Raw genomic sequence first — 144,179 nt, 5'->3', positions numbered from 1 at the left:
GACTGGCTCCCATTCTCATTTTCGGTTCCTCCTGGAATTCTGGAACTCTGGTGTCACCATCACAGGGCCTTTGGTCCTCCTGTCTCTGCTAATTACTATTAGCCCTTGAATGATAGAAGCCTTAACTAGATACATTAATTCCCATTCTGACAGTCACATTAAGCTGATGATTATTAGATCCCAATTTGAACAGGTACTCACCACAGAGTCAAGGATTTTGACGGAATACCACTCAAGGCGGGAGAACATCAGGGATAAAGTTATGTTTTAAGTTTAAATTATTGTGCTTAAGAGATCTATGTAACAAAAACATTTCTAACCTGTAAGCTCCACTTACCCAAGGACAGAACTTTGTGGAATGCTGGGGCTGCTGTTCATGGAAGATAATAAATTACATGGTCTTGCTTCTGTGAGGAAGCTTGGTTGTCCCAGCTGCACAGGATGTGCTTGAGCCCACGTAGGTGGTAGGTCTGAAGGCTGGAAGTACGTCAGGATGTATGCTTGCCTCTGACTGGATGAAGGTGGGAAGCACGTGGTCTTGTGGGGTTTCCCTTTGGAAGCACCTGATAAACATAAACGCATGGCCATTCTCTGGGACCTTGGGTACGAACCTGACCAGCGTCCACCATCCTGGCTTCAAATCTGACACCAAAATTGTGGTAGTGGTCTTTGTCTGTCCCGGTGGAGTTAACAGAAGAAAGTTCTGTCAGGTGGTACCAAGCAGAGGAATTCCCGGATCGAGGGACCTGAGCTGTTCTGCTGTCCTCAGGAAGATCTGCCAACTCTCACTACAGTGTGGAGGTTGTTGTTGCCCTCAGGTCCTTCCTGACATTTCTCTTTCTCTAAAACAGGGAGCATATACCCAAATAACACACCAGGCTGAGCCCTGCGGTCACTGAGAACACAGTAGAATGGCACAGACTAGGAAATAGGAAAGCGTGTAGTCAGTGATCCCAAGGGAGGGCTTGGCCCCCATCCTCCCATTCCCTCTAGGCCCTGCTCCCCGTGCTCTCTCTCTCTCTCTCTCTCTCTCTCTCTCTCTCTCTCTCTCTCTCTTTCCCGCCCTCCCTCGTATAGTATAAATAATGTATATTGTATTAGTTAAGATTCCTTAGAGTAGAAGAACTTACAGACAGAATCTCTCATGCACACACACATACACACAGCACATACATGCACATATATTCTTGGACCTTCCATTTATAGGTAGTCATTATTGGATTAGTTAAACCACAGCTTGTCGTTCTAATAAATCCCCACATATGTGTGTGTACATATATATAATATATCTACATACATATTATATTCATATAATAATAGATAATACAATGATATAATTATATATAATAAATCCCCATGTTATTTATTTATATACTCTCTCTCTTTCTTTCTTTCTTTCTTTCTTTCTTTCTTTCTTTCTTTCTTTCTTAGAATGACTTTCAGACAAGAGTCCAACTAAGCCAATAATTACTACCTATGAACAGAAGACCCAAGAATCCAGAAGTTGCTCAGTCCACAAGGCTAGACAACTGAGTTGGTCTTCAGTAGAGGCTAGAATTCTGAAGAAAGTAGGTTCTTTTTTTTGTTTTGTTTTGTTTTTTGTTTTTTTGTTTTGTTTTTTGTTTTTTCGAGACAGGGTTTCTCTGTGTAGCCCTGGCTGTCCTGGAACTCACTCTGTAGACCAGGCTGTCCTCGAACTCAGAAATCTGCCTGCTTCTGCCTCCCAGAGTGCTGGGATTACAGGCCTGTGCCACCACTGCCCGGCTAGAAAGTAGGTTCTAATACCAGTGAAGAAATGGACTTACTAGCAAGGCAAAGGAGAGCAGACAAAGAGCAAGATCTTCCCTTTTTCATGCTCCTATATAGCCTTCCAACAGAAGTAAAGGTGTGGCCCAAATTAAAGGTGTGTCTTCCCCCCCCCCCCCCCCCAGCGATCCAGGTCAAAGATGTGTGCCTTCCTACCTCAAAGGTTAGGACTAGAAGTGGATTCACCCACTTCAAACAAAGCAAAAAACCTGTGTGTGTGTGTGTGTCTGTGTGTGTCTGTGTGTGTGTGTGTCTGTATGTCTGTGTGTCTGTGTGTGTGACAGGCCTGCCCTCCATTTCTGGATTGCAGTTCATTCCAGATGTAGTCAAGTTGACAACTAAGAGCAGCCATCATAGATACCACTTACGTGAAGTATCTGTACTGCGTTTGTATATACACACACTGTGCATATACAGTATATGGAAATCTTAGAGTAAAATGTCAAGCTTAGAAGGGAGGATGAAGCAATGATTTTCACTCTCATAAGAAGAGCCCACAGAGGCCATTAGTTCATTTTTCTGATTTTATGCTCAGGGGCTGTGTCAGTAGCTGCAAAAGCAGGTTGCTTAAGAAAAATCAGCTGAGTAAGATTGCCAGGTGACATAAATAAAATCACAAGACACCCAGCTAAGTTTGATTTTCAGATGAACAATTAATAGTATTTAATGTGTGATTTTCCATGCACTATGTGACAGAAATCTATACCAATGGCTCTCTTATACAAATGCGGCTTTGAGGGTTGGAGACATGACTCAGTAAACTGCTAACGTTGCAAGCTGGAAGACCTGAGTTCAGATCTCCAGAACCTCCATAAAAGACAGATATGCTTATCATGTCTGTGCCAGAGTAGTAGACATGGGTCCCCAGGGCCTGCTCACCAGTTCACCCAGCCAAATCCCGAACTTCAGATTCAGTGACAGACCCTGTCACCAAAGGTAAGAAGTAACCATGGTAACTCCAGTTCTGGGAGATCCAGTGCCGTCTTCTGACTTCCTCAGGTACTAGGCACACATGTAGCAGGCATCATGCATGTGTGTAAAACACTCCTACAAATAAAGTACAGTAAATAAACCTTAAAACCAGATTTTAAAAAAAGGTGAAGAATAATCAAAGCAAAAATCGGACATGCACATCTGCTCTATACCCTCCTGTCTAACATGCATGCACATCTGCTCTATACCCTCCTGTCTGACATGCACACCTGCTCTATACCCTCCTGTCTGACATGCACACCTGCTCTATACCCTCCTGTCTGACATGCATGCACACCTGCTCTATACCCTCCTGTCTGACATGCACATCTGCTCTATACCCTCCTGTCTGACATGCATGCACATCTGTTCTATACCCCCCTGTCTGACATGCACATCTGCTCTATACCCTCCTGTCTGACATGCACATCTGCTCTATACCCTCCTGTCTGACATGCACACCTGCTCTAGACCCTCCTGTCTGACATGCACACCTGCTCTATACCCTCCTGTCTGACATGCACACCTGCTCTATACCCTCCTGTCTGACATGCATGCACACCTGCTCTATACCCTCCTGTCTGACATGCACATCTGCTCTATACCCTCCTGTCTGACATGCACACCTGCTCTATACCCTCCTGTCTGACATGCACACCTGCTCTATACCCTCCTGTCTGACATGCACACCTGCTCTATGCCCTCCTGTCTGACATGCATGCACACCTGCTCTATACCCTCCTGTCTGACATGCACACCTGCTCTATACCCTCCTGTCTGACATGCACACCTGCTCTATACCCTCCTGTCTGACATGCACACCTGCTCTATGCCCTCCTGTCTGACATGCATGCACATCTGCTCTATACCCTCCTGTCTGACATGCACACCTGCTCTATACCCTCCTGTCTGACATGCACACCTGCTGTATACCCTCCTGTCTGACATGCACACCTGCTCTATACCCTCCTGTCTGACATGCACACCTGCTCTATACCCTCCTGTCTGACATGCATATCTGCTCTATACCCTCCTGTCTGACATGCACATCTGCTCTATACCCTCCTGTCTGACATGCACTCCTGCTCTATACCCTCCTGTCTGACATGCACACCTGCTCTATATCCTCCTGTCTGACATGCACACCTGCTCTATACCCTCCTGTCTGACATGCACACCTGCTCTATGCCCTCCTGTCTGACATGCATGCACATCTGCTCTATACCCTCCTGTCTGACATGCACATCTGCTCTATACCCTCCTGTCTGACATGCACATCTGCTCTATACCCTCCTGTCTGACATGCACACCTGCTATATACCCTCCTGTCTGACATGCACACCTGCTCTATACCCTCCTGTCTGACATGCACACCTGCTCTATACCCTCCTGTCTGACATGCACACCTGCTCTATACCCTCCTGTCTGACATGCACACCTGCTCTATGCCCTCCTGTCTGACATGCATGCACATCTGCTCTATACCCTCCTGTCTGACATGCACACCTGCTCTATACCCTCCTGTCTGACATGCACACCTGCTCTATACCCTCCTGTCTGACATGCACATCTGCTCTATACCCTCCTGTCTGACATGCACTCCTGCTCTATACCCTCCTGTCTGACATGCACACCTGCTCTATACCCTCCTGTCTGACATGCACACCTGCTCTATACCCTCCTGTCTGACATGCACACCTGCTCTATGCCCTCCTGTCTGACATGCATGCACATCTGCTCTATACCCTCCTGTCTGACATGCACATCTGCTCTATACCCTCCTGTCTGACATGCACATCTGCTCTATACCCTCCTGTCTGACATGCACACCTGCTCTATACCCTCCTGTCTGACATGCACACCTGCTCTATGCCCTCCTGTCTGACATGCATGCACATCTGCTCTATACCCTCCTGTCTGACATGCACACCTGCTCTATACCCTCCTGTCTGACATGCACACCTGCTCTATACCCTCCTGTCTGACATGCACACCTGCTCTATGCCCTCCTGTCTGACATGCATGCACATCTGCTCTATACCCTCCTGTCTGACATGCACATCTGCTCTATACCCTCCTGTCTGACATGCACACCTGCTCTATACCCTCCTGTCTGACATGCACACCTGCTCTATACCCTCCTGTCTGACATGCACACCTGCTCTATGCCCCCCTGTCTGACATGCATGCACATCTGCTCTATACCCTCCTGTCTGACATGCACACCTGCTCTATACCCTCCTGTCTGACATGCACACCTGCTCTATACCCTCCTGTCTGACATGCACACCTGCTCTATGCCCTCCTGTCTGACATGCATGCACATCTGCTCTATACCCTCCTGTCTGACATGCACACCTGCTCTATACCCTCCTGTCTGACATGCACATCTGCTCTATACCCTCCTGTCTGACATGCACACCTGCTCTATGCCCTCCTGTCTGACATGCATGCACATCTGCTCTATACCCTCCTGTCTGACATGCACACCTGCTCTATACCCTCCTGTCTGACATGCACACCTGCTCTATACCCTCCTGTCTGACATGCACACCTGCTCTATACCCTCCTGTCTGACATGCATATCTGCTCTATACCCTCCTGTCTGACATGCACATCTGCTCTATACCCTCCTGTCTGACATGCACTCCTGCTCTATACCCTCCTGTCTGACATGCACACCTGCTCTATACCCTCCTGTCTGACATGCACACCTGCTCTATACCCTCCTGTCTGACATGCACACCTGCTCTATGCCCTCCTGTCTGACATGCATGCACATCTGCTCTATACCCTCCTGTCTGACATGCACATCTGCTCTATACCCTCCTGTCTGACATGCACATCTGCTCTATACCCTCCTGTCTGACATGCACACCTGCTCTATACCCTCCTGTCTGACATGCACACCTGCTCTATACCCTCCTGTCTGACATGCACACCTGCTCTATACCCTCCTGTCTGACATGCACACCTGCTCTATACCCTCCTGTCTGACATGCACACCTGCTCTATGCCCTCCTGTCTGACATGCATGCACATCTGCTCTATACCCTCCTGTCTGACATGCACACCTGCTCTATACCCTCCTGTCTGACATGCACACCTGCTCTATACCCTCCTGTCTGACATGCACATCTGCTCTATACCCTCCTGTCTGACATGCACTCCTGCTCTATACCCTCCTGTCTGACATGCACACCTGCTCTATACCCTCCTGTCTGACATGCACACCTGCTCTATACCCTCCTGTCTGACATGCACACCTGCTCTATGCCCTCCTGTCTGACATGCATGCACATCTGCTCTATACCCTCCTGTCTGGCATGCACATCTGCTCTATACCCTCCTGTCTGACATGCACATCTGCTCTATACCCTCCAGTCTGACATGCACACCTGCTCTATACCCTCCTGTCTGACATGCACACCTGCTCTATACCCTCCTGTCTGACATGCACACCTGCTCTATACCCTCCTGTCTGACATGCACACCTGCTCTATACCCTCCTGTCTGACATGCACACCTGCTCTATGCCCTCCTGTCTGACATGCATGCACATCTGCTCTATACCCTCCTGTCTGACATGCACACCTGCTCTATACCCTCCTGTCTGACATGCACACCTGCTCTATACCCTCCTGTCTGACATGCACATCTGCTCTATACCCTCCTGTCTGACATGCACATCTGCTCTATACCCTCCTGTCTGACATGCACACCTGTTCTATACCCTCCTGTCTGACATGCACATCTGCTCTATACCCTCCTGTCTGACATGCACACCTGCTCTATACCCTCCTGTCTGACATGCACACCTGCTCGATACCCTCCTGTCTGACATGCACACCTGCTCTATACCCTCCTGTCTGACATGCACACCTGCTCTATACCCTCCTGTCTGACATGCACACCTGCTCTATACCCTCCTGTCTGACATGCACACCTGCCCTATACCCTCCTGTCTGACATGCACACCTGCTCTATACCCTCCTGTCTGACATGCCCACCTGCTCTATACCCTCCTGTCTGACATGCACACCTGCTCTATACCCTCCTGTCTGACATGCACATCTGCTCTATACCCTCCTGTCTGACATGCACACCTGCTCTAGACCCTCCTGTCTGACATGCACACCTGCTCTAGACCCTCCTGTCTGACATGCACATCTGCTCTATACCCTCCTGTCTGACATGCACATCTGCTCTATACCCTCCTGTCTGACATGCACACCTGCTCTATGCCCTCCTGTCTGACATGCATGCACATCTGCTCTATACCCTTCTGTCTGACATGCACACCTGCTCTATACCCTCCTGTCTGACATGCACATCTGCTCTATACCCTCCTGTCTGACATGCACACCTGCTCTAGACCCTCCTGTCTGACATGCACACCTGCTCTAGACCCTCCTGTCTGACATGCACACCTGCCCTATACCCTCCTGTCTGACATGCACACCTGCTCTATACCCTCCTGTCTGACATGCACACCTGCTCTATACCCTCCTGTCTGACATGCACACCTGCTCTATACCCTCCTGTCTGACAAGCACATCTGCTCTATACCCTCCTGTCTGACATGCACACCTGCTCTATACCCTCCTGTCTGACATGCACACCTGCTCTATACCCTCCTGTCTGACATGCACACCTGCTCTATACCCTCCTGTCTGACATGCACACCTGCTCTATACCCTCCTGTCTGACATGCACACCTGCTCTATGCCCTCCTGTCTGACATGCATGCACATCTGCTCTATACCCTCCTGTCTGACATGCACATCTGCTCTATACCCTCCTGTCTGACATGCACACCTGCTCTATACCCTCCTGTCTGACATGCACACCTGCTCTATACCCTCCTGTCTGACATGCACACCTGCTCTATACCCCCCTGTCTGACATGCACACCTGCTCTATACCCTCCTGTCTGACATGCACACCTGCTCTATACCCTCCTGTCTGACATGCACACCTGCTCTATGCCCTCCTGTCTGACATGCACGCACATCTGCTCTATACCCTCCTGTCTGACATGCACACCTGCTCTATACCTTCCTGTCTGACATGCACACCTGCTCTATACCCTCCTGTCTGACATGCACACCTGCTCTATACCCTCCTGTCTGACATGCACACCTGCTCTATGCCCTCCTGTCTGACATGCATGCACATCTGCTCTATACCCTCCTGTCTGACATGCACACCTGCTCTATACCCTCCTGTCTGACATGCACACCTGCTCTATACCCTCCTGTCTGACATGCACACCTGCTCTATGCCCTCCTGTCTGACATGCATGCACATCTGCTCTATACCCTCCTGTCTGACATGCACACCTGCTCTATACCCTCCTGTCTGACATGCACATCTGCTCTATACCCTCCTGTCTGACATGCACACCTGCTCTATGCCCTCCTGTCTGACATGCATGCACATCTGCTCTATACCCTCCTGTCTGACATGCACACCTGCTCTATACCCTCCTGTCTGACATGCACACCTGCTCTATACCCTCCTGTCTGACATGCACACCTGCTCTATACCCTCCTGTCTGACATGCATATCTGCTCTATACCCTCCTGTCTGACATGCACATCTGCTCTATACCCTCCTGTCTGACATGCACTCCTGCTCTATACCCTCCTGTCTGACATGCACACCTGCTCTATACCCTCCTGTCTGACATGCACACCTGCTCTATACCCTCCTGTCTGACATGCACACCTGCTCTATGCCCTCCTGTCTGACATGCATGCACATCTGCTCTATACCCTCCTGTCTGACATGCACATCTGCTCTATACCCTCCTGTCTGACATGCACATCTGCTCTATACCCTCCTGTCTGACATGCACACCTGCTCTATACCCTCCTGTCTGACATGCACACCTGCTCTATACCCTCCTGTCTGACATGCACACCTGCTCTATACCCTCCTGTCTGACATGCACACCTGCTCTATACCCTCTTGTCTGACATGCACACCTGCTCTATGCCCTCCTGTCTGACATGCATGCACATCTGCTCTATACCCTCCTGTCTGACATGCACACCTGCTCTATACCCTCCTGTCTGACATGCACACCTGCTCTATACCCTCCTGTCTGACATGCACATCTGCTCTATACCCTCCTGTCTGACATGCACTCCTGCTCTATACCCTCCTGTCTGACATGCACACCTGCTCTATACCCTCCTGTCTGACATGCACACCTGCTCTATACCGTCCTGTCTGACATGCACACCTGCTCTATGCCCTCCTGTCTGACATGCATGCACATCTGCTCTATACCCTCCTGTCTGGCATGCACATCTGCTCTATACCCTCCTGTCTGACATGCACATCTGCTCTATACCCTCCTGTCTGACATGCACACCTGCTCTATACCCTCCTGTCTGACATGCACACCTGCTCTATACCCTCCTGTCTGACATGCACACCTGCTCTATACCCTCCTGTCTGACATGCACACCTGCTCTATACCCTCCTGTCTGACATGCACACCTGCTCTATGCCCTCCTGTCTGACATGCATGCACATCTGCTCTATACCCTCCTGTCTGACATGCACACCTGCTCTATACCCTCCTGTCTGACATGCACACCTGCTCTATACCCTCCTGTCTGACATGCACATCTGCTCTATACCCTCCTGTCTGACATGCACATCTGCTCTATACCCTCCTGTCTGACATGCACACCTGTTCTATACCCTCCTGTCTGACATGCACATCTGCTCTATACCCTCCTGTCTGACATGCACACCTGCTCTATACCCTCCTGTCTGACATGCACACCTGCTCTATACCCTCCTGTCTGACATGCACACCTGCTCTATACCCTCCTGTCTGACATGCACACCTGCTCTATACCCTCCTGTCTGACATGCACACCTGCTCTATACCCTCCTGTCTGACATGCACACCTGCCCTATACCCTCCTGTCTGACATGCACACCTGCTCTATACCCTCCTGTCTGACATGCCCACCTGCTCTATACCCTCCTGTCTGACATGCACACCTGCTCTATACCCTCCTGTCTGACATGCACATCTGCTCTATACCCTCCTGTCTGACATGCACACCTGCTCTAGACCCTCCTGTCTGACATGCACACCTGCTCTAGACCCTCCTGTCTGACATGCACATCTGCTCTATACCCTCCTGTCTGACATGCACATCTGCTCTATACCCTCCTGTCTGACATGCACACCTGCTCTATGCCCTCCTGTCTGACATGCATGCACATCTGCTCTATACCCTTCTGTCTGACATGCACACCTGCTCTATACCCTCCTGTCTGACATGCACATCTGCTCTATACCCTCCTGTCTGACATGCACACCTGCTCTAGACCCTCCTGTCTGACATGCACACCTGCTCTAGACCCTCCTGTCTGACATGCACACCTGCCCTATACCCTCCTGTCTGACATGCACACCTGCTCTATACCCTCCTGTCTGACATGCACACCTGCTCTATACCCTCCTGTCTGACATGCACACCTGCTCTATACCCTCCTGTCTGACAAGCACATCTGCTCTATACCCTCCTGTCTGACATGCACACCTGCTCTATACCCTCCTGTCTGACATGCACACCTGCTCTATACCCTCCTGTCTGACATGCACACCTGCTCTATACCCTCCTGTCTGACATGCACACCTGCTCTATACCCTCCTGTCTGACATGCACACCTGCTCTATGCCCTCCTGTCTGACATGCATGCACATCTGCTCTATACCCTCCTGTCTGACATGCACATCTGCTCTATACCCTCCTGTCTGACATGCACACCTGCTCTATACCCTCCTGTCTGACATGCACACCTGCTCTATACCCTCCTGTCTGACATGCACACCTGCTCTATACCCCCCTGTCTGACATGCACACCTGCTCTATACCCTCCTGTCTGACATGCACACCTGCTCTATACCCTCCTGTCTGACATGCACACCTGCTCTATGCCCTCCTGTCTGACATGCACGCACATCTGCTCTATACCCTCCTGTCTGACATGCACACCTGCTCTATACCTTCCTGTCTGACATGCACACCTGCTCTATACCCTCCTGTCTGACATGCACATCTGCTCTATACCCTCCTGTCTGACATGCACACCTGCTCTATACCCTCCTGTCTGACATGCACACCTGCTCTATACCCTCCTGTCTGACATGCACATCTGCTCTATACCCTCCTGTCTGACATGCACACCTGCTCTATACCCTCCTGTCTGACATGCACACCTGCTCTATACCCTCCTGTCTGACATGCACACCTGCTCTATACCCTCCTGTCTGACATACACACCTGCCCTATACCCTCTTGTCTGACATGCACACCTGCTCTATACCCTCCTGTCTGACATGCACACCTGCCCTATACCCTCCTGTCTGACATGCACACCTGCTCTATACCCTCCTGTCTGACATGCACATCTGCTCTATACCCTCCTGTCTGACATGCACACCTGCTCTATACCCTCCTGTCTGACATGCACACCTGCTCTATACCCTCCTGTCTGACATGCACACCTGCTCTATACCCTCCTGTCTGACATGCACACCTGCTCTATACCCTCCTGTCTGACATGCACACCTGCTCTAGACCCTCCTGTCTGACATGCACACCTGCTCTATACCCTCCTGTCTGACATGCACACCTGCTCTATACCCTCCTGTCTGACATGCATGCACATCTGCTCTATACCCTCCTATCTGACATGCATGCACATCTGCTCTATACCCTCCTGTCTGACATGCACACCTGCTCTATACCCTCCCCTCCAAAACCACATACACATACCCCATGCATACACATGTGAATGTACACACACACACACTTCTGAGCTTATTTATTTTTCCACCCACTAATTAATTCTAATGCTTCTGAGCTCACTCAGGCTTGTGAGCTCTGGTCGTTTTTAACTTGCCCATGTCTGGAATGTCTTTCATTTCTCAGGCAAACTTCCTCCTTTTCAAAAGCTCTGTTTCTGGGGAATTGCAGGCTCCTGAGGAGGAATCTGAGGCGACCCTGGGCTGCCACCTTCATTACACTATTTGGTCAGCACAGTAACTAATAAAAGCAGAGTTGCTCCATTTTGTTAATGAGAAAACTGATGCTGTTGGTATATGAGTAACCTTAGGAAGTGAGGGTCTTCTGGCTCCAACTTCAACTCCTGTGTAAGTTTTCATAGTGTGAGAATTAGAAAAAGGCAGGCAGAGACAGAGACAGACTGAGAGAATGAATTAACATTTTCACGGGTCACACCTCTAACCTACCAGCCATTTATAAGGCTGAAGGGAAAGGACTGACGGGAGTTGAAGGTCCTCTCCAAACGTCCAGGGGTCTGAGACCCGGTTCATACCGAGTAATAAAATCAACCGAATGTACAAACTGGCCTCTGGCCTGGTAACAGCAGTGCAGGCTGAGCATGCCTAAAAGAATGTTTTATGTTCGGAACTGTTTTTAAACACAGTAATGAGATACTCAACCTCTCACTTACCTCAGTCACCTGGTTTAAACCCTGGAATTTCCTCACAGTCAGGTAATGAGTAGCCCTGGGCCTGTTCTGCCCCAGGAGCTCCCTACAGTGAACAGGGTCAGAGAGAGGTTACCTGTGTAAAGGGAGAGGAAGTGAGGAAAACCTTAAACCCAGGCACTCAGGCTCTCGGGCTCCAGGGGAGAGGTGACTAACGAGCCTCAACTGCACGCCTGTGGGTGGTGGAAGGAGTTGAGGTGTTTAAGAGGTACAGCACCACAGGAGGCATGGGCTGAGCATAAGATAGAACGCCAAGCTGGAGCTCAGCAGGTTCTCCTACACCTCAACAATGAGCTATTACCAATATGAACATTTGACTCTATTAGAGCCTGCAAGCAGATTTATGTTAGACTTTGTACTGGCTGGTTTTGCATCAACCTGACACAAGCTAGAGTCATCAGAAAGGAGGGAGCCTCAGTTGAGGAAATGCCTCCATGAGATCCAACTCTGAGGTATTTTATTTTTTCAATTAGTGATCAACAGGAAAGGGCCCAGCCTATGGTGGGTGGTGCCATCCCTGGACTGCTGGTCCAGGTTTCTATAAGAAAACAGGGTGAGCAAGCCAGGGGAAGCAAGCCAGCAGGCAGGAAGGAGCCCTCTGTGGCCTCTGCATCAGCGCCTGTCTCCAGATGTCTGCCCTGTTTGAGTTCCTGTCCTGACTTCCTTCAGTGATGAGCGGCAACATGGAAGTGTAACCCAAATGAGCCCTTTTCTCCCCAGACAGACTTTATTAGCCTCTAAAATACTTGAACAGTACTATTGTGCTGCATAGCAAAATACCCCTCACGCTCTGCTTTCTTCATTTTCTCTTTTGTGCCAATACAATTGGCATTTATTTATTTTTATTTTGTATTGAAGAAAGCTATCTAGAGATCATATGTGTTTTGGCTACATGCAAATACTAGGATACTTTACATAAGGGACTGAAGCATCTGAGGTTTGGGGACTGGCAGGGCGTTAGCTAAGGGCTTCAGGAACCATCCCCAGGTGACTGTAGAAGAGTGACCCTAAAGAGACTCCCCCCTTCGGAAAGGAAAGGTCTGGAGCTGGTAAACATGGCTTCCTGGGGGTGGGGGAGGTCTGGAGCAGGTGAACACATTCCACAGGACAAACTGTATAAAGACTAATCAAACAGCCTTGAGGGGGGTCAGTCGCTATTTCTCCTTCGGATGCAGGATGATGACACCCCAACACACATTGGAATAATAAATTCCTCTAGCTTTTTGCATCGATTCTCGGGTCTGTCTTGTTTACTCAGGGGGTTCCTGGAAAGCCAAGGCTCGCTAGAGTCTTACAGAATATGTGTGCATGCACATGTTATGGTACATGTATCAAGGCACGTGTGTGGACTTGAGGACTGTTAGGTTTGGGTGTGTCAGATGGCTCAGGGGGACACAGAGATGGATTGCTGGAGAACTAAGGGGCTGATTAAAAGAGTTATTAATGTCGTGGACAGACAGACAAAGAACATCAGATAGATGCTCCCGGGAGAGCTCGGGCCCCAGCAGAGACAGATGGAATGGTAGGGGTCTCTAAAGTGAATCAGGGCCCAATGTGGACATCTCTTCTAGCTAGCTCTCTGAGGACAGAAAGACCTCATGGGAGGAGCTTGTAGCTGAGCTCTCTGCTTTCTAGACAGAAGTGGGTAGGGACCAGGTTGTGGCGCCCCTTTAATATAAACTTGATTCCCAGGTGAGATGTCATGGTCCCAGCAAGCCTGTTAACTGGACAATCTTCCCAGCAGGGGGCTTGTCAGCATCTGTGAGAAGAGGCAGGGCAGAGGTTAGATCCTAGCATTACTCTGTGTGTGTGTGTGTGTGTGTGTGTGTGTGTGTGTGTGTGTGTGTGTTTGGTTTTTGGTTTTTTTTTTGAGACAGGGTTTCTCTGTATAGCCCTGGCTGTCCTAGAACTCATTCTGTAGACCAGGCTGGCCTCTAACTCAGAAATCTGCCTGCCTCTGCCTCCCAAGTGTTGGGATTAAAGGCGTGCGCTGCCTGGCTCTAGCATTATAGTCTTTTTTTTTTTTTAAGATTTATTTATTTATTATATGTAAGTACACTGTAACTATCCTCAGACACACCAGAAGAGGGCATCCGATCTCATTACAGATGGTTGTGAGCCACCATGTGGTTGCTGGGAATTGAACTCAGGACCTCTGGAAGAGCAGTCGGTGCTCTTAACCGCTGAGCCATTTCTCCAGCCCCCCCCCTTTTTTTTAAGATTTATTTATTTATTATATGTAAGTACACTGTAGCTGTCTTCAGACACCCCAGAAGAGGGCATCAAATCTCATTATGAATGGTTGTGAGCCACCATGTGGTTGCTGGGAATTGAATTCAGGACCTCCGGAAGAGCAGTCAGTGCTCTTAACTGCTGAGCCATCTCTCCAACCCCTAGCATTATAGTCTTACATCGGCAACTTCAGAAGGTGTGAGAGTGTGTTCTGATCTTTAACCCTACTGATGCAGTCTCTCTCTCTCTCTCTCTCTCTCTCTCTCTCTCTCTCTCTCTCTCTCTGTGTGTGTGTGTGTGTGTGTGTGTGTGTGTGTGTGATTGCTGCACTGCACACTGAAGGCTAATTGGCCCTCAAGCCTCTGGACAACTCTCCTTTTTTGGCTCCTTATCTTGTAGGGAGCTGTGGGATTATGGATGTGTTCTGTTTCAGCTGGATTCTTGTGTGGGTTCCAGGGATCGAACTCAGGCTTCACGGCTTTCCCAGCAGAGCCATCTCCCGGACCTAACTGAAGAAATGTTCAATAGAGCAATAGTTTGAAGTGTATAACATCGGAATCATCATTTCCCATCTTAAACCAGGGGAAACAGTACATTTGGGGGGTGGTTCTGAGCCTTGAGTGTGCTGGGTAAGTGCCTAAAACTCCAGCCCGAGGAAAGCTCATAAAGGAGGCTGAAACATCTGCTGTTGGCTTTACTCAGACAACAATCATTGGTGGAAATGACAGAGGAGAAATTGGGGTCCCTTTTGGGGGATCTTAGTTCATGACATATATATATATATATAAAGAATTGACGCAGACACTCAAGGATAATTTTACTTGAGTTCAAGTTAAACATGCACAGCAGGTAAGCTGCGAGTCAAGAGAAGGAGAATACAGAACTCAAGAGGAAGCAAGAGGAAAAAGCCATGTGCTCAGACACACGGTGAACAAGCCAGCACACGGGAGGGAAGGATGCTGGAGAGAAGAAAATCCAAAGTATCAGAGAAAGGCAGAGAAAGGAAAAAGGGGAAGTTGTGTCTTTGACTCAAGCCTCAGAAAGATGGGAAGACCCAGCCACCCCTCACCCCTCATGGTGACTGTTAGGGACCACCCGGGAGGGTGTGATCGCTCAGAGGGAAAGTATAGTATCTCATGGAAAGGAAACCTATTCTGCCTCGCTCTTTGGCATGCCTGAAGGTGAGCCTGCTTTCCCAGGCTAGAGACTCTGATCTCCTGACCACAAGAAATGCTTCCTTAATGGTCCTTTGTAGTGAGTATTTTGGTTTATTTTAAACCCCAGTTATGTTCTGTGAATATGCTTTCATTTCAATCCCAGGTGTGGGCTGTGTGGCTGCTTCAGACTGTCCCCAGCAGCTAACTGATTTGTCGCACGCTCCGGCAGGGGTGTGATTCTGCCAGCTGAAGATGGTTTATGTTTGGAATCCTGGGAGATCCGTGAAAAGATTCGGAAATGGCAGAGCCCAGAGAGGCTGTGGCGTTTGCTGTTTTCCTGCTTTCGTTGCTTTCACTGCATTTTCTGGTCCCTGGTTGGAGAGATATCCTGACCATGAAGACTGGACTTGCCCCTAGAGACTCGACACCCCTAATCAGCAGGAAGTACTCTAAAGAGGCATAACACCCCTTTTCTCTCTCACCATTCTCGCCTACCTAGTGTTGGGGGCTTGAAAGGGATTGGGGTAGGAAGGGTGGTGGATATAAGAACCCAATAAAGTAGCCAAAAAGTAAGGTTACAGTCTTTATTGTTACTTTAACAGAAACAGAGGCCATGAGCTCACACACTTGCCTAAAATAGTCATCTTACATGGAAAGCAAAGGGGGTGGTGACCAGGTGACCTCGTGAGTTATTTCCAGACCAGTATTACAGTAGTGAGTGAGTACTTCCCAAAATAGAAACATTTAAATAAGCATCTGTTCTAACCCCAAGTCCGTCAAACCTATCATTGAAAAAACTTTAAGTCTATTATCTCTTTAGAGGTAAAAATCTCTCCATCTATTTTCTATCATTTTGCCAAGAATAGCAAGAAAGCTTGGTCAGAGGGTCTCAGGCTTGGCAGAAGTTGCTAAGTAACAAATTGTGTGGGTGAAGTTAGTGAGTGAGAGGTCGGCATTTGGGACTGCAGAGGACTAGCCCGCCATGTGAAGCAGGGCATTAGGGACCAAGGAGAAGACATGTTGGAGCTGTAGCTCCTGGCTGCATGTTTGCCTGGTGGGCACGAGGTCCTGCACTAAGTGCCTCTGTCTCTGTCTCTGTCTCTGTCTCTGTCTCTGTCTCTCTCTCTCTCACACACACACACCACTGGACTGAGGCAGTGAGGAAAGGAGAGGAGAGCTTTTTAGAAACCCAGTATTGCCAGAGGAAAGCAGCGTCATTACGCTGGCACGGCCCAGACCTGAGGAAAGCAGCGTCGTTACGCTGACACAGCCCAGGCCTGCTGTCTCTCTGAAGCTTTAGGTTGTACCCTGCCTGTCTTCATGAGAATTGCTCCTGTGCTGTCCTCATATGTGAGCCAAGGACAAGATACACAGTTTTCCGCTTTCTGAATCCCTCTGCTGATAGAAGTGAGTGAGTGTCTGGGTTCAGTCAGGTGAACTACTGTAGAGAGCCTTACTGAGGTGCCATGCCACCTGGCAGGAACTTGACATGACCAATGTGAAGTTCCTCTCCCAGCCTTTGAGTGGGAACTCCTGTGTCAGCCATAATCCCCTCCACCTAGGGTAGAGTACTCAGACAAAGGTGAAGCCCACTGTTCTTCAAGGACCTGCAGTTTCCTGAGAAACACTCACCACCTGTGGAGCAACTGAACTGATTTTGCTGAGAAGCTTCCAGCCCTTTCCCCCTGCCTATATATATTGGGTGTTCTCCATTAAACTTTGAGACCTTGAATAGCAGGTGTTATCTTGGTCTCCTCTTTTTGCTGCCTTCCCTTACATCCCCAGCTTCCCTTCCAGGTAACATGTTCAATGTAACTGCGGGCAGTTACAGATTACTTACCTTGACACTTTAAATTAGAGGTGAATTCTTTATCCTTTGAAGAATGGCAGACAGATTTTTATCTCACACATAAATCTCTGTGAGGATCCAGGGCTAGGATGGATAATCTGACACAGGTCAGGGAGGGGCAAGAGGAGAAATATAGCCCAGGTATTCACTGTCACTACTTTTAAAATGAATGAATAGGTCAGGGGCCTCAAGATGGCTCAGCAGATAAAGGCACCTCCCACCAACCGAGCCTGATGACCTGAGTTTCATCTCTAGGGCCCATAAAGTGGAAGAAAAGAACTTTCTCCTGCACACCATTTCCAACTTTCACACACACACACACACACACACAAAATGAATTAGTTAAGTAATAAACAAGTTGTAATTAGAATATAAATGATGACAGACCTAAAGCTAATAAGACACTTAGTACATAACAGTGGATTTACTGGTGAAACCCCAGGGCATTCATTTCATAATGAAAGTGTCATCAAACACAAGAACATCTTTCTTAAGATGAGGAGCTCTTATTATAGGTTAAAGAAAATGAATCAAATTATAGCCGACAATATTAAATAATTTCTGAAAAGCTTTAGCCAAACAATAAGAATGGAAAAGAATTGTGTGCTACAGAAAATTAACCAGGCAATGGCAAGTCATTCTTGTTTTTGGAGGACACGACGGCTGTCCTGACTGCAGTGGGAATGTTCCCCATAGGCTCAGATATTTGAACACTTGGTCCAGAGTTGCCGGTGTGCTTTGGGGAGTTTAGGAAGAGCGGTTTCGCTGGAGAAAGTGTATCACTGGGGGCTGGCTTTGAGTACTTATAGTCGTGCCCTACTTCCTGATCATTATCTCTAGTGCCTGTTTCCTGGAAAGGATGTGAGCTCTCAGCTTCCTCCATCTGCTTCCATGCCTGCTGCTTGCAGCCACGCTTCCCAGTCATGACAGACTCTGACTGTCTGGAAAAAATAAGCCCAAGTAACCCTTCCTTCTATGTGTTGCCTTGGTCACGGTGTTTCATCACAGCAACGGAAAATATACTGTTGCCCCGTGTGATGGCTATCCTTGATTGTCAGCTTGACTATATCTGGAATAAACTACAATCCAGAAATGGAGGGCACGCCGGTGAGAGATTTTTGCTTAATGTGAAGTAGAAAGATCAGCTTTGAATCTGGATCTTTGAGGTAGACAGATACACCTTTAATCTCGATTTTTTGACCTAGGAAAAGCACATCTTTAATCTCTTTCTTGTAACGGTAGGACATAATTTTAATCTTGGCCACGCCTTCTGCTGGAAGCCTATATAAGACCTAAAGAAGGAAGCTGGTGTTCTTTGCCTGCTCGCCCTCACCTGACTAGCATATTCTTCACTCCCCTGGCACTGGAGCCTAGTTGGGATTCCAGCATGTCCAGAAGACCAGCTGAGACACCCAGCCTTGTGGAACTGAGCAACTACTAGATTCTTGGACATTCCATTCACAGCTAGCTGTTGTTGGATTAGCTGGATTGCAGCCTGCAAGTCATTTCATTTCAACAAAACCCATGTACATATATTTATGTGTGTATATGGGTATGAGTATGCATTTGTATATGTGTATATGTATATATCTATGACTATGTGGTAGTTTAAATATGTATGGCCCAAAGAGTGGCACTATTAAGAGATGTGGCCTTATTGGAGTAGGTGTGGCCTTGTTGGAAGAAGAGTGTCATTGTGGGGGTGGGCAATGAGATCTTCCTCTTAGCCATGTGGAAGCCAGTCTTCTAGTGGCCTTCAGATAAAGACATTAAACTATCAGCTCCTCCTGCACCATGCCTGCCTGGATGCTGCCATGCCTGCCTTGATGATAATGGACTGAACTTCTAAACCTGTACACCAGACCTAATCCAATGTTGTCCTTATAAGAGTTGCCTTGGCCGGGCAGTGGTGGTGCATGCCTTTAATCCCAGCACTTGGGAGGCAAAGGCAGAGGGATTTCTGAGTTCGAGGCCAGCCTCGTCTACAGAGTGAGTTCCAGGACAGCCAGGACTACACAGAGAAACCCTGTTTCAAACAAACAAACAAACAAACAAACAAACAAACAAACAAACAAAAAAGCAGTAACCACATGGTGGCTCACAACCATCCATAATGAGATCTGACGCCCTCGTCTAGCATGTCTGACAGCTACAGTGTACTTACATGTAATAAAAAACAAACAAACAAACAAAAAAAGAGTTGCCTTGGTCATGGTGCTTGTTCACAGCAGTAAAACCCTAAGACTAGATATCTAGATAGATAGATAGATAGATAGATAGATAGATAGATAGATAGATAGATAGATAGAGTGACTCTAGAGAACTCTAATACATCCCAGAAATAACAAATGGATCTGTAAGCACATGTTGCTAACCCAGGTGTGGAGTTAAGTGTGTCAGTCTTCAAGCAGTTCCATCTAGCTTGCTTTGTTTGTTTCTTTTCTTTTTTAAACAGATTCTCTCATTTCCTTGAACCTTGCCAATTAGGCCAGGCTAAAGAGCCTGCGAGCTCCAGGGATCTGCTTGTCTCCACTTCCTCAGAGCTGGGATCATAAGCAGGAGCCATCAGACTCAGTTTCTCTCCATAGTCTCTGGCAGTCAAACCCAGGTCCTTGTTCTTGTAAGACAAGCACTAAGCTGAGTCCCCAGCCCTATGGCTCCCCAAACTGTAAGAACTAACAACTGTTAGAAGACCGCGTGGCAGAGTATTCATTTTAGTGCCAGTAGCTAAAATGTTAGAAATCAATAGTTAGGACTTCTAGGACTGGCCAAGCCAGCTCCATCAGTCTACAGGGTCTCAAGGGCAGGACTGAGGATTAGACAAACATTATAACATGACTCCAGCCAGTGCTGGAGCTGCTTTAATTTTTCCCAGCCAGCTTTTATAGCATCCTAGGTACTAGCAGAGAATAGGGCGGGTTCTTACAGCAAAGACGAAGTGATTAAACAAGGCAATGAACAAGGAGATCACTCAAGGTAGGGATCAAACAAAGCAATAAACAAAGTCCCCAAGTCACCGGGTCTGGGGCCTTATCAGGCTTACCAAGACAAAGGGACAGTCACACATTCCTTGGCTGTGTTCACCTTGATCCCAGCACTAGCCCAAAAGTGAATACTCTTATCTGAGCCTACTTCCTTGACCCCAGTGACAGGCACAATAATAGGTACAAAAGCTCTCCCCACAGGACCAGCGTGACTAAGTTGGGGTGTTCCCCTGCTACTATGGAAATCAAAGAAAAAGCAGAAAGGAAAATGAATTAAAGTCCACCAAATACTTTTAGCAAAACTAGGAGACAGATGTACAATCCCTCCCCCCACATGGTCATGGCCAGCCACTGCTTCTCTACTCTCTCTCTGCCTTCATACTGGTGTGTGTCTGGTTCCTCAGGGGGAAGGGATGCCCCGGCATGGGCACCCCTTCCCCCCGCACCGCTCCAGAACCTATTCACTAACCTCTTTCTCTTTTTATGATCACAACAATAACAAAAGGGGCTCTTTGTGGATATATTGAGCATAGTATCACCAAGATATATTTTGTTCTGTTGATTTCACTGTGCATTGCTGGAGAGAAATTATTTCCTATTCTTTGTGTGTGTGGTGCACTTGCTAAGCAGAGGTTTGGCCAGTGAACTAGGCCCTATATTTTCCTAAAGCTCCAATTAAAGATGGAGAATGTGTCCCACAGGCTCAGCTATTTTAACACTGGTTGGTGGTGCTGTTTGGGGAGGTTTAGGGGAGCAGAATGCCCATGTGTCCAGACCTTGATTGTGTCTTTGGAAGGGGCAAAGAGGAACCAAGATGAGCACGTGCGGTGCGGTGGAGAGTGAGGAGACACAAGTGGCAGGATCTCAGGCGGCTGTCACATTCAGTTTGACCCGTCAGTAAGACTTCAGAAGACAGGATCCAGGGAAGTAAGCAGGGAGACCTAAGATGATTGTCCACATTCACACGGACTGTCCAATCCCTTGGTTCTACAGGCCCTGTGAAAACCTTCCCCAATATGAAATCAATCCAACAAAGCGAGGGAAGAAATTTTAAATTGAACTGGTTACCTGAATGAGACTGTATGAACTAATAAGAATGTGTGTGTTCATGTGTGTGTGTGTGTGTGTGTGTGTGTGTGTGTACACGCCCCTGCTTAAGTCAGTCATGGGATACTTGGGGGGAAAGGCTGTTTGCTGGCACATCTGACCAATTCCTTGCACAGGAACTCAGCCGGGGAAGAAGTTTATATTTCTGTCTGAGCTCTGTCAGGAGGAGCACTGTGGCTTTTGTCACAAGTCAGCACACACTGTTGAAGGAATATATGTCCTATAATTTGTTTTATACAATTACAGATAGCATATGCACGCATGTTTTGAAAGGACATATAGATAATTGGTCAAACTAAGCACTATTGATTGATTCTAGAGACTACAACTATAACTTTGGAATGTGGTACCACATCTCAAGAAAAAATCCTAGAGAGTACAACTATAACTTTGGAATGTGATACCACATCTCAAGAAAAAAAAAATCGCTGGGCGGTGGTAGCGTATGCCTATAATCCCAAAACTCTGGGAGGCAGAGGCAGGTGGATTTCTGAGTTCAAGACCAGCTTGGTCTACAGAATGAGTTCCAGGACAGCCAGGGCTATACAGAGAAACCCTGTCTCAGAAAAAAAACAAATCCAAAAAAGAAAAACAAAAACAAAAAAAAATCAAGGTGGAATTAAAAACATTTCGTGATAAAATCAGAGATTTACATGGAAAACATTTCTGGTAAAATAGAAGAAATATATAGAAAAACATGTTAAAATTGAAGATTATCATGAAAAATAATGCAGATAAAATGGTAGACATAAAAATTACTAAATTAATTGAAAGAGGAATTGCAAACATTTTCTGACAAAACTGAAGATTTACATGAAAAAATATTCTGTTAGTCTGTGTCTTTTTACTGGGGAATTGAGTTCATTGATGTTAAGAAGATATTGTGGTTATCTTCTTTTGGGTTTGTTGGAAGAAGATTACTTTCTTACTTTTTCTAGGGTATGTTTCCCTCCTTGTGTTGTCGTTTTCCATCTATTATCCTTTGTAGGGCTGGATTTGTGGGAAGATATTGTGTAAGTGTGTATAATTTTCCATGAAATAGCAATTTTAACAATTTTTCTATATATTTCTTGAATTTTATCAGAAATATTTTCCATGTAAATCTTCAATTTTACCTGAAAATGTTTATAATTCCACTTTCAATCAACTTAGAATTATTTTTATGCCTAGCATTTTATCTGTATAATTTTCCATGTAAATCTTCAACTTTATCAGAAAATATTTATAATTCCAATTTCAATCAAATTAGTAATACTTTTATGCCTATCATTATTATATCTATATAAAATTTTCCATGATAATCTTCAATTTTAACATGTTTTCTTTTTTTTACAATTTTATCAGAAATATTTTCAACATAAATCTTCAATTCTATCATAAAAATGTTTCCACTTCCTTTTTTCAATTAATTTGGCAATATTTTTTATGTCTACCGCTTTACTCTTCAATTTTCCATGAAAATTATCAGTTTTGCCCCAGAGTCCAGTAGTCAAAGCCAGTTGTCAACCCAGTCCTGTCCTGCACTCGCCTGCCTCTTCCTTTTTTGCTTTCAATATGATAGATGCTGCTGTGTCCTTCGCCAAGGACTTCTTGGCGGTGGAGTAGCTGCGGTCATCTCCAAGACTGTGGTAGCCCCCACTGAGCGGGTCAAGCTGCTGCTGCAGGTGCAACATGCCAGCAAGCAAACCACGGCAGATAAGCGCTACAAGGGCACGATAGGCTGCGGGGTTCATATCCCCAAGGAACAGGGAGTCCTGTTCTTCTGGCGTGGTAACCGGGCCAGTGTCATCAGCCCACCTAGGCTCTCAACTTTGCCTTCAAAGACAAATATGAGCTGATCTTTCTGGGTGGTGTGGACAAAGGACCCAGTTTTGGCACTACTTTGCAGGGAACCTGGCATCAAGTGGTGCCGCTGGGGCCACATCCTTGAGCTTTGTGTACCCTCTTGATTTTGCCTGTATCTATCCAGCAGCTGATGTGGGCAAAGCTGGAGCGGAAAGGGAATTCAAAGGCCTCGGTGACTGCCTGGTTAAGATCTACAAATCTGATGGGAGGAAGGGCCTGCACCAAGGCTTTAATATGTCAGTACAAGGCATTATCACCTACTGAGTGGCCTACTTTGGTATCTGTGACACTGCAAAGGGAATGCTCCCAGATCCCAAGAACACTCACATCTTCATCAGCTGGATGATTGCACAGTCTGCCACTGCTGTCGCTGGCCTGACTTCCTATCCCTTTGACACGGTTCGCCGTCAAATGATGATGCAGTCAGGACGCAAAGGAACTGATATCATGTACACAGGCATACTTGACTGCTGGCGGAAGCTAGCTCGCGATGAAGGAAGCAAGGCTTTTTTCAAGGGTGCATGATCCAACGTGCTCAGGGGCATGGGTGGTGCCTTTGTGCTTGTCTTGTACAATAAGATCAAGAAGTACACATAATTATGTCCTAGGTGTTCTCCCCGAGAACAGGCATGTTGTATACTATACCATATCCTGAACACTCTGGACAGATTCTCTGGCCTTGTCTGTTTTATCAGGGGCAACTATTTACCAGTTGATCAGTGGGAAGCAATAATATTCATCTGACTAGTTTTCTCTTAAAGCCTTTTCCATAATGACAATAATGATGGGACTCAATTATATTTTTTATTTCAGTCACTCCTGATAATAAAAAAAAATGAAGAAATAAAAATATCCGAAACCAAAAAAAGAAAATAGTCAATTTTAACATGTTTTTCTATATATCTCTTCTATTTTATCAGAATTATTTTCCATGTAAATCTTCAATTTTATCATAAAATGTTTTACTTCCTTTTTCAATAAAAGAACATTCTTTTCAAAAGAAGAAGAAGAAAAAGAAGAAGAGGAAGAAGAAAAAGAAGAAGAAAAAGAAGAAGAAGAAGAGGAAGAAGAAGAAGAGGAGGAGGAGGAGGAAGAAGAAGAGGAAGAGGAGGAGGAGGAGGAAGAGGAAGAAAAATCAATAATTTAAAAGCACAGTGCTTGGCCAGGCAGTGGTGGCACTCTCCTTTTAATCACAGCACTCTGGAGGCAGAGGCAGGCAGATCTCTGAGTTCGAGGCCAGCCTGGTCTACAGAGTTTCAGAACAGCCAGAGCTTTGCAGAGAAACCCTATCTTGAAAAACCAAGTAGCAGGCAGGGGGAGAACAGTGCCTGACATGTTGAGAGTTGTCTGTGGTACTGAAGGCTCTGTCCTCTACAGGTTGCCTGAAGAAGTACATGAGATGAGCATGACTCTGAGTCCTCATCTGCTGGCCAGCTCCCAGTTGTGCCCCTCCTACCCTGCCCCCGGAAGGCCCACAGTGGGGCTATTCCAGCCAGCTGTTAAAACAGAATCTAGATGTTCTTCAGTCACGAATGAAACGCCCATACTCCTTTGTTACTCAACTGTGGTAAAAAAAAAAAAATACAACGTTGAGGAGTGATTATTCATCCATACTTAAGACTTGGCCCACCTGTTGAATGACTAAGCGACAGTGATGACGGGCTGTAAACCTGACTCACTGTGGACTGCGAAGGACTTTGGACTCTGTGCAGGCCACAGCAGAGTAATGAAGGGGGTGGAAGATAACTATGTAACTTCTTGAAATGTAAGAAAATGAGAGAATTTAACAACATGGCTGTCACTTTTCCAGTATTGCCCATTCACGGTTAGCATTTCCTGAACTTACTGACAATCTCTTTTTTAAAAATCAAAATGTGCCACATGTCTTTGTGATACTGTCTGAGAATAAATTTAATTGTAAAAATAAATCAAGGCTAACTGCCATTTTTAGAAGGAAAAAGAAAGATGTTTTAGGTGTTCCTGGTTAAGTAATTATGACATATTATTGACAATTCTAAAACTATGAAAATTTTAATAACGTTGGCAAGGTTGGTAAATATATTACAAAACTGACAAAAATGATTTTTTGACTTGCAATAAAAACTCTTAAGTCAATACAAACATCCATAACTTTTAAGTCTTCCATAAGTTGATTTAATATTATTTTAGTTGATGCTAAATTCTTAGCATTCAGATGCTTCACTATTAATCAAGTTAAAGGCATATCCATTTCCTTGGATATAAACTCAGCATGTCTATGAGAACGTTCACTGTGCTCTCCAGGTTGCTTTCTCCTGCTTCCTGGATGCTGAACGTCTACATGATCACGGCTCAGAGTCCTTGCCCCGCCCTGGCTTTGTACCCACGTGTATGCAGGTGAGCAGCTCTCCCGCTCTGGCCGGCCAGGCTGCAGACTGGCTGGATCTTTCCATGAGAATCGCTCCCCAGGTGCATCAAACTCGGAGTGTCTAAAAGTGAGCTCACCACTGAACCCTCAAAACTGTTTCTTTGCCAGAGTTCATTCATTATCACTTACTTAGTCGACCAGGAAGCAAGACAAACCCTGGGCTATTGTCTCTCTGCCTGAAACCCAAGCAGTGCAAAAGTCTCCAGTTTGTATCAGGATCTAGACGGCTCTTTGCCACAATGTTTCAATTACTTTTTAAATTATTCTGCTTTTGCCCAATCTTTCCCGCCTCTGCTCTCATTCATAGTGCAACCAAGATGATGAACTACTGAACACTCAAGCCTAGAAGGAAATTAGCAATTTAGGTAGTGCTAAACTTTGAGCTATGGAAAACCATGGATTCAAATAACACTATGACGGCTTCTGATGCTTTGAAGTTTGTGTGTGTGTGTGTGTGTGTGTATTCATACACACACATCATATACATATGCATATATGAAAAGGTTTACAATCTGTAAATAGACCTTTATAAGGTTATCTCAGACTGACAAATGCCTGACACATAAATGCCAGTTTGCCTGGTTGTCTCACTCAATAGTTCTTCCACCATCCTACTGAATGTGGGACTCCCCATTTTATAACTCCTGAGATACTCGGTTCTGTGGGAGCAGCCACTCCATAAAGAGAAGAGCGCCCCCTACAGTTGGCAACAGGGTAATGCCGATCGTACAGCTGTCTATGTACTGGAACCGCCTCAGCCATTGAACCCGATTCCATTTCCTGTCACACCAAGGACAGTTGGAATCTGTCCCCTCCTCGCACTTAAAGAACACTTGTATGATTTTCTCTGGCCACTTGGGCCTCTGTAACTGTTTAGGGTTCCCCTTGATATCCCAGGAACTCCACACACCTCACAGCTGCTGCTGCTACCTCAGAGACCATGTAATCCACGGGGATCCATGGCTTATCCATGGACTCTGAAGAGAGCGCGGTGGTGACAGAGGCTTGAAATGGGGTTGTAAGTGAGGGTGCAGCAAAGCCACCAACCTGGACTACTACTTGGGTAGAATGAAAAGTTTGTTTTTAATTAGACACTGCCAGGCTGTCTCTGGTCACGGTGGGAGTTGGGCAGAGAACAGCTGGCCATGGTGGGAGAAGTCTTGTCAGTTTTAGGGGAACAGGAGGAGCGGTCAAGGCCAGAACAGCCTACTATTTAGCATGGGGGCTTTGATCTGTAGCAGGCTGTTCGGAAACCAGGTAGTTGGCAATACTGGGGCTGGGGCTGGGGGGGGGGGGGGACATAGTGTCTTTCCTGAAAAACAAAAACCCACCTTACAAGATTCTGGGGAATTATGGATAAGGCTTCTGTTTACCCAAGAACAATCTTTCAGTTTATCTGGTCAGAGTCCTTCTGTTTAGGACATTGTCACCAGCTTGGCCGAGTTGGGGACTCACTTTGGACCTAATAGGGGTCAAGTGTGCAAAGCTTAAGTTAGGAGGAATTCTGGAGTTCTAATAGTATAATGACTATAGTTATGTGTTATATACTGAAAATTACTAAGGGGACAGAGGGTATTTTTTTCCATCACAAAATAAGAAGGCAGGTTGTTTGTTGGTATGTTAATTAGCTTGATTTAATCATTTCATGATGTGTATATATTAAAACATCCATAAATCTATCTAATTTTTATTTGTCTACCTGTTTATAATATAGGGGAAGGATAAAAAAAAGCAAAGGCTATATAAAGCATAACCACACATCACTTTTCCTTGAGAATACAGGTTAAAAATTGTTTTTTCAAGTAGGGAATCAAGAAACAGTCAACATAATTAAAAATACTGAATTAAAGAGAGAGAGAGAGAGAGAGAGTGTGTGTCATTCAATAGAGGATTTGATCTCAGAATTTGAGAATACTCCAGGCAGTACAGAAATGTGATTTAATGTCTTTAGAAACTGAAGATAGCAAAACCACAATCTTAATAGTCTGTTTTGGTAAGGAGAGATGAAAGGAAAATGGAGACTGTGAGAGGGGACAAAGAGAGGCTAAGGAGGGGTGAGAAAGAGGAAAAATGATACAACAGGATACAACAGGAGAGCAGAGAGGGATTCTGGGAGAAGGATGTGAGCCGGTGGGGGGGGCAGGGAGGGAGTCAAGCTAGAACCAAGTGTAATGACATATTTCTAAGAAAACACAGTGTTGAAACTCATGGCCCTGGATGGCAAGATGGCTCAGAGGGTAAAGGGACTTGGCCACAAGCTTTCTGACCTAAGGTGGATCCCTTGAACCCACAAGATGGAAGGAGAGAACTGACTCCTGCAAGTTCCCCTCCGACCTCCACCTACTGTATACTGTGATATACCTACACGCACGCACCAACACTAAATGCAATACAAAATCTTAAATAAATCCATCACTTCATAGTCTAACTTTAAAGATTTCTCTGTTATCTTTAATTATGTGTATATGGGTGTGGGTGAATATGCAGGTGAACACAATGTCCTTACACCTGTTTCCTGCTAGAGCTAGACAGAGTTACCGGAGATTGTGAGCCACCTGGCCTGGCTGCCGAGACCCTTTTTAAAGGTTTATTTTATGAGTACACTGTAGCTGTCTTCAGACACACCAGAAGAGGGCGTTGGATCCCATTACAGATGGTTGTGAGTCACCAGGTGGCTGCTGGGAACTGGACTCAGGATCTCTGGAAAAGCAATGAGTGCTCTTAACCACTGAGCCATCTCTCCAGCCCATGCACTTGTTCTTAACAGCTGAGCCATCTCCAGCCCATGCATTGTAACTTTTAAAAAGTAATTTTTAAACCAAGTTCCTTTAAAAAGGTAAACAAGCCAATAGCTCCAGGTCAGATGTTCAGGGTCTGATTTCCCAAGATTTCCCTAGGCATATCTACCTTTCCCATCCTTTGACAAGAGGAAGTGAAAACCCATTCACATGTTTCAGGCATGGGTTGGTCCTGGAATCTCCACTGATGTGTTAGATCCTGACGCTTCCATTAGGCTAGCTTTGCTGGTAGACAGATGGTCAAAACAAAGTCTCAAAGTGACATTCATTAGCCTAGCTTTAAGCCCTCAAATGGAATTTCTACAGTGGCCCACAGGGCACAGGGCAAGCTGATAATTCTGTTTCTTAGCCACGGACCTGATTAATCCAAGAATGTTTCCAATGCAATTCTTTAAGAAATTAGATTATTCATAATGATTAATTTGGCAGGAAAGACAGCCAGCTGCTCAAGAGAGCTCCCAAATTTCCTAACAAATTGAATAAGCACTAATTTGTTTGTTTGTTAATACAATTCTAGAATTAGCAAAACGGCCTGTATTTAAGCATGAGAATTCAAGATCAGAATGATTTCATAACAGGTTATCTCTGTGACAAGAGGAGCCAAATGGAAAACAACTGAAACAAAATATGTTGTTGAAAATAAGGGCTATCTGCCGGGCAGTGGTGGCGCACGCCTTTGATCCTAGCACTCAGGAGGCAGAGGCAGGTGGATTTCTGAGTTCTGAGGCCAGTCTGGTCTACAGAGTGAGTTCCAGGACAGCCAGGATGACACAGAGAAACCCTGTCTGGAAAAACCAAAAAAAGAAAAAGAAAAAAGAAAGAAAAGAAAGAATAGCTGAATACAGGACAGGGAAACTCTTAGAATGTTTTACTTAAGTGCGACAGTTTCATCCATGTACACAACATCGATCATATCCACGCCCCATTCCAAAATCACCCTCCCACACAGCCCCTTCCCACACAGCCCCTTCCCACTTCATGTCTTCTGGTTAATTGTTTTTTTCAGGACAGGTTTTCTCTGTGTAGTCCTAGCTGTCCTGGAACTCTCTATATGAGACCAGGCTGGCCTCAAACGCAGCTCCACCTGCCTCTACATCCCAAGTGCTTGGGCTAAAGGTGTACATCACCATACCTAGCTTGTCTTCTTTTTAAAAAATAATCTACTATATCTAATTAGCATCACTTGTGCACCCCATAGATATGAAGCCTATATCCACTTGAGATTGGGCAACCTACCAGCAGCCATACCCCTAAAAAAAGACTTCCCTTCTCTCAGAAGCCACCAGCTGTCAGCTCCTTAGTAAATGGTGGGACCTGGAGATTAAGGCTATTCTCAGCTATACTGCAAGTTTGAGGTCAGCCTGGGCTACATAAGACCCTGTCTAGAAGGAAGATAGGAAGGAAGGAAGGAAGGAAGGAAGGAAGGAAGGAAGGAAGGAAGGAAGGAAGGAAGGAAGGAAGGAAGGAAGGAAGGAAGGAAGCTGCAGTGTTTCAGGAACTCACTAGGTACTGGAAATGCAAATATTTCATTTCTATGGATTATTATATCATAGCTACTCAATCAAACTTTCTAGTATGAAACCTGGGAATCTGAGCTGTTTAAAGAGTTTTTATTTGTATTTATGAATACATGGGTGTGCCTGTAAGAGGTGCGTGCCCGCAGAGGGCAGCAGAGGTGTCAGACTCCTGGAACTTGAGTTGCCAGCCGTGGGTCACCCACTGGGGTTCCGGGAAGTCCGTTTACGTCCTCTACAGGTACAGTACGCGTCTCTAACTGCTGAGCCATCTCTCTCTGCAGCCTCAAGAAAGTGAGCTCCGTGAGATTCGGTCTGAAAGCAAAACAACAGAAAGCAAGAAGCAGAGGGAGTAAAGAGAAAAGGCTGAGGACACAGGCACGGGAGCCCACGTCCTCACTGACCATTGTCGGGGGATGGGGGGGGGCTGTGTGTTAGGACGCTCGCCCCTCTTCTCACTCTCTCTGCCTTTCTCTGCCTCTCCTACCCTCTTAACTCCCCTCCCCATGCCCTAAATAAACTCTATTCTATGCTATACCTGTTGTGTGTGTGTGTGGCCTCTCAGGAGGAAGGGATGCCTCTGCTTGGGCCCGCTGAGACACACCCCCTTCCCCCCCACACACCCATAGAACAAATTCTTACACCACTTTCTGCTTTTATGACCACAACACTGTGGAAGAGGTAGCTTTGTGCAACTCATTGTGTAGGACTTGCTCAGGTTTCTTCACTGGAAAGATCCCTGTGTTCTTCCTGTGGGTCTCGCTCGCTCTTCTGCCTAGCAAGAGCAGTTTCCAGCCCCACCCCACCAGGCTGGCAGCTGCATCCCCTCAAACGCTCTGGCTGCCTACAGCCTCAGCCTGGTTTGCCTGCGGGTCGCCTTTGCTCCAGGCCTCCCTCTGGTCCTCACGAGGTCCTTTAAGGCATTCTTAGCTTCCCTGAGCATCAGTCTCTGCTTTTGTTCATTTCTGTTACAGAGAACTTTCCAAACGGATGCCAGCCCTCTGTTTTCCTTGCCCTTCTTTGGACGGCCATCCACAGAGCCTCCCCTTTGTCTTCCGAGGAACCCCTCCTGATAAGCATCCTTCCTCCTGGTTTTTTTTTTGGGTTTTTTTTTTTTGTTTTTTTTTTTTTTTTTTTTGCGTCACTAGGTGCAAGAAGGAAACGGCAGCATCTAGAAGGACTGGAGGACTGATGCGCGTGTGGAGTTGAACATAATAGGAGGAAGCCATCTGCTGACCCCAAGCTCATCCTGTTCGCCAGACTGAGGAGACAGCCAGCAGCCTTTCACTTAGAACTAAAACACACCACGGAGCATTTCATACAGCTCAATTTTGCAAAGGCAGCGTAAATTCTGTGAGCACAGGCAGGAAGAGAAGTGTATTTTTATACACAGTGAGTCAATGCTATTTCCTAAGGCATTTTCAAGGGTTGTAAACCTCCCAAATCATCAGCAAATTTGACAGCAGCACATCAGTCACTAAAAAGTTTAGCCAAGGGGCTGGAGAGATGGTTCAGTGGTCAAAAGCACCAGATGCTTTTGCAGAGGACCCTGGTTCCAATTTTTTTTTTTTTTTTTTTGTAACTCTAGTCCTACAGAAATTGATGCCCTCTTCTGGTGGCACATAGACATACAAGCAGGCAAACACGACTGACTACACACACAAAATAAAAATATAAAAATACATATTTTATTAACTCCGCAACTAGTGAAGTCCATCACCGACTCCCACAATCACTACTCTAAGATATACTATTGCTAAGTGCCACAGGGTTTTCTGGTTTCATTTCTGTCACTGTGATAAAAGTACCCCAACGAAAACCACTTAAGGATGAAAGCATTTATTGGGTTTGCATTTCTGTGATACAGTAGCATTGGCACACCATGTTCATCTGTGTACCACGCAGTACAGGTGTGCTGGTGTGAGCAAGAAGGTCACCCGTATGCTCAGGTTTCTGAACGTTTGGCTTTCAGGTGCGGCACTGTTTGGGGAGGCTGAGGAGACACGGCCTGGCTGGAGGAAGTGCCTCAGTGAGGGTGGGTTTTGAGAGTATGGTCTCAGGTTCTCACTTTCTCTCCTCTGTGCTCCCACCACCGAGCCTCCATTTTAAGCCCTCGCCCCTCCAGAACTGTCAGACAGCACAAAGTCTTCTATAAGTTGCCTTTGGTCATGGTGTTTTATCCCAGTATCAGAAAACTAATACAGCAGGGAAGTCATAATGGCAAGCGCTCAAAGTGACTAATAAATTATGTCCACGGTCAAGAGTGTAGAGAAACCACCATGTCTGATGGTTCTCGGCTCAACTTCTCTACCTTACACACTTCAGGACCCATTACCAAGGGGATGGCGCCGCCCACAGTGAGCTGCGTTTCCTTATACCAATTAATTAAGACAGCCCCTCAGACACACACACAGGCCAACCTAAAGTGGACAGCTCTTCACTGAGACTCTCTTCCCAGCTAATTCCAGGTCGTATCAAGTTGACAATTAAAGCTAACTGGCTTAGGGGCCATAATAATACGGACTAGAATGTTTGTTGTCATCCCAGGCACACAGCCATAGATTTATACCATAACACATAAATATTGAAAATAGAAGTTATTAGAAAAATATAGCCGGGTAGTAGTGGTGCACATCTGTAATCCCAGCACTTGGGAGGCAGAGGCAGGTGGATTTCTGAGTTCGAGGCCAGCCTGGTTTACAGAGTGAGTTCCAGGACAGTCAGGCCTACACAGAGAAACCTTGTCTTGGAAAACCAAAACAAAAAACAAAAAAAGAAAGAAAGAAAAAAGAAAAATATAATGCTCCCTAGTAACAATGCCTACCACTCAGTAAACTCAAAGGGGAAAAAGTGAAACTATTTATTGCTGCTGTCTTAGTACCCAGCTCATCTACCGTTCCTAGTCCTCTCTGCGTCTCCCTGACCGTGACCCCGTGACCTTTCTCCCCACTCTCCCCCATTCGCAATGGATCCTGCCAGAAAAGATTAAAATTTGATTTAATGCATACGTTAATTTGCTTGAGTTAATCCTTGGCAATGTATAAACACGTCAAGCTGCCACGTTACACAGCACAAGTACATATAACTTTTATTTGCCAATTAAAAGTAATCACACTAGGCATGATGGCACATGCTCTAATGCCAGCACTGGAGAAGGCAGTGTCTGGAGAATCAGGAGTTCAAGGTTATCCTCAGCTACATAAGGAATTTTAGGCCAGCCTGGGCCACAGGAGACTCTGTCTCGAAAGAAAAATAAAATAAAAATAAAATAATATCTTTAGAAGCTAAACATGGGTCTAGATAGATGGCTCGATGATTAAGGGCTAAGTACTAAGTGCTCTTCCAGAGAAGTAGACTTTAATTCCCAGAACCCCCGGGGCAGCTCAGAAACATCTCCAACTCCAGCTCTAAAGGATCTGACGCCCTCTCCTGGTTTCCATAGGCACTAAGAACACCAAGTGGTGCACAGACATACATACAGGCTAAATACCCTGAGACACAAAATAAAATTAAAAAACAGAGAGCAGTGAGTCGCACCCTTGTCTTTGCCGCCTTCTTTTCCCTCCCAGGCTGAACTGAAATATCAGGCTGCAGTCAGGACACCAACAGAGGACGGTAAATGAATCCACCAGGCAGGCCTTGAAAGTAATCCGTTTCCTTGTATGCCATGGGATGAGAATCCCTCCCTGTTTACCCTTCTGTGATCCATCGATCGATCTATCGATCGATCGCCCGGAGGAGGAGCTCGGGGAGGAAGGTGTGGTCCCCCCCCCCCACAGTCTCAGTTACATCACCCGCCACAGAGCACCCAGTGCAACCCAACCTTTCTCCAGCTCTCCTGGTGTGGAGGAAGCAGCAAAGCCACAACAGCTCACATCACAGCAGACAAGAAGACAGAGGTGATATGTCCTCAAAGGCTGCCCCAGAGGCCCACTCCACCTCCCAAAGGTTCCAGAACCTTCCAAAATAACCACCAGCTGCAGAGCATGCAAGACAGGAGCACATTCTAAACATTCCAGTTTGGACCACACCATCCAGTTCTGGCCACAAAAGGCCTAGGGCATCTCAAAATGCAAAATACATTCAGTCCTTCCCATACATCTTGTTTGTTGAGACAAGTCTTTCTCATATCACCTGGACTGGCCTTAAACTCACTTTGTAGACAAGGCTGACCTTGAATTCCTGATTTATTTATTTATTTATTTATTTAATTTATTTATTTGCCTCTACCTCCCCAGTGTTGAATTACAGGCATTTTGCCGCCATACTGACCTCAAGTCCCCATAGTTTAACAATGTCCACATTGTCCAAAAGTCATAAGTCTACAATCCCTACTGAGACTCAAGGCGATTGTTTAGCTGTTCTTGTCAGGTTTATGACTCAAAGTGATGTGAACATATACACACCCAGTAAACATTTCCACTTGGAAAAGGAGAGCCCAGACAGGAGGGGTGGGACCAAGACCTAGACCAGCACCCAGCACTAAAACCTGTAGCTTCATAGCCAGTAGCTGTGGTACGGGATAGCGCGGCGGGAGCCCTGCAGGTTCAGCACACCTGCCATTTGAAGCCTACATGGCCTCTCTCTTTGCCTGAAGCTTTTGATGGAGTTCGTTCCACATCAGTGGATACCCACCTTCTGGTGGTCTCTCCATTGAGGCTCCATCCTCATAGCCTCTGACGGGGCTGGCTGCCTCTGACGGGCTCGCTCGCCTTCGCCATGCTGTCACCAGGCTTGTGTACCCCATCCCCGTAGAAGCAGCTTCCTGCCGGAGCAGTAGCCAGGCCCTTGGACCACGGCTGTAGCAGTCTGACCGCCGAACAGCCGAACCCAGGAAATCGCTTTCATGTGTGTCCTTATATGAGCAGAGCACCCTGGAAACACTCTTTTCAGAGGAAAATATTTCAAATGAATTTGTAAAGTTTTTCTTTTTTCTTTTCCTTCATTTTTCTTTTTTTCTTTTTTTCTTTTTTTTGTTTTGTTTTTCAAGACAGGGTTTTTCTGTGTAGGTTGGCCTCGAACTCAGAAATCCACCGCCTCTGCCTCCCAAGTGCTGGGATTAAAGGCGGGCGCCACCACTGCCCGGCAAGTTTTTCTTTAAAGCTTTCATGCGAGCATTATTCCTGCCCTCCAAGCTTCCTGGGTTCCCTTTCCCCGGCATACCTTGCTGCTAGTCCCCTTTGATCTCCTAAAACAGTTTCGTTTCCTTTCCTATCTTATTGACATACATGATTTTGTGCATCCACACAAACGTAGGAACCACAAAACAGAATTATGTGGGACTTGGTCTGGTACTGCTGTGTTTTGAAATACTAAATTCTGGCCCCCAAGATCTGGCTGCCTTCCACACGCAGATCCTCACGTGTACCAAGCGATGCTGTGTAAACCTCGCTCCCCAATGCAAAGTTAATGGGTTAATAAAAGGCTAGAGCCAGTGACTGGGCAGGACAGAGGGAAAGGTAGGACTGGAGGATCAAGGGAGGGGTCTCACTGAGACCTGAGAAGAAGCAGAGGAGAAGGAGATGACGGGAGGAGGAGGCCTTCAGGAGCCGAGATAGACCAGAGCATGTGGCCAGGAGACATGCTCCATGAGGATAAACCTGAGGCTGTGTGTAACTTAGAAAAAAAACACACTACGGCCTTCCCGAGAGCTTCGCTAGTGCAGACCCGCTGCCGCTAGCCTCACTCCCAGTTCGCTCGCTCATTCCTCCAGGAAAGCTTAGCCAAGCAGCGACAATCACCCTCCCAACTACACCCCGCCCCAGCCTGCCCTCCTCGCCCCAGCCCCGATTTTCTCTCTTCCTCCAGCCCACCTTAGCTTCGTGGAAGACAAATACAGAAGAGCTTTATCGCTTTAAAACTAGCCAGACAACAAAATTGGCGGGGGAAGAATCTCCTGCCCTAACCTAATCAGCTATCTGCTGGTGGCGGAGGCCACTGGTTCTGGTGGCCCCAAGACCTTACATTGTTGTGCGTCCTTCTGGTTCCAAAGCCTGTTCCAAAGAGCTCCCTTCTCTCCCCACCAGCAAGAATTAAACAGCAAGTAACAAGGGGCATATGGCTGGCATTCAAGTTCGAATCAATCAAAACCTGCCCAATCCAGGCTTACGGCTTGTAAAGAAGAGACCGGGATTTCGTGTCTTTAATATGGGCTAGCTAGAATATATCATTTATTTTATAGAGATAAATATACAATATTTGTCTCTCTGAGGTAGACTCGCTTAATGTAATTATCTCCTGTTATAGCCATTCACCTTTGAAAGGCATGAAATGTTCCTCTAAAAAAAAAATCCCATTATGTACATAAACCACATTTTCCTTATCTGTTCCTGTGTTGTTGGACGCCTTGGTTGGTTTGTAGTTTAGCTGTTCTCAGTAGTTCTGCAGTAAGCTTTGGTGTGACATGTACGGGTTAGATACCAGGAGTTATACACCTGGGTCATCTTTATACATGTGACAAAGGACTAATACCTAGAATATACAAATGATTAAAAACCAAATGAGAAAACAACCCCATCAATAGAGTGAACCAAGCAGAGAGGTTTCAAAGGGTGAGATGCAAATGGCCGACGCCCATATGAAACAAGTTCAACTTAACCAGCCATGAGAAATATGCAAACTGAAACTACATTGTGATCCCATCTTTCCCCAGTCGGAGTGGCAGTCATGAAGGGGGAAAAAAAACCTAGAAATATTAGTGAGGGTATATGTCTCCATAAATATGATTTGGGGGTTTCTATCCCACCTTGGATAGTTTAGTTCCCAAATAAAAGACACAAAACTTTCGTATTTATAATAAGTCTTAAAGCGTTAGAGCTGGGCAGATATTAACCCCCTCTGGTATTTTGTCTACTTCCCTGTCAATAACCCTGAGAGATAACTTGTCACGTTCTGCCTGGGCTCCAGTTACTCCCACTGGCCGGCCCTCGTGGCCATGTGCTCATGATCCACCTACCCCATGGCACTTCCTTCCTCCTCCTGTCTCTCCTCATGGTTCCCCTCAGACCCTAAGACCACGAACCGCAGCCCCACCTACCTGTCTTCTCCCAGCTACAGTCTGTAGGCATCTTAGCTAATAGTTGTAAATTAAGAGACAAGTTTTCAACAACAAAAACTGGTATATGTGAGAATTCACTTGACTTGAGGCAACTAGACCTTGGGATACAGAATTTAACATTACAATGTATAGCCATGGACCAAACTTCAACAGCTATGGACAAGGGACAGCTGTAATAACAGCTTCCTACTGCTGGTGGGAAGATAAATTGGTCCAGCCAATGTGCCCAGTCACTATGGAACATCTCAAAAAAAGCAAAAGTTGAATTTCTTATTCTTTCGAGCCTGCAGTGAGTGGAGTCTGGCCTATTTCTATGGAGTCGCTTCTATTGCTCCAGTATATAGTATGCAGGTCTTTCACAAACATGCTTTCTTTCTTTGCAGACATAAGTGCAATCCTTTTCTTGCTGAGCTGAAATGCTTCACTGTTTGTTCCCAATTCTCACTGTAAGTCTGGCTAGTTGAAACAATAACCATGCTACAGCTTTGAAAGGGCCAGGATGATTTCAAAAAGGCACCAGCTTCAGGAATAGTCTGTAAGTCCCAGAAACTAAGTCATAAGACAGCAGCTTCTAGGCACCACTATAATATCCAGGACAAGATCATAAAACCTGCTCCCAAAGAACAGCCTGGGGATAACCACAAAAATGGAGAAATGTCTTATCTCAGAATAGGGAGGTATACTGGCTGGTTTTGTGTGTCAACTTGACACAGGCTGGAGTTATCACAGAGAAAGGAGCTTCAGTTGGGGAAGTGCCTCCAAGAGATCCAGTTGTAAGGCATTTTCTCAATTAGTGATTGAGGGGGCAGGGCCCCTTGTGGGTGGTGCCATCCCTGGGTTGGTGCTCTTGGGTTCTATAAGAGAGCAAGCTGAGCAAGCCAGGGGAAGCAAGCCAGTAAGTAACATCCCCCCCATGGTCTCTGCATCAGCTCCTGTTTCCTGACCTGCTTGAGTTCCAGTCCTGACTTCCTTTAGTGATGAACTGCAACGTGGACGTGTAAGCTGAATAAACCCTCTCCTCCCCAACTTGCTTCTTGGTCATGTTTGTGCAGGAATAGAAACCCTGACTAAGACAGGAGGTCTGTGCTGGGCTGCCCTGTCTCATTACACGGTTAAATGTTCATGACGTATGTTTTAGTCAGGGTTTCTATTCCTGCACAAACATTATGACCAAGAAGCAAGTTGGGGATGAAAGGGTTTATTGAGCTCCCACTTCCACGTTGCAGTTCATCACTAAAGGAAGTCAGGACTGGAACTCAAGCAGGTCAGGAAGCAGCAGCTGATGCAGAGGCCACGAAGGGATGTTTCTTACTGGCTTGCTTACCCTGGCTTGCTTAGCTTGCTCTCTTATAGAACCCAATACCACCAGCCCAGAGGTGGTACCACCCACAAGGGGCCCTTCCCCTTGATCACTAATTGAGAAAATGCCTCACAGTTGGATCTCATGGAGGCACTTCCCCAACTGAAACTCCTTTCTCTGTGATAACTCCAGCCTGTGTCAACTTGACACACAAAACCAGCCAGTACAATTGACCCCTTGTCAACTTGACACACAAAACACATCACTATTAAGCCTCAACCCTTACTTTCTTATTCATTCCCAAGACCTAAATTACTTTAAAAGTCCCACAGTCTTTACACATTAAAAGTTCAATCACTTCAAAATGTCCAATATCTTTACAATTCAAAGTCTTTTAAAAGTTCAAAGTCTCTCAACTGTGGGCTCCACTAAAATGCTTTCTTCCTTCAAGAGGGAAACATATCAGGGCACAGTCACAACCAAAAGCAAAACTCAAACTCCAATGGTTCAATGTCTGGGATCCAACTCACAATCTTCCAGGCTCCTCCAAGGGCGTGGGTCACTTCTCCAGCTCTGCCCTTTGTAGCACACAGCTTGTCTTCTAGGCTCCAGCTGCCTGTACTCCACTGCTGCTGCTGTTCTTCGTGGTCATCGCATGGTACTGGCATCTCCAAAACGCTGCTATCTTCCACTGTAATTAGGCTTTACCAATAGCCTCTCTTCATGGTGACAAGCCTCTGCTCCTATGCATGACCCCTTCAAGTCCTGGGCCATCAATTGCAACTGAGGCTGCACCTTCACCAATGGCCTTCCGTGGCCTCTCACTGTGCCAAGAGCCTCAGCTGCTCTCCATGAACCCTTCATGCCTTCAAAACCAGTACCATCTGGGTGACTCTTACACAGTACCAAGTTCAGCCACAGCACAAAATACAACTGTGGCTATCTCTGGAACACACTCTCTGTGCTCTCAGAAAACACTTCCAAGAAGATTTCATCTCAGTGATGCTGGTCTCTTCTTAATCACCACTAATTTCTTAGCTCCAGCTAACCAGCATCAATAGTCCCAGTAACACAAAGGTTTGCTTTAGTGGTTCTGGTATCTTGTTACTCACAGCTGATTCTTCAGCCCCAGCTAACCAAAACCACAGAATCTTCACAATCAAAACATGGCCACTGTAAGAGTCTTTAATGTTCCCTCTGAAATTTCACAAGCCAGGCCTCCATCTTTTGCACTGCTCTTAACATTGTCTTCCAAGCTCCTAGAGAACTTTCCACCGAACTCTTAATATTCTAATGGCTTTTCTAGCTCAAAGTTCCAAAGTCCTTCCACAGTCCTCCCCAAAACATGGTCAGGTTGTCACAGGAATACCCCACTACACTGGTACCAATTTGTCTTAGTCAGGGTTTCTATTCCTGCACAAACATCATGACCAAGAAGCAAGTTGGGGAGGAAAGGGTTTATTGAGCTTACACTTCCATGTTGCAGTTCATCACTAAAGGAAGTCAAGACTGGAACTCAAGCAAGGCTGGGAGCAGGAGCTGATGCAGAGGCCATGGAGGGATGTTTCTTACTGGCTTGCTCAGCCTGCTCTCTTATAGAACCCAAGACTACCAGCCCAGAGGTGGTACCACCCACAAGGGGCCCTCCCCCTTGATCACTAATTGAGAAAATTCCCCACAGCTGGATCTCATGGAGGCACTTCCCCAACTGAAACTCCTTTCTCTGTGATAACTCCAGCCTGTGTCAAGGTGACACACAAAACCAGCCAGTGCAATGTAGGAATGCAAACCACTGACCACCTGTGACTGCCTAGTACCCACCAATGAAATTTTAGATTGCCTAATCTAGAGAGCTCCTCCCCACCCCCCCTTCCCTATAACAAGGGCTGGATGTGATGTCTACAGTAGCCATTTTAGAGAATAGATGCCCCGCCCCCCCCATCCTGGTTGTTTCTGCAGAATAAACACTCTTTGCTTTTGCATACATCTGAGTCTGGGGCGGGGGGGGGGGGGGGGGGGGGGAAAGGGTGTCTTCCTTCAGCTTAAAGCTTGAGTGATGTGGCACTGTGAAAGCTCCAGTTAGATTGGCTCATTGTTCTTAAATTCAGCCTCACTCAAAATTCCAGGATAGGTGGGGCTGAAGAGATAGCTCAGTGGGTAAGAGCACTGACTATTCTTCCAAAGGTCCTGAGTTCAAATCCCAGCATGGTAGCTCACAACCGTCCATAAAGAGACCTGACGCCCTCTTCTGGTGCATCTGAACATAGCTACAGTGTACCCACATATAATAACCCTAACCCTGATTTATTTATATAAATCTTTTAAAATATTAAAAAAAATGTCCAGGACACAGCTAAAACAGAGGCAAGTTTTTTGTCAGACTGTGGAAGTGTAAGCTGAATAAACCCTTTCCTCCCCAACTTGCTTTTTGGTCATGATATTTGTGCAGGAATAGAAAACCTGACTAAGACAAATTGGTACCAGCATAGTGGGGTATTCCTGTGACAACCTGACCGTGTTTTGGGGAGGACTGTGGAAGGACTTTGGAACTTTGAGCTAGAAAAGCCATTAGAATATTAAGAGCTCGGTGGAAAGTTCTGTAGGAGCTTGGAAGACAATGTTAAGAGCAGTGCAGGTCTCTGTAGACCAGGCCTAGAGCCTCTAGACCACATCCCATTGAAATCACTTTTGTGCTCAGAACCTTATGAGGCCAGTCTTTCTATTTTCCTGTTGGCATTCTGGTCTTTTGAACATTCAATAGAACACCCACTAAACTCTATCTACACAGTAGGGCTTCTCTAGTTTACATTTCTAAACGCTTCCCTCAGATTGTTTACAGAGGCTGAAGAGCCATACGGTCAGGTTTGCTCACAACAACACAATTTCCTCTTAGCAAGTCTGTGTGTGTGTGTGTGTCTGTCTGTCTGTCTGTCTGTCTTTTCTTTCTTTCCTTTCCTTTCTTTCTTTCTCTTCTTCCTTCCTTCCTTCCTTTGTTGAGGTTTGATCTATTGCCATGGACTGTAATGCTGAGTTCTATACCCAGAAGGTCTAGGCCTATGAGTGACTTCTCACATTTACAAGCTTTTGTTGTATAAACTTTGTCCCTTGATTTAAAACTATTGGTTAAGTAAAACTGAGTTTGGAGTGACCTGGTTGGAGGAGGAGAGACAGAGAGGAAAGAAGAAAGAGGAGGAAGCCACCATGAGGGAAGAGGAGCCATGAGCACACGGCCAGGAGAAGCAGCAAGTGTCTGGGGTCCACCTCTGCTAGGGTAGCCAGGCCTGCAGTTAGAAGAGTAGATTACGGTTACAGTGACCTCTAGTAATTGTCAAAGCCAAGTAAAATAACCATAGTCTGTGTCTTGTTTATTTGTAAGCTAGTCAGGGATAAGTTTAAATTGTTCTTATTACAGTTTTTGCTTTTTGTTTTTCAAGACAGTTTCTCTGTTCTCTGTCCTGTTCTCTGTCTCTGTAGACCAGGAGGCCTAGAGCTCCAAGGCCCGCCAGCGTCTGCCTCTTGAGTGCTGTGACTAAAGGCGTGTGCCACTACCACCTGGTCCCAGTTTTGCTATTTTTACACAGATGTGACTAAAGGCATGACAATGACAAAGTATGGTGAGTGCTCACATTGGCCTGGGTAGCCGCACATTTGGTCCATAGTTTCTTCATATCATGAACTTGAGCAGGACATGGGAGCATGTCACAGGACATGGGAGCCTGTCACAGAAGTCCGCTGCTTCCCTCATGATGGAGCAGAAACAGGAACAGAAAGTAGCCAGGGATAAGATACTCCCAAGTACCTGCCTTCCAGTGACACTGCCGTCCAGTGACACAGCTACTTCCTCTGTTAGGTCCTAAACCCAAAGCATCTAGAACTCCTCTAACTCTGCTGTCTGGGGAACACCAGCCTGTGAAAAACATTTCAGATTCAGCCATGGCACTAGCCATGGTCCCTTGGCAAGTTACCAAATCTCCATCTGTAAATTAGAGCTGATAGAAAATACACTCTTATAATAACCCACAGCTGTGTTTCTTACCTTAAAGCTAACCACATCTTGCTTTCTCTAACTCAAAACAGACTTGATGTGATGTGAGGAAATGATGTGGACGCTGGGGACACAGCTAATGGTGTGTGGTGATGAAACAGTAAGACAAGGATGGAAAGGGGAAACAAGGAAGGATGGGGGAGGGAAGGGGGAGGGGGGAAGGAGGAAGGAAGGGAAGAAGGAAGGAAGGAGAAACATAAGTCTGAGGTTATGACCACATGCTGTAGGACCTCTCTGTGGAGGAAGTGCCCTCCCCTGTCCTCACCTTCCTCCTTAGGATGAGTCCCTCAGCAGTCTGGGACCTTAATGATCCACATCAAAGGGGGCTCAGCCCAGGGATGAAGATGAAGTCCGGCAGAGCATGGTAGCTATCTTTTCACACCTAATGGCAATACTGCCAGACCCAGTGGTCTGAATCAGTAATAAACCCTCATTACCTCCCAGTTCCTGTGGGCCAGGCACTCAAGCGTGGCTTGTGTGGGCGGCTCTGGCTCCGATTTTCTTATGACACAGAGGCAGACATTGCCCTGGGCTGCAGTCTACCTGGAGGTGCTTTTTCTAAAAAAAAAAAAAAAAAAAAAAGTTGATCAACATGGCAAGCAGGCCAGTAAGTACATGTCACACATTAAAACCAAGCGAGTAAGTCCAGCTTAACTTTAAAGTTTGAGGGGGAAAGCCTCTAAAGGGAGGAAATTTTCACGTTTAGACATACAGCGAAACAGCCTGGAGCCGCTCCTCTTCCCATCCCTCACAGTGAGGTGACATCCTCCAGGCCTGACAGAATCCTTACTTAATCTTCTGACTCTCCAAAGTGATGCTGGGGGACGGGGGTGGGGGAGGTGGGGGGCTCCTCAATCCGAGGCTGGCTCTTTATTCTCCTGAGTGCCGTTTGATCGATCTCTCCTTGGGCTGCACTGCCGCCTGCCTGCTCCTCCGAAATCTTACTCCAGCCCCTTTGTTTTCTCTTTTCCTCTACTCTTCCCTCCAGCACCCCCTTCCTCTCCTCATTCTCGGCAGGCAGTTAGTTATCCCCTATAGCCAGGTCCAGAAGACCACCAGACTGAGACAAGCTCACACGTCCCACCCACCCTCTGCTCCTTTGTCCCATTAGCGTTCCTCTCCACCAAATACCTGAATCTGGTAAACACAGCTTCCGAGCTCAAGTGATGGCTGTTTTAGTAACTTTCTATATTGAGTGCGTGCAAACGCGTCCGTGCAGTGACAGGGGAAGCCCCTTGCACAGAATGAGGCAGAGAGCCGAAAGGGGAGAGGAAATGCAAGCGTATACGCTTTATTGGGTGTTTCTGGGCTAAGAAAGGAATCCTTGAAAATTAAATTTAGAAATACGTAGACGAAATTTCTATTTGTTTGTTGGTTTACATCCCAATATCTGCCTGAAGAGGTCAGCTCAAAAGCTTTGGAAAACACTACCAGACCCCTCCCCTCAGGAAGGGAGGGGCTAAGTGACATTTCTTAGACCACAGGGATGGGGGACCGGCCAGCCACCTTCCCAGAGCCAACTGTTGGCCACCTACCTCATTCCCTAGAGACTGATCAGTTTAAAAGTCACACTGTTCTGCCGATTGATCACATTGTGCCTAATGGGGGCAGCCCTGAGAACTGTATAAAGGCTCCCTGGATGGGCTGGGTGTGGCCATTCTCTCTCCATGTGCAGGGCGACCCCAACATGTTGGAACAATAAATTCCTCTTGCTTTTTGCATTGACTCCTGACTCTGCATGGTTCACCCGGGAGGTCCCTGGTAAGCTAAGGCCTATAAGAGTCTTACAAGCCCCCACCCCCCCATTTCCTCCTAGTACCCTCAGTCACACAGATCCTCTCCCAGTCCCCCCTCCCCTTCTCCTTTAGGAAGAGGGAGCCTCCCCCTCCCCGCACCCTCTCACCCCCCCCACCCTGTCACCCCCCTCCCCTCACCCTCTCACCCCCCTCTCCTCACCCTCTCACCCCCCCACGATCCTCACCCTCTCACCCCCTCCCCACCCTCTCACCCCCTACCCTTTACATGTATGCTTTATTGTATTCACATACACACACTCACAACACATACATAAATATAAGTAATAAATAAATAAAATGTAGTTTTAAGAGAGGAAAGAGCAGCAGTAGGTAATGCCTGAATATCACAGCTCTGCTCTGAGCTGTGCCCACCTAGCCCCTTACAGCGTCCAGCATGGGCCAGTCGATACTGCCCTCGTTAACAGAGCAGAGGCTGCATGGTGGTGGCTCACTAAGAGCACGGCAGCCCATCTCCCCTTCAGGTGGCTCCCTACGCCAAACACATTGGCCTTTCCCCACTCTGACCTGACGCGTGAAGTCGTTCACTCTCGCCAATCTCCTGTCACAAGAATGTTCTGAGACTGAATGATCTTGGCATAAAAACAGTCAAAAAGAACAAAACAACTGACAAACAAGAAACAGAGAGAGAGAGAGAGAGAGAGAGAGAGAGCACCCCAGAGATCCAGCCTCACAAATGCAGACAACTGACCTTGGACAAAAGAGTGGAAAAAATTTTGTAGAAAAAGGGTCAGCTTTCCAACAACTCTACACTCACAGGAAAAATAAAACAAAACAAAAACAGGAACGGGGCAGAGATTTTACATCCTTTATAAACCACAAAACCAGGAGCAAACATAAAGGAAGTCTAGCAATCCTCGGACCAGCAATGCCTCCCTATGAACCACACCCAAAGCACGGTTTACTAAAGATGTTGGTACACTAGACTTCCTTGAAATGACACAGTTGCTTTCAGAAAGCTTTGTTTAAAAACTGAAAATTAGCCAGGTTTTGTAGTGTATACTTGTAATCCCCCCTCTAAAGAAACCAAGGCAAGAAGATCATGTCCTCAAGGCTAGCCTGGGCTACACAGTAAAATCTTTTCACAAAAAGAATCTTTCTAGAAAAGAAAGATGGCACTAAATGTTTGAGACACATATTACATGAAGAATCTTTATTCAACAACTTTTTGTGGTTCTTTTTGTTTCTTTGTGTGGTTTGGTTTGGTTGTTTTGTTTTGTTTTGTTTTTTAGGCAGGTTCTCTCTATAATCCTGGCTGTCCTGGAGCTCACTGAGTAAAACAGACTGGCTTTGAATTCATAGACATCTGCCTGACTCCGCCTCTCAAGTGCATCATTACTTCTTGCTTGTTTGGTTTTTGTTTTTTGAGACAAAGTCTCACTCTTTAGCCCAGGCTAACCTTCAAGGCACAATAATTCTGTTGTCTTAGCCCTCCAAGTACAGGGATAAAATGTGAGCCACCAATAACTACTGAGGTTTTGCTTTTCACTGTTTATTGTAATGCTAAGTGCTGGCCTCCAAGATTCTGAGTCTGCTTGTAGCCTGAGGGACCCGCCCCCGCTTGATTCTGATTGGTAAATAAAGATGCCAGCAGCCAATAGCTGGGGAGGAGAGACAGAGGCGGGGTTTAGATTTGCTTGAGACCATGAGGTAGGAGCAGAGGATAAAGAAGCCGACATGCTGGAGTGAGAAGAGGCACCGCCTTGGGTAAGGGCCAAGAGAAAGTGGCCCAGAGGGCTGCACAATTGGGTTAAGGGCAGACTAGACGGGATGTAAATGTAAGTGATAACTCGGGGTTATTGATGGAAAATAGATTCTAACAGCGTGGAGGGCAGGCGATTGCCCAGCTCTGTACAGCTGCTTAAGGCAAATTGTGCTCTGTGTGTCTTTTATCTGGGACTATAAATGGCCTAAAGCAGGAAGTAAGCCCACCCTGGGATATTTCTATATTGTGATTACTACAAATAACAACCTACTTTTAAGATAAATACAAATCTAAACAGCTTCTTCACTAGAGAAGATATGGTGCAAACCTGCAATCACAATATTTGAGAAGCTGAGGCAGGAGGATCACAAGTTTGAGGTTAGCCTAAGCTACAAATACATTGGTACCCTGTCCCAAAACATCAAAAATAAATAAATATAGTTTTTAAGAAGACACACACATGTCAGAAGGGTATATGAAAAGTTAGTAAATATCATTTGACCTTAGAGAAATGTACATTAAAGCCACGGAAAAGACAGGAAGCAACGAAGCCTTTGATATGTTGGAAATTTCTATTTTTTCTTAAAGATTTATTTATATGAGTACACTGTAGCTGCCCTCAGACACACCAGAAGGAGGAGGTATCAGATCCCATTACAGATGGTTGTAAGCCACCAAATGGTTCCTGGGATTTGAACTTAGGACCTCTGGAAGAGTAGTTAGTGCTCTTAACCACTAAGCCATGTCTCCAGGCCCTAGAAATTTCTTAAAAATAAAGTTAAAAGCCGGGCAGTGGTGACACACGCCTGTAATCCCAGCACTCTGGGAGGCAGAAGCAGGTGGATTTCTGAGTTCAAAGCCAGCCTGGTCTACAGAGTGAGTTCCAGGACAGCCAGGGCTACACAGAGAAACCCTGTCTCGAAAAACCCAAATCCATAAAATAATAATAATAATAATAAAGTTAAAAACAAACAAACAAACAGACTCTGAGCATGTGATTCAGTGAACACATCCCTTGATAGTTTCCCAAAGGAATTGAAAGTTTGCATGCATAAAACTCATCAGACAAGTGTTTATAGCAGCTATATTTGTAACTGACAAATTTGAACATAACCGAGGTATGTTGTTATAGCCATACGTTGGGCAAAGTGCGGTCAAGCTGAAGGGTCCCTGTGTGTACTGCTAAGTGGAAGAAGCGGGTCTTCAGTCGACACTCACACTGCGATTCTAACTTTAGGACAAAGCCATGGAGAAGACAATAAAAAGCCACAGCCACTAGGGGTTCAATGGGAGGGTGACAAGGTAAACTGGAGGACTTTGGGCAGGGAAACTATCCTGAACATTCTTATAATGATAGATGTGTATTTGTCAAAAACCAGTGGGAGGGTCGGGGCAATGATTTGTTTATTAACGTGCTCGCTGCAAGCGTGACGACCTGAGTTCCATCCCAGCACCCACATAAAAGCAGACACAGACCGCCGCCACTGTCGTCCCTGCACTGGGGAGGTGGAGACAGATGTGAGCTGGGTGGAGGCCAGTCCTTTTATACAGAGTCCACACCGGCACATCTGGCCACGGCAGGTGATGAGACAAGCTGGTGCTGGGTCCCTGGGAGGACCAGAGTTCTGCTTTTCTCCCCGAGTCATGCAAGTCCCAAGGACTGCACTCCCAACATGAGGCTTGGCAGCAGGTGCCCCTACCTGCTGAGCCATCTTGTAAGTCTTTGTATAATATTTTAATTATAGAAAACAATATCATATCCTGTCGAAAACGGGCAATTTGTGTAATCAAAGCAGCTGAGCTTGTATAAAAATAGGTTAGGCAGCGTTATCCAGGAAGACTTCAGCTTGGCATCTGTCTCATTAAAAATATCTTTTTAACTGATTAATTCTAAAGCTGATCAAAGGCACCAATGATATAATGGTTTATTTGAAGCACAAACCGGATTTCTGAGTCCTATTCCCTTGAAGTCATCAACGTGCTATTTAATCACATTTCAAAATAAATCTTTACACGTGTCCAGTTTCTTCGTCCACCATTGGCTAGAATAACATTCTATGGTCTATGGCTATTTTTATTGTGTGTCGCTTACATGATATGAGGCAGGAATGCGTGTTGTGGTGGTACATATGTGGCGATCAGAGGACAACTTGGTGGAATCTGTTCTCGCCTTCCATCTTTAAGGGACTGCCCTTGACCTAATCCAGACACCACACCAAGTGCCTTTTCTCGGCAGCCCATCTCAACCGTCCCTATTTTTACGCTTTAAACAGTTTTTTAGACTTCTCATTGGGGAGATTGATACTATAGATGGGAGATAGGAAACCTTCAGCCACTTCTAGGAAATAGTGTAATGGTGTTATAGGGACAGGTTAAGGTCCTGGGGGAGGGGAGGGTCTAGTCACACCTCAGATGGGAAGTGACTCTTCCTCACACAGACACTGTTAGACTTGGAAGCAGGGCAGAGTTCTCAGCAAAGGAAGCATGGCCGTGGGTAGCCAGTCCCTGTGTACCACAGCAGATCAGCAGAATTATGAAAATGACACTCCATAAAACTAAGCTTCTGTTCTTAGAGCGAATCCATGCTGTGTCTGTGGATGTCAAGACTAAGAGATCTGTGTGTAACAGATGCCCACCATTTCTCTCAGAACTCTGGGCAGTATGTGAGCTGACGCCCAGAGCATACATTATAGCTGGCACATGCGGAGCCTCCTCACAGGGCTGAGTGGTTTGTTAGTCTATGACTCCATTCTCACGGTGTGAGGGTTCAAGGGTCGTGCACCATGGAAATAAAGAGGAACTTAGTGTAGCTACCAAAAGAAATGGCAATGTAGCGAAAAACGAATGTCTCCTATTCGTAGAAACCAAGAACAACGTCCCCAACCAGGCTTGGACACTGACCATTTTCTTGGCCATGCCAGACCGGAAGTTGCTTTTGGAAGCAGCTGCATTTGTGTAGAACTGCTTTGTAAAGGGAAGATGGAAGTCCATTCCCTTCACGCATCCGGGGCCCGCAGGATGATTCACGCCCGCCTCAGCCCTTACACGGCGTCTCCCAAACCTGCCTAAGAATTTTACATAGCTGCCAAAATAGAAGGAGAAAGAAACGGTCAATTGAGAGCAGCTGCTTGGCCAGTGATTGATGTCGTCAGGTGCTCTGCTCCCTAGTGGTGCCCAAGGCAGACTGTGGAAGGCGTAGGTGGGCCGCTGTGCGAATGGGGGGAGGTGCAGAGTGGTGGGGGAGAGGAGGGAGGGGGAGGGGAGAGGGAGGTTGACTGACTGAGATTTACTAGCTGAAGGTCTGGAAGGCCCAAGCACATTCTTACGTCAGTTATGAAGCGGACAGCTGTAAAGCAGGAAGCCCACAGTGGTCAGTTCTGTGGGGCAAACACCTTGGCTTGAGTTTTTCATGCTCTAACAGCTCAGCCTCAGTTCCTCCTCCTCAGCGTGCTGAAGAAGGGGTTAGACTTCAGACTCAGACGCTGGGGGTTCTCAACCTCAGTAACACAGCTCCTCCAGGCCCTCTTGGGGACCTTCTTATTGTGCTGACCCCTCCCCCATCATAAAATTATTTTTGTTGCTACTCCATAACTGTAACTTTGTTACTATTATGAATCAGAATGTTTCTGGAGACAGGGGGGTCTCGATCCACAGGCTGAGAACTATCGCTTATGAGACAGACTTGGGAAAGTTCCTCCTGATTCCTACAGCCTGTAGACTATATTACCACCAAACATGGCACCTTAGCTTTTTAGAGAAAGAAGTACAGGCCAGTGACCTTTGCCTACACCCACTCTTATTCCTGAGGTAAGACATGAACAAATTCCCTAGCCTACCTGCAAATTAGGTTGTAAGACCTTAAGGCACCCAGAGGTAAGAAGTGATGGGCCAGGCATGGTGGCACACACCTTTTATCTTAGCGCTCAGGAGACAGAAGAAGGTGACTCTCTGTGAGTTCGAGGCCAGCCTGGTGTACATCATAATTTCAAGGGCAGCCAAGTCATTTCCCCCGGTGAACAGAACTGCCGCCCGGCCTCTGTGTGCAGCTTGTTTGCCCTCATTCGGGGGCCAGGAGGCATGGAAAAGAAGCAATTGCAGAAGAAACCTGCTGGTGTGTTCACACTTGGACCTTCCCACGCGCCATTAATTTCTCTGCATGTTCTGTGCACCTCCCTCTGCTCTGTAGATGTAATGGACAGAGAGCAGGCCCTTCAGCATCGCACCTGTGTGCTACAGCAGCAGAGGACTTGCATCAACACACGACACATGACTGTGTGGAAATCGGTGCAAAAGCTTCCTTGGCAATGAATTTGTATGGATTTTGATACAACTGCGCTTAAGCATTGCGTGTTCTGTATCTGTGCACTTAGTTGGAGAGCAGAGAGAAGGAAGGAAGGGCTCTTTTTTTTTTTTTTTTTTTTTGTTTTTTTTTGTTTTTTAGATTTGGTTTTTTCGAGACAGGGTTTCTCTGTGTAGCCCTGGCTGTCCTGGAACTCACTCTGTAGACCAGGCTGGCCTTGAACTTAGAAATCTGCCTGCCTCTGCCTCCTAGATTATAGGCGTGGGCCACCACCGCCCGGCTAGGAAGGGCTCTTTTAAAGCCCAAGTGTTTATATTTATTACTGACTGTAGATTATAGCCACCGCTACATTTGTAATTTTCTTTTTGTCTTCTCTGTGTGGGTGAGGAGTGTTCATGTGTGGCTACATGAGTGTGGTCACATGTGTGTGTGCATGTGGAGGCTAATATTAATCTTATCATGCTAGGGATACCGACAGACATTCAGGCCATGTGTATGTGAAGCAGGCCCTCCCCTCTCACAGACACCAGGGAAGCTATTGCGAGTACTGTCTGTGCATCCCCACCCTCTTGAGGACTTACCACCATTGCTAGAGGGGAGGGGATCATGAGGTGCCACACCTCCCTCAGGAGGTACAGCCAGCTAACAGTGTCTGGAGAATGGTAATGTGTTTCTTCAGTGTTGTAGGCACTAAGTTGTTCATTCCTACAAGTAACATCTTACCCATCCTCAAGTAAGGAACCCTAATTAAATGCATTGCTTTACAAACACTCAAATGTTTTGAAAAGCAAAAGGTATAGCTGGTGAATGCGTCAACTTGTAAATATGTGAAAATCCACAGGTGCCTCTTGGGCATAAAGGGGTTATGCCTCTTCTGGTGAATTAGGGCCTGCTGATTGGACTGACCTCAAAGGGGAGACGTGGTGACAGAAAAAGGTTTCGATTTGAGTGTGAAAGGCACTGGCACACACGAGCCTGCCGCCTCTCCCACAGAGATGCACTGATAACCCCAGCTTCCAGCTAATACCCTAGCTGTCCACCTCTGATGACAAGCTCTGAGAAATGCCACGCTAGGTGTAGTCGGTTGCTTCCTGTTTCATTTTAAATTGGACATTAAGGAAATGGAGAGTTTCAACTATAATTCCAGCTAGAGACCCAGTGATAGTTTTGTGAAAACTCTGTCCCCAAGGAAGGCAGGATTATAACATTTCCTAACTGACCCAGTGGGTGTGGGATGTTATGGGTCTTCAGAATACGACAAGCTTGAGATACTCTGAGTTGGCGAATCAGTGAATACTCGGTGCTTGGGAAAGCATGCCACACACCAGGAGGCTGTGTGTGCACAGGCAGAGCTCTGTCACGTTCAGCCAAGCTGCTTGTGACTGGGCAGCCGGTAGCTTTGGTCTTTGTTCCTTGACCTTTGGCCTCCTGTGATATCTGTGTTAACTGGAAAGGATAAAGTTTTTTTTGTGTGTATGGTTTTTTTTTGTTTGTTTGTTTGTTTGTTTGTTTGTTTTTGAAAATGCTGATCGTGAGGATGGGGAGATGGCTCAGTGCTTAAGAGCTTCTTAACAACTGTAAGGCCAGAGTTCAGAGCCCAGCGCCCACACAACTAGTCAGGCACCCTGAATACATCTGCTATCTTAGCTCTGAGGCAGAAATAGGAAGATCACTGGGAACATGAGCCCAGGCTCAGTGAGAGACCCTGCCTCAAAGAGATGACCAAAGAGGGGCGGAAGACACCTAACATCCTCTCCTGGTCTCCACAGGCACCCGTAGAGCCACGTGTCCTCCCCCACACAAACAAACCACTGTGAAATGCTAATTGTGTACCTAAATGATTTTAAATACATTTTTACGTTTTCATGAGATACTGTGATTCATCTGTACTTTAGAAGTGTAAACAAAGGGCAGGAGAGATGGTTCAGTGGTTAAGAGCATCGATGTTGGAGGCTGCTGGACCCCGCGGGGCAGGGGTGGCGAAGCGCAGTCACAGATAGCAAGGACAACAGGTTCTAGCTCTTGGGCATCACAGGGCACTGCTGGATACTGCAGAAGAGCTAAGAATGGGGGGGAATCCCCGGGGCAGCAGTGGCCCCAGGCTGAAGGGAAAAGGGCGTGGTGGGGAGGGCAGGGGGCGGGAAGGTGGGGTGTTGGCTGGTTCTCAAGAGGGCGAGAGTGTCCTTGGTCTGGTCTGGCGACTGCTGGCAGCTACTGGCAGCTTGGCTCAGCAGGTGACCATGGCTGGACCGCTGTGAGGTTAGGTGCAGCAGTTGGAGGGAGACCTGCCCCATTGCTCCTGCATGGTTGTCCAGTTGAGAAGAGGCAGTCCATTGGTTTTAGGGTTTAGAAGTAGAGAAGCAGAGGGAGGGAGAAAGCAGAGAAGTAGAGGCTGGCCATGTCACGTGGAGAGAGGCGGAGCAAGGGGACAAAAGACAGAAAGTAAGAGAGTAAGAGGGAGGGGAGGGGCAAGCAGCCCCTTTTATAGAGGGCCGCCTACCTGGCTGTTGCCAGGTGACTTGGGGATGGAGTCCAGCCAGAATACTAGGGGCTTGGGGTGTGGCCCTACATGACTGATGGCCACAGAATTATGGAGTTGAGGGCCTCTTGTCAGGAGCCTAAGTGTCTGGGAGCATGGCTCATGGTTCCATCCCTTGTATTCTACTGGGTCTCCGGAGTAAGCCTCTGTCAACCAGGCCACAGACTGCCTCTCACGGTCCCACAAGCAGCCACTCCACAGAAAACAACAGACAAGCTTAGAGAATGTGGCTCATTTACCAAAGGGTCAAAACACAAGCAAGGTAAACTTTCATGGTCCGTGACTCATCTTTGACAGGAAGCTCCTGCCCTGCCCATCAAATGCACCATCTGTTCCTGACAGGGTGTTTGGGAAGACAAAACCATGTGGGACCCGAGGACTGCATCGCCCTCTTAGAGCAGTTGCCAAATAATTCTACCTCATTCCTCTGGTGGTTGACCCTGCAGTCCAAACATAACTAATTAGACCTGAAATGCCTGCCCTCCTGGCTCCAACACAACCATCTACAGCAGGATTTCAGAATCACCTGGATGTTTCTTATAAACAAATCCTAGAGGAACCAGCCCAGACTTAATGGCCCAAATACCTTAAGAAGGCACAGTTCCTATGGTGTATTCTTAATCAAGAGACCTAGCAATGCAATACTCTAAAAATATCTCTTACATTCTAAAAGACAGGAACTTTTGCTGGACCTCACAGGCAGAGCTAATAATACACCCTGTGGTTACTTAAGACTGCTAGCCTACTGTGTGTGTGCTCAAACTGCTTGTTTAACCTGCCTCTAAGAGAACAGGAATTACCAACCTCATCTGCCTTGGATTTCCTAAGGTCAACTTTTATAACCTAAGCTAATGCATAGCTGTGATCATAAGGTATAGAATCTTCCATGTATGTGACCCAGTTAATGTCCATGTGTCATTTACTGAAAGTAGAAAATACAGAAGTTGAAAGTAACTTCCTGAAATCTACCATAAAGGTTTGAAAGCAACCATTTACAGTTATTGACTAATACTCAGTGATGTCCGTTGTCTGGGTCAGTTGGGATGCGCTGGAGCCAGTGACTTAACCCCTTGTAAAACTCCGTTAAAGATTGCTGCAAAGTATTCCATTCCTTCCCCATGTGATGCTTCTATGCTGTTTAATAAACAGATCCTCTCTTAGGGACACAGACAGACATACACAATCACTCAGATACACACAGAGAGAAACAGTAGACTCACCCAATAGACACACAGTTACCAATAGACACACACAGGGACAGAAAGACACAGGTTCAGATGGATACAATCCCCAGAGAATACAAGAAGTAGAGGAATGAAGTAGAGAATTCAAACCTGGACTTGTTGGTTAAATGACTTCATAGGGAAGTGGTTTGATTTCTTTCCTTAATGGGACATTGATGCACTATTAGTGACTCAGAGTTAATTACTAGTAAGTGATAACTCCCCTCCCATGTGTTTGTGTGTGTGTGTATGTAAGTGCAGAAGCCTCTGGAATCCAGAAGAAAACAACGAATCTTCTTGAGCTGGGGTGGGGTAGGAGGAAGCTAGTAAGTGGCCCATTGTGGGGGCTAGGAGCTGATTTCAGGTGTTTTTATGAGCATTACATGTTTTTACCACTGAGCAATCTCTTCAGCAACCAACTCTATGCTTTAAAAAGCTCACCAGAGAGGCTGGAGACGGCTTGATGGTCTAAAACATCGGTTACATTTGCAGAGGAACAGTTTGGTTCCAAGCACTCAAATGGTGGCTCATGACCATCACCCCAGTTCTAGGGAGGCTGACTCCATGGGTTCTAGACATACAGATGGTACACAAATATGCATGCAGGCAAGACACTCATACACATAAACTATTCAAAACAAAACAAAACAAACAACAACAACAAACCCCCTCACACTGGGCAGAGGTGGCACACACCTTTAGTCCCAGCACTTGGGAGGTACAAGCAGGCAGATCTCTTGAGTATGAGGTCAGCCTGGTCTACAGAGTGAGTTCCAGGACAGCCGGAGCTACACAGAGACACCCTGTCTAGAAAGGACTCTCACAGAAGCTAGCCATGGTGACACATGCCTGTAATGCCAATATTTGGGAGGCAGGAGGATTGCTGAGAGTTCCAGGCTAGCCAAGGCTTTACAGTGAGACCTTATATTAAAAAAAAAAAAAATGAAAGGATAAGAAAAAATCCTTCTCAGAGGATTCCTTGATGTGGCAGGAGAATAGGCCATTGAAGATAAGCTCAGGGTGGAAACCAACCGATGGCAGAGGAAGACCTGCCCCTACACCTGGAACTACATGTAATAAAATAGATCATATGCAGAAAAAGCCTGAGATTTCCAAACAAAAAAACCTGGGAGCTATGCAAATGCCCGACATGGGCCAGAGGTCATTACAGCTGCTATGTGTCTCAGCTCTCTAGCCAGCTTCTGTTCTTAGCTTGATTAAACTATCCCTTTCTAAAGCTATCCACATGTCTCTGGTCCAATTCTTTGTTCTAGAATACAAGAACCTGGACATCTCAGCAGATGCCCTTTGGACTTAGAACCAGGCCTTATATGTGTATACAATAAACTCATTTCCTCTTTATTAAAGAATCACATTTCTGGGCAAGGCTTTGGCATCTACTATAAGCAGGGAATGTTGGGAGGTAAATACCACATTTGAAAGCCAAGAGCAGCAGCAAATCCGGCCTCAGCCAGCCTTCTCTACCAGCTGGGGCCTGATAAGGAGACCCTAACAATCAACTCTGTGCATCTAAACAGGTGAAAAATCGAATTTAATTTAAATAAAAGTGCAGAACTTCATCTGCATAAACCTCATAACCAGTTCCAAGCAAGAAAACTGAGATTGCAGTTTAAAATTTCGAAACAGCATGAAAGGATGCTGAATTTTGTCAAATGCTTTTTCAGCATCCAATGAAATGACCATGTGGTTTTGTTCTTTGAGTTTGTTTATGTAGTGGATTGTATTGATGGATTTCCGTATATTGAACCAACCCTGCATTCCCGGGATAAAGCCTACTTGATCATGGTGGATGATCGTTTTGATGTGTTCTTGGATTCGGTTGGCAAGAATTTTATTGAGTATTTTTGCATCGATGTTCATAAGGGAAATTGGTCTGAAGTTCTCTTTCTTTGTTGGATCTTTGTGTGGCTTTGGTATCAGCGTAATTGTGGCTTCGTAGAAGGAATTGGGTAGTGTTCCTTCTGTTTCTATTTTGTGGAATAGTTTGAAGAGTATTGGTGTTAACTCTTCTTTGAAGGTCTGGTAGAATTCTGCACTGAAACCATCTGGTCCTGTGCTTTTCATGCTTAAAGTCTTGGAGAGAACAGGAATTCAAGGCCCATACCTAAACATAGTAAAAGCAATATACAGCAAACCGGTAGCCAGCATCAAACTAAACGGAGAGAAACTTGAAGCAATCCCACTGAAATCAGGGACCAGACAAGGCTGCCCCCTTTCTCCTTATCTTTTCAATATTGTACTTGAGGTACTAGCTCGGGCAATTCGACAACATAAGGAGGTCAAAGGGATACAAATTGGAAAGGAGGAAGTCAAACTATCATTATTTGCAGACGACATGATCGTCTACCTAAGTGACCCAAAGAACTCCACTAGAGAGCTCCTACAGCTGATAAACAACTTCAGCAAAGTGGCAGGTTACAAAATCAACTCAAGCAAATCAGTGGCCTTCCTATACTCAAAGGATAAGCAGGCTGAGAAAGAAATTAGGGAAATGACCCCCTTCACAATAGCCACAAACAGTATAAAGTATCTTGGGGTGACTCTTACCAAACATGTGAAAGATCTGTATGACAAGAACTTCAAGACTCTGAAGAAGGAAATGGAAGAAGACCTCAAAAAATGGGAAAACCTCCCATGCTCATGGATCGGTAGAATCAATATAGTTAAAATGGCCATTTTGCCTAAAGCACTATACAGATTCAATGCAATACCCATCAAAATCCCAACTCAATTCTTCACAGAGTTAGAAAGAGCAATTATCAAATTCATCTGGAACAACAAAAAACCCAGGATAGCTAAAACTATTCTCAGCAACAAAAGAAAATCTGGGGGAATCAGTATCCCTGACCTCAAGCAATACTACAGAGCAATAGTGTTAAAAACTGCATGGTATTGGTACAGTGACAGGCAGGAGGATCAATGGAACAGGATTGAAGATCCAGAAATGAACCCACACACCTATGGCCACCTGATCCTCGACAAAGAGGCTGAAAACATCCAATGGAAAAAAGATAGCCTTTTCAACAAATGGTGCTGGTTCAACTGGAGGTCAGCATGCAGAAGAATGCGAATTGATCCATCCTTGTCTCCTTGTACTAAGCTCAAATCCAAATGGATCAAGGACCTCCACATAAAGCCAGACACTCTGAAGCTAATAGAAAAGAAACTGGGGAAGACCCTTGAGGACATCGGTACAGGGAGAAAGTTTCTGAACAGAACACCAATAGCGTATGCTCTAAGAGCAAGAATTGACAAATGGGACCTCATAAGGTTACAGAGTTTCTGTAAGGCAAAGGACACCATCAAGAGGACAGATCGGCAACCAACAAATTGGGAAAAGATCTTCACCAATCCTACATCAGATAGAGGGCTAATATCCAATATATATAAAGAACTCAAGAAGTTAGACTCCAGAAAACCGAACAACCCTATTAAAAAATGGGGTACAGAGTTAAACAAAGAATTCTCACCTGAAGAACTTCGGATGGCAGAGAAGCATCTTAAAAAATGCTCAACTTCATTAGTCATTAGGGAAATGCAAATCAAAACAACCCTAAGATTTCATCTTACACCAGTCAGAATGGCTAAGATTAAAAATTCAGGAGACAGCAGGTGTTGGAGAGGGTGCGGAGAAAGAGGAACACTCCTCCACTGCTGGTGGGGTTGCAAATTGGTACAACCACTCTGGAAAGCAGTCTGGCGGTTCCTCCGAAAACTGGGCACCTCACTTCCAGAAGATCCTGCTATACCACTCCTGGGCATATACCCAGAGGATTCCCCACCATGTAATAAGGATACATGCTCTACTATGTTCATAGCAGCCCTATTTATAATTGCCAGATGCTGGAAAGAACCCAGGTATCCCTCAACAGAAGAGTGGATACAAAAAATGTGGTATATCTACACAATGGAGTACTATTCAGCCATTAGAAACAATGAATTCATGAAATTCTTAGGCAAATGGATGGAGCTAGAGAACATCATACTAAGTGAGGTAACCCAGACTCAAAAGGTGAATCATGGTATGCACTCACTAATAAGTGGTTATTAACCTAGAAAGCTGGAATACCCAAAACATAATCCACACATCAAATGAGATACAAGAAGAAAGCAGGAGTGGTCCCTGGTTCTGGAAAGACTCAGTGAAACAGTATTTGGCAAAACCAGAACGGGGAACTGGGAAGGGGTGGGAGGGAGGACAGGGGAAGAGAAGGGGGCTTACGGGACTTTCGGGGAGTGGGGGGGGGGCTAGAAAAGGGGAAATCATTTGAAATGTAAATAAATTATATCGAATAAAAAAAAATAAAGATATGTATGCTTCTTTAAAAAAAAAAAAATTTCGAAACAGCTATTTCCAATGAAACCCGTTTCTTTGTACATTAGCCAAGATTTTAATATTATTGCTGGAGCCGGAGAGCCGGCCCGTGATTTAGAACACTTGCTGCTCTTGAAGATAACCTGGATTGGCTCCCAGCACCCAGATATTCACAGCAGCTCTCTACGGGAAGCTGACACCTGGTTCACAGCTTATTTCCTTCTTTTTATACACCATTTGGCTTTACGTGCTTTATCAAAATGTTCTATTCATAGCCTCGCTCCTTCGCTGTGAGAGACTGGGTGACATTGCAGACTGGGACCTCTTGCCAGATGAACTACATTGCCTTTAGCCTCTTATTTATGACAGGAAAGCCACAGCGTTTTCCTTTGTAGTTGTTGGGTGTGGCATGGGTGTTGAGGATCAGAGCCAAAGTCTTGCACCTGCTCCACACACGCCCTAGCACTCTACACTCCCGCTCATTTTCATTTGCTTTTATGTGCATGTGTTTTTCCTGCAAGTCTATCTGTGCACCACATGCATCCCTGATACCGAGAGGTCAGAAAAGAATGCCCTGCTGGGTGCTGGGAATTAAATCCAGGCCCTGGAAAAGCAGCTGGTATTCTTAACTCCTGAGCCATCCAGGCAGTCCATTTTGTAGTATTTGAAACCTTTCCTTTAAAAAAAATATGACTTAGAAAATGCCATGTACATGTGAGACATCTTTTATATCTATAAATTTATTCAGTGATCCATAGGCATAAAGATTTAAATGCATGTGTTTGTATGCGTGCCTGTATGAATTTATGTGCACCGCGCATATGTAGTGCTTGAAGGGGGCAGGACAGGGCTTCTGATGGCCCTGGACCTGAGCTTACAGTGGAGAGGAAATCTGGAACTGTGTTGTCACCCCTTGAGGACATGGAGACTGCAGAGCAGTCTTCTCTATCTGCAGAGACCTGATCATTGTCAGGCGTGAAGCACCAACAGATCCCACCAGACCTGCTCTGACCTTGCGATGTCACACCAGTGCGGTCCAAGTCTGGCCACCAGCCCCAGCACTCATGCAGCAGTCCTGACAAGTTCTTCACATCTTCATCTTTGTCTTCTCCTTCCTCCTGTCTTCCATCTTTTTTTACAGTGTTCTGTGTACCACTGGCTGTCCTGGAACTCACTCTGTAGACCAGGCTGGCCTCGAACTCAGAAATCCACCTGTCTCTGCCTCCCAAGCACTAGGATTAAAGGCGTGCGCTACCACCGCCAGGCTTTTTGTTGTCTTTATTATCCAGTTAACTAGGGAAAAATTCCACTAATCACATCACTTCTTTTAAAAACTATTCTCTAGGGGTGATTTTCCAGAAATATGTTCTCAAACCCATTTTGCTGCTCTTAATAGTCTTCAAGACAGTTTCCCAAAAGTCCAAGAGTGGCCTCAGGGAACACATTTCCCTGGGGAGACAATCCTTCTGTCAGCAGTATCACCCACCCTTCACTTTCCGATAGTCTTCAGGAACAGAAAGGCCTCCTGCCCACTGTCACCAAGCTGGCACAGGGCTGTGCATGGAGGCCTGCGGGCTGCTTGCAGACTATTATTATAATATACTACAAATACTTTGTAATACATAGATCACATTGCTGCTACTTCATCATCAACTGGTGAAAGTTTGACAGAAATAGCTAATTTAAACGTGAAAATTGTATATGAGTTGTTTCATTTCCTTTAAAACAGCCTCAAGCTAGTTTTTCTTTTTTCTTTTTTTTTTTTTTTTAAATATTTATTTATTACTGTAAGCTGTCTTCAGACACACCAGTAGAGGGCATCAGATCCCATTATGGATGGTTGTGAGCCACCATGTGGTTGCTGGGAACTGAACTCAGGACCTCTGGAAGAGGAGTCAGTGCTCTTAACCGCTGAGCTATCTCCCCAGCCCCAAGCTAGTTTTTCTTATCAAGCTTTCATTTAATTCTGATTCATAGCAGGGCGGTGGTGGCACACGCCTGTGATCCCAGCACTCTGGGAGGCAGAGGCAGGTGGATTTCTGAGTTCGAGGCCAGCCTGGTCTACAGAGTGAGTTCCAGGACAGCCAGGGCTGCACAGAGAAACCCTGTCTTGAAAAAAAACCAAAAATCAAAATAAATAAATAAATAAAAATTCTGATTCATGGCCAAGGTTGTATTATTTGTTGTCGATGGGACCTTAAAGTGGACTGGGTTGGCTAATGGTTGGTGCCTATTGCCTGCCCTGTGATCAGAGGCAGCCTTGGAAGCTAGAAATTGTCATAAGGACAGCCAGATAGGGCCATAGAGTGGGATTAGCATCCTTGGACGATGAACAGGGGAAGCTGGTTGAATACTGTAATACTTTAAAAGATTAGGCATGGGGCTGGAGAAGACTCAGCTATAAAGGGTGTTTGCTGCCATACCAAATAACCTATGTGTAGTACACACACACACACAAATAAAATTCAGTAAAAATCTTTAAAAAGCAAAAGCGACTCACTCCCAACCCCAACTTTGTAAGAAGCGTCATTTCTTACAACACTAATTTTAGCTTGAAAGACACCTTAAGGGCAGCACTGATTGAAAGCTGTATCTCTAGCGCCCCCTGTGGATATGGTTTCATGAATCCCTTGCTATGGTGAAAGAAGGGAACCCTGATCCTGCCTTTTCTTCCTTGTAGTCTGATCTTGTCAGAGTCTCCAAATACACCAGGATCACTTCACTAGAGTGGCTTCAGCTAGGCCCTCGCCTCTCCCCTTTCTGTCTGCATTCCTGTTGTTTCCATTCCCAGTCTCTACACAGGCTTCGAGTACAAGCTTGTTGGAGTTTTGCGCTGAATTCCCGTGACTGAAAACTGGAGTTGGCAGTGCCCTCTTCCTGCCTATGCTGAAATCAAGTATTAGGTTTGGTCGTACTGTTCTCACTGTGGGTTCATGAACATATCTGGAGAATGATCGGGAAGATCTGGGCAGCGGCCGTTAGCTTACAGACACCTGAATTCAATGTTCCAGGTTAGTCTGAAAAGACACTTTGCTCTCTTTCTGCACTGGTATTTTTTGCTAAGTTTAAAACTGTGGCGTAAAGAGTATAGGGGAATTCCAGAACAGGGAAGCGGGAAGGGGTAGATGGAGGAACAGGGGGAGGGAAGAGGGCTTATGGGACTTGCGGAGAGTGGGGACCCAGAAAAGGGGAAATCATTTGAAATGTAAATTAAAAATATATCAATTAAAAAAAAACTGTGGCATAGGGTTGGGGGCGTAAGCTTGGTTTTGGCTTTGCATGCTTTCTCAACATATGCTATATTTAGTGTAACCCTTTCCCTGTGCAAGAGCGGGAGAGTACTGAGAGTTTAACTCCTGCCACGTAAACCAGCTTTTCCTTTAGTCTCTTACTTATGAGCGTCACTGCCCTGGTACTAACTAGCCCAACACTGCAGAAGCTGGGTACAGTGATATATGCCTGGAATAGCAGCACTTGGAAGAGAGAGACACGACCAAAAATGAAAGGCTACTCAGAAATTAAAGTAATTTCTTTAAATTAAAAATTTCAGTGAGGCAGCCGGGCAGTGGTGGCGCACGCCTGTAATCCCAGCACTCTGGGAGGCAAAGGCAGGCGGATTTCTGAGTTCGAGGCCAGCCTGGTCTACAAAGTGAGTTCCAGGACAGCTGGGCTACACAGAGAAACCCTGTCTCAAAAGAAAAAAAAAATTAAAGTGAGGCACAGTAACGTACTAAAAATTAATTTGACAGCATCAAAAAGTAAATTCTATAGTAAGTTCAGGGCCAATCTGAGATGCACAAGACCAGTTTCAAAAAGTAAAACAACCCACTGTTCAACTGGCTTGTATTACTCTCATGAGGTTGTTTATCAGATCTAACCAGGGCTGGCTGGTCTATGTCATGAGGCTCCCCCTGCGAGGGGCGGTTCCGGTCTGCAGGCAGGTGGGCGGCTGGGTGTCGGGAGGGGCAAGTGCATGTGCTGCCTCACTGCTTGCCTCACTCCTTGGGTGGTTTTTCCAGCACACATGCAGACAGCACACTGCCTGTGCTGCACACACACAAACAGCACACTGCCTGTGCTGCACACACGCAAACAGCACACTGCCTGTGCTGCACACACGCAGACAGCAGTGACGCGATCTGACAGTCACCTGGCCATCTGTGAGGTTCTCCACACTGCCTGTGTCCTTCCTCTTCCTTCCAGACCCCACCACATCAGCAGTTCTCTCACCTTCCTTCCCTCCACTTGCGTCAGTGTGCACAGCTCCCCTGGCTCACACATCGCCCCTCCTTCGTGAATCTGGGCCTGTCTCCACATTGCTTTTTGGAAGGGAACAGACCCTGAGAGCAGTCGCCATAACGCCAGCCTCCCAGCTCTGTACGTTGTTCAAGATTCTTCCCACTGGAAGAGACTGACTGGCCACTGCTTTAGGTTCCTGTCCAGCTCAGTTCCTGTCCTCCTTCCCCAGGAAGTCTGTTTAACCAGCACCCGTGCCTGGGCAGCTGTGGTGGCAGCTGTGGAAGTGCTGCCGCCCGCCCTTCCGGCCAGGGTGAAGGCGGACAGACCATGCAGACGTGCACACGGCATCAGACAGGACATGTGCAAGGAGAACTTCGCTCTTCACGAACAAGGACCAGGCTTCATTTCTGAACCACGGCAATGAAGCTTTCACAAAGCTAGGCTGGTGCCTACTGTACATGTTTGACATTTATTTTAAATAAAGAATATATTAAGTCCTCACAAAGCCAGGGTTTAAAAAAGGCATCTAATAAATTTATACAGTGAATAGTATGTCTTTATTCTATTTACAGTAAATTTGTTATAAATATAATACATTTTTGAAAAGCTTATTTTTAACTTGAATAGATTTATATTTTAAACAGATCAACTTAATTGTTAAAGTTATTATAATAAAGAATATGATTTAATGACAAAATTCTTATTGTGAAATAGTGTGACAGTAAGAGATGAGGAAAGGAATAAAACTGAACTCCTTCCAAAACTATGTTCAAAGCATCAGAAAAGCTTTTTTTTACAGTTATGTATAAGCCATAGGACACCACACTGAAATGTGAGCGTCTGTAACCAGAGTTCAAAACCCATCTTACAGAACTGTCTGGGGCAAGGCAGGAAAATTGTATTTACCACTCTATAGAACTTCACAGTAAAGGTAGGATCTTTAGACTAATGGCTTAACAGGAGTATTGCCAGCAAGACTTTTCGTTCCCCAAAATCGCCTCCTAAGAGTCACAGCCATTCGGTTAAGTTGCAACAGCAGACTTGGATGTTTTTTAAGTCACGGCTTAGTAAGGTGTATGGATATGTTGAATTCTGTATTATGAGCATGTAAATTATAACTGGGTTTAAAAGGAAAGAAGAATGGAGCCCAAGCATTCTCAGCCCAGCGCACTGTGTCAGCTAAGTGCCAAGGCCCTGCATTTTGCAGTGATCCGAGAACATCCTTAACAAGTTGGGTATTTCAAAGCTGCTGTAAAACCAATTCCACAAAATCAGACTGAGTCTGTGACCCTTGGCTGTCATGCGTTATTGATGATAATCAGAGCGGGCATGGAGTTCTGCTGACTTGTTTCAAACACTGTCACCTGGTCCGATAACCTGGCGAATACTCTTGGCGTTCCCAGGTTGTACACGCCCGTGTGAACAAAGCAGGCCTTCAGCAGCAGGCTGTGCGTCTCTTGGCTTTTCAGCTGGAGCTTATACTGAGTCTGTCCAAGCCACGTGAACGAGCCGTGGGTTTCCAATGCCTCGGGACTACAGGGGGAAGGAAATGGTAAGTTGTAAACCTTTTTATGATTTTTTTTCTGTGAAGTCTTACATCTTTCATCAAATCCTTTTATTTCTAGGAAGTATTTATGAAATTAATAACAATAACCTTGTTATTGTAACAATCAACCATGTGCAAGCAGTTATTGCTATTTTAAGAATACCAAGATCGAGCATTTCATTTAATGCCTATAATGGCATTTAATAAACAATGGAGCATGATTTGAAACTGAGCTCTTAACCTCTTGGCTATGCACATATAACAACAATGGTGTGTAAAAGAATGTCCGTGATATTAAACTTTATAAAACCACACAGTGAAAACAAAACAGTACCTAACAACACAGCATAATCTAACAAGTGTGTGGCACATACCAGACAAGTCTACTGTGCTCAGATCTTAAGATGTCATCCGAGGTGTACCATGACAACCTACAGAGTAGTCCTCAGATGACTCGGTACCCGCAGAGCCAGAAGGTGTGAGATACCCTGGGCCTTGGTTCTGAGTCACCACACAAGTGCTGGGGACCAAACGGAGCCTCAAAGAGCAGCACGTGCTCTAGACCATGGAGACGGCTTCCAACCCTAGATTTATTTCCTAATACAAAAATGTCTGAGACAAACCTACTGGCTTTAGGGGAATTGGGTATTGCAGCACAATGTAGACTCCCTTGTAAATTATTATTATTTTCAAATCAGGGGGAAAAACCTTTCATATTTAATAGCCCTGTAAATACTTCTTTGATACCATATAAACAAATCTAGGGCATGTCTGAGTTAACTTTATCCATGTTAGGCAGGGATTTGCATAATTTCAAAGTACTGAATTGCTTTAAAGGATACTAAACTTTGGGCTACAATATAACCATTCACAAAATAAATTCTTACCTTGTAGTTTTATGCCGGAGATCAACTATTACATCTACATCAGCCTTAGAACAGTTAGAAAGTAAAAGGGTGACTGGTACTAAGCAAAGGCTGTGGAAGACAATGAACACCACCATTAGCCGTGCACTTTCTTCTCAGAAACAAGTTTCTTAAAAATAACGCAAGAAGACTTAACAGAACACAAGTTTAAAATCAAATTCAAATAAGAAAAAAAAAAGCTCAGTCACAAAATCTAGGAAACTTATTTTGTAAATAAAACACATTGGTACAATCTCTCCATAACAACTATCAGAACGCCCATGCTCTATAAGCAACACTGTAAGCAGAAGTGTCGGCTGTGACACAAGCATGGCTGAGGGCAGGCTCGTGCCGTGCTCGGTCTGCACCTCCTCTTCCATTTAAATTACAAGTGTGATTCCCCAGACAAGTGAAACCTGCAGCTGCCACTATGCTGGTCCAAGTCGATCCTCTAATGCTCTAAAACTCACAGCTTACTGAAATGTCATTATATGTGAGATAGATAGATTATCTATAGATAGATAGACAGATAGATAGAGATAGATAGATAGAGAGAACATACACTTGCAAGCACTAGTAGTAAAGGCTAAATCACATAAGACTAAACATTTTTAATTTCTTTTTGTGCATGGGTTAATGTTCTTATCAAAATAATATTAATTTTTAAGAATGGGGTGTCTTGTACATATACATAGAAAAATTTAATAGAAATAACCCTCAAACCTTTTCTGATGAAACGGATGGTGAAATGACTCTGGGTAGTGGAGACTTGTTTTAATGAGATTAGAAAGCTGCTCTACTGATGGTCTTGTGGAAACTGTAGTGTTTTCTGGCCTGAAAAACTTTAAGAGTTCCATTTCTGGTGGCTCCTGAGAATAGACAAAAAAAGGATTAATAACTAAATGATGATTTAATAAAGTTATAGTATTCAGTCTTTTAAAAAAAAACCAATGAAGACAATGTAATTATAAAGAGGTTTTTTTTTTTTTTCTTTTTGCTATTATTTAAACTAACAGCTGCTATCATTTGCAATACAGCCTGGAATAAACATTAATTTCTGTTTACCTAACAATTCTATACATTAGCTCTATGATCTTACCTTAATATTTTTCTTATATGTGAGTTTAGATTCCATAACTGATCATTTCAATGGCTGATTTGATTCTTATCCAATAAAAGATAGTTTAGTACTTAGGCTGTGGATATTCAATTATATAATACCGGTTTAAAATTAAGAACGGACCAAAAACAAAAATTCCATCTTAAAAATATATTGCTTTAGCCAGGCGGTGGTGGTGCACGCCTGTAATCCCAGCACTCTGGGAGGCAGAGTCAGGCGGATTTCTGAGTTTGAGGCCAGCCTGGTCTACAGACTGAGTTCCAGGACAGCCAGAGCTATACAGAGAAACCCTGTCTTGAGAAAAACAAATCCAAAAAACAAAACAAACTATATATATATATATAGAGATAGATAGATAGATAGATATAGATATATAGATATATATAGATATAGATATAGCTTTATTTCACAAATTTAGTGTTTCAAATGTGCTTCAGGATATTTGATCACACTGTGGACCCCAAGATTGTATTATTTACTGGAAAAACCAGTTTCTAGCTGTAGTGTGGCTAAGCCCTAGCACTCCCTTTAATCCAAGAGCTTTTTGTAAACAGGATTTTTGTAATCCAAGAGTTTATTGTAGGGGCTGGAGAGATGGCTCACTGGTTAAGAACACCGACTACTCTTCTAGAGGTCCTGAGTTCAATTCCCAGCAACCACATGGTGGCTCACAACCATCTGTAATGGGATCCGATGCCTCTTCTGGTGTGTCTGAAGAGAGCAATAGTGTACTCATATACATGAAATAAATAAATCTTACAAAAAATAAGAGTTATTGTAAACAGGATTAAATAAAGTCAACCATACACTGGTCAAAGGGCAGAGCAAGCAACTAGTCAACAGGAAGTGAACAGAGGAAGTACTATAGAGAGTAAGAGGGAGTCAGGAGAACAGAAAGATATACAGGAAGTACAAGAGAGGGTCATTCAGTTTGAACTTTTTTTTTTTTTTTTAAGAAAGAGAGCTTGCTTTTCCTCTCTGGATATCAGCTGAGGAAGAAGTGCTTTCTCTGCCTCTCTGAGCTAGCTGACTTTCACCCCAGTATTTCGCTCCCGAGTCTTTATTGGTAAAATCAAATGCTTGAGAACTTGTTAAAAAACATACACACACACACACACAGATATAAGTAAATATATACACAAATATATTCCTTAAAGGCTAACTCAGCGCCGGCACACCACTTGCCTGTGAGCACTCTGTAAAGCAGGCACAAGGGCACGGCTGGGACCCCATGCCTCGCACCCTAGCCCTTGGACAATGGAAGCAAGAGAATCAGGAACTAAAGGTCAACCTCAGCTACACAGTCAGTTTGAGACCAACCTAGGCTAACTGCATAAGGGACTTAAGTTGTCTGTCTCTATCTGTCTGTCTGTCTATCTCTTTCTGGTTTTTGAGCATAGGATTTTGTTCTTTATTTTTAAATAGTTTTCTTTCTTTTCTTTTTTAAAGATTTATTTGTTTGTTTGTTTATTTATATGTAAGTACACTGTAGCTGTCTTCAGACACTCCAGAAGAAGATGTCAGATCCCATTACAGATGTTTGTGAGCCACCATGTGGTTGCTGGGATTTGAACTCAGGACCTTCGGAAGAGAGGTCAGTGCTCTTAACCACTGAGCCATCTCTCCAGCCCCTTGTTTTTTCTTAAAGGAAGAAACTGAACAACAGCATCAAAATCACCTCACACTGGTCAGACCCAGCTCTCTGTATTTCACAGCACAGCCGACTGGACCTGAGCAGTGCCGAGTGCCTATGAGGATCACGGGAGAGCAACGGCAGCACCGTCACACACACAAGCAACCAGGCTGGCACGCTCTCCTGAGCTGTGCGTGCCTCACACTCGGTACCGTAAGGTCTTGCAGCTCACCTTGCTTTCCCTCCCTCAGACAATGTTCCAGGAACCCACTGCTCTTTTAGTTGGAAAACCACCACAATGGACTGAAATGGCCATTGAAAATTAAAGAGCTATCATATGGACAGGTTTCACAAACATGAGCTATCCTGAAGGACCTAGAGGACAATAAACCCTACAGGACAGGTGCACACATCTGAGCCTGAGGCTCTGCTTTTAACTCCTGAGACTCATAGACAGCCCCGTTGAAGCCAGAAGACAAAGAGCTGAGGAAGACGAGAGGAGATGCTGGAGACCAGCTAGGAACGTTCTCTCCACCCCAGTCTTGGTTAGAATGTGTTTCCATTTGTAAAAACTCTATGCTTGTGACTACCTTTGATTTTAAAAGTTTGAAAAATGAATTATCAGGAGAGTTAAGAACACTGTGTGCTCTTCTAAAGGAGCAGACCCGGTTCACAAGTATCCATAACTCCACCTCCAGGGTCCAATACCCTCTTCCTAAGTCTGTAGGCACTGCACACGGTGCACAGACATAGTCCTTGGGCACTAGTGCACATGGTGTTCATACACAGTCTATAAACATCAAGCATGCACACGGTGCACAGACATACATGAAGGCAAAACATTCACCTTTAAAATAAAAACAGTACATATAACTAAATATTTTTAAATGTATTACTAATATATTCAAGTATCTAAAACGTATGACTTCTAAATTATACTGACTAAGGGCTAAAGGTATAGAGCTTAGTGGTAGAGTGCAGGCTTATCATGTGTGAGGCTCAGGGTTCAATAAAATAAGTAAGTTAACACCAAATAAATTTCTACAATCACGTGTCAGGATTAACGATATCAACAGGAGCCACAGAAGAACACTTAGACAAAGCAGGCATGTGACGCACGCCCTAACTCCAGCACCAGAGGCCAACGCAGAGACGCACTGAGAGGCCAGCCGAGCCATGCAGCTGTATCTTGTCTCAGAACACGGAAGTCAGAGGCAGAGGGGATGAGAGGCGAGGCACAGAAGGACAGTGAGCATGAAGGAAGGGCGGCGACTCGCTACCCGGTCACCCCCCAGCAGCCACTCCACCACTGCACTTACCTGTCTCTGAGAGTATGAAAAGGCTTCTTTCCCAAGGGTGCGAAGAACAACGTGATGCTGGCCTTCTAAAATAAGCTGCTTGTTATCTTCTACAACGTATGCCTAAAGACACAACCAACAGAAATGTCACCTTTCATACACGGTAGAAACCTCACAAGCAACCATCTCAACATCTGGTGGAAAGAAACAAATGACACCTAGTATCTATCATTTATCAATAAGCTCATGTCAGCATTCCAATCTTTATTTATCCATTCCATAAAGAACCATCCGCCCCTCCTTCTCAATCTGTTTGGGCTTTTCTCTAACTCAGGTCATACAAGTATTTCAGAGACAAATTTTGAGTATTTTTTTTCCTTGTTTTCAATAGACTCCAAAGAAGTGTGTAACAATGTAGGCCTCTTTTATGTGTGAACATGTACACGTGGGTCGGTGCCCCTGAGAGCCAGAGCTCGGCATGTACTGCCTTTCTCAGCCACCTCTCGCCCAGCCTGGGGCTGCCTGACAGCCTGCGGGGTAACTGCAGGGACCCACCTCTCTCTGCCATGTACTACCTGGGTTCTGGGTCTTGCACAGCACTTTATCCACTGAGCCATCTCCACAGGCCCAAGAAAGGCTGCTTTCTGAAGGCGATCTCAGTTAAAGACCAAGAAGTGACATATAAGCTTCTTTATTCAATTGCTAAAATGCAGGTGACTGTAACTAAATCCCGTGAGTGAAAAGGCCAGGCTTTGTCAGTCTGTGTAGTCCAGGGTGGTCTCCCCTGGGATTCTGTCTGCACGAGTACCAGCATTAGAGGTGTGTACCAACATGCCCACTTTAGTCCACACACTTTCTTTTGGATTTGGTCACTTTTTCCAAGATAGGGTCTCACTGTGTATCATCACAGAAGGGAGTGGAATCTGCTATGTAGCTCAGGCTGGAATCAAACTTACACCTTCTGAATATTAGAAATAAAAGGCACATGGCACCATATCTGGTTACACTGCACATTTTTAAAAAGGCTTTTTTTCTACTAGTAAACAGTAAATTGAATTCATCTACTTTAAAATAGCTGCTCTAACTTATATTTTTTTCTGTCTCTTGAATTGTGTCTGTCCTAGAGAAATACTTGCCAATGGCTCTGATTTAATATATTGCCACATTATACAACATACAAGATTTATCTGGAGTTTGTTTTTAAATTTTATTTATGTGCATCAGTATTTTGCTAGCATGTATGTCTGTGCACTGTATGAATGACTGGTACCCGGGGAAGCCAGAAGAGAATGTTGGATGCCCTGGGAGTGGAGTTGTAAGCCACCATGTGGTTGCTATAATTAAACCTGGGTCCTCTGGAGGAATAGCCCACTGCTCTTAACTGCTGAGTCATCTCTCCAGCCCTGACTTATTTAAGCCAAATTTTCTTTAGATTCAAGAGACTACATCGGAATGCTGCAAGCATCTTAATGCTAGAGTCTGTTCCACTTCTGTAGTCACTGACTGGTGGCAACAGCTTGTTATATGGGGTCACACTTGGAGCACTCCTGTCCTGAGGCATAGGACAGCCCACAGCCCATTCAGCCCAGAGCTCAGAAGTCAGTCCTTTGAACAGCGGCTGGCTTAACCTTACGGGAGTTCACTGAGTCGTGGGACAATGTTTGACATCTTTTTCATAAAGACTTCCAAGCCAACCAGGAAGTTTGTCAGTATATCACAACCCTGTCTCAAAACAAAACAAAACAAAACAAAACAATTTGATGCCCAAGATATGAGTCTGGTGCTGAACAGTGTTTGATTCACAAATCCTCCTGTTCCTATGCACAATATCCCACAATTAAGCCAACTTTACAAGTATTCAGTATTAGCTAGGTGTGATAACACACACCTGTAATCCCAGAAGTTGGGAGGTATGGGAAGGATCAGAAGCCCAAGGCCAACCTTGATTATGTAAGATCCTGTGAGAAAAATAAAAACCAAAAACAGAAGGGGATAAGGTATTTTAAATTCTCTTTAACTCATAGACATTTTCTCAACTCAGTGTAAATGCAGCTCCAGGTACCAATTACCACCACGCTCTATAGCACAGCCTCTAATACATTCAACTTCTACTTCCACCAGGGTACATATCTTCATTTACATGTGATCAGTGGGCCATTTTGGGAAAAGCAAAATTTTCTTCTCAACCAAGGTCACCACGGACTTGACAGTTGAGTACAGATTATAGCATGTATTACTCAAAATCTTACTTTAAATGTATCAAAGGGCACTCAAGAACTTATGATTTCAAGCTAATGCATAACAATGCATAATTAGCTTTTTTAACATAAAACTCGTTCTGCAATATATGAAACTTATTTAAGCAGTGTCTCATTCGAAGTTCATGCAAAGTCAGCATGTTTTCAAAAACATAAACTACTTCCAATACCAATAAGTAAATAAAGAAAAAAAGATAAAAAGGGCAAAAAGGCACACAAAAAGATGGAGCGCAAATAGCAACAAGTCCAGGAAACTGATGCACAGAGCAAATCCTTTCTTGATAGTGCTGGAAATGCTCATGACAGAGAGTTTAATAGCACCCGCTTTCATTGACCCGCATGTCCACAATATTCTTCATGATACAAAGAAACAACACTAAGGAGGTCTCAAAACCTGAGACCCTGTCTCAAAAACAAAAAGGAAAAAAAAGGAGGGGAAGAAGGGGGAAGGGAAGGGAAGGGGGAAGGGAAGGGGAAAGGGGGAAAAGGGGAAGGGGGAAGTGGAAGGGGGGAAGGAAGGAAAAAGGAAGGAAGGAAGGAAGCAAGCAAAAAGGAAGGAAGGAATGAAGGAATGAAGGAAAAAGGAAGGAAGGAAGGAACAAAGAAACGAATGTAGGCAGGCAGTGGTTGCGTGGCTGGCTGGCTGGCTATGCAGGCTAGGTGTGATGGTATACACCTGTATTTCCAGCACTCACAAAGCTAAAGCAAGAGTACAGAGTTTGAAGCCCACCTATGCTAGACAGAAAGCCCCAGTCTGAAAAGTGAGAAGAAGCCCGCGGCCACAGTACCACCTTCCAGAGGACGACGATGCTGAGGTCCACCTCACTGCACTTCTCAATCAACCTCACAGCATCCTCAGCCGCGGGTTTCTCTGGATATGCAGAAATCTCATCTTGTGTTTTCTTCAACTCTGAGGATAAACTTCGGTAAAAGAAATCTGCACATGGACTTGCTGAACTTATTATCTGTTGAAAGGAAAAAAAAAACTCTTGTCTATATTAGTGTTTTAACGAAATGACAATTTTATATAACAAAAGTGCTTTTCATTCTATTTAATCCCTAGAAACACATCCTTGAATTGCAGCAAAACTCATTTTCATTGTCTTTGTTGTTAAATAATTTTGTGCATGAGTACTTTTTGGGGTGTCTGGCTGAATTAAGGAGAAACTTAGGAGGACACTATCTGGGAAACATGTAACAAAACAACACAGACACCCACTTGCATTAACTCACCCTTTGTTTTTACTTGAAAGAGATGTGAGAAAATATTCCGACCTATATGATTTCTCTTAACAGAACACTCTCTCATAGTAAAATCTCTACATTTACAGTTTTATGAATTACTAGATGTAAAAATTCACAATACAAAGTAAATATTAAATGTTAACAAAGCCATGCTGAGTTGGAGAGATGACTCAGCTGTTACAGGGTAGGCACACAGCCAAAACTACAAGAGGTCAGTCCCCGGCACCCCGCTTAGCCACTTACAAAACAAACAATCAAGCCAACCCACCAACTAACCAACCCAAAATACATACATTTTTCCCCCCTTCTGATGAACTTTTTTTTTCTGGTAAAAAAATCATCATCATAGTTTTCTCCTTAATCTGTAGTACTTAGTGTTATTTAACCAAATACTTCAAAGAAAGGCCTTTGTTCCTGCCTTCTTCACTGCTCATATACAATGTTATTTAACAACAAATACAAGTTGCAACTTTCATGTAATTTAAGGATCCTACTAATGCTTCTAAAAATTTGAATTCTTTTAAAATAAAATTAAAAACTGACCCACCAGGTGTGGTGGCATGGGAAAATAACTCCTGCACAGGCAACTTAGTGAGACCCTTCTAGAAGTGAAGCATGAGCAGGGATGTGGCTCGGAGGCAGCATGCTTACTTAGCATGTGGAATGCCCTGGGTTCAAGCCCAGAATCACACACAAAAAAGATAAAAAAGAAAAACAAAGAAAAAGAAATGAGGAAAAGATATACATGTAAATCTGAAATAGTGCTAATTCTAACATTTAAAGTCACACATGCTCTGTGATTGAGTCTTTGTAGCTTTGAGACATTCCTTAAACATCTGCTTTCTCAAATATTGCCAGAGAAGGCAAAGCACGTGAAAGTTCCAATCAGAGAAATGCAATACTTTAGAAGTACGGAATTGTTAAAGATCATGAAGTCATTTCATAAACAGCACTGTCATTCACAATGACAGGGTGGCTCAGTGTTATCTCTAGATAACAGCAGGGTTGGTTAAAAATGCATAGGACAGGAAGATGGTTTAACAGTAAAAGATGACCTGAAGTGGATCTCTAGAGCCCAGCATCCTTATGGAAAAGTGAAGGTCCAGAAAGGAGCAGTCTGAAACTTGTAGGGCAGCTAGCCTGGGAACACAGAGTACAGCAGACACAAGGGGAGAGCCTGTCTCAACATAGGGAAAGAGAACTGACACCAGAAAGTCATCCTCTCTCTGAGCTCCACACATCCACCATGGCACACTCACACACACAAGCAATGTATGTGATCACACAAAAAACTAAATTAATTTAAACGAAATGTTAATGCATTCTGTCCAAGCTAGGGACATAGCTCAGCTGGTAGAGTGAGGGCCTAGAATACTCATGGACAGCCAGACAGGGTAACATGGGCTGCAACCCCACCGGCCATGGTCACATAGGTGTGGCTGTTTGAATATGCACTGTCCAGGGAGTGGCACTGTTAGGTGTGGCCTTGTTAGAGAAAGTGTGTCACTGGGGAGGGGGTAGGCTTTTAGAGACCCTTTCCCTAGCTGCCTGGAAGCCAGTCATCTCATGTTTGCTTTTGGAACAAAATGTAGAACTCTCAGCTTCTTCTGCACCATGCCTACCTAGATGCTGCCATGCTCCCACCTTGATGACAATGGACTGAACCTTTAAACCTGTAAGCCAGCTCAAATTAAATGTTGTCCCTTATAAGAGTTGCTTTGGTCATGGTGTCTCTCCACAGCAATGAAACCCTAACTAATAAATACAGGGATGCATGGTGGCGTAAGTCTGTATTCCCAGCACTTAGAAAGTAGAGACTTGAAGGTGAGAAGTTCAAGGCCATCCTTGGCTACATTAGGAGTTTGAAGCCAAGCTGAACTACAGGATACCGTGTCTTCAAGAAGATTTTAAAAATCATATTCTCAGCTGTGAGTGGTGGCACATGCCTTGATCCCAGCACTCTGGAAGGCAGAGGCAGGCGGATTTCTGAATTTGAGGCCAGTCTGGTCTACAGAGTGAGTTCCAGGACAGCCAGGGCTACACAAAGAAACCCTGTCTCAGAAAAAAACCAAAATCAAAAAAAAAAAAAAAAAAAAAAAAAAAAAAAAAAGAAAGAAAAAAGAAAAAAAAGAAAAACCCACCAAAAAAAACCATATCCTCAAACTCTATTGCAGATCATAATACAGCTTCAGAAGTTGAGAAGGCCTTGATCCTAAAAGCAATTCTCTACATCTTGATATTCAAACCTAAGGTCTAAAGATGGAGCTACTGACAACCACATAGAACCTGCACTTCTACCACAGGCCTGACAACACAACAGCATTGTGACAGGATCCACAATGCATTCTTAACACTGAAGAGCACTGCTCCAGGTGATATTGTTTGTTCAAGTGCTATGAAAACTTATCCAATTCCAAGACAGCCTATGCACCCAATGTTTCTAGGTCTTGGAACCATGTGATATGCCCAAAATTGAAGGTGATAGCATGAGAAAAGAATTTTAAGCAGGCTTAGAAACAAGGGTTCTAGACAATAAGCTGTACTATGACCACTTTCCTAAACACAACAGCCTCCTCAACTTTTCTAGAATCTCAACTACTGTGCCTATCTTACTGGATATTTTCAAAAGAAGTGAGCTTGAAGTGAAGTGGTGCAGTTCATGTATCATGCTTGGCTCATCTCAGATTAAAAGTGAGTGTAAAACTCAATAAGGTGCAGATACTCACTTTTCAGAGATAGTTATTAGTGATGCTACAGTTTTTTCAAAATGGACAGATACTTAAAAACTAAGATTTTTATATCAAATATTACTGTGCATCATTACATACCTGTTCATTTCCAAAGATGATATCTGCAAAAGTGTATTTTTCTGAGGACTGTATACCGCCTTAAAAAAACACACACATACACACATGAAAACAAATTAATCACATCACTGCTGTAAGAAATTAAATGGACATTTAGGAAAGTGTGAGAGTAAAACAACTTTACCTTCTTTTTGTTTACATCTTACTGCCTTGAAGCAAAACTTCCCCTTCTCCCTACTGGCAAGTTTGGCATCTGAGAATAAAAATGTTTCTCAGGTTACAACATAAGCAAAGCCCAATTCATTATTCAGACTTCCTTGGCCAAAACAGAAAGCAATTAATAATTATAAAAATGGTTTCATTTGGCTGGGTGTAGTGATGTATGCCTTTAATCTTAGCACTCAAGAGGCAGAAACAGGCAGATCTCTGAATTTGAGGATAGCCTCGTCTACATGATAAGCTCGAAGATAGCCAGGGCTACACAGAGAGGTTTGTCTTAATAAAAAACAAACAAACAAACAAAAAAACGGATATTAGTCACTTGAAAGGTTAAAATTCAGAATCTCAGAATACATAAACATTTGTGACTCTGATTCTCTGTGTGTATGCTTGACATTTGATATTCTAAGAAAGTTCAAAAGGTTAGAACTTGGGGTTCCAGGGGCCTACACTTTTACTACTAGATCATATCCTTTTAGTATTTCTAACTCATTTCCTTTTGATATTTTCCACATCTATACAAATTATATTTTGTCATGATGTAGTTTCCACCACTGTATCTGGCCTTTAAAAAGTTCTTACAGGGCCAGGGAGATGGCTCAATGGGTAAAGGCCTAGCTACCAAGCCTGAAGATCTGTGTCTAATACTGGCGTCCCACAAGGTGGAAGGAGACTGACCCTCTTGAGTTGTCCTTAGGCCTCCACATGTGTGCTATGGAAAAAATGCATGTGCACATGAGTGTAGACACAAACACACAAATACATAAGTAAAAAATAATTAAATGCTTATGTATTTACCGGCCATGAAAGTCTATATGAGTGGCAGCACAATTTACACTGAAGCCACAACAATTTTTCTGCAGTCAACATGAATAGGCTGTACACTCAGAATATAGATTTTCTCATTTGTTTAGTTAATTCCTGCTCTTCAGATGTGAGATGTCCCCATGGCTAGTGTGTCTGACAGTGGTCTACAGCTAGTGGTGCCATGCTGGGGGAAGGTCACTGAGGGCGGACCTTGAGGGCTGAGGCCTAGGCACACTTCCTCTCTATTCCTCCGTTCCCTGAGGCCGAGGCCATCTGAGCAACTGCCCACAGACTTCTCTGAAAGGATGACAACAGCCCTTCAAACTGTAGACAAAACCAACCCTTCCTCCATTAAGTTGCTGCTTCATATATTTGGTCATAGCAACAAGAAAGTAACTGACACAGTTCCCCTAATAAAACTCAGCATGAGGCTCAAGGTACAGACCTTTGTTTTCGGAGATATTCACGGATTTGTACAGCTGCCAGTGCTTGCTACTGCTTGACACCTGCACCATGTGGAACTCCTTAACCCCCGCTTCACTCTGTCAGAAAGACACACAAAAGTCAGTCAAGGGTAAGAGCATTGAGTTAAAATACTCCAATGAGGACAAAATCAGACGCTACTCAAGTTGAAAGTAACATTGGAGTGCAGGGCCGGAGTTCAATGGTAGAGAACCTGCTCATGTATAAGGCCCCATTTAATGCAGTACAGGGAGGGGGGGAAAAGGGAGGAGCAACTTAGGTTGAGGGGCTAGAGAGATGGATTAATGGTTAAGAGCTCTACTGAGCTTCCAGAAGACCTAGAGTCAGTTCCCAGCACCCAAATGGCAGCTTACAATAATCTACATTTCCAGAGAATCCAGCCTCTTCTGGTTTCCGAGGGCACCAGGCACACATGCAGTACACTGACTTACAAGCAAGCAAAACATTTATACATATAAAATAAAAACAAATCTTCAGAAGTAAATCCTAAGAAGTAAATCCTTCAGAAGTAAAACCTAACATCTTTAGAGAAAACATTACACCCAATAAATAAAGTAGTTACAATTTAAATCCACACATACTGTTATTAGAATCTACTCTTTCTAGTATGACTTAATAATCAAACTTATTTGAAAGCTAGGTATGGCAGTTCATATCTAAATCCCAACACTTGGCAGGCTGGACCTTTTAAAACGACTACTGTTTATAGACTATACCTCAAGTTTCAGGTTTCCCTGGTGAACCTCACTCAAAAGAGAAAAAAATAGATCTGTTGTGAACTTTTAATTAAAACTATGACTTTTCTGAGCGAGGTGACAGCTCACAGCTGGCCCAGCATTCACGAGGCCTTATGTGCAATCCCTGTCATCCTATAGCCCAGACTTGGCCCACACCACCCTCTCAGTGCTCAGGTGGTGGAAGCAGGACTACAGACTGTTTGAGACCAGATATCTAACAAAAACGATAGGACATTTTCTTTTATTTCTGAGGCTTTTTCTCCTGAAATATCTCATTCTCTATTAAGGTGAACAAACAAACAAACAAACAAGCAAACAAGCAATTATGCCTATAATCCTGGCACTAAGGAGGCTGACAAGGTCAAAGCTATTCACATTAAAACCCAGTGAGACAATATAAAAGGAAGAAGGAAGAGAGGGAGAAGGGGGTCACAGAGACAACAAAACCTAGCAAACTAGTGTGTAGGTTAAAGTGTGTGTGTGTGTGTAGATTCTGTGTAGCCTTGACTGTCCTGGAACTCTGTAGACCAGGCTAGCCTTGAACTCTCAAAGATCCCCTGCTCCTACCTCCCAGGTGCCGGGATTAAAGGAATGCGCTGCCACTACCCAGCTATTATATAAATTTTTATGTTTTCCTAAATGAGAGATAATCTGACATTAGAAATTACTAACATTTTTTTTCTTTTCTTTCTTTCTTTTCTTTCTTTCTTTCTTTTTCTTTTTTTTAAATTACTAACATTTTTTTTCTTTTCTTTCTTTCTTTCTTTCCTTTCTTTCTTTCTCTTCCTTCCTTCCTTCCTTCCTTCCTTCCTTCCTTCCTTCCTTCCTTCCTTCCTTCCTTCCTTCCTTCCTTCCTTCCTTCCTTCCTTCCTTCCTTCCTTCCTTCCTTCCTTCCTTCCTTCCTTCCTTCCTTCCTTCCTTTTTTTTGGTTTTTTGAGACAGGGTCTCTCTGTGTAGCCCTGCCTGACCTGAGCGACTTACTTACTCTGTAGACAAGGCTGGCCTCAAACTCAGAAATCCACCTGCCTCTGCTTCCCAAGTGCTGGGATTAAAGGCGTGTGCCACCACTGCCCGTGACATTTTCTTACTCAAATAATAAACATAATCTTGTAAAAATTACCAACATTTCAATAAAATAAATCTCAATGTTTCTTAAAAAGTGGTTTTACAGCATTATTAAACTAAAAGCAAGCATTACAGAACTAATAACATTTGATAAGTATCTGAACTGACCAGCTTGAGGCTCTATAAGCTTTATTATCACATCTTTTTGATATTTAGAGTGTATGGACAGAAATGTCTAAAGGGAAAGGACTGTCAGAACATGTGAGCACAGGATTATTAATATGGGAAATGAAATCCACACACACCTCATTCATAGTCTTCAGTGAGACTGCATCACTGCACACTACACCTGACATCCCTGGACCATACTATTACCAGCAGATCCTTTCACAGAATCAAAGCCATTAGAGAAATTTTAAGATGTGTTCATACTAGTCCATGTGTACAGTTCTAAATTCACACTTATGCCAAAATATGGAGAAAAAAATTACTAAACCCCAAACATTTCTAAATAGACTTTAAGACAAAACCCATGTTCAAGATAACTTACAGTATTGGTATTTTCTACATCCACGAAGACCAGCATATTGCCGCCTCTGCCCTCTTCACCTTCAAGTGAATTACTTCTGCAGACAGTCGCTCGCACATTCAAAGACCGACTAGTACAAATAACTGCAGTGTGTCTTAATATTCTGTGTCTGAAGAGTAAAAACACAAGCAAACTGAACCTAAGATTCTCTCCTTATGTTACAAATCTCTAATTTTAAATAAAGACCAGAAACACAGTAACTTCCAGGATTCCATATAACCAGAAAAACAAAGAATACAATGAGGTAAAACTATAGTTCGACTTAAGTTCAGTTCAGTTGTTTAGTCTCAATTCGGAAGGAAACTTCATAGTGTCTCTGGCTCTAGGCTTTTCTTCAGCTGGTCAAATCCAACTATGTCATGGTGGAAATAACCTTCACACAGCAACAATTACATCTTCTCTCTTAAAAGCGGTCCCAAAGATGCCCCAGAAGTGTGGTAGCACATGTCATTAAGCAAGGCAGAGTTAGGAAGATTTCTGAATGTTTGAGGCCAGCCTGGTCTACAGTAAGTTCCAGGCTAGCCAAGGCTACACAGTAAGATCCTATCTCAAAACAAATATATAGGTCTCAAACTTAAAATTACCAAACCAAACCACAACATTTTTTTAAAGTTTTGCGTGTGTGCACCACGTGTATACATATGAGTATCCACAGAGGACAGAAGAAGGCACCAGATCATCCAGAACTGGATTATGCAGTGCTGAGACACCCGGATAGATGCTGAGAACCGAAGATGAGTCCTCTGGAAGAACATCAAGAGCTCTGAGCCATTGAGGCACATCTCCCCAGGTCTCAAACCTCAAATTTTAACATGGTACCCAAAGCTGTACATTTCAAATATAATGTTTTTCTTTTATGCCAAAGTCCGGGAGGCCTACAGTCCTGCTCTTACTCCCCCAGACTTGAGGCCTGAACTACCACACTGAACCCTACTGACTTCTTTCCCACAATTTAGTTCCTGTTCTCTGTGAACTGTTGTGCACAGACAGAGTGGATTCCTATCCACGTGATATCCATGCTGTGAAATCTCCCCTGCCCTCTGAAGCTCCTTTCACTACCACAACACTAAAGCTTCTCTGGCCAAAGAACTTGGCCTGTGTCTATCCGCTCAAGGAGAATTCACATTACTAAGGACCTAAAATGTATATTTTCCTGTTTTTCTCCTTATACTATGTCACAACATTTAGATATGCTATGGAATAAAAAGTATTAATTGTATAAAGATGACAGTAGCATTAGCATTCTGCTGTGCAACTTGCAGACCTCATGATGAACCCATCAGTGAGGCTGCATTCTTTAAGTGATCGCCCACTGTACATATATTTCTCTTATATGCCAAAATCACATTCTTACAAAAGGACGGCTGTATGGAAGGGGCTTCATATACAAATGACACAGCAATTAAATCTATCAAAGAATCAGTAAACTAAAAACAGCTAAAAATTTTCACTTTATTTTCATTTTCTGCATTAAAAATTTTCATATAGTTAAATTTTTTTTACATTCTAACCTACCTAGAACTGAGTTGTAATTATATATTTAAGTTTATAAATAAATATATATATAAATATATATTAAGTTTAGATATAGACATCATGCATAATTTGGAAGATGGTTACTTTTTTTTTTTTTTTTGGTTTTTTTGGATTTGTTTTTTTCGAGACAGGGTTTCTCTGTATAGCCCTGGCTGTCCTGGAACTCACTCTGTAGACCAGGCTGGCCTCCAGCTCAGAAATCCGCCTGCCTCTGCCTCCCAGAGTGCTGGGATTACAGGTGTGCGCCACCAACCGCCCGGCTGGTTACTTCTTAATAATCAATGATATATAACATGTACCAAATATGTGATAATTATAACAAGTATCAAATATTTACTCTAATGTGTATATTAAGTAAAGCTTTAAATTTCACAAGTTTTAAATTACCCACCGTTTTTTCGGCTGCTTTTTAACGCTTTCATAGTAAAATAAAAAGTTAATTTCATGGACTCCCTCTTCGTCTGGCCCACGAAGCCACATGGGCAGCTGGATGGAAGCCCCGGGGAGCAGCACAGAGTCGGGAAGGGGGACAGGAATAGCTTCCGGCTGCTGTCCTGTGCCGGCCCTGAAGTCCACAGATGATGCTGTCGACACAAGTGCTGTCCCCAAGGAGGGGGAAGCTGTCACAACCGTCTTATAGGCACTGCAGTTCTCAGATGTGGAGGGGCTCAGCGGTGTCAGAGCAGCGGTGTTGCCGCCAAAAGTGAAGAACTCTGGACGTTTGGACACAACCTTCAGTCCAGTCAGAGGACATTTGCTGACATTGACAAACTCTACATATGCTTTTCGGATTTCTCCACAGAGGAGCCCTGTAGGAAAATGTATAAAGAACACCTGCATTGGAGGGAAAAAATATTATTACACTGTTAAAAATTCTGAGCCTCTAATGAGCAATGTTGTAAGAGACTGCATTTCTTTTCTAAAAGAGTTATTTCATAACTCTCCCCTGGATCAAGCATCTAGTGTTATTTTGCTACTCAGATTTTAAATTCTGAATTTCAAATACAAGAACAAGATGGCTTGTCAAGCTGACAGGACTATGTATATACAGACAAGTAAGAAGCTATTTAAAATGGCTGTGAACACTAGATAAACGTAGACTTATAACCTTTACCACTGTCAAGTTAAAGTAGCTAACTGCACCAGTGCAGACACATGGCTCACTAGAGAGCCGTGGCTCCACACCCACAAATCTACAATCCCAAAAGCCCCACACATCCCAGGCTTTTACTAACTCAATGGCAATGTCAGATCTAACAAACAGAGGATTTTGAACCTACGAATAAAAGCTAGGTATATTTCAGACTACTCAACAACCATCTTTAGAGTCATACACTGAACACAAATGCTAAGAAATTAGCTAGAAACTTAATGACTTCTCAGTAATTTAGCACACAAAAGACAAAATAAAATTCTCAAAAAACACACCTCAACACTCACAAAAGGACTCTGGCAACCCCAAGTACATATAAATGGTCATTCCGAACACTAGTTGTTTCTACGTAGAGTAAGAAGCCACTCCTACACCCTGCCCAGAATGCAGCTCTAACAGAAGCAGTTCCAAACACAGAATGGATATGAATTTAAAGGCCACTAAGTTCCACAAAGTTTAAGCCAATGATAGTACCTAGTTCACGTAACCACACTGGGATGGAGAAGCTCTATCTTAGCTATTGTCATGTGAGACATACTTGCTACAACCTCTACACCTAAAGTTTAGGAAACATCAAGGAAGAGGGGGTAGGAAGACGGGGAGAGCTAAGGTGTCTGCTATTAGTGTTTTCTATATATGACAAGGAGGATATACCCATGGACTTCCAACAATATGACTGCCAGAACCAGAACCGTATAATGATACCATCAGCATATGTGAAACTGCTGGTGGGGAAATCCCACTTGGTCCCACCCCAGATGAAGAGTCACAGATGCCAATGCCCAGTAAGAAACAAGCTCTCACACAGGCCACACAATCCTGAGTAGTCAGCCTGGACACGTCATATGAGCAAAACTGAATGACTCAGGTTTACAGAGACGCACACATGCACCATAGTAACTAAAAAGAGCTTGGGAGGGAGGACATAGGAGGAGTTAGAGGGAAACAGAGTGATGCAGACGTGAGGCTCACATATAAAGTTCTCAAAAAAGGCAAAATTATTAAATTAAAGAAATAAAAAAGCCAGGTGGTGTGGCACACGTCTGTAATCCCAGCACTTGGGAGGCAGAGGCAGGCAGATTTCTGAGTTCGAGGCCAGCCTGGTCCACAGAGTGAGTTCCAGGACAGCCAGGACTACACAGAGAAACCCTGCTGCAAAAATCCAAAAGTAGAGAAAAGTATAATTTTTTTGTATTTCTTTGTTTGTTTGTTTATTTTATTTTTGGATTTTTCGACACAAGGTTTCTCTGTATTTGAGACAGGGTTTAGCCGTGGCTGGCCTGGAACTTACTCTGTAGACCAGGCTGGCCTCAAATTCAGCAATCTACCTGCCTCTGTCTTCTGAGTGCTGGAATTAAAAAGGTGTGCACCACTACCATCCAGCTACTTATATTTTTAACAGCTTTAATAACTAAAGAACATTTCAATTACATGGCTTAACAAGAACTGTGTACTTGTAGAATTGACTATGTTTTGGTGACCTGTACTAATTTATTTTGAAAACTTACTATAGTGATCAGAATGCCTGCTTTTGAAAGTAAGTCCTCACAAATTCTTATCTGTGTAATTCCAGACAAACATCTATGACCTATGACTTGAAACTATAAAAGAGAGCAGACCTAACATGACATTTAAACTCTAATCTGTCTTGATTCATCTCTAGGCACTAATCTTACCTACAGCTATAGAGTATTAATGAATTAAAATTGCAAGAACTTGACAGGCTGAAATATTAAGTGGGAGATTAGGAGATTGATCATGCTTGCCATGCTAACACGACACACAGAGACATAAGGAAATACTACTGAATCAAACAGGCACACATGGTGGCCCATGTCTTTAATTCCAACACTCAAATGGCAGAAACAGGCTGATTTCGGGCCATCCTGAAATATCAAGGTCCAAGGCTACATAGTAAAACCCTATCTCAACAAACAACAAAAACTGAATAAACAAGATTTTAAAAAAGTTCTCAGAGTATTAGTATTAATTTACTACTATTATTAAATTTATTAGTAAATATTATTAGTAAACAGCACAATGACCATCCTACTGAGAGTTCTGAGACAAGACAAAAACTCTGGTCATACTACCTTGACATTCATGTGAACATACTCCTTCAATTAAGAACACACAAACTGTTGCTTCTTTGTACTACACTGACTTTTCTAGTCAAAACTTTTCAGTTAGATTTGATTGATTGATTGATTGACTGACTGATTGATTGATTGATTGTGACGCTGGAGTGCATTCTGCCAATGAGCATTGGCAGGCAGGCTCAAGATACCAGGCACTGGTACAGACAGAGGTGGGAAGAGCAGCAGTCCCAGAACCCACAAGCAGGTGGTGAGACACTCAGCAGGTACCAGCGAGCTGGAGTTCTGACTTTCAAACACTCATGACAGGAAAGAAACTGTCTTCTGACCTCACACACATACTCTAGTGCATGCATCCTACATGCACACAAAATAACATGAAGGAAAACAACAAAAATAAATGGAAAGAATAAAATTTTAAAGTATACAGACATTAGTAAATGAGACAGAGCTGGCTGAACGGCAGAAGGCATGTCTAGCACAAGTGAGGCCCTGGGTTTGAGCCCCAGCATCACAATTAATCAGCCAATCAAATTTAACTGAAAAGTTTTGACTAGAAGAATCAGTATAGAACAAAAAACAATAAACAGCTAAATATGACCTTAAATAAGTAAAAGCTCTCACCATGGACAAGGATACCAAATAAAGTGAAAACATGCATAAGATGCACTTGGCCTATATCCTTTTTTTCTTTTCCCGTTAAATTTTGCTCCTTGGCTTTTAAATTCATTAGATCTGAGAATATGTGCAGTTCACCAATAGTCTCCCACCAATACGCACCACCACCCAACCATGGGACTTAGTGCCATTCATAACTAACTACGAATACTATATTGAAGATCACAAGGTCTAAAAACATAAACATCATTTTGGGTCACATTACAGGCACCCTTTGAAGAAAGGTGGTTATCCCGACTTGTACTAGGGAAACTGGACACACAGTACACACAGTACAAAGCCTCACTGCGGCACTTATAAACACAGTACACACAGTACGGGGCCTCACTGCGGCACACAGCACTCACACAGCACTCCTCCATTCTCCAGTCTTGGCCGCACTCCCTGCCTCAGCCTTTCCTTCCACATATCACATCCACTGCCTTCACTTTCTCCCGTCTCCCTACGTGTGCCAGAGCCTGCAGACCCACTCTGCCCTCCTCCATCACATGGATACTAGCGACCCCTTTGTCTGACTTACTCTCCAGATATGCTATGAGCATTCACTCATGTATTATTTCTATAAATTGCAAAGGGGTCATCGAGTCTATTAACCAAAGTGCTGAGTTACAAATATTTGCTAATTTCTAATAATATTGAAGATTATAGTTTACAGCATGGCTGTGATGGAATGCCAATTTTCACACAGTCCGACCCTTGTCAATAAGATCTATTTAGCTAGCTTAACAATAGTTTAAAAGTTCAATTCAGGATTAGAAAGATGGCTCAGCAGTTAAAAGCACTAACTGTTCTTCCAGAGGTCCTGAGTTCAATTCCCAGCAACCATGTGGTGGCTCACAACTGTAATAGAATCTGATACCCACTTCTATGTGTTTGAAGAGAGTGACAGTATTCTCACATAATAAAATAAATCTTTTTTTAAAAGTACAATTCAAATCCCAGCAACTCAGGATGCAGAGACATGGGAATCTCTGTAAGTTCAAGGCCAACCAGGACTATACAGAGTCTCAAAACAAAACAAAAAACCACCACCACCATTATCACCAAGATTTTATCAACAGTAAATAGAGCCTAAAATTACTTTTTGTGAAACATCATCTGGCTTTGTAACTGTTAGGCCCGACATGGAAAGAAGTGTGATACCTCTAGTAGCGGCATCTCCTCTGTGACTATAGGGTCTAGACGGCGGTCAGGACCGTACTGAACAGACGTCTTCTCTTCCTTCGTGTTGTTAAGTCGAGGGCCTTGAATTTCTAAATCCTGTCTCCCTCGGACTGACATACTCAGAGAATGTTTTCCTGTAATTAAAAAAAAAAAATCAATACCCTAAAATGGTATGATAGGTTTGAAGATTTAAGTTAACTTGACTACATAAATACTATAGATTTTTCATAAATACCAGAAAAACTCCAGGCAACTGCTGAGTAACACACATAATCACAACAGTAAGTATACTTTAATTCCATGTTTAATATCATCTATGGTATGCTATTCAATTTCTCATTCTGTGTTTGGACTTACTAGTGTTACATAAAAGCTACTTATCATTGAACAGAAGTCTTTAAAACCAGTATCATATAAACCATAATCCTTATTCACCCAAAAGACCCAAGAACAACTTTTTGGGGTCTGATGTGGATACTGGCCATGAAAAGATTATTAAATTAATACAGAACACTGGTCAGCATTTTACTTTTATTCATATCAAGTATGGCACTAATTTGATAATGTATAACTATATCTTCTCGAAAGGCTGAACAATGAAAATTTTAATACAGATAGTTTTCTTTTAACTTCTTCAATATCTATGTGAGGTTTCACCTAAGGCTTCATAAAGTACTCACATGCAAATGCAAGGGCTAGGGTGAGTGCCCACAATCTTCCTGAAGGCTACTCAGGGCCTTTGACTGCAAAGGTCCAGATTGGATATATAATGTAGTATTCTCTTGAGTTATTGTACTTAGGTCCCTATGAACATTCTGAGTGAAAAGAATCTATACTAACATGTCATGAATACACTGTTTACATGATGTAACTTAGTTTAATGTTAGCTAAATGTCATAAATTACAACCTCTAATGTATCTGTTTTAGTTCTCTAATTCTTAGCTATATTTTATAGATTACCATAATTCTGTGGTATTTAATTAAGAGTTATTTAATTAAGATGGCCCCTGGTTCTGGGAAGACTCAGTGCGGCAGTGTAGGGCAATACCAAAACAGGGAAGTGGGAAGGGGTGGATGGGGTAATAGGGGGAGGGAAGAAAGCTTATGGGACTTTTGGGGAGTGGGGAGCCAGAAAAGAGGAAATTATTTGAAATGCAAATAAAAAATATATCGAATAAATATAAAAAATAAATAAATAATTTTAAAAAAAGAGTTAAGTACCAGTGAGAAAAGAAAGTAAAACAGTTCTCAGTACATATTCACACTGCTTTAAAAACATAATTAGCAAGAATACTTCCAAATGACTATCTAGCAATTATCAAAACAGAAAGCAGAAATACAGTGCTAAAACTCAGAAGACTGTACTCAAATGTTGTGCATTTGTGTTTGCAGTGTTTTTGTTCCTGCTAAGTCATCCTATCTATTTAGGTCTCTCTTACATCCAAATGGGAATGTTAACTCTAAGGTCACACACACAAAGTCAATCAATTTTAATTCATTTTTTAAAAAGATTTGTTTTTTGTATATATATGAGTACACTGTAGCTGTCTTCAGACACACCAGAAGAGGGCATCAGATCCCGTTATAGATGGTTGTGAGTCATTATGTGGTTGCTGGGAATTGAACTCAAGACCTCTGGAAGAGCAGTCAGTGCTCTTAAACACTGAGCCATCTCTCCAGTTCCAGTTTTAATTTGTTTTAATATCTATCCATTAACTCTGGTAACTAGAGCATTTTATTACAAACTCCCTTCTTAGCATCTTTTCAACCTAAACTCAGACAACTATGTATTAACTACAAGGTACTATTAGGATCTTGTAGAGTTCTCCATGTTAAAAACAAAAACAAAAACAAAAACAAACAAAAAAAAAAACAAAAAAAACCCCACCAAGTCATGTTAAATAAAGTATATGTATCTTTATAGCTTTCTTCAAAATTTGCAGAGAATGCTATTTAGGGCACCAAGAATATTAGCTTGAAACTAACTGTTCCTTTCAGGAACAAATAACAATATTTCAAGTGCTTTCTTTTCCTGTTGCTTTTGGGTTTTGTCTTTACTGGAGACTGAACCTGGGACTTCATGCTAGCCAAGTGCACTATCAATGACGTATACCAACAGCCAAATTTTATTACTTTTATTTTGTGACAATGTCTGGCTAAACTGTGCAGGGCAGTTTTGCAATTCTCCTGTCTTAGTCTCCCAAGTGGATGGAATTACAGGCATGTATTGCCACAGGTAGCTTTGACTATTTAATATCCAACGAGAAAACAGTGGCTTTTGTATGTTGTTTTATAGACAGGAAGTATTAAAAACAAAATATACTAAGGTGGTTTTATATTGGCAGCAGTCATTTCAACCAATAAAATTTATTTAGCTATAATTATTAAACTGAGATCAGTAACAAAAATATTATCTGTAAGGGGATAAAAGCTCTTACTTTTGAACCTATGCCAGAAGTTAGAATATTCTAAATTATACATGCTTATACATGCTGAAATGCCAGTATATATCAGCCCAACCTACAGCTCAACACCAAATCATAAGCTTACTTAAAATATTATGAGACTTTTTCTTGGTGGTAACTTTTTGTAACTTGACTACAGTTCTCAAACTGGAACTCTCTAGATGACAACATGACACAGGCAATGTCAAAAGGCTGGATGTGCTTGAAAAGCACACTAGACCTAGTTAGGGAAAAAACCTCCAACCGTTCTGAATGAAATAAGTGTTACTTTTCTAACTGCTTAGCGATGCTATAGCTTTACCTGTGTGACATCCAGGAAGAGCACCAATGCCATCTACTGTCACGGAGCCCTGAATAGTGCCAAGATTATACACAACTCCCAGAATGTGCAGCTCCCCTATGTGATGGGGAAAGAGCTTCAGTCTTGCCTATGGAAATAGTGAAGTCATTCTTATTATGTTTTCACAGGGTTTTAATAGCACAGCACCTCAGTTCCGGAATGTTGCAAATTAACTCATGAGCTAAACTTTTAAAATGACATTTTTTTTCTTATGGAAAAGTTTCTTTCTTTCTTTCTTTCTTTCTTTCTTTCTTTCTTTCTTTCTTTCTTTCTTTCTTTCTTTCTTTCTTTCTTTCTTCCTTCCTTCCTTCCTTCCTTCCTTCCTTCCTCTCTCCCTTTCCTTTCCTTTCCTTCTCTCTCTCCCTTTCCTTTCCTTTCCTTCTCTCTCTTCCTTTCCTTTCCTTCTCTCTCTTCCTTTCCTTTCCTTCTCTCTCTTCCTTTCCTTTCCTTCTCTCTCTTCCTTTCCTTTCCTTTCCTTCTCTCTCTTCCTTTCCTTTCCTTTCCTTCTCTCTCTTCCTTTCCTTTCCTTTCCTTCTCTCTCTTCCTTTCCTTTCCTTCTCTCTCTTCCTTTCCTTTCCTTTCCTTCTCTCTTCCTTTCCTTTCCTTCTCTCTCTTCCTTTCCTTTCCTTCTCTCTCTTCCTTTCCTTTCCTTCTCTCTCTTCCTTTCCTTCTCTCTTCCTTTCCTTTCCTTCTCTCTCTTCCTTTCCTTCTCTCTCTTCCTTTCCTTTTCTCTTCCTTTCCTTCTCTCTCTTCCTTTCCTTCTCTCTCTTCCTTTCCTTTCCTTTCCTTCTCTCTCTTCCTTTCCTTTCCTTCTCTCTCTTCCTTTCCTTTCCTTCTCTCTCTTCCTTTCCTTTCCTTCTCTCTCTTCCTTTCCTTTCCTTCTCTCTCTTCCTTTCCTTCTCTCTCTTCCTTTCCTTTCCTTCTCTCTCTTCCTTTCCTTTCCTTCTCTCTCTTCCTTTCCTTTCCTTCTCTCTCTTCCTTTCCTTTCCTTCTCTTTCTTCCTTTCCTTTCCTTCTCTCTCTTCCTTTCCTTTCCTTCTCTCTCTTCCTTTCCTTTCCTCTCTTCCTTTCCTTTCCTTCTCTCTCTTCCTTTCTTTTCCTTTCCTTCTCTCTCTTCCTTTCCTTTCCTTTCCTTTCTAAAATTTATCACACACTCTACAGTGGCAGAGTTTTCTCCATTTAGTGAAACTGCAGGCAGGGTCAGCTAATCCCGAGCTCAATGGAGGAGTCTTGCCCTGGGACGTTCACTTTCTTAACCATGGTATATCCCTGTTAGGTTAAGTACGAAAAAACAGCTTTCTTAAAAGAAGATCTATAAATTCAATAATTGTTTTGGCTCTTTTCTTTTTTTTTCATTTTCTTTCTTTCTTTTCTTTTTTTTTATGTTTTGTTATTGAGTTAGAGTCTCACTACGTAGCTTTGGCTAGTCTGATACTTGCTATGTAAACCAGGCTGGCTTCAAATTCAGAGAGACCTCTGCTTTCCCAGTTCTGGGACCAAAGGTGTGCACTACCAAGCCAGGTAAATAACAAATCAAAAATGGTGTCCTGATCCTGAAAAATACGATTTTTTTCTTTTATAGTACTGGGACTCAAACATGTGGCTTTACACACACTAAATAAGTGCCAGCCCCAAAGGAAGACTTTTAATTAAAAAAAGAAGTCTGGGCTGGACGTGGTGGCACATAGCTTTAATCCCAGCACTCAAGAAGAAAGGCAGGCAAGCTCTGTGAGTCCAAAGCCAGTCTGGTCTACACAGTGAGTTCCAGACCAGCCAGAGACACACAGGGAGCCTCTTTCCAAAAAGAAAGGATTCTGTGCACCTAAGAGCCTATACCTTTACCAGGCTAACGCTGAAATGGTGACAAGTCTGCCCCGTGTCTCCAGAGACTCAATCCAAGACAAACTACTACTTTCCTATGGATTTCTTTAGACCAATTCCAGCTTTCAAATCTTACAAACTTTAGACTTAAAAAGCTAGAATAAGCCAGAAGTAGTGGCGCACACCTTTGATCTCAGCACTCGGGAGGCAGAGGCAGGTCAATCTCTGAGTTCATGGACAACCTGGTCTACAAAATGAGTCCAGGACAAGCCAGGGCTACACAGAGAAACCCTGTCTCAAAAATCAAAACAAAACAAACAAACAGCTAGACTACGCTACTGCTACAGGAATAAGCTCATCTTTTACTTTGTTTTCAGTTTACAATCTCAGAAAGACAAAAGATAGACAAATGATTAAAACAATTACCACTTTAGATTCTTCACTGTTAATTAAGAATTCTGAAATAACTTCAGTTCCAATCATTTCAGGTTCACCTGTAACCTAAAGAACAAATTATGTATTTTTATAACTAAACATACTAATGAATAAAATAACAAATTATTAACATTTTACTGGCCAAATTTACAAACATCAAACTGAAGTTATTTAGCACCTCCAGATGCTGTGTATATGTTTTCCACACCCACCGTAGAGCCACCTATGGAAGGCACCCGATGTATATGTTTCATTTTGTTCAGTCTGACTCATCTAAAGCAGGTAAGTGATCTATTCAAGATGCAGTCATCAGCCAGGCATGCCTTTAATCCCAGCACTTGGGAGGCAGAGGCAGCCGGATTTCTGAGTTCAAGGCCAGCCTGACCAGAGTGAGTTTTAGGACAGCCAGGGATACACAGAGGAAACCCTGTCACCCCCCTCACCCCCCCAAAAAAGATGCGGTCATAAGAAGATAAGACCCGAAGAGAAGTTCAAATGCTCACAGCTCATAATGGCCAAAATAATTACTTAAAAAGTATGAACAAAAATACCACAAAATACATGGCTTGCCTAACAGAGAAGAGGCCATAGACTTGACCCAAATTTCTAGCACAATTTAAATCTAAAAATTCACCATAGAATTATTGTGATAGTAAACATGGAAACTTTCAAGCCAACTAGTAAGTGACAGTGAAATAGTCTGTGAATAATCCATAAAGCAGGTTATAAAAAATAAGGCATTAAATATTTTAATAATAGAGCAGCAACACGAATAGTGGAAGGAAAGAAACCCAGAACAAGAGCAAAAACATACAAATGAAAAGAATCAATGTAAAGATACATAGGCAAACGTTACTGTGGTTTTCCAAATAGCAGGAAGAGAGTTTTCAGTTCATGTTTCTCTGTACTCTTACATTTCAAGAATAAGCACAGGTGGTTTACACCTAAGGTAAACTATGTGCGGGACAGTGATACCTGTAGTAACTTACTCGTTCTTTAACTTTTTCAATGTCTTTCCCACTGTCATCTTTAGGCTGAAACTTCCAGAGCAATGACAATCAGACAGCAAAAGCGGAACTTTTAAAGGGTTCCTAAATGCCACTTCCACAGTAATTGGCTCTACAAAAGAAAATGGCTACATTTAATAAGTTTCATAAAGCCACCACTACCTCTCAACATACCTTCTGTGGGTTTTTTTGGTTTGCCTGGACTGTCTTTTGTCACATACAGAATTCAGTCTGGAAGTGATTTAGACGCCCTGATGTCACTCTCTTGGTACTCCAGCACCATGTTACATACACAGATATTAGATCCCCACTATTTGATTATAAATACAGCTCAGTACATAGTAAGCTGTCTTCATGCCCAGAGCCTCCAGTAATGTGGCATTTCATAAATTATCTTGAATTTGCTTTAAGTAGAACAAAAAGCCACAAGCATACATTCAAGTATCGGGCTGAGAGATAGATGGCTCAACGTTAAGATCACTGGTCTCATAGAGAACTCAGGGGCAGCTCCCAACCATCTCTAATTCCAGGAGATCCATCATCATCCTCTTCTGCCTTCTAGGCACGAGACGTGCATATGGTGCACATACATACATACATGCAGGCAAAGCATTCATATACACAATTCTTTTGAGTTCAATTATATCACCTTCTACAACTGCAAGTGGAAACCTGGAGTTATCCGAGTAGCTGTTCAAACAATACTGTGTAGGGTAGAAACTGGGTGGAACTACTCCTCTATTAGCCACAGCCACAACATGTTCCTCCAGTTCTCGCCACTGCTGGGATGACTCAGAGTCATACTCCTGATCAAGACTTATATGAGTAGCCGCTTGCTTTTCACCTTAAAAAAAAGGAAAAGAAAACAAACCTGACATTTAAAAACACATGAACTTCTGCCTCATACAAAACACATTTCAAAGAAGATCCAGACACATATCCGTGTGTGTGTGTGTGTGTGTTGTGTGTGTGTGTGTGTGTGTGTGTGTGTATCACTCTTGCAGGATTTCTAATATTCTCTTTTGTAGTAAAGAAAATATTAAAAAATCCTGGCCCCAGGGCTTCTTCCTCACCTTGATCATTGAATTCCTAGATGAAAGACACACTCACAGCCTTTATATTTTTAGTAAGTCTTAAGCAGCATAGCAGCTGGGCAGCTGCCTACCCTCGTCCCATCTGGACTGCTCCGAGCTCCAGGTGGGCAGCCCTCAGGGCTGTGTTTTCCTTGACGGCCTAGCTGACCCACGGCGGCCTAGCTGACCCACGGCGGCCTAGCTGACCCATGGTGACTTCTTTCCTCTCTTGCTGCTCTTCCTTTATATTCCATGGCAGCTTCTTCTTCCTCTTCCCCTCCTTGTGGTCCTCTCTGCCCCAAGCCCACAAAACCTCAACCCCACCTATGCCTCTTCTGCCCTGCTTACTGGCTGTTGGAATCTTTATTTACCAATCACAATTTACTGGGGGCAGGGCTACTCTGTGTCTTATGTGTAGACTCTGAGATAGCCAGTCTTGGGGACCCTAAATTAGTATTAAAATGCAAGAAACATTAGGCCAACCCACTACACTAAACAACAAAAATAACTACTTGTTGGTCCTAGTCTAACTGCAACTTTGCTCCTAATACTGATACTTTTTCTTCCCAACTCAGAAATAATGTTATTTTGCCTAACTTTTTACATAAGATATCTCAACATAAAGAGGTTGCATAAAACATTGCTTATAGATGAAAATTTTGTTTTTGATTCAGCATCTCATGTAAATCAGGCTAGCCTTAAACTAGCTAATTAACTTAAGGATGACACCAAACTCATCTTCCTGTCTCTACCTCCAAAGTGCTGGGATTAAAGGTTTGAACCACCACTCCTGGCTTGTATCTTCTTTTCTTATTTATTCTGGTTTTTCAAAACAGGGTTTCTCTGTGTAGCCCAGGCTGTTCTGGAACTCGATCAGCAGATTGTCCTCAAACAGAGATCTGGGTGTGTACTACCACTGCCTGCTTTTGTTTTTTAATTTAAATTTATTTATTTTATATGTCTATGGGCACTTTGTGGCATGTTTGTTTGTATACCACTTACACACCTGGTATCCAGGGCGACAAGGGTTTAGAAGCTGGAATTAGAGAAGGTTATGTGCTACTATGAATTGAACTCTGGTCCTCTGGAAGAACAGCCCCACGTTTTTAAACAATGAGCCGGCTCTCCAGTCCCATTGTTTATATCTTACAGCTTTTTATTAAGTTATTTGTTTATGTATCTATTTATTTATTTGCTTGGCACAAGAGTGGAGGTCAGGGGACAACTTTTGGGCATCAGTTCTCCCCATGTGGCTTCTTGGGTCTGAAGTCGGGTAGCTAGGCATTGATTGCACCAAGTCCATTAATACCTCTTGAGCCATCAAGTCAAACTCATATCTTGAAAAAAAAATTAAAGTTAGCTTTCATTTCATGATCCTTATTTTTTAAAAGAAAGAGCATTATGCCCAGAGTCAAGGCCCTCTGTACGCTCCTTCTAATCCTAACATCCCCATCCACGGGCATCACTGCTCTTGAGGCTTAAATCCTAGCACTTTCAGGCATATTTGCATATTTCTTGTAAATTTTACTAGAAGTATACACATAAACAATGCATAGAACTGGCTTTTGTATATCAAATTTAAGCTGTAAATGATTATTCTCACTCAACATTATGTTCCATTATCTAAAGTAAACATGTAGAAATAATTCATTCAGGCCCTGTAGCATAGGTAGATTATGTAAATACATCAAAGTCTTTTGCTATTAGAAACAATCATGATATAAAGTTGTGGGTCCAGAAAACTGTGGGACAGGAAGCCAGCTGTGAAGCTGAGAACAGCAGGAGGAGGTCTGCTTCCTCCATGCTCTTGGCCTGCATGTTCCTGAGCAGCCTTGTATCCCCCACCTACCACCCTGAGGTAGTCACAAGGCCAGGTGGCCAGGTTACAGGTTAAACTTCTCTCACCTTATAAGGATATGTCCAGCAAGCACCTGGAATGCTTCTTCATGCAAATGATGCCTTCCCAGAATGCCCCAGCTAATGATGTACACTCACCCAGAAAACTCCTACCCACTCCCCAGTTTACACAGCCCCTGTTCCTCCAATAAAGAGAGCCTCTTCTCTGCGTTCACTGGAAACCACCTCTGGAGAAGGCTGTTTCTCCCACACTAATGCCAGTCCAGCTCCTGCCTAACACACCCGCCCACTTGAGCTTCACTCCTCTGATCCAGCCTGGGGTGCAACACACCCAGGAGGAGAAGCAGACCAGGGCTGGCATAAAGTTAATTTTGATTTGTGGGAGAAACACCTTGACCTAAAATATGAAACATGTATGAAGGCTACACAGAGAAACCCTGTCTCAAAAAAAAACAAAACAAAACAACAACAACAAAAAGAAAACATGTGTGAAGGAACTGTGCAGCTCACCAGTCACCGAGAACTAACGCGTCCAAAGAGTAAAGAAGACCTTTCCAGGTGTCACCCTGAGCAAGACTGAGGCTTCATTGCAGGGTGCTTACCTAGCACTACAAAGTCCTAACTTCAAAACCGAGAACCACACAAAACTAAGCATGGTGACATGTGGCCAGTAATCCCAGCACTTGGGAGAAAGAGGCCATCTTAAGGTACAAAGTTTGTAGTATGTACTACAAGAAACTGTCTACTTTAATCTTAAAAATAAAATCTTACAAGTAGAGGAGTAAAACGTGTTTCTTGCTTCTATATATATTTTTATAATAAAGAAGTTAACTTAAACTGGGTGTGGTGCTGGAAACTGTAACCCACACTCGAGAGACAAAGGCAGAAAGAAGGCTTGTTCCAAGTTCAAGCACAGCACGGTCTACCCAGAGTTCCACCTACCTTGGGGACCTTATATTAGAACAGAAAAAAAATCAACTAAAAGCTTAGTTTTATATACATTTATTTCAATATGATTTTATACAAACTAACTCAGTACTTACACAAAGGCAATGACTGCTGTATTTAAAGGTGTTTCATACTTACTGAATGTAGTAACAAACGTTAAAGATGCTTGCCAAGTGAGAGTCATGAGCACTTCTCATGTGAGAAAAGTTGCTACAATGAATCACAACCTTTTGGGTTTTATTGTTTTTACTTTTTGGACTAGAAAGAAAAACAATAAAGTACGGGCTATGATTTCTACCTGGAGAAAGAACACTTCAAAGAAATAGTCATTAGGTAACTAGGCCAAGTGAAAGTCTACTAACCATCTGCTGGTCGTCTGTCATGGCCGAAGAAAACCCGTGTTGCTGAACTGTTAATGTATGGTAAGGGAAGCTGTGGTAAAGGGCCATCTGGTGACAGCTGATTTACATTCTGGGGGAAACACAAAAGAAGGAAAAAATAGTTTTTAAGAAAACTCCATTTTTTTTCATGTTTCAAGGTATCAAAATGTTATGCAAGAAAACTTAGACATACAAGTACTAGTAGTTTATAGACCAGTGTTAAAAGTTTACACCTGAGAGCTTTAGTCATCCTTTACCTCTAGAGAACCTGGCTGGCCAGGCTTAGCGGTACAGACCTGTAACTAACTCCAGCTACTCAGGAGCCTCAGCCTCAGGGCAAGCTCAGAGCCAGCCTGAGCATCTCAGCAAGACCAAAAGGCAAAGAGGGTTGCGATGCTAGCTCAGGTAGAGCTGCCCTGCAGGCAGACGCTGTCTGGCGCCTTCCAGGAGAGCATGCAACTGGGAAGGACCTTTGTGTTGTTGCATTTTAAACGCCCAAATGGTACTTTACTAGATTTTGCTTCTTGTTGATGTATCCTATCTGCCCAATTTTAACTGGTCTGATTTTAAATTAAGTTTAAAAGAAGTTATTTCCTATGAAGAAGATAAAATATTCAACTTTTCACAGGTGTTGAAAGGGAGGGTTTAAACAGCTTAAGTTTCCTATCCAGCAATGATGTATGGTTCTATCTACCTAGGTTACAGTACGACACTTCAATAAACCCACACCTCATCTTTTATCAACGATGTATGGCTCTAGCTACCTAGATTACAGTGCAACACTTCAATAAACCCACACCTCATCTTTTATCAGGAAAAGAAAGGAGCACAGCCACCTAAGGGTAGGAGGATCCATTCTTTTGTAAAATCAGCTGCAATCTTCTAAAGATGTGATAAAGTAGGCCCAAAGCAGGCCTACAATCCTGCATTTGTGAGGTAAGAAAGAGGCTGGACAATCAGGAGATCAAATTCATTCTCAGATACACAAAGAATTCTAGACCATCCTGGGCTACAAGACCCTGCCTCATAAAAAAAATAAAATAAAATAATCAACAAATCTAGAAGAAATCTTAAGTATTTCTTGTAAAGATTCCAAAGACAGTTTCAAATTAAAGGCGTGTGGCTGCTGCACACCTGCAGTGGTACCAGGTACTTGGAAAACTGAGGCTGGAGGGAGAAGAGCCTGAGGCCAGCCTAGCCAAAGACTGAGACCTAATTCCAAAGAAGAAAAGAGGCTGGAGAACCAGCACAGCAGCAAACAGCACTGACTGCTCTTCTAGAGCACTCCGGGGTAATTCCCAGCACGCTGGCTCACAACTATCTGTATCTTCAGTCTGTCCAGAGATACAACACCTTTTACGGCCTCTGTAGGTATCAGGCACAAATGTGATACACAGTAACATAAGCAAAGCACCCAAATGATTAAATAAGTAAATAAATTTAAATTTAAAAAATAACCAAAGAAAAAAAGGTTATCAATTTGAGAGGAAGAGCTATGGGAGGGATTCAAAAGAAAGGAAAGGAGGAAAGTAATATAATTCTATTTTAATTAACAACATTTTTTAAAAAGAAAAGCTACAAAACAATGTTTACTGAAATATTAAAATTCTCTTTTAAAAACTGTGTAAGGGTCATGGAGCACAGATCCATAGCCAAGAAACTTTCGATGCCTTTTTATGATAGGTAGTTACATGCTCTGCAGTAAAGCCATTTTATTATGCTCTAAGGCCAGCAGTAAGCATGTTTTTTCCTGAAGAGAAGTATTTACCTTATAAACATAGAGATACTCTCTGAGGAAGGCCCCTTGCTGAGCAGCAGACTGTTTGCTTTCATTGATTAAAATGTGTCTGAAAGCAGAAACGGCATTGTCCAGCTGCCTCAGAGTATAGGACTGGCGCCCAATGGTGAAGTTGATGTGATCCTCTGCCAGAGACCAGCCTTTTCCTTTGTAAACTTGCATGGCTTGACAGTAGCAGCGCAAAGCATGCTTCTTCTGTAAGAAAATAAATGAAACGCATTATAGTTTAAATGTGCCTTGAACTGGAAGAAAATAAGCACAAATACACGCAGAGACATACATAAATATAAACAAGAAACTTGCTCATCTACTAACAGAGAATGTGATAAGGAAGATGAAGCTGACAGTTAGGAAGATCTCACCATCACACAACTCTACGGAGAACCACAGGCTAGGTCTCCCCAGCCATCTACAGTGTGAGTGTGCCTGTGTGTGTGCCTGTGTGTGTGTGTGTGTATCTGTTCTGACATCTGTCCTTTTTTTCTCTGAGATCAACTTCTAAGAAAAATATTCATTGCTCAATTTAGCTTTATATATATTCAAATTCTTTCTGTGAACAGTTAAGGTGTATCAGTTGATTGTCACTGCCAATCTGATTGGATTTAGGCTCACTATGGAAACACATCTCTGAGAGTGTCTATGAGAGAGTTTCCAGAAAGATTTAGCTGAGGGAAGACCCAACCTGAATATAGGAGTACAACCTCCAGGGCATGGGCTCCCATATTAAACAGAGACAGACAGGCCAATGAGATGGCTCAAGGAAGAGAGACATGCTTGCAGGTCTAATGGTCTGAGTTCAATCCCTGAATCCCACAAAGTGACAGGAGATAACTGACTCCAAAGAGTTGTCCTCTGACCTCCAGAGGCATACAATACCACAATAAACATGTGATCTCACATACACATAACACTAGTAATAATAAATGAAAAACTAAGTCAGAGAAAAGTTAGGTAACCAAATTCAAACTTTATACATCAAGATTTAAGCCTGTGTCTCTCTAAACCCAAATCTCACAGTTTTTTTTTTAAAAGCCAATATATTATCAGAAAGCAAAATTTATTTCAACTTTTAGAATTAAATCATAAAAAGTTGGCAAGCAGGTGAGAGCAGGCAGGAGTTCTCAGAAAGTAAAGGCCTGGCACACACCGGGTAACCAGAGCTCAGTTCCGGAGGAGCCACACTGTAGAAGGAAGACAACCATGCCTGTAATTGTCAGACTTCACACATGAGCATACACAAGAATGAGCACACACGCGCGCGCGTGCGCACACACACACACACACACACACACATACACACACACACACACGAGTGCACAAACAAACAAACAAACAAAAAGTGTGACAAGAAGCCCGCCGTGACTTGGGAGGCAGAGGCAGGTGAATCTCTTTAAGTTCGAGGCCAGCCTGGTCTACAGAGTGAGTTCCAGGTCAGCCAGGGCGACACAGAGAAACCCTGTCTTGAAAAACCAAAAACAGTCATGGGCAGTGGTGACACACGCAGGCAGATGGATTTCTGAGTGAGGGGCCAGCCTGGTCTACAGAGTGAGTTCCAGGAGAACTCCAGGGCTACACAGAGAAACCCTGTCTAGAAAAAAGAAAAAAAAGAAAGAAAAACCAAAAACAGAGAGTGGAGAGACGGTTCAGTAGTCAGGGATACTGACTGCCATCCCAGATGACTGCCATTCCCAGGAACTGCACAGCAGCTCACAACTGTAACTCCCATGTCTGGCACCCTCACACAGACATATGTGTTGGCAAAACATCAATGCACATACATTTTTTTAAAAAATTAAAAAGAGGAATACAGGGCTGGAGAGATGGCTCAGTAAGGTTAAGAGCATTGACTGCTCTTCCAGAGGTCCTGAGTTCAATTCCCAGCAACCACATGGTGGCTCACAACCATCTGTAATGGGGATTCAATGCACTCTTCTGGTGTGTCTGAAAATAGTTACAGTGTACTCATACGTAAAATAAATAAATCTTTAAAAAAAAAAGAGGAATACAAAAACAAATGATGAAAATGAAAACACTTCCGTTTTGCTTGTAATCATGTATACACATGTGGTCTGTGTTCCCAGGCAAGTGCAGGCGCCCTGGCAGTCCAGGAAAGGTTGAGAGCCCCGCGGTTGGGAGTTACAGGTGGTTGTGAGCTGCTGTGCGGTTCCTGGGAATTGAACCCAGGTCATCTGGGCCCCAGCCCGGGCTCTCGGGAACAGCCCTAACTGCTGAGTGTCGCCCGGACACGGCTCTGTAAAGAAGGCATGCTCACCTGCCCTGCTTTACTGAAGCGGTGGCCGGCCAGCACCATATGAAAGGCATACTTTCTAACCATGGGGCTCTTCATGTTGATGAAGCAATGTGCAGCCTGTTCCAAAAGAAGTGCACTTCGGAGATCAGAGTCCTGTGAATGTGCAAAGGAAAGAACAGTTAGCACCACAAGTGAAAGCAAGAAAGCTTCTGTTTCCCAGCACAGGACACAGCCAATATCACGCTTGGAACAGAGAGGGCAGAGAGGAAAGTGTAAACTAATCTCAATTCTTCCTCCAAGCAGCACACAGTTTATTTAAAAAGACTTCCCCCACCCCCAAAATGACCTTTTCTGTTCCTTTTAATAAAATCCAAATGGCCAATTATGATGTGCACTATGTAGTAAATCTCTGAAGAACAGAGCAGTTAAAAGTGGGCAGCAGAATAAAACTGGGAGTTAAATATAGACATTCTAACTAAAGATGAACTCAAAAACACAAAACAAAAAAATAACTATCAACTTAAGTTTTTCCTGGATTTACCTGGTGACTAACAGCATATCTAACGTACACCTCTCCCCAAATAAAACAGGTCAGACTGTGTAGACTATGGGCAAGCTCATTCCTGACTTTTAAAGAGCACTTGCTTAAAGGAACCTTCACTGTCTTCACAGGCTCTCTATAAATCAGGGCAGGAGGTCAGCAAGCAGTGCCCACCTTCCTGACCCCGCCCGCCCAGGACCTGCCGGGACAGCTCACCCTCACTGCCTCCACCCCTCCTGGTAAGCCATCTTCAGAGAATAAGGGAGAAAGTGATGAAGTTTGCTGATTAAGAATCAACAACTTTTCCCCAACTTTCTCTAGGTCCTCAGCCTCCAGCTGAACTTACCAGGCCCTTCCATGTGTTCTGCTGCCATTATTTTCCCCAGGGAAAGTTGAAAACAGAAAACATTGACTTTTAAATGCAATTATTTCAACAAATTACTTACATCAAATAGACCACTATTATAAACTACCTTTGTAACAGTCTTAAAGTCTTAGAGACATACTTCCATGCCCTCATAAAAAGTATTCGTTTATTGTAACTACAAAAAAGCAGGTATCTTTGCCAAGCCAAGCTATTCATCTGCAGAGGGCTGTTTCAGTTTGGTGCTCCCTTTGCAGTTTCTCTTCCCACATACATGAATATTTTTATATACACGTGGTAGTAAACTCAGTATCTTACTTTTTTTTTTACAACCAATTTACATATATCCTAATATGCAAAAACTTCATAAGTTATAGTCACCAATTACTTAAATCACATGTTGGTTTTTGCTACATACAAATGATTCAATAAGATAAAAAGATCAGTAAGATGGTTATGATTTCTGTGTGCACGTGTGTATGCTCCTGGGAGCTGAACCTAGGCAGCTGTCCCACTACTCAGCTACCATGTAGCTTAAGACTGATCTAGAATTCTACACACCCTGGCTGGTCTCAAACCCACGGCCCTCCCGCCTTGTCTCCTGCATGCCAGTACACTTAGTCATTAAAAGAAAAAAGAGAAAGAAAGAAAGAAAGAAAGAAAGAAAGAAAGAAAGAAAGAAAGAAAGAAAGAAAGAAAGAAAGAAAGAAAGAAAGAGAGAGAGAGAGAGAGAGAGAGAGAGAGAGAGAGGGGGAGGGAGGGAGGGAGGGAGGGAGGGAGGGAGGGAAGGAAGGAAGGAAGGAAGGAAGGAAGGAAGGAAGGAAGGAAGGAAGGAAGGAAGGAAAGAGAGAAAACCTCAGTAATTATTCAGATATTTTTATTACCCAAATTTCTGGAAGTAGAAACAAGAAATTAATGAAAATTATGCAATCTCAAATTATTATCATTGCAGACAAATTGCTGCCAAAAAATTACTACAAATAAATATTCTCAAAGGAGTTTAGAGTCCCAGCAGTGGGGAGCAGTGGGGAGCAGGATCCTGGAGTGGCCACCTCCTGCACCCAGGCAGGACTCTCAGTGGCGGCGTGAGGACAGCAGCCCATCCATAAACTTTTTTTTTTTTTTTTAAGATTTACTTATGTATATACAACACTGTAGTTGTCTTCAGACACACCAGAAGAGGGCAGCAGGTCCCATTACAGAGGGTTGTGAGCCCCATCTGGGATTTGAACTCAGGACCTCTGGAAGAGCAGTCAGTGCTCTTAACCGATGAGCCATCTCTTCAGCCCCCACCCACAAACTTTTGACCCAAAATGTGTACTGCATACAAGATGTACAGAGACAAATATAGAGCAGAGACAGAGGGAATGGCCAACCAACCTAAACTGAGACCACCTCATGGGCAAGAACCAGCCTGCGATGCTACCAATGCTGCTCTGTGATTGATGCTACCAATGCTGCTCTGTGATTGATGCTGCCAATGCTGCTCTGTGATGCTTGCAGGTAGGAGCTTAGCATAAGGTCTTTCGAGAGGCTCCACCCGGCAGCCAATGGAAATGGATGTAGAGACCCACAGCCAACATCAGATGAAACTCTAATCTGTGGAGTCTTGTGGAAGAGCTGGAGAAAGACTGAGGAACCCGGAGGACAGGGACTCCACAGGAAGGACCAACGGAGTCAGTTAGCCTGGATCCCTGGGGGCCCCCAGAGACTGAACCACCAACCAAAGAGTGAACGTGGGTCAGACCCAGACCCCCTTTGCATAGGTAGCAGAAGTGCAGCTTGATCTTCATGCAGGTCCCACAGTGACTGGAGCGGGCTGTCCCTGAACCTGTTGCCTGCCTGTGTATGGATCTGGTACCTTAAGTAAGCTGCTTTGTCCAGCTTCGGTGGGAGAGGATGTGTCTAGTCCCGCAGTGGCCTGATGAGCCAGCAGGGCTAATACTTGCGTAGGGGTGGGGAATCCCTCTTCTCAGAGGAACAGTGGAAGATGGGGAGAGAATCTGAGTCAGGAGTTACTGGGAGGAAAGGGGTAGCTGACATTGGGATGTAAAGTAAATAAATTAATGAGAAAAACAGAAAAAAAAATGTCTGGTTTCTGAAGCTAGAGAGATGGTTCAGCAGTTAAGACCTCTTACAGAGAACCCTAGTGTAGTTCCCAGCACCCATGTCAGAAGTTCACAGCTGCCTATAACTCAAGCTCCAGGGGAATCCAAGTGCATGCATACACACACACACACACACACACACACACACACACACACACACACACACTCAATTTTATTAAACAGCAAAACTCGTATAGGTACTAATCCTGGATCCTACTTAAAGGATGTTTTCTAAAAATCCGTAAGGTTTTCCAATAACTCAATATACAGTCCAGTTAAACCCACACAATCAGCTCAGCATTCTCAAATTTAGCCCCACAGGACTGAGTGATTCAAGAAAGATCTTAAGTCCACATCATGAATTAAATAAGCTGAAACAAAATTAGGCAGACTACTGGCTCCAAACATACTACATGACTCTCAACTCTTCACCATCTAGGCACTGCAAATGGGCTTAGTGCCATCACTCTGAAGATGAAACACCACAGAAGCCTGATAACCTGGGTTTATTCCCCAAACCCATGTAAAGGCGGAATGAACGGCTCTACAAGCTTGTCCTCCGACCTCCGTACACATGCCAGACACAAATATATATATGGGGGGACTGGATATGTAGTTTAGTAGGACGGAACTTGCCTGGCATATGTGAGGCCCTGAATTCAATCTCAAACACAAAGAGGGGCAAAGATGGTGGTATAGAGAAGATCATTACAAAGTCATAATTCTGGGAAAAAGTATTAGAACCTATTCCTACACATGCCCTAAAATAAAAAATGACAAATCATATAGATTTGAGAAAGTTTAAAAAAAAAAAAGCAAGTAAAAAGGTTATGATACAGTGCTCTAAAGAAAGTGTATTTATATATGGGGGTAGAAAGGCAAACACATTTAAGCAAGGGGAAAAAAAAAACCCAAAAATTCCTGGATCAGAAATTCTTTGTATGTTCACTGATAATCCTAGGTTGGAAAACACAACATATCACTCAAAGTCAGGATCAGACTTGCTTTTGAAGTAGAGTATGAATACACTTCTGGAACCCTTATCCAATATGCCCAGATAGCTCATGTCTGACACATGTGGTGGTCTGAACACAGACACCAGAGCCAACACTCACTCATATCTGAATGCTTAAGTCACCAGGGAGTGGCACTATTTACCACACACAAAGACAGTAGTGACAAAAACAAAGTAGTGGGCTTTCAGAGACCTTTGAGATATGAATCAAAACATGTGTCAGAGGATTACCAACATCTAGTCCATCCTGTGACAGGACGGATGAACACAGAAGTACCGAAGCACTGCACGCCTCTTCATCCTGAGCAAGAAAGCGAACTGTCGAGAACGTGTCACACAAGTACTGGATAAAAAGTTTTAATTTTTTTGATATGTTATTTATGCCTTGGGTGCATCTAAAGTAGACTGGTACAGCTAGCCATCTTTTAGATTTATCTTCTTTGGATGCGGTTTTTAAAGCTTAATGGTTTTCTTTAAATGGTTATAAGGTAAAGGCAGAGACTAAACAATCACAGTGATTTTTTTTTTTTTAAATTTTGGTGATTTGTGTGTGTGTTTTATTAATCATTTTATTTGTTTACATTTCAAATGATATCCCTCTTCCAAGTTTTCCCCCACAAACCCCCACCCCATCCCTTTGCCTCTATAAGGTGGTCCTCCACCCACTCACCACCTCACCACTCTAGCATTTTTAAGCACTAATTTTATATTAAATTGAAACACATGCATGTCTTAGTTGTACATAGCACAGAGCTTATATCAAACAAGATACCACACACATAGTCATGGTTAGTTAATAGTGAAAGGTAGATTGAGATTATAGAAACAAAATCAATTCAATTAGGGCTGTAAAGATGGCTCAGTAGTGAAGAGCACTGGCTGCCCTTGCAAAGACCCTGTGTTCGGTTCCCAGCCCCCCAGGGGCGCGAACCATCCACTACCTCCAGCCCCAGCGTTCTGACACTTTCTAACCTCTGAGCAACAAGCTCACATATGGAGCACAGACAGTCCTGTTGGCAAAACACTCATAAAGCAAATAAATTTTGAAATATAATTTTCAATAAATAGATTCAAATTACAGAAGATACAGTAGTCGAGTGTGCTATTCATGACTGAAATTCTCAGGACTCAGATGGCTGGACCAGAAAATTGGTAGGAATTTAAGGCCAGCATGAACCACAAAAACTGTCTCAAGCTCCTCCTACTACCAAAAAGTTAAGAAAACTAAATAAATAAAAATAGAGAACCACCCCCCCAAAAAAAACAAAAACAAAAAACCCAAAACTTTAAAGTGAAGTTCACAATTAACTAGCAGTGTTTAAGGCCTAAGAGAGCCTCTCCTTATGTCTTATACGGCACCTCATTACAAACTAATGAAATCCAACACTATGCAGTCCAGTACCTCACTTGTCAACCGTATTAGAAGAGCTGCAGCCTCTGAGTACTTGCTTTGACTTTTTAAAATTTCAGCACTAAGCAACACACATCTTTCAGCCAACACCATATTCCTAAACAAAAACAAACAAGGAATAATAATCAGTGTCATAGTAATTCTTTAGCACATCAAAATTACAATGCAGTCAAAGAGTCCACTAGCAGATTTTGAGCAAGAAGTCTGTCTTGTGGTAGCCTGATATTCACAGCTAAACCTGCTCCTTTTTCTTTTTTCTAGCCTTTTGGATATACAACAAAGTCCTATGCATGCTTGCTCCAATACAACAGCCTCACACTCTCTAAGGACTTACCCTATGCTGGCCCAGCTCCACACCCATACAGCTGCTTGTCAGTCTCCACAACTGAACCTGACTGCTCTTTTGGACCTAACTCAAAAGGCAAGGCTATCCTTTTCTTGTCTCCTTCCAGTAGCTTCCAATTTGCTCCCTTTCTGTCAATGTTCCAAAAAATGATCAAGATTTAGGAAAAGAAGTCTGCCATTTTCTACCTATTTAAAAATAAAACAAACAAACAAACAAAAAAAAACAAAAAACAAAAGCAACGCTCATATCTTTGTTCTCTTTCGAGAGGCTTGGGGTCAAACTGGGAGCCTGACAACGATGAGCTACAGACCCGTCAACACGTTTTGTCATCAGACAATTTTAAGTTAAGAACCATAATACACGGCTGCACGTTTTTAGTGGTGTGCACCTATAATCCTGGAACGAAAGAACAAACTCTCATCAACTCCTCCTTGACTTCCATATGCATACCATGTGGCATGTCCATACCCACATACTCAGACACACATAAAAAAATTAAAAATGTTGGGGGTAGTACTCTCAACAAGTATTGTAGGCTGGACATAATATCACACACCAGAATATGGAAGGCACGGGTAGGCGGATCTGTGAGTAGGAGATCAGCTTGGTCAAATGATGAGTTCTAGGCTAGCCTGGCCTAACATAGTGAGACCCTGTCCTTTAAAAGAAAAAGTAAGCTTACACATTTGAGTCTAGAACTCCAGAAGTGGAAACAGAGGATTAGGGACTTAAGGTCACTCTCGGCTACATAGCAAATTCAATCCAGCCTGAATTACATAAGACCCACATTCCCCAAAACAAACAAATGCTTTGATGATGTCATACTTTCCATAAATTATATTTTCAAATAGGTATTCCTGAATATCTAAATCTGCCTTAGTGAACACAAAGATAAATCTCTAATATTCACTACACGTATAGTCATATAAGGCTTGCTTCCTAAATTCTATAAACTGTTGATTTTTAAGAATTATTACATCTTTATTTGTTTTATATTTTTTTTTATGTATTTGTGTGTATTCACATGTGGGGGCACAAATGCACTTTCATTACAGCATCCATGTGGATGTCAGGACAACTTTTAAAAGTTAATTCTCTCCTCTGTCATATGGGTCCCAGGGATTAACTCAAGTTGTCAGACTTGGCACCAACCATCTCTACCCAGGACTATCTTCCAGCCCAATGGGTACTGTTTCATTTTAAGCATTTTAAGCATTACTATCACCACTATATGAACGAACAATAGAGGGATGATTTTTCCATCTCTGTCTTCTAATGAATCCAATCAACAACAGAAACATCAGGGAGTTAGGCATGTTGGCAAAGTTCTGGGTTCAATCTAGCACCATTAAAAAGAAGTCTGATAAATAAACTTACTAAAAAATAAGTAAGAAGTAAATAATGATGAAGGTCTACTCAAATACGTAGCAATTTTCATTCACTACAACCTAGATCTTAACTCCAACTTATGAAGAATTGACAGTTAAGGCTCCTAACATAAATGTATCTATCTCCAAGCCTTTCTAAATCTAATCTATCACCCAATACTTTTTTTTTTTTGGTTTTTTTTCGAGACAGGGTTTCTCTGTACAGCTCCGGCTATCCTGGAACTCACTCTGTAGACCAGGCTGGCCTCGAACTCAGAAATCCGCCTGCCTCTGCCTCCCAAGTGCTGGGATTAAAGGCATGCACCACCACCGCCCTGCTCACCCAATACTTTCTATACTTTGAATTCTTGTGTACTTTCCCACTGGCCTTTACCAGCAAACCTACAGAGAAAACGCATTCCTGTAACTCACATTCTAGAACTGTCTCTGTGCTGGCTACACAAAGTAGGCACCTGCATCACCATCTACCTATTGAATAACTGGAGCCTATTCTAAGTACTCTGGCCTGGCTGCAATCTCCTTCCTTGTAAGAGTTCTAACAGAACTCACTACTTCTCATTTTCCCTAAGTCTGGATTACTTCACTCTTTGTGTTTCTGCCTAATTAACAACAAAAAACTCAAAATGGCTAATTTTTGAAGGTAAAATAAAAAACGTCACTGAACAAAAATGTTCCCCATTTCTACATATATACACAAATACAGCCCAGATAGGAACTGAGAAGTACTATTTTTTTCTTCAACTTGTCTCTAAATCAACTTCATTTGAGAACCTAAGGCATGAAAAGCAAAGAACTACTTATAAATACCAAATCAGTATCAAAATGGGCAAAACATAATGTCATAGTCACCTACTTGCAGATATCCCTGTACGTCTGAATTGCCGTGTCCATGTAATGAGCAGGGTATGGTCTAGGAGCTCCTGGCTGAAGGAAGGCTGACACTGCTGCCATTTCCTAAAGGGGGAAAGCACCATGATTTCAGGAGACATGTCCGCATGCTGAGTCAAATACTGGAGGTCCCAGAGCACGAATGTATAGATTTCACTTTAATGCATACTCAAACATCATAATTTGTTTTGACTTAAAATTCTGATCTTTGCTGGGGGTGATGGCCCACACCTTTAATCCCAGCATTTGGGAGGTGGAGGCAGGCTAATGTCTGAGGTTAGCCTGGTCTACACAGTAAGTTTTAGGCTAGGTAGTCTACACAGAGACCCTATCTTTAAAAAAAAAAAAAATTAAGAACACAGAGTAATGCATGATTTAAAGGCATATCCTGGCATATCCACAACAAAGGTAAATTTGTTCTGGGGTGATTTTGTTGTGCAGACATCAACATATATTTCTATAAACCAAAATAACTGTGACATCAGTATGTGAGAATGTTTTAAGCAATAATTTTCTTTTGTTTTGATTTTCAAGACAGGGTTTTTCAATGTAACCTTGGCTGTTCTGGGATTTTCTCTGTAGACCAGGCTGTCATTGAACTCAGAGATCTACCTGTCTCTGCTTCTTAGTATGGGTTAAAGATATGGGCCACCACTGCCCAGCTTAAGCAATAATTTTATTACAATACCACCATATATTCAGTCTGTTATTACACACAAAAAACTATAAACGCTATATGGCCGTGCATGCTTCCAATTTTTATCTGTATGTGATAAATACTGTATTTAAGCTATTTAAGCAAGGTAGCAGCTATATGAGAAGAGTTTACTACTAAAAAATATTATGACATTATACGTCCACAACTGAAAATGCCTGCAGTTCACAAAAGCTACTGTAAAAGTAGTAAGGATGAGAGAACAGTTCTCTTGAAGCCTACTCATCTGCAAAAACAAAGTACAAATAAAACTATGGACTGGTGACTTGGAAAATAGCCTACATCCTTGTTGGACAGCTTAGCGCTGGAGGATACAATTTAAATACCAAATGCCTCCTCCTGGAGGAGCTAAAATAAAGAGGAGCTTCTTTCTTTTTTTCTTTCTCTCTCTCTCTCTCTCTCTTTCTTTCTTTCTTTCTTTCTTTCTTTCTTTCTTTCTTTCTTTCTTTCTTTCTTCCTTCCTTCCTTCCTTCCTTCCTTCCTTCCTTCCTTCCTTCCTTTCTTTCTTCCTTTCTTTCAAAGATTTATTTATTTACTGTTATATGTGAGTACACTGTAGCTGTGTTCAGACACACCAGAAGAGGGCATCAGATCTCATTACAGATGGTTGTGAACCACCATGTGGGTGCTGGGATTTGAACTCAGGACCTTTGGAAGAGCAGTCAGCATTCTTAATCACTGAACCATCCCTCTAGCCCTGAAGAGGAGCTTCTAAGGGGAGGATGAGGGAGGAAGTAAAGCCTGCTGAGCCAGAACTGTATGAAGAGAAGAGAAGGGAGACACTGCTCTGGAGAGGAAGCCATCCATATGCACTGAAGTGCTTCCTGCCAATTTTGATTTTTAAAAAGGCTTCAAAGGCTTAGGGACACAGCTCAGCAAGCACGGGGGCCCAGGCTTGACTCCCAGCATCAGAAAACAAACAAACAAACAAACAGTACCAACCAAGGCGCCTGCTGCATAAAGCATTGCTTGATCATTAAGAAAATCCTTCTTTGCGGTGTGGTAACAACTGTACGCCAGATCGTAGTGCTGTACCAAAAAGCACAAGTCAGCCATTTTCCTGATCTGAAGCTCAGGTGCTTCTGGTGGATACCTGGAACATAAAGAAATAATGTATGTTTTGTAGCCATCACACCATCACATATAAAATATAGAGGAGGTTGTTCAATTACCCAAACAATGAATTTTATCTATTTTGAAATTCTATCTTTAAAAACGATTACCAATTTTCAAAAGTTAATGAATATGTCTATCTTTTAGTCCTGAAAACTTCTCAACTGTAGATAAGCATCTGTCTGTCCCATGAACAAGTTTTAAAGTAAATAAATGGTTAATACCAGTTAACTTATTTATATACAACTCAGAAAAAAATTTAAAATCCAAAGACTAGTCATTTTCCATTAAAGCAAGATTTTGGAAGAAACAAAACTTGCTAACCATATTTCTTGTTTTACAACAGTAGGCTGAGCACTGGGAGCCTGCAGTGGGAGAGCAGCAAGCTGAGGACCCAACCGGGCATGTTGCCCAATTCAGCAACTTGTTGCCTTAAACGATATGTACCAGGGGCTGGAGACTCAGTGGTTAAGACTGACTGCTCTTCCAGAGGACCTGAGTTCAATTCCCAGCAATCACATGGTGGCTCACAACATCTGTAATGGGATCTGATGCCCTCTTCTGGTGTGTCTGAACATAGCTACAGAAAAAAAAGTATGTACCAAAGCTAGTACTGAGTATCCAATCTAACTAACTCCATCTTCTTAAATAAACAGGTACAGAACAAAATGATACACCACTCTAGCCATGGACTGTTGACAAATTTACCATATCAGACATGAGTTCACTCCTTGTGAACTCAACCTGAAAGCAATTGGTTACCCACGTAACTGTCCTGCCTCTATTGTACCAGTACATGTGACTTGGCAGGTGGGCACTGCGATACCCGACATCCTCTGCCAAGTAAGCCTACTGACTTTTCCTGGTAGTGTCTACATCACCTTCTGCCATCACGAATGCTGACACCAGGAGGAAACTGTCCTGGTCAGCTTACTTTCTCAGTGTTCTATAATCAAGCCATGTGGAGTCTCAGCAAAAGGGTCTTAGTTAACTAAGAGCAATGGCGAGAACCTGTGCTACTTTGACTGAAGAGCTTCTTTTCAAATATCCTCTCAGGCAATGGTAGTAGTTCACACCTGTAACACGGCACATGGGGAGCTGAAGTAGGATCATTACAAGTCCCAAGTTAGCCGGGCAGTGGTGGCGCACACCTTTAATCCCAGTGCTTGAGAAGCAGAGGCAGGCAGATTTCTGAGTTCAAGGTTGGCTCGGTCAGAGTGAGTTCCAGGACAACCAGGGCTATGCAGAGAAACCCTGTCTCAAAAAAACAAGTCCCAAGTTAGCCTGGGCTCAGAGTCAGACTCCATCTCGAAAAATAAAAATGATGAATAAATAAATAATTCATTTAAAAGTCCAGTAAGAGATTTTTAAATCAGAATTTAAACATTCTCTTTCTGTATCTGAGTTTTGGCCAGCATAAAAATAAACTAAAAAGACAATCACTGTTTTTATACTCAAACACTAGACAAAGTTAAACACAGTTGAGATAAATACAGTGATATTTTACTCACAACAGCCCAGATGTGTTCTTCAGCTCATTAATGCTCTTTTCTGGAACTTTACTCCCACTAAACCATTTCTTAGTGGCAGAAAACAGAGATCGACTCAAACCTTTCCTTGATATTAGCTAGAAAAAAAAATTTAACATGTTGGCAAATATAAAGGCTTGAAGTATTTTCTACAAACAAAACAATTTTAAGCTTTATAGAGTAAACAATTATTTTATTAGCACTAATTTTAAAAATATTTATGGACTGCAGAAATGGATCAGGTGCTCACAGCACTTGTTCTTCAGAGAATCTGGGTTTAGCTCTCAGCACCCACATCGCTACTCACAATCAACTGCATCTCTGGTTCTGGGGAGAGGGACTAGGCACACATGTGATACACATACATACATGTAGGCAAAACACTGGTACACATAAAACAAAATGAGAAGCCGTTTGTTTTGTTTGATTTAATATCCAATATAAATACAAGTTGTAGAGCTGGCCCCATGGTTAAGAGCACTGGCTGCTTCTACAGAGGACTAAGGTTCCACTCCCTGCGCTCACATGGTAAGCTAACAACTATGTTACTCCAGTTTCAGGACTCCACTGCCCTCCTCTGTCCTCTGCGGTCACCAAGTATGAAAATGGTACACATACATACATGTAGGCAAAACATTCATATACATAAAATGAAATTGATAAATAAATCTTTAAAAAATAACCTGTCCAGTAAACTAAAGGAATCCCAAATGAAAATGACTATGGTGTATCTAGGTAGGGTTCAAGAGAACTTCATCACTGGTACTAATTTCAGTCAGTTTTCATAGTTTATCACAAAACAAAATTTAAATACAAATCAAACTTTTAATAGTCTTAAACTCATTGACTTAATTTGAAGATTAATAACCTGAAAAAACTTAAGACTTACCTGATCATTTAACTGACGAATTGTTTTCTCTATGTGTGGCAGAAGGCCCCGGAATGTAAACTCTTGTATAAACTGTCGAATCCGATCATGATCAGTGAGGGTTAAACAAGCACCACGAATCACTCCAGCACTTGCTTTCTTTATCTCGTGGACAGAAGCAGCAGACTTCGCCCGATCTGAGCCATCGGTATTGTTAGGAGGGTCACCGCATTGGTCTACTTGAAGTGGATGAACTCTGAAGTTATTTGGTAGGCCATCTACTGAAAAACAAATCTCTCCTTTACTTTTAGAATGCAACAGAAAACTTAACAAAGCTACCATACTACTAAAGAATGGTCCCTTTTCTCTGTGTATACAGAGATGATATACCATTAACATTTTCCCATTCCAAATTAAAGGCTTGAACTGGTGAGATGGTTCAGGGAAAGCTGCCTGAAAACTGAGTTTGACCCTGGAATCCACATGAGAAGGGAAAGAATCAACACACTACAAGTTGTTCACTGGCCTCCACATATATGACACATGACACTGAGTGTATACACATACACACATACACACACACACACACGTAATAAAAGTTTTTAATCAAACTAAGGGACTTGAATGTTCCTGACGCAGGAAGGAGCCCAAGAACAGGCTGTCTTAGACTGTTACTGAACGCCATGTAAGTGACTCTAACCCTCACGGCAGCTGCGCACTGTGGCACATGCCTACAACCCAACCCTTGGAAAGCTGAGACAAATGGATCGCAAGCTCACAGGCAGATCATGAGTTCCAGACCAGTCTGTGCTACACAATAAGGGCAACAAAACAAATTTTAGAGCTATCATTATCAAAACTACAGCTTAAAATATAGGAATATAGTTCTAAAAATCCTATGAACCTAGGATGTTATACTGTATGTCACATTTTCCTGGATTTCTAAAAGAGAAAGCTGTTATTCTCTTTCTAATGTGATATCAGTAAATTGATTGAACTAAGAATGACCATTTTTAAGTTTTATTTTTTTGTTTGTGTGTACATGAAGCCTATAGAGGCTAACAGAGGGCATTAGGTTCCCTCTGGAGTTGGAGGCACAAAGTTGTGGGTGTTCTGGCATGGGTACTAAGATCTAACTCAATGTAAGAGCAGAAACCATTGCGCCTTCTCTGTAGCCCTTATGACGCACTATTATAACACAACAACAAAAACAAGAATTCAAAGGACTGAATAAAATCAGAAAAAAAACAAAACCTCTTAACTTTTGAGCCAGGTATGTTGGTACATACTGGCTATCTCCCAGTACTTGGGAAGTGCAGAAAGAGAATTGAAACTCCAAAGACAGGTCCTCCACAAAAGCAGTAGATACTTAAGGAGCTGAGACAAGGAAATCCTAATTTAAAGCAGAGTCTGATAACTTAGTCAAGACCTTGTCTTAAAGTTTAAAAAAGAGTGGGGCCTGGAAAGATGGCTCAGTATTTAGGGGCATACACTGCTCTTGCAGAGGACGTGAGCTCAGTTCCCAGGGACACCTGTACGGAACTCTAGTTCTAGGTGGATCTCAGGGGGATGACCTCCTCTGGTACCAGCATCCACAGACACATAAACACAGGTAACTTACAATAAATCCTTTTTAAGTTTTTAAAGAAAAGGGGCTAGGGATATATCAGGGATGTTTGTCTTTTGGCTTGAGACAGGGTTTCTCTGGTAGTCCCAACTGTCCTGGAACTAGCTCCACAGACCAGGCTGGCTTGTTTTTACAGAGATCCGTCTGCCTCTCTCTCTGCCTCTGCCTCTGCCTCCTGAGTGCTAGGATTAAAGGCATGTGCCATCACCACCCAACAAGAGTGCTTTAATAACAATAAATACTTTCAACCAAAAGAGAACTTAGAAAGCATAACAAGACCTTTGACTTCATTATCTAGTCCATCCAATGAAAGCAAGTTACTATCAGAATTCTTACTGGAGGTCATAGTACAAGGGCCATCTTCATATGATTCCTAGCAAAACAAAATGCAAAGCATTAGCAATATAATTAATCAAGTTTAAATACTGCCAAATACACTAATACCCATGATTCTCCTGCTGAACGTGGACTTCATGGACTTGCTAAAGCAATCCTCTTGGCCCTCTAGTCTATCATGCTGCATTTTCATTCCTGTCATACTCAGTTAACTATGCTAATTCTTCTGCATTTAAGTGATCTCCATTTCAAATGCATCTCAATATTCATGAAGATGTTTATACAGGCACATAAATATGCCCGTGAATTCTAAAAAAATAATAACAGCAAAGGAAAAGCCTGCCAGAGTCAGGCAGGAGGAGAAAAGAACAACTTCAAAATCTCCCAGGACATAAACAGAATGCTAGCAGAGTGGACTCTGAATACACTGAAGGGCTGTGAGAAAGACCAACACAGTGCCCAGTTCTAGAAAGGCACGTAACTCTCAGGCCATGCCTGACCCCTATACCACTACATGACATGAACATTAAAAACAATCAAAATAAAGCTGTTGTATAGCCAGCTGATTTGGGTTTATTTATGTCTAAAGATTCCCTCCCCCCAGAATAATATGAAAGAAATCCAGCATTATTTCAGTATTCAATGAGTAGGATGGACTGGAGTGTTTAAGAGCTCTTACAGAGGACTCCGGTTCTGTCCCTAACACCCACATCAATAGTTCTTAATCACCCTTGGCTATATTTCCAGAGTTTCTAATGCCTACAGAAACTCACATAAGTAAAAAATCGATAAATCAATAAATATTAAAAAATAAATGAGTAAAATATTAGATACTATGTCTAGATTTAAAAATCTACATGACAGAATAAGGAAATAAAATAAAATTTTAATCAACATTTCTATTAGATCAATCATTATATAAGCTTTTAAAATGACTTTTAAATATCACTTAAAGAGCAAATAAAGTAGGGTAGCTATTCAAAATATATTTCCCATTTACTTGAAAAATCTTCCTTTTAAACAAAAAAGTCAAATCCTTTTGTTACTGTTTGTATTTTCAAGACAGGGTTTTTCTGTGTAGACCAGTCTGTCTTGGAACTCTCTCTGTAGACCAGGCTGACCTAAACTCAAGAGATCCACCTGTCTCTGCCTCCTGAGTACTGGGATTAAAAGTGTGCACCACCACTGCTATGTTAAAAAAGTCAAAATTCTACTAACCAAATAAACCAAATTGACTCTACCAAGTAGCGCACTGTGTTATTTAACTTTGTGAAAAAGTAAACTTTACAACTATCCACTTTAACTATCAATTACCCAACAAGAGTCAACTAGAGAGTGTGAGCTCTGCAATGTGGCCAACGCGCAGCAAGATGGAAAGGCAAGAAGGCAACCGCAGAAAGGAGACAATGCAGAACAGACCAAGACCATTCCTAGTTAATTTGGGAGATAGGGGTTTGGGAGTGGGGAGTATGAGATGTGGTCTCACTATGTACACCAGGCTAGCCTTGAACTCAATGAAATCCACCTGCCTCTGCTTCCTGAGTACATTCTTGGTTAAACAGACAAATCCCAATGTTTATCTCTACATGGCTGGCCAATCTGGGTCAAGTCTTAGTATTTAGTACATGCTCTGGTTTGAATGAGGAATGTTTCCCATAGGTTCATGTATTGGAACATTTGGTGCTGCTGAATTCTAGAGCTTTTCTGAGGTTGAGGTTTGCTGGAGGAAAAATATCACTTGGGGCAGCTTTTGAGGGTTTACAACCTCAAACCACATCCTGCTTGCTCTCTGCTTCCTGTGTATAGAAGAAAAATGATCTTTGTGCTTTCTGACTGCCAGGTCGGCCTCAGACCCCTGCTTCCATGCCTTCCCCACCATGATGGACTTACTTTCTCAGGAACTGTGAGGTAAAATAAACCCTTTCTTCATGGTGTTTACCATAGCATCAGAAAGTTATTAAGACAGTATGCAATTCACCTTTTAAAATGAACCATTTTATTTAAGAGATCATAGTGATGGATAAAAACTAGTCATATTAGTACTTGTACTAGTGAGCCACTAAGCAAGGCAGGTACCTCTAAGGTAAGGCTCTTATGTTAATGTACCTTCAAAGCACCCTTTCCTTTATTTTCAGCTAAAAATTTATGGTGCAAGCTGAGCATGACCAAAGACATGTCGATCTGTTCCTTTAAATGTGCTCCATGACTCTGAACTGAGCATGTCCAACCGTACATGTATTGTTTCTTTAATTTATGAATGTGAACTGAGCATACCTGGGAAGGAATGCAACAGAGAACGTGTAGGACTGGACCAAATGCAAACCTCGTGCCTCCTCTAACCAAGGGTCGCACTGCTTTGAAAATGGCCCCTATCTCCTTGCTTGTTTCATGTAAGACGTCTTTCTCCACTCGCATGTCTTAGCTGTGCTTGTCCCGTCTCTGAAAACCCACTATGTTCAACCGAACATAACTAATACATAAAATTTGTCTAGACCCATGCTAGCACATATCAAATGTCAGCGTGTGGAAGGCTGAGGCAGGATGATCAGGAGACAGGAACAGTCTGCGCTATACAGCAACTCCGCGGCCTAGTGGCGCACACCTTTGATCCTAGCACTCAACAGGCAGAGACAGATGGATCTTTGTGAGTTTGAGGCTAGCTTGATCTACATAATGAGTTCAAGGCCAGTCAGGTATAAAGAAAGACCTTGCCTCCACCTACCCCACAAAATAGAAAAATCAACGGTCACATCTTTTTTTTTTATTCGATATATTTTTTATTTACATTTCAAATGATTTTCCCTTTTCTGGCCCCCCACTCCCCAGGTCACATCTTTTTAAAATAAATTTAAATACAACTTTTGTGGTTTGGTTTGATTTTACATGTACCTGGTTTTGAATATTATTTTTCTGGAGATACTGACTCCAAGGATCTGGTATCTGCTCATCTGATGCTCGATTTGGTGCTCGAGAATTGATTTTAAGTAAATAGCAACCCTGAGTCCCATATTTCTGTTTCATTTCTTCATAAATTGATTCAGCTCTAAAGAAACAAACAAACAAAAAAACCAACTTTGTAATAACCTTAGACAAAGTTCAGACAGAACGTAGCAGACCTTAAATTTTTTGCTTGTCTTTATATTACTTTGATACTTTTACTTACGTGGGGAGGTCAAGGACACATACCAAATTGCATGTGTGAACAGAGGACAACATTCAGGAGTTGGTTTTTTTCCTTCTACCACATGGGTTGTGGAGACTAAACTCAGGTCACCAGCCTTAGCAGCATGAACCTTTAACCACTGCAACGTCCAGTTGAGTTCAGACAATACATTTTATTTTATTTAGTTTTTTTTTAAATGTGTGCGCGCGGGCGCGCTCGCACACCTGCATAGATTTCATATGTGCTACCTGCATGCAAGAGCCCAAGGAGGAGAGAAGAAGGTACCCGGCCCCGTGGGGCTGGATTATTGACAGCTGCATGCTTCTGTGTAGGTGCTGGGACATGACTCTGAGTCATCTGCAAGGGTGGCAGTGGTCTTAACCCTGAGCATCAATCCAGTCCTAACAACAGATGTTTCAAATAATCCAGGAATAACCCCCAAAAAGGCAAAACAGAAAATATAGAGAATATTAAAATGTAAACCAAAACTCATGATAATTGAACCTACCTTCAAGACAGTCATATCTGTTGCACAGACAATTTGAAGGCCAAATTAATTTGGGGAAACTATAGAAAGCAAAATTAGTTTCTTTACAGCAAAGACCATCTAGAAGCCCTCCACATGCTATAGTGGAAACTGCCTATTTCCAAAGAGCTACTTCAAACACACAGATCAGCAGCTTTTTGTCAACTGTGGAAACACATCTTCAGAAAGCATAATTTGAAAATATTTTCAAGCTATTTATTAATAAATGAAAATTAAACATCAAAAATTTTTATAGGCCAGGGAAGAAAAGAGAACTGCACCAAAGTGGATGAAACCCTCATTACAGACTCACTCTTTATTCTTGAAAAAGTTAGTGTAGCTGAAGCCTTGAGCTATCTTTCAGATTTAAAAAAAAAAAATCTTCCCATATTTTGGAAAAAAAAAATCACACATGCCATCTTCACACATCTTCACATATGCCATACCAAGTCTGAACTCAGCTTAGGCTACATGAAATATGAAGAGGGAGGGGGAGGGAGGGAGGGAGGGAGGGAGGGAGGAAGCTACTACACCAAGCTTGCTGTTGGTAGAGAAAATGAATTGAAATGTGACAACCTAAGAAGCAAAGAGTACAACTGAGAAATGAAATTCTATTAAGTCCAGTCTGCTTGTTTAACATTTTTTAATTCTTTCAAGCCTGGGTACTGAACCCACTAAGCTACATACATATGTAGCCCCCAAGTCCAGTGTGCATGCGCGCACACACACACAGCAGAAAGATGTGATTCTATTAAAAAAAAAAAAAAAAAAAAAAAACAGGGGCTGGAGAGCTGGCTCAGCGGTTAAGAGCACTGACTACTCTTCCAGAGGTCCTGAGTCTAATTCCCAGCAACCGCATGGTGGTTCACAACCATCTGTAATGGAATCTGATGCCCTCTTCTGGGGTGTCTGTAAACATCTACAGTGTACTCATATAGATAAAATAAATAAATAATAAAAATAAAAATAAAACAAATTTTCAAAGAAGCACTTACCTCTGTTCATCTCCCGAAGTTACATCATGCAAAAGCACGTAATATTTAAGTGTATTTGGGATAAACCACTTAGGGTAGGAATAATCATTGTTGTGCTGAACTCGATGCTGTTCCTGTGACAACTTTGAAAACTGTTCCATAGGCTCAGCTTCACCAGACGATGCCACCAGCATACCTTATAACCACATGTCAGGGAAATTGTCACATCTCTCAATAACAAACATTATTCTATTAATATAGATTTAGGAGAGATCTTCTGGCCAGACCCCGCGGCACAAGCCTGTTACTCCCAGCTACTCAGGAGGCTGAGACAAGAGAGTTGCAAGTTCAAGGCTGTGTCTGCAGCACTGTGAGTTCCAGGCCAGCCTGGACATGTAAGGGAGGACCTCTCCCTCTGCCCTCCATGTGCACAAGCATATACATTCACACTCCTATGCGAGCACACACCACACATACACTACATTCACACACATGCCTCAAGTACCCAGATCAGAAAATACAAAAAAATAAATAATTTTGAATGTGATATCATTACCAATAAAAAAAATTCTCCATTTTTTATAACTTGTTGAGAATTTTGTCTTTGTACGATTAACAACTTCCTGGCTTTCAGATGACTTAAAGGATACATGCTAAATAGTGATTCAGAAACTCATGATCTGATGCTGGCATGGACTGCAGAAAGGTCTCTCGGTAAGACTCAAACCATGGAGTAGTAGCTAAAATTAACAACATACAAAATGGTTAGAATTCAGCAGAATCAGTTTATAAAAGAAAGATAATAATTTCTAGTAGTAAACAAGTATCTTTACCTGTACTTCAAGATACATTTGATATCAAGGCTAACAGCACAATTTCTCTCATTTGTAGATGCATGTTATATAAATACATGAAATCATTCCCATTTTTGGAGAGATATAGCATATTATAGTATCTATGTTTTAAGCTATTCATGCAAATACATTTATAAATGGAACTACTCAGGTTTACAGAATCAAAGTGTCATTCCTGAGTCTGTGCAGTATCCCAGAGCCACAGACTTACTAGACAAAGTAACAAAAACTAAACTTTAGGTCCTTGACCAGTCGTCTCATGGTCACAAGCAGATCCTGTTCAGAAGAGATCACACTTTGGGCGGGTGGTGGTGGCACACGCCTTTGATCCCAGCACTTGGGAGGCAGAGGCAGGTGGATTTCTGAGTTCGTGGCTAGCCTGGTCTACAGAGTGAGTTCCAGGACAGCCAGGGCTACACAGAGAAACCCTGTCTCAAAAAAAAAAAAAAAAAAAAAAAAAACCCAAAAAAACCAAAAAACAAAACCAAAAAAACCAAGAGATCACACTTTGCACTGTCTCCAATGAGGTTGATTTTACCCCTCAGGAAAATCTGGACAGTATTGGAAGGATTTTCAGTTGTCAGAACAGAGGAGGAGACATAACTATTGGTGCTAAGGGGGAAAGGTCAGAAACTCAAAGACATCTAAGAGTGCATAGAGCAAAACAGCTCCACACACACACACACAATCACCTGGCTCAAAATGTCAAGATGGGTAAGGCTCGCAAATTCTATAGCCTGACAACTTGAGTATGACTACAACATAGCCTTTTAAAATTTTACATATTATCAATGCTGTATGAGTGTGTGAGTGAGACTGTGTATGTGGTAGGGGGAGTGTGTGTGAGTGTATGTGTGTGCATGCACGTGGAGGTCAGAGGACCACTTTCAGGTTGTCCTCTGCTTACAACATGGGTTCTGGGAACTGAACTCAGGTGGTCAAGTCTGCAGTAACAAGACCTTTACTCTCTGAACCATTTCACTGACATACCAAAGCCTTTATAAAGAGAATTTAAAGAATATAATTACTTTATAATCAAGTCGACTCTTCAGCAATTAACTTTACATCTTTTTTTTTTAAAAGCCTGAACATACTTAAAGTTAGTCAGGTTTGGTGGTTCATGCCTCTAACCCCAAGCACTCAAGACTCTAAAACAGAAGGTAACAAACCTGACATCAGCCTGGGCTATAAAGTACCAGATCTCAACTGCCGAGTAAACGAGAAATAGAAAGCAAAAAGAAAGGGTGCTGGGTGAGGCTAGTTAGGCAGACATAGTGATACCATGTAATGTGGTATATATATCCTGTAATCCTGGCACTTCCAGGGGGAGCCGGGAGGACAAGGTATAAATGACTAGAAAGGTAGAAGAAAAAAAAACTATACATGTTGGCCAAATCCTGTTACCACATCTGGTACCACATAAGCTTTTTGTTATTTGTTTTGTTTTTTCAGACAGCATCTCCCTCATGTAGCCCTGACTGACCTTTCATTACCTGTATAGACTATCATTTGTGTCACCACAACCAGAGAAATATACAAACATCTTTCTTTTACTGCTGCCAGGCGTGGTGGCACACACCTTTAATTCCAGCCTGGGGAGACAGAGGCAAACAGATGTCTGAGTTCAAGCCCATCCTGGTCTACACTGCAAACACAAGACCCTCTGGTCTTGCAGCTGCTCACTGCCAGGAGCTCAGAGGCCCTGAGTGGCCCAATACGCATCTCAAACAGCAGGGCAAAGAGCCTCTTTTTAGTTAAGGGCTACCTCACTACCCGATTAGCACAGGCTTATAGCATCAAACCCTAGGATACTAGCGTCTGACTCCTTGCCTTTCATGTGGCAACACTAACAACAACAACAACTATTACTGCTACTACTACTACTACTCAAATTCTAACATTTGTCAGGTAAATACTCAAAATTTTGCATCACTTTAAAATACATTGTACAGAAACTGATTAACCCTGTATCTGAAAATTCAAACTCTTTTGATTGGTATTTTGATTGATAAAGCTCAGTGGTAGGCTCGATGGCTACTAGCATGTTTAAAGCCCTGGGATAAGTTCCAGAACTATAAAATAAAAAAAGATAAAATAATCAGGTTAATCCATATTGCTTCAATTAAAACAACAAAGAAAAACACAGCAGACTGAAACACAGTAATTGTACACACACTTGTGAGCATACATACTCACAGACTAACTATGCTGACTTACAACCTGTTCTCTGTATATGGCAGCAAGTTCTGGATCATAATAATAGCTATATTATTATATTATTACTAATAACAACGATGACAATGCATGTGCACAGTGCCTATGACCTGTCAGAGGACAACCTTGTGAAGTCAGTTTTCTTCCATATTCCCATGTGTTCGGGGGCTTGCATGGCAAACACTTAACTGAGTCATCTCACTGGAACAGAAAGATCTTTAGCTATGTAAGTATAAAAGTGTCAGAATATCAACCAGGCAGTGGTGGTGCACGCTTTTAATCCCAGCACTTGGGAGGCAGAGGCAGGCAGATTTCTAGGTTCAAGGCCAACCTGGTCTACAGAGTGAGTTCCAGGCCAGTCTGGGTAATACAGAGAAACCCTGTCTCAAACAAACAAACAAACAAACAAACAAGGTCAGAATATCAATTATGCCAACTTAAAAAAATTAAGCGGCAAAAAAAAATTAATCTGTTTTTAAGCTGTTGAGAGATTGTAATTAGATGACATACTTTTCATATTTTCCTTTTAAGAATTCACCTCATGTATTTTTAATAAGTAAAGACTTTTGGACACTGAAAAAGAATCACATCAAATAAACTCTATATATTAAAGTAATATTTTATCAGTCTTATTATGAAAACATTTACTATCAAAACCAGTGTAAGATATCTAAAGTACCTATTTACATCTATTTTATAAACATTTCCACTTAATACCAAGCAAGATTAAAAGTCTATCATGCTTTTCATTTAATAATTAAATCATACAAAAAAAAAATCAAGCCCCTGTGATATGTCGTCAGTTTTATCATGGAGCACGGATGACCCTAGGCTACTTACCCGGGTGCTAGAATATGACAGAGGCTCCTGGGAGAGTCTCTCAGCACTGCTCTGTAGCACCCTGTAAGCACTGAGGTACTTAGAAGGTCTCTAAGACAAAGAGAATTATTCTCCTGACAAAACAAATTTTCACTTAAAAATAATAACAACACTTATAACTTACCACTGATGTTAAGGTCATAATCTCCCGCTGTAATTACATTAGCGACTAATCCTTCTGCAGGCTGGCTGCCAGAAACAACATCATTCAAAAGCTTCCCAATGGCTCCCGGCTGAGGTGGCTGGGTGACAATGTTGCTTACTGCTATCTTCAAATTTTTAATTATATGTAGTTGATTATTAGGATCTCTCATGTGAACTTTAAAAAAAAAGAGAAAGAAATTTTAAATTAACTTGGTAAAATGCATCCTAAACCAAAACTAGGTTAACTGTTTTCAAACACAAAAGAAATCAGAAACTAAGAACTAAAAGAATATTCTTCCAAAATGTAACTGGTTTCAATACCTAATCATAAACTTCCTTCCTCTTAGCCAGCCATAGTGGCACATGTCTATAATTCCAGCATCTGGAAGGTAGAACAGGACGATCAGGAGTTCAAGGCCAGCCTGGGCTATAAGAGGCTGTCTCAAAAGGGGAAAAAGAACAACCTTCCTCTCACACAATGCTACTGGTCACAATTTTCCCTACAGGTCCAATTTCCTCTACATTTAGAGTTGTCCAAAATGAGGCACTGTTTCAACAACAACAACAACAACAAAATAACAATAAAATATCAAAATAGCATATGCCATGAATATTTGCCTCATGTTGTAGCCTGGGCTGACTTTGAACTTAGAGCAAAGCATGCCTCTGGCCTGAGTTGCTTTAATGCTTGAATTATAGGTGTGAGACACCAGAGACATGGTGGTGGAAACAAGAGAATCCTGGGATACTCCCAGGCCATCTAGCATGGCACATGCAGGGGTGAACAAGGAAAACCTAGTTCAAACAAGGTGGAAGACAAGGATAGATACCCAAGTTTTTCCCCTGCCCTGGAAACACAAACACAACACACACACACACACACACACACACACCCCAAAACCTTGGAGATGAATTACGAAGTTACATTAACATAGTAGTAGCTGTGGTTACTATTGTCAATTTGACAGGCTCTAGAATCACCAGGAAACAAACCTGAGTATACCTGACAAGGAGCATCTAGACTGGATTCGGGAAGTGGAGGGACCCACCCTGAGTGTGGACCGACTTGTATCACAGCAAGGGCTCAAGCCCTACACTGAATAACAAGACAAAGGTGAGCAGAGCACCACATTCACTCCTCTCTGTGACTGAACGTGAGGTAAGCAGCCAGCCTCCTGTTCTGCTGCTTGTGCTAAAGGAGGACACCCTCAGACTGGCAAGCCGCCAAATAAACTCGCCCTCTTTTAAGATGTTTTTCATCATGTACTTTGTCACAGCAGTGACAGAAGAAAGTAACAAATATGAAACTGACAGCAGAAGTGGAACTTGTGATAAATCTGACCATGACTGTTAGGTCTTTGAGACTCTTCACAAGAAGAATGTGGAAGGGCTTAGAACTCTGGGCTTTAAAGCCCTACAGTGTTGTAAGGAGTTTAAACGGTCATTCTGGTGGGAATCTGGAAAAACAGATTGCCAAGAAAACATTAGTAGTACGGTCCTTGATTATGGGGTTTCAAAGAGAAAGGAGGACTCCACAGGAACGAGGCTAGAAGTCATTCCTGCTATATTCTGACAAAGAATCTGGCTGCTTCTGCCTATGCCTGAGAGCTTCAGTGAAGCCAATTCAAAGGTAATGAAATACTTTGACTGAGAACAGTCTAAACCAGATAGCTGACTGTGTCTTGATTACTGCTTACAAGTGATAAGAAAACATGCCATTTGTTCAAAAATGGGCATTTAAAGCTGAAGACAATGGGTCAGCAAGATGATTCAGCAGGTAAAGGCATTTGCTGCCAAGCCTGAGACTGGAGTTTGATCCCTAGATCATACATGCTGGAAGAAGAGAAAAATTTCCACAAGTCCCTCTGACCTCCACACAGGTACCTACACACACACACACACACACACACACACACACACACACACACACAATTTATGGCACAGAAAAGTGAAAAGGAAGAGAGAAAGAAAAATAGAGTACTATGGTATACCTCTGGTATCTTTAGAAACATATTTTGCATGTATGTTCCTTAAAGCTGTTCCATAATTATCAAATAATATAGGCAGCTAAATATGGTGGGTCTTGTAGTTCTTTAATAGTACAATATTATTCTGAATATATATATATTGTATTTGTGTGTATAAAAAAAGTTGCAGGCAAGCCATGCTGGTGAGAAAGGAAATGTAATTATTAAAAAAAAAAAATTGGTACCATTCTAGAGAAAGCTATCTGAACAAAAACAGGAAAATTACTCAGAGAGCTGCTCCACTCTTTAGTACTACCGCGTGAAAACATCCAAAAGCCCTTAAAGGAGCCTGAATAAAGGAATTAAACAATGGAAGGATGGCCTGCTCAAAAACAACTGCAGGGAAACCTGTCTGCCCAGAGTCACTTTGGAAAGGACAGAGCAGTCCAACTGGGGTCCAGAGGGCCTCAGCTACACCTCAACACACACCCATGATACTAGTTTCACAGGCGTGGAAGTTGCATGCATGAAGGGGCATGAGCAACTATGCCAAGGTTCTAGAATGCCCCTAAGGCAGGGCGGTATGACAGGCTGGATTCCCTGCTAAGAGCGCCTAAGAGAGCTCTGTGTGACAGGGAGATCCTCAATGCCACTGCTCCAGAAGGCTGCAAGAGCACAGTGACGCTGGTTTGAGAGACTGAGTGTGCTATAGGTAGCAGATCAGGAAGGGTGGGGGTACACAAGCCATCTGGAGCACAGGCCCAGATACCCAACACAGAGAGAGCGTAAGATTTCCCATGTGCCTGCTGGGTTTCTGTCCTGCACTGGTCCAAACCGTCCCTGTTATACTCTCATTCCCCGCTTTAGAATTGGAAGCATTTATTTTGTGTCATCCCATATTGGAAGTATGTAATCTGTTGTTTTTATTTTATCTTACCTTATTTAATAGTTTATGTGAAGACATCACCAAAGTTTCAGAAGAAACGTTGCCCTTAACTTCAAAAAAATATTGTACTGTTAAAAACTATAACTATAGCGCCGGGTGTGTTGGTGCACGCCTGCAATCCCAGCACTTGGGAGGCAGCGGCAGGAAGATTTCTGAGTTCGAGGCCAGCCTGGTCTACAGAGTGAGTTCCAGGACAGCCAGGGCTATACAGAGAAACCCTGTTATGAAAAAAAAAAAAACAAAAATAAAAAATAAAAAATTGGAAGCCCTAATATATATGCAAAGGACCTGCTAAGTTTAAGAAAAAAAAATAGGGCTGGAGTTAAGAGCACCCACCTCCTTCCCAAGGTCCTGAGTTTTGGGGGTTTTTTTTTCTTTTTTTTTTTTCTTCTCTCCAGTTCCTTCATGGAATGTATATCTAAAGTCTCAGAGTTCTTTGGCACTTCAGTCAGCCTACATGTGCTGTGCTGATCTGATGAGAGGCCTTCATTTTCCTCTGCTGCTCAGACTATATTTTTAGTTAAATATCCCATGCTGGATGCCACCACAGGCACTTGCTAAACAGCAATACTTTAGTTTATTTTATTTTAGTTTTTTGAGACAGGGTTTCTCTGTGTAGTCCTGGCTGTCCTGGAACTCACTATGTAGACCAGGCTGGCCTCAAACTCAGAAATCTGCCTACCTCTGCCTCCCAAGTGCTGGGATTAAAGGCATGTGCCACCACTGTCCGGCTCAGAGGTCCTGAGTTCAATTCCAGCAACCACATGGTGACTCACAACCATCTGTAATGAGATCTGATGCCCTCTTCTGGTGTGTCTGAAGACAGCTACAGTGTGCTCATATACCTAAACTAAATAAAATCTTAAAAAAAAAAAAAAAAGAAAGAAAGAAAAATAATAATAAACCTGACTTATGGGTATGAGACAAAGACTGTCCAAGGATGCTGTAGAGCTGTACTGATAGCATTGACCCAGCATTCTTTACAAGAGGGAAGAGGCAGCTAACTAGCTTTACTGGTATATTCAGTGCATTTAATTCTCTTTAGGTTTTAAACACATAAAGAAACTTAAATGGCTCTCTATTATTTGATATATATGCACATGAAGCCTAAACTCTACTTTCAAGGTCCTATACAAAAACAGTGCTCAAATTTCTTCTAGCAACCTTCGTTTCAGTATATATTTAAACTTTTTCTACTGAAACCAAAAGATAAGTCTACTAGAAATACTACTAAGCCAAGTTTGATCTCAAAACTCAGGGCAAATCAAATAAACCTGTAGGCCACTAATAAAGTCTAGTGTTATTTGTTTGCATTCCTTTCTCTAAATAAAGAAAATTTAATTTGGGGACTAGAGAGATGGCTCAGTAAGACCTCCAGTTGTTCTTCTAGTGACCAGGGTTCAATTCCCAGCATTCCTAGTAACTGTGTATATCTCCAGTTCCAGAGGATCCAAGACCCTCTTCTAACCTCTGCCAGCAACAAATGGTGGACAGACACCAGGCAAAACCACTCATATTCAGAAAAATAAAGAAATCTTTTAAAAAATAAAATTTAACTTGTTTTACTACTTGGACCCTGAAATTGTACTAAAGAGTTATTCTCGTGACTTACTGCCTAAGGAAAACAAAAAACAAACTTTGAAGAATCTCTATAACACACATACACACAGGAAAGGAAAAAAAATCCAGAGTCTTATTTATCAACAACAGCAGCAGCAACAACAAAAAGGCAGTGGGGTGTTTCACCAACTTTTAAAATATATTTTCCATTAACTCCAAGTATTTCATACAGGTACATAATTTATTTGATTGTATTCACACAGTCGACCTCTCTTCTTCTTTTTTTTTTTTTTTGGATTTGTTTTTTTCAAGACAGGGTTTCTCTGTATAGCTCTGGCTGTCCTGGAACTCACTCTGTAGACCAGGCTGGCCCAAATCCGCCTGCCTCTGCCTCCCAGGATGCTGGGATCACAGGCATGTGCCACCACTGCTTGGTACCATAGTCCTCTCTTAACTCCTCCCAAATCCCTCACATGTTCTACCAAATATTTTTATGCTGCCATTGTAGTCTTATCTTAATCACCTTTTAACTTTTTTTCTTTTTTGAGTGATTCCCTATGTAATTTAAGCTGGCATCAAGCAAGAAATCCTCCTGATTCAGCCTCTAAAACAATAGAATTATAGATATGTACTATGCCAGCTTAAACTTTTTAAAAATTTATACCAACTCAGCATGAAACCTTATAAACTACAAACTCAATGATCTGTCAAAATGGCTTTTTCCAGAATTCATATCCACCACTAGACAAAATCCACAAGCCCCTGCCTAAAATCCAAGCTTCTCCTCTTCCAGGAGCTCCTCTGCATTCTGTACCCCAGAAGACAGCTTTCCTGACACCCTCCCTTAACCACTAGACTACAATTTTACCTTCTGACCTAACCACTTGATGGCAGTCTTAACTGCAATCACTGGAAACTGGGCATGCCACTGCAGGGTTAGCTTGACTAGTGGTTACTCCATCTTGACTGTAAAAGGAACTGTCTCCTCAAAGAAATCTTGAACTGTATAAAATGGGAAAAGGCAGCTCTAGTTTGCAGTCACCCGTGTTTCCTAATTGTTGATGCAGTGTAACCAGATGCTCCAGGTTCCTGCTGTCTACACTTCTCTGCCATGACTGACTATACTTTCCCAGGAGCTAATATAAATCCCCCTTCTCTCTTAAGCTGCTTTTCTCAGAATATTTTATCACAGAAACAAAAGAAACTAAGACACCAATCTACCATCACTCCTTCCCAGACTCCTGAATAAGTAGTGACTGCTTTTCCTATCAACCACCTCACCGTGCTCCTTCCTAGTCTTTCCCATGCTGCAGAAGAGAACAGAAGGAGTCAGATAGCGCCATCACTGCACTGTCCAATGAAGGGAACTGCCACACCACACAAGGCTGAGTCTCTAAAAATGCACCTACTCACAAGAAAGAATATTTAAGTGAAAACACACAGAATTTCAAAAACTTTGCAACAAAAAAAAAGAATACAAAACCCCCCATTATAGCTTTCTTGGGAGCTTTCCCATTATTGGAAACCTATTAAAACAAATCTGCCAAAACTTTGGAAATGCATGAGTTAAATAGGTTAGATTACTAGAATCCAACCAGAGTAGGGAATCCCACCAAGTGGAAAAAAAATGGTTAGTGCAAGAGGTCCCAAGTTCAATTTTCAGCATTAAAAAAAGAGAAACTATTTTCATTTGCTATTTTTCCTTTATATATTTTATCATGCCTACCAAAAAATTTAACTGTATTCATGAGCCCTGACATGATGGTACATTCTTGTAATCCAAATGTCAGAAAGATCAAGAGTTCAAGGCCAGCCTGGGTTACATGAGACCTTGCTCTCCTGTATAAATAAGTAATTTTAAGTACTTCCAGGAGATTAGATGATGATGATTCTGACTGCAATATCTTGAGTCACACTGTCTGTTTTTAAATCTTTCCTAGATATAAAATTGCAGATAAGCTATTATTTCTGTACCTCAATGTCCTCAGTTTTAAAAGGACAATAACAGCTAAACAGCGGTACACACTTGTACTCACACACTTGCACTCACACAGCAAGCTGAGGTAGGTCCACCATGGGCCGGAGGTCAGCCTGGGCTACATACCAAGTTTAAGCCCAGCCTGAGCAACATAACCAACCCTGCTCCAAAATAACAACAATAATAATAAATGGCATATGACGAAAGACTCAGTGTTTTACTAAAAGAGAACCTACATGAAGCAAGCCTAGAGTCTTCTTAGCGTTATGCCACCGCGGCACTTAACACAACAAGAAAGAGCACAAAGTCAAACTGACTTCATTTAAGACTTTAAGACTGTGGAGAGGCTGGAGAGATGGCTCAGCGGTTAAGAACATTGACTACTCTTCCAGAGGTCCTGAGTTCAAATCTCAGCAAACACATGGCAGCTCAACCCATCTATAATGAGATTTGGTACCCTCTTCTGGTATGTCTGAAGACAGCTACAGTGTACTTACATACAATAAATAGACAAATCTTAACAACAACGAAAAGACTATAGAGAGGCCAAGTGAGATAGCCCTTGCTTATCATGTGTAGGACCCTAAATTTGACCCTCAGTATATGGGGAACATGAGAAGGTTTAAGACTATAAACTAGGGCTGGAGAGATGGCTCAGAGGTTAAGAGCACTGAAGGCCGAGGTCCTGAGTTCAATTCCCAGCAACCACATTGGTGGTTCATAACCATCTGAATAAGGTCTGTTGCCCTCTTCTGGCATGCAGGCATACGTGCAGGCAGAACGCTGTATACATAATAAATAAATCTTAAAAAAAAAAAGACTGGGGGGGGGGAATCATTTGAAATGTAAATAAAGAATATATCTAATTAAAAACAGACTATAAACTAAAACAAGGCGCAGTGATAGACACCTGAAGCCTCGGCACTCGGAGGCAGCCACAAGAGGATTGGGCTACAAAGAGAAATCTAAGTCAATCTGAGCTACTACTCAGACCAATTGGCCCCACTCCTGAAAGAATAAGGATGAAGGCATGTGCTCGTCATGGCGACTCTAGAGCAATGGCTTCGACCCCTTTGGGGAATCACTCACTCATCAGACATCGTGTGCATCAAATATTTATGCACATTATGATCCACAACAGTAGCCTACTTACAGTTTTGAAGTAGTAATGAAAAATCTTACAGCTGGGGTCACCACACATGAGGAACTGTACTGAAGCTTTGGGCAAGAAGAAGGTTCAGTGAAGCAGGGGAGGATGTAACAGTGAACTACAGGCTGAAGACTTGAGGAGTACTCAAGACTTCTCAGCGTCTGGATTAGCCAGGCATGGCTACACAACTTCAGTGGTCTGCATCCTCAGTCCATTCCCCTCCACCCCCAGGCAGGTGTACCTGAGTTCAAGGCCACACTGGTCTATTTACTACATAAACCTTGTCTCAAACAAACAAAATCTTTTTGCTTAGTTTATATGTATACCTACATGTATGTAAGTGCATCTATGAACAGTGCTGTGCCAAACAGTGCCTAGGACTGGAGTTACAGACACCTATAAGCTGCCAAATGGGGCTGGGAATGGAACCCCAGTCCTCGGCAGGGCAGTCTGTGCTTTAACTACCACACGGCTCTCTGCCCTCAGTTTGGTTTTCTGGATAGCTCCTCCCACCTTAACTACAAAGATAACTTGCAAAGCAGCTAGTCTCCACAAGGAGACTGAGGCATGTCAACAGGTGAATCGACAGTAGAGCCCTATTAGTGGATAAACACCTTAACAAAATAAACACCACAGACATTTGGTTAACAAAAGTTTATAAAAGAACCCTTTCTCATTAACAGAACTTAAATTTCAAAGGAACTTCACCTGCTCTTATTAGCTAGGTTGGGTTTGAAAGATACCAATTAAACCATACTTGGGAGTATACTTATATAAAGTTTTTAACTTTTAAAAATCTCTCTCTCCCTCCCACCATCTGTGTGTGTGTGTGTGTGGGGGGTATCTTGGATTGCCCCCAGAGTTAAAGTTACAGGAAGTTCTGAGCTTTCACACATGGATACTGGGAATCAAAATTTCATCATCTTTTTCCCCCCTGAGACAGGGCTTCTCTGTGTAGTCCTGGCTGTCCTGGAACTCACTCTGTAGACCAGGCTGGCCTCAAACTCAGAAATCTGCCTGCCTCAGCCTCCCAAGTGCTGGGATTAAAAGCGTGCGCCGCCGCCACTGCCTGTTAAAATTTCGTCTTCTGCAAGAGCTCTTAACCACTGGGCCATCTCTAACCCCTTGAGTAAAACTATACAAAGACTGAAGAAAAAAACAAGTATGATGGCTTATGCTGGTAATCTCAACACTCAAAAGTGATTGAGACAGGAGGATTGCCTGGGGTTTGAATTCCAGACCAGACTGGCCTAGAGTAATATTCAATTTAAAAAAATAAACAATAAAACTGGATAAAGCAAACATTAAATGTGAGTACGTTTCTTATAATTACCATCAATACGGGGGGAAAAAAAAGCACAATGTTCGCACTGTTCTAGCCCTCCTCTAGGTAACTTAAAACTCTATAATAACTACAATTTACCCTGTCTTTTTCTTTTCTTTTTTTAAACTTTTAACTTTTTTTTTTTACTTTTTTCTCTGTAGATAGGGTCTCATGTACCCCTGGCTGGCCTCGAACACGGGTACAGAGCCCAGCAAAGACTTAAACTTGCCTCTCCCTCAGTGCTAGAATCACAGGTGTGCAAAGGTTATGAGGTACTGAGAAGCCAATCGATGGCGGCTTCCAGCATGAGAAGAAGCAGGCACTCTACCAAGTGAGCTACATCGCTGCTCCCATCCTGTATTATTCATGTAGGACTTTTTGCTTGCTTTCTTGAGACTCGACAAACTGCTGCATAGCTATTATCTTGTTTGAACGGTCAAAGGGAAAAAAGTAAACAGCCAAAGAGAAGTTCAGAAAGAGGTGAACCTCAAGGCTGGACGTATGTCACGAACGACATAACTCTGAAAGTCCAATTTAATACTCGACCCAGGGGCGGGGGGGACATACAGATCTTCATCCTTACACTCCATTTCGGAGGCTGCATCTTTCTATTTTGTCTAGTAAGTGCCAAATCCTGTTCGGTGACTGCTAGCAACACTCTTGATTCCCTGGTGTCGGGGCTCAAGTTTATCTTCGTGACTTAATGACCCGGTCCGTCCAAGGAAGAAAGCGCCTAGAAAACCGGGCGATCAGGAGCGCGCTGTCTTGACAGACGCTCGCCACCCCTCGTCAGGCCGCAGCCCCGGGCCGCCGCCCCTCTGTCCGCCACTTGCTCCCAACTTCCTTCTCTCGGCCACAGCTTGGTTTCAGCCTGGTGAACGAGGAAGGACGCCACGTACCTTCAGAAGTGAGGCGAGAGAAGGGCTTGAGCAGCTCGGCGAAGCTAAGGTGGTTGAGGCGGGTGAGCCGCTCGGCTTCGTCGCTGCACAGCGCGGCGACGCAGGGAACGAAGGAGTCGGGGATGAGCTCCTGCACCGACTGCACGCACTGGGCCATGACGCGGCCGGGCGCCCGGCCTCCGCCCCGCCTCGGAGCCGAGCTTGCCGCAGCCGCCGCCGCTGCCGCCGCCTGCCCGGCCCGGCGCGGCCCCACTCCGGAGCCTGCAGCCGACTGCGCCTAGCCGCCGCTGCTTCGGCTTTCGGAGCCTGAGCCCCTCCCTGCCTCCGGTCAGCGCTCCCCGAGGCTTTGCATCCCACCCTGGCAGGTGGGGACACCGACCACCGCCGTTCAGTCCACCCTACGGCAAAGCCTTGGTCACTGTCCGACCGGAACCGCCATGTTGGGCCGAACCCTGACCCGCCGGCAGTACTACTCCCGGCAAGCCCTGCGAGCAAGCCTCACGTGACTGTGTCAAAGAAGCGGTAGGGGCGGGGCCGGGGCTGATGGCTGGGAGAGGAGGAACGACGGAAGCCGGTTGGGAGATTGGAACCGGAAATACAGGGAGGGTTCCCTGAGCTGGGCGGGGTCGAGAGGAGGGTGGGCGTGGCCAAGAGGGCGGGCACTCTCCTTTTGGCTGGGTTTTCTGGCAGGTGCCAAGCAACTCTATCAAGCTATTATTGGCAAGCCATTCAGTCAAACCTGACCTTCTTGGTCCCCCCAATGATCCCACCTGCCTGCAGTAAGCAACTAATGTAACTTCGCTTTACTTTCTGACCTGTCGCCCCGCCTTCCCCAGGATGTGCCGCAAATGCTTGCTGGAGAAGGGGTGTGGACAGTGAGTGCCGAGGGCTTCCCTGTGCAGGTGCCCAGCATCGGACCGCCTTTAGAAGCGGACCGCCACGGTATGTGTTCAACCACCGAGCAGGTTGCTTTAGTTCGCAGGGAGTATAAAGGGAAAGTGCATTTTTCTAGATGTCTGGGAAAGAATGTCCTCAAATGTCGTCAGTCTTTTTTTTTTTTTTTAGACACTTGCTAGGATGCCCGTGCACTTGTCTCTCACACATGACGTTCTGGCTGTCTGGATGTCTTGGAATTACTGCTTCAGCCTTCCAACTGCTGGGATTACAGGCTGGCACGACCACTGCCTGCTCTGCCTCTCCTTTTCTTTTTTATGAGTATTTACTTCATGGAGGTGGAGAAGCCAGTACTATTTCAGACTTGTCAGTCCCCACAATCACATGACCCACACCTACATTGCCAAAAGGGAATTACCAGAGGCTTGCCACAGGCAGAATGGAGAACAGAGAGTTTTACCAGTCTAGACACTAGGCCCTAGAGCTGACCATTAGCTGAGGGAAGTAGTTCTCTCTTGTTAGAAGATCAGCCTGAGCGGGGCAGTGGTGGTGCACGCCTGTAATCTCAGCACTCTGGGAGGCAGAGGCAGGCAGATTTCTGAGTTCGAGGCCAGCCTGGTCTACAGAGTGAGTTTCAGGATAGCCGGGGCTATACAGAGAAACCCTGACTCGAAAAAAGAAACAAATCCAAAAAAACTAACTAAATAAATAAATAAAATAAAATTTAAAAAATTTAAAAAAAGAAAGATCAGCCTGGTCTGTGGATCAAGTTACAAGCCAGTCACAACTGTATACAGTAAGACCCTGTCTCAAGAAGAAAGGAGAGGGGGCAGATTTTTATCCCTACCCTGCTCAGTTCTTGTCAAAGTACTATTAACTGTAGAAATCCTTTAAAAGGATGACATTGCAGCAGGTACCTTAACAGGCTTTTTAAAATACGGTCTGGGGCTGGTGAGATGGCTCAGCAGTTGGGAGCACTGACTGCTCTTCGGAAGGTCCTGAGTTTGAATCCCAACAACCACATGGTGGCTTATAACCCTCCGTAATGAGATCTGATGCACTCTTGTGGCGTGTCAGAAAACAGCTACAATAAATGTGCTTACATAAAATATATACATAACATACATTACATTTTATGTAAGTACATAAAATAAATAAATAAATCTTAAAAAAATAAACCGATAGAATGCACCCTGACTGTATCCTTAGCCAGACTTATACTCAGAGATCTGTTTGCCTCCTGAGTGCTGGGATTTAAAGATTATTTTATGTAAATGAGTACACTGTAGCTGTACTGATGCTTGTGAACCATCATGTGGTTGCTGGGAATGAAGATTGCTCACTTATTATTACATTTAAGTACACTGTAGCTGTCTTCAGAAGCACCAGAAGAGGGCATCAGATCTCATTACAGCTAGTTGTAAGCCACCATGTGGATGCTGGGATTTGAACTCAAGACCTTCAGAAGAGCAGTCAGTGCTCTTAACCAATAAGCTATCTCTCCAGCCCGGCAGCAGACTTTATAATCAAGTCTTTGCAACATCAAGACAAAAATTGATGAGGCTGGAGAGATGGTCCAGTAGTTGAAAGCAGCTGCTGCTTTTGCAGAGGACCTGAGTTCAGTTCCCAGCACCCACATCTGGTGGCCCAAAATGCCAGTAACTCCAGTTCCAAGGGACTCATCACCCTCTTCTGACTCCTAAGGGCACCTGTATTTATGGACACACACCCACACAGATACACACACATATATGTACATATAAATAAATCTTTTTGTAAGTTAAAATCAGGCATGGTGACATGCCAGTAATTCCAGGTGGGAACTGCCAGGTGTCGTGGTACAAACCTTTAGTCCCAGCACTTGGGAGGCAGAGGTGAGCAGATCTGAGTTCAAGGCCTGCTTTGTCTACAAATCCAGTTCCACGACAGTCAAAGAGAAAAAAAAAATTCCAAGCTGAAACAAGATTGTTAGCCTGAGATGTACAAGTAACTTTTATTTGCCTGATATGATTTATTTACGTCAGTCTGCTTACCTAGGCTTAGCCCTGGAGTCTTCTAGCCTCTCTACAATCTCATCTATGCCCAGAATGTTTCCAGCCTCTGAGACTGGCAGCTGAATAAGCTCACCCTTTCTGTCTCTTTCTGAGCTGTGGCTGGCTGGTCAACCTGGCTGTTCTGACTCAAACTCTTCTCCACACTAACTGACTCAATCTGACTTCTCTCTCCGCCTCTGACTGAATCGGGCATGTCTCTATTCCAACCAGAGGGATTAAAGTTATGTGTTCAGGGCTGAGCCACACCACAAGTAAAAACTGGTTTGTTTGTTTGTTTTTTTCAGTAATAACACAATCCTGGGGCTGGAGAGAGATGGCTCAGCGGTTAAGAGCATTGGCTGCTCTGCCAGAGGTCCTGAGTTCAAATCCCAGCAGCCACAGGGTGGCTCACAACCATCTGTGATGAGATCTGACACCCTCTTCTGGAATGTCTGAAGACAGCTACAGTGTACTTACATAAAATAAATTAATAAATCTTTAAAAAAAAAATAACACAGCCAGGCTGTGGTGGCACACTCCTGTAATCCCAGCACTTGGGAGGCAGAGGCAGGTGGATTTCTGAGTTCGAGGCCAGCCTAGACTACAGAGTGAGTTCCAGGACAGCCAGGACTACACAGAAAAACCCTGTCTCGGAAAAAAAAAAAAAAAACCAAAAACCAACCAACCAAACAAACAAACCCCCATAATCCTGGGTTTCACAGTGTGATCAAATACTCTGCAACCCTGAGATGTTCAATAAGATCCTATCTGGGAAAAATGTAGGGTGGGCAGAGTAGATCACGCTTGTCATCCTGTCACAGGAAACATGAAGGCAGACAGATGTTCAACTCATCTTCAGTTATGTAGCAAGTCTCAGGTTAGTCTGGAACACATGAGATTGTGTGTTTAACAAAATGAAAAAGTGTATCTAGGTAGTGGTAACTACACCTATAAGCCCAACAGCCAGGTGACAGAAGCAGGAGCATCAGCACAGGTTCAAGGCCAGCCCGGACTGTGTGTGTGTGTGTGTGTGTGTGTAGTGTGTGTAGAGTATGTGTTGGCCCTATAATCCCAGTGTTTGAGATTCTGAGACAGGATGATTTCTACAAGGTCTACACTATACAAGATCCTGTCTTAATAAATAAATATAAAACACACCAGGGATACAGCTTGGAGGGAGGGCACTTGTCTCTCATACATGAAGTTCCAGACGTGATTTCCAGTGATTAAAAGGGGTGGGCAGGAGTCAAAGTTACCCTAGCTTAAACAACATAGAGGTAAAAGAGAACTAGAGCTCACGTGAGAGGGCATGTGCTACAAGCGTAGCCCTGGGCTTCATCCACAGGCCTCTCCCCTGGCTCCTCTGCTTCTGTCTTCACTGCTCTGGGCCCACCCCCACCCCCAGCCCCGTGTAGGGCCTGCCCACATGCCCAGCCCCCATACTCTCACTTTAATGAATTAGTCCCAGAAGCATTAGGGGAATGCTTCTGGTCTGTCCCACTCACACCCCATGCCTTTCCTTGAGCCAATCACGTTCTAGGTTGGCTAGATGACATTGGACATCTATCTATCTGCCTTCACGTTTTCTGTGACAGGATGACAAGCGTGATCTACGCTGCCCAGCCTGTTATTGGCCAGTCATGGCCATAACTCTGCTCTTCTAGGAAGGACATAGAATTTTCACTCTCAAACTAGAGATGGGAATGTTTACCAGCCAAGTATAAAATTTTCATTATAGCTGTTTATTTGTGTTGGTTCAGGTGCCCATACACACACACACACACACACACACACACACACACGCACGCGCGCGCGCGCGCGCACGTGCATTGATGCCTATGTGGAGGCCAGAGGACAGCTTTTCTCTCCCCTCCCTACATGTGGGTCCTAGGAATAGGACTCAGGGTGTCAGGCTTGGCAGCTGGCATCTTCCCAGGTATACATGCACATACATGAACATGCATACATAGAAACTGAATGAATTGGATGTAGTCTTCGAAGCAGTCACTAGGTGGTAGAGATAGACCTTAAACTCCTGATCCTTCTGTCTCTACCTGCTGGGTTACAGGCATATGTTACTGGTTTAAAGTGCAGACACGGAGGTGGGTATAGTTTAGTGGCAGAGTGCTCACTTAGGGTTTGCAGAGCTATGGGTTTAGTGTCCCATACTACCCAGTTAAAAGGCAAGCAGTTGGTTCTTATCACTGCTCTGCCCACTACATTTTTTTTTGCAATCTAATAAAAACTGGTTTTGTTAAAACCAAAATCAAATCATAAAAGTGTCACTCAATAATTCCACATTCTACTGTACCCATTAAGTTCTAGACAATACCTATCTACATCTGTAATTCTTTGGGGGTCTTCTAGGTCCGTGTTAGCTCCTGAATAACTGACACAAGACTTGGTATTTTTGTTTTTTATGTTTGTTTGTTTTTTGGATTTGGGTTTTTTGAGACAGGGTTTCTCTATATAGCCCTGGCCGTCCTGGAAATCACACTGTAGATCAGGTTGGCCTCGAACTCAGAAATCCACCTGCCTATGCCTCCCAGAGTGCTGGGATTACAGGCGTGCACCACCACCTCCTGGCAGACTTGGTATTTTTATTAAAAAGCTGTAAGCCTGAGCTGGGCAGGCTCTGAGCTGTTCTAGCCTTCTAAGCTGTTTGCCTTCCAACCACAGGCTGTGTTATTTGTAGTTTGAGTCTCTTCCTGGCTTGTTCTGTTCCACGTGTGTCCTCGTGGAGAATCCCTTGGTGACCTGCTCTTTGTGACTCCTCCTGGACCTTCTGCCTCAAGGACATTTCTCCCCTTCCTTCCTCATAGCCGCCACCGCCCTCCTCCTCCTCCTCTTCCTCTTCCTCCTCTTCCTTCTTCTCCTCCCCCTCCTCCTCCTTCTCCTCCTCCTTCTCCTCCTGCTCCTTCTCCCCTCTCTCTCTCTGGTCTCCCTGGGACCCACACACCCACTGGAATTTGAAGTCCCAAACTATTCTCTTCTACCCAGATAATTGGCTAATCAACTATTTATTGACCAATCAGAAGATGATGTAGAGACTGTTTATAAAACACTGAGACCGTTGATGCTTCATAAAAATAGAATACCAAAGGCCATCTATACTCAACTCTTTGCCCCCAGTATAGAAATCAGCATTTGAATAATACAAAGACAATCTTTACATGTGCCCAAAAAGATTATCCCTGCAGCTGTCTCTGAAGGGGGCTGGAAACTGAGGTTCAGGACCCTGTTACTAAGCAAAAGAATCAATGAGTGAAGAGAATGCATATGAGTCGACAGCTCAGTGTCTCCACACTGTGCTGGGGATGAGGCTCTGAGCAGGCAACAGCTCTAGCTTATGCTTCTGTTTCTGTGCCTCCTCTGGACACTGGCTGTGTTTATACTTCTTGTGTTTTGAATAGTTCACCATGTCCTTAGGTTGGTCACATCCTACCCTCAAGGCCAAGAGGACAAGGTAGGTCACAAATAAGTAAACTCTTGTTGAACGAAGCTCAATGATAAAATTCCTTCCCAGAACTGAGTCATTAGGCAAGCCCATTACCATTGGTTATCACAGAGTGTACTTGCACAAATACAAGTGATATCTTCCTGAGGAGATGTGAATAAATGTCCACAGATTGCTAATAAATAACTGACTTAGGATTGAAGTGAAGAGACACCATGACCATAGCAACTCTTATAAAGGACAACATTTAGTTGGGGGCTCGCTTACTGTTCAGAGAGGTTTAGTTCATTGCCACCAGAGCAAGAAAGCATGGTGGCACGCAGGCAGACATGGTGCCGGAAAAGCATCTGAGAGTTCTGCATCGGGAACCAAAGGCAGCAGGAAGAGAAAGCGACAGAGTTTGGCTTGAGCATCTGAAACCACAAAGCCAGTCCCCAGTGACACACTTCCTCCAACAGGGCCACGCCTCCTAATAGTGCCACTCCCTATGGGCCTACAGGGGCCATTTTTTTTTTTCAAACCACCATGATAACTAAAGAAACCATTCCACTAGGCTTGCTGAAGATTACCTGCTTGGGATTACTCACAGGAACATACTTAGGCCTGCTTAGAGGAACCTAGATGACACTTGCACCACCAAAATACCTGTGCCGCGTGGAGGATGGCTCTGGAAAGCTGCATCCTCCAGACTCCCCGTCCACCTCCAGCCACTGAATTTCTGATATAGAAAGTGACCATAGAGCAATTAACTTCCCTGGACGGTTGACGTGAAGCTAGAAACAGAATTAGCTCTGCTCCTCCCCAGAGGGTTCACCATGGGCACCTGTCTTTCCCACCAAGTTTCCTTGTTCAGAATGTGCCTACAGACATTTTAGCCTGCACTCATGTATCATGCTTGTACTGGCTATTTTGATGTCAACTTGACACAAGCTAGAGTTGTCGGGGAGGACTGAGCCTCAGTTGAGAAAACGCCTCCGTAAAATTTGACTATAAGAATTTTTCTTTTTCTTTTCTTTTCTATTTCTTTTTCTTTTATCTTTTTTCTTTCTTTTTTCTTTTTTGTTTTTTTCGAGAAAAGGTTTCTCTGTGTAGCTCTGGCTGTCCTGGAACTCACTCTGTAGACCAGGATGGCCTCGAACTCAGAAATCCGCCTGCCTCTGCCTCCCAAGTGCTGGGGTTAAAGGAGTGTGCCACCACTGCCAGGCCAAGAATTTTTCTTAATGAGGGATCAGTGGGGAAGGGCCCAGCCCATTGTAGGTGGCTCTGTCCCTGGGCTGGTGGTCCTGGGTTCTATAAGAAAGGAGACTGAGCAAGCCCTAGAGGGCAAGATAATGAGCAGTACTCCTCCATGGCCTCTGCATCGGCTCCAGCTTCCAAGTGCCTGCCCTCAGTGCCATTCATAAGGCACTGTTATATAGTACAGGGAGCAAACAGAGCCTTCCCTCCCCACGGTGCTTTTGGTCATGGTGTTTCATTGCAGCAAGAGTAACCCTAACGAAGGCAGTATTTATTACAGCAAGATGTTTGTCACTACAAGATACTCCTCTTTCCTGAGTCACACATTATTTATTTATGCTTAGAAAGTTGGGGCTAGGGACTAGAGCAGTGATTCTCAACCTTCCCAATGCTGCAACCATTCAATACAGTTTCTCATGTTGTGATGACCCCCACAGCCATAAAATTATCTTCATTGCTACTTCATAATTTTAATTCTGCCTCTATGATCTGTCATGTAAATATCAGATATGTAATGTATATGATATGCAACACCTGTAAAAGGGTTCTTGAACACCCAGACATCATGATCTATAAGTTGAAAACCCACTAGGCTAGAAAGATGGCTTAGTAGTTAAGAACACTGCTGTAGGGCTGGAAGGATGGCTCAGTGGTTAAGAGCACTGCTATTTCAGAGGACCCAGATTTGACTCTTAATACCCACAGGGCAGCTTTCAACAAGTGGTTGTAACTCCAATCTCAGAGGACCTGATTCTGTCTTCTAGCCTCTTCACCCTCCTCTGGCACTAGACACCACACTGGTACATAAACATGCATACAGGCATAAAAAAATCTTCACACATAATTTTTTTTAACAGAGCACTACTGCTCTTTCAGAGGACCTAAGTTTTGTTCCCAGTATCCATGTCTCAGAGCTCACAATCACATATAAGTCCAGCTCCTAGGGATCCATTGCCCTTTTCTGGCATCTACGGGGTAACCTAAAAATAAATCCAAAAAATATTTTTAAAATTTTTTAAAGATTTTATTTTATGGTACGAGTGGCTCTGGTCTCTGCAAGAACAAGTTCTCTTAGCTCCTGAGCCGTCTCTCCAGCTCCTAAACAATAGTTTTAAAAAGAAGGTTGGAACTAGAGGCTAGTGAGGACACTTGTTGCTAAACCTGAATTTGATCCCAAGACCCACCTAGCAGAAGAAAGGAACCACCCAGCAAAGCTGTGCTCTAACCTTTACACGTGCACTGTGGCACACACATGCCTGTGTTTACACTCACACATCATAAACACGTATTTTAAGTCGAGTCTAGATGTTTTTGTATTCATTCAAAGGTGAAGACCCAAGCCTACCCTTCAGGACACTCTAATTACTCCCACTAGTTTTAAATGTGAAGAGCAAATCTGTATAGCAAAACTGCACTTGCTCCCACGTTTCCACCAGCAGATGGTGCTGTTGAGCATTCTAATTTGTAAATGTAAAAATGTATAATTCTCAAATACATAGTCATCACAGAGAATACCTATACACCTCTATATCAACACATCGGAAATTGGGGACACTAAAAATATTCGTAAATTAAATCTTATTTGGGATGGAGAGATGACTCCGCTGTTAAGAGCACTGGCGTTCTTCCATGGATCCAGGTTCAGTTCTCAACACCCACACAGTCACTCAAAAATCATCTATAGCTCCAGTTCCAAGGGGCTCAACGCCTTCTGTGAGCACTGCACACACATGGCGCAGACACACATGCAGGGAAATGGCCTATATACACGAAAGGGGAAATTTTAAGTTAAATTCACTCAAATATCTTATAATATGCTATGAAATAGAAGGAAGGCTTAAATATATAATCTATGGGATGCAAATGCAGTTCGGTAGTAAGGCGTTTACCTAAGATATAGCCAGGCAGTGGTGGTGCAGGCCTGCAATCCCAGCACTCTGGGAGGCAGAGGCAGGCAAATTTCTGAGTTCAAGGCCAGCCTGGTCTACAGAGTGAGTTCCAGGACAGCCAGGGCTATACAGAGAAACCCTGTCTTGAAAAACCAAAAAAAAAAAAAAGATATAAAGGCTCCAGGTTTAATCACCAACACCACATGCACACAAACACACATGCACACACGCACAGGAGGGTGTGGAGAATTAGTTAATATTAGGGTAAGGACATGCAGCTCAATGGTAGCACATGCAGTGGCAGGTACAAGGCTCTGGGTTCAATCCAGTACCAAATACATAATATACACGCAATACATATGTGTGTGTGTGTGTGTGTGTGTGTGTACACGCACATGTGCTCGTGTAATGCTCACACATAATAAATCTGTACTCTACATGTCTACATGTGAATTCATGCTCTTTAGCGGTTCTGCAGATGAGACAGCCTCATTATTACCAGACAATTCCCTCTGCTGCTGTGCTAGCCTCAGCTCTGGCTCACATCAATTTGTCCTCAAAGTCCTGATCCTCTGCTTCCCAAGTCTTAAGATGTCACAGCTGCAGAGGTGTGGCTCCAGGTTCTGCTTCTCTTTCCCAGGGCATCCAGAGGCTGCCGACATGCCAACTAGGAGAGGGCAGGGCAAAGTCCAAACCAGGTAGGGGAGGAAATCTGCTTCTTACTTCTGAGGCCTTAGACACTGCTGGTTGCCAGGCCAGAAGCAGGAAGTGAAGTCCAGGACGAATGCTGTGCTTCCGGGAGAGAGAAGGCCTTCTCCAAGAATCTTCGTGTTATAGTTGTTTTAGGCGAAGGCCTTCTCTCATGATCTTTAATGAAGCAACTCTCTGAGACCAGTTTAGCTCATTCATTGAACACATATACGTTATTTGGGGTGAACTAAGGGCTATATAGATTTAGGGTGAGAATATTCAGGGTGGTGAGAAGCCCAGGCTGACTCCATGACAGACTTCAAAATTGGCAGTTAAGGAACCTAGGTCTAAATCTCTGTTTCCAAGAACTGGGCAAGTCCAGGCAGGTCCAGGCCTCAGAAGCTGCCTGACAGCTGGCCTGAGGCAGGGACAACAGGTCAGTAGCAGTTTCCAGACATTCTCAGCAAGTTCCCTATGAAATATCCATAGAGATGGATCCAACAGATTAACAGAGGTCACCTACCCCCAAATTCCCTAATGTGCTTTAAATCAAGCCTGCAAGCTCTCTATTCTGGTCATGGGAGACCCCAGCATGCTAAACTTCTGCAGAATAAAACATTCTTGTGTTTCCATACTATCTGAGTCTGGGCTATCATTCTAC

General features: G+C 43.4%; 1 protein-coding gene, 1 long non-coding RNA gene and 1 pseudogene across 2 annotated transcripts; 1 reads left to right on the top strand and 2 right to left on the bottom strand.

The window, feature by feature from the left end:
* Window positions 1-23,210: 23,210 nt before the first annotated feature.
* LOC127698093 (ADP/ATP translocase 2-like) lies at window positions 23,211-24,150 on the top strand (annotated as a pseudogene).
* Window positions 24,151-30,295: 6,145 nt separating this feature from the next.
* On the bottom strand, window positions 30,296-63,160 carry LOC127698094 (uncharacterized). The gene is made up of 3 exons (XR_007980680.1): window positions 62,770-63,160; window positions 43,060-43,180; window positions 30,296-30,535 (listed from the first exon to the last, which is right to left on the bottom strand). It is a non-coding gene; the product is annotated as an uncharacterized LOC127698094 (long non-coding RNA).
* A 121-nt stretch (window positions 63,161-63,281) lies between these two features.
* On the bottom strand, window positions 63,282-133,812 carry Trappc8 (trafficking protein particle complex subunit 8). Its single transcript, XM_052201344.1, is given in 30 exon segments — window positions 63,282-64,311; window positions 65,212-65,301; window positions 65,953-66,098; window positions 69,302-69,403; window positions 72,330-72,503; window positions 75,612-75,670; window positions 75,775-75,843; window positions 77,062-77,158; window positions 79,452-79,599; window positions 81,418-81,860; window positions 86,097-86,251; window positions 88,885-89,011; window positions 91,170-91,244; window positions 92,168-92,235; window positions 92,238-92,297; window positions 92,835-93,029; window positions 96,426-96,534; window positions 98,212-98,436; window positions 100,514-100,645; window positions 105,923-106,028; window positions 108,519-108,619; window positions 110,211-110,361; window positions 111,893-112,008; window positions 112,800-113,059; window positions 114,685-114,778; window positions 117,631-117,784; window positions 119,426-119,600; window positions 120,055-120,144; window positions 123,476-123,670; window positions 133,320-133,812. Coding segments are annotated over 30 exon segments (4,308 nt in total). The 5' UTR covers window positions 133,477-133,812; the 3' UTR covers window positions 63,282-64,076.
* Between the last annotated feature and the right edge of the window lie 10,367 nt (window positions 133,813-144,179).

The sequence above is a fragment of the Apodemus sylvaticus genome, chromosome 13, assembly GCF_947179515.1.
Source record: "Apodemus sylvaticus chromosome 13, mApoSyl1.1, whole genome shotgun sequence".
Classification (NCBI taxonomy): Eukaryota; Metazoa; Chordata; class Mammalia; order Rodentia; family Muridae; genus Apodemus; species Apodemus sylvaticus.
This window is presented reverse-complemented; position numbering and strand designations above follow the sequence as displayed.